This window comes from Diospyros lotus, chromosome 15 (assembly GCF_014633365.1).
Source record: "Diospyros lotus cultivar Yz01 chromosome 15, ASM1463336v1, whole genome shotgun sequence".
In the NCBI taxonomy this organism is placed as follows: domain Eukaryota; kingdom Viridiplantae; phylum Streptophyta; class Magnoliopsida; order Ericales; family Ebenaceae; genus Diospyros; species Diospyros lotus.
In genome coordinates, this window is record NC_068352.1 from 17,107,069 (window position 1) to 17,232,293 (window position 125,225).

At 38.3% G+C, this 125,225-nt stretch overlaps 1 protein-coding gene across 2 annotated transcripts; it reads left to right on the forward strand.

The window, feature by feature from the left end:
* Positions 1-11,458: 11,458 nt before the first annotated feature.
* On the forward strand, positions 11,459-87,281 carry LOC127791854 (serine/threonine-protein phosphatase 5). Of its 2 annotated transcripts, XM_052321991.1 has the most exons (14): positions 11,459-11,604; positions 24,858-24,962; positions 25,183-25,352; positions 25,435-25,506; positions 38,859-39,009; positions 49,963-50,166; positions 55,939-56,047; positions 56,137-56,254; positions 64,097-64,244; positions 64,794-65,042; positions 85,090-85,215; positions 85,301-85,401; positions 86,566-86,640; positions 86,724-87,281. In XM_052321991.1, the coding sequence occupies exons 2-14, from the start codon at positions 24,884-24,886 to the stop codon at positions 86,781-86,783; spliced, it is 1,662 nt and encodes a 553-aa protein (XP_052177951.1). In that variant the 5' UTR covers positions 11,459-11,604; positions 24,858-24,883; the 3' UTR covers positions 86,784-87,281. The 2 variants fall into 2 exon arrangements, with proteins under 2 accessions (XP_052177951.1, XP_052177952.1); XM_052321992.1 differs by lacking the exon at positions 49,963-50,166.
* Positions 87,282-125,225: the final 37,944 nt, after the last annotated feature.

A 125,225-nucleotide genomic window follows, 5' to 3' on the forward strand; every position in this document is an offset into this window, starting at 1 on the left:
AGGGTGGTAATGCTGATTGAGATCATGATTGGGTCGTGTTTGTAATTGCCTCGAGGATATGGTTGGGTTGCATAGTAAGAGCTATTTGACGTGTGAAATAGACATGGTAAACTTAATGTATAGGCGCTACCTATACGGTGATGTGATCACCAGCATTGATGAGAAACCTAGTCAGCAAAATTTGCGACTATGGTTTAGTGTGCCAAGTGGTCTTGAGGATTCAAAAGTCTGTGAGAAGAGGCACGAGAATAAGTTAGACCTTGTGCATCGCATGGAAACCATAATCGTTATTTGATGCTTAAAGTACCATTCGGTAAAAGAGTCCTTAGAGGTTTTTGAGGGTCAGTTATTTATAGAAAATGATTGGAGCCAGTTAACGTGATCTGGTTTGGGATATTCAGAGATAAATTGGTTTGAGAATTTCGAGGAATTTTCTTAAAGAAATAATGATTTTAAGGACCATTGAGGATCAAATGGTTAATCCAAGGATATAAAATGTTATTTGATTATCACTTTGAAGAGTGCGAGGACTTATTTAAGTTATAGGTATATGGATGAATATGTATTAGTATGGCGACTAAGTAATAAATGTTATGTGTAGACGAAGTAAGGATATTAGCATTACTAGATTTGGAAAACATTGTTAGATTTTGATTGATATTAGAAGTTAAATTACAAAATGAAGAATTGGAGACAGATAGAATCTATCAATAAATTATAAAGATTTTTTGATAAGATAGTTATATGACATTATTAGAAGATGATTGTAGTCAATTGATAGAAACTTGAGATTATATCAAATGATGAATACCTACAAAAATGAGAAAACAACAGTTTATAAGAAATCTCGAATAGATTAGATCAAGTAATGATTAAGTTTGAGATGATTATGGCAGTATACTTTTTCCTTGGGAAATGTGATTGCCTGTGAAGAGTTACAATGGGTTTATTTGAAATAAGATAATGAAATATGCTCTTTCCTAGTTATTTGATCAGTCAGATACTAATTTCGATGATGAAATTTCGAGATTTAGAACATATGGCAAATTTTGAGAACGAAATTTTTTGTAAGGGGGGGAGAATGTAAGAACCCATATTTTCGTGAGGTTGTCACGTAATTTAAGTAAGTTTAGAATACCGAAAAAATGGCTTGATAGCAGTTATAAGTATTGAAACGATTGCAGGGAATACCCAGAACATAATTGTCTAAGAAAAATGATATGGTCTCGATGAGTGTCCCGAGATAGGATTTATGGTGTTAAAAGAAAACAGAATTGAGACGGTTTTTGGTGCACTTAAAATACAGTTTCGATTCAGGCTGAAAAATCAAATCATCGTAGGAGACTTCCGAAAAATAAATGGAACCCTGAGAGGGCTTCGGTTTTTCATAACAATCAACCCTAAAGTGGTTTCAAGATAAGATAATAGTCAAGTGAGGGTGTTGGGACGAAATCGTCTTTATCGAGTAACTTTAGAGTTATTAATTTTGCATTTTTGATATCTTAATATAAATTAATTTGATGTTTGAGGATATGATTGTAATTAGGAAATTTTTTAAGTGAAATAGAGATAAAATTTGAGATAAATGCGTGATTTTCTGTATAGCATAGTATATATATATAATATCTTATATACAAATATATATATATATACATATATACGTGAATGTGTGAAGCCAGCTGTAAAGCAATTGGCAAAGATTTGCTAGAGATATTTTGGCAACTTGATTGAGGAAATCGGGTGAGAAATCTGGGGCATTTGTCCGGAGAAATAAACACGTATGTATATATATAAATATGTTTGTGTGTATGAGTGGATTGGGGCAAGCCTTCACCACTAGATTGAAATGAAAAAAATGGGTTTCTCCCATTTGCAGTGAATGGTCGAGAGAGAGGGTGAGATTGGCGATGAAAGTAAAGGGTGGCCGCAATAAGCCACCATAGCAAGCGACCATGGCAGCCGCGAACAAGCCGCACAGCGGAGCTAGGCGGCGCACGAGCAAGTAGCGAAGGTGACCAGCGAGGTCGCAAGAGGCCAATGAAGTGGCCAGTGATGGCACGCGACGGCGCAGGGTGCAGTGACGGCTGACGGAGGTGGCGAGCGAAGCTGGCATAGCGCAGGCAGTTTGAGCAGGAAGCAAAAGAAGAAGAAGAAAAAGAAGAAGAAAGAAAGAAAAAAGAAGAAAAGAAAAAGAAAATAGAAAAATTATGGAAAAAATGGAGAAAAATCCTATAAAGATCTAGGAATTTATTTGGGGCTAAAAGAGCATGCACGGAGCCAGGAAAATTGATTGGACTCACGTTTTGAGGTTAGGGCACGCATACCGAGGAAGCCTGAGAGGCTAAGATAAGGGTGCTTGAGGTTTAAGTTAAAGTGACTTGTGCGAATTTTGAGGTTGACACACAAATCTAGACGATGCATGTATTTTGAGGTAAGGCGCGAATATCGAAGTAGCCCAATAAGCTTGAAAAGGTAAGTGATACTTCTCAACTGAATTTAGTTTTATGAAAATTCTTGGTTTGTAAGTGGTTCTACTCAAAACCCGATTTTTAGTAAATAATTTTATCATGTTGCCATGTCTTGATGTGAATATGTTCATGTAGATTGCATTTACATGTATTAATGATGAAATATGCATATGTATACAATGATATTGTTGATCATGCATTCGCATAAGAGTTTGAGAGTACGGATCGAGATCGCTGCTCTTCCAAGGGTGCACCCATACACCTCGGCCTGGTAAGGAGGCTATGAAAATGGAGAGTAGCAATAAGGTACGGTTGGCTCAAACCGAAATTATATGAAAAATGACATTTTGCATCCATGCACGAAATATGTATATTGTTCCCTTACTTAGATAATTCATCATCTAACTTGAGCTTTGCTTCTGAAATATTTAAACATTCCAAATGGAGATTATAGCAGAACTGAGGATGAATGAGGCATGCAATGGCACTTAGCAAAGTGCATTATGAATTGAATGTATGTGTTGTAGCTCATGTATTTAAGTTCTGCTACTTTGAATTCTGAACGTTTTGAGGAATGATGATATATAACATTATGGTTAATGATGATGTAAGAACTGATTTATGATTAATGTTAAGATGTTAGATTCGATTTTAGCTTCCACATTTAATGTTTATGATGATTCTCTTTCGAGATAAATGTATGGAGATTTTGGGATATATATGAGGAGTGATATGATTTAGCAATATTTTTTAAGAAAAAAAATATATTATCCTAAAATTGTCCTAAGTTATAGTGCGCTCGGAAAACAGAGCGTTACAAAACCACTTCCTTTAAAGATAACCCTAAAATAAAAGAAAAATCCAAACTATGCCATACATCTTGTACAACATCACACTACAAAAATAAGTGCTCTTTCGTTTTCGTCACATCTCCACAAAATAGATAGTTCGAGATAAAACAAAAAGACATCATGCTACATTAACCCTAAGCTAGGCAAATATTCATACTTTTTGTGGGATTGGAAATGTTGAAGAGATTTCTATAACTTCCTTGAAACTTCCAATGAACTCATAGATGCATTACTACCATCCCTAAGTGAAGCAATATGATAAGCAGAGCGCATTGATTATTCCCAAATAAGAAAATACCAAATCAAAATGTTCTATTGCAAGGAAGGGTATAAGGGAATGTTTGAAATAGCCTCCATGTACATCGATAGGAACAATGAATGAAACAAATCCTTATTCCATGAACATGTACTTAGATCAATAAGAAATTTTGCATGAGATTCGTCAAGCAAGCTAGAATTAACATAAATAGGTTAAAAAGAAACAAACGTGAGATCCAACATTCTTGAGTAATAGAAATTGAATGGCCAATTCCAATACACCACTTGAAACCCCTCTTAATTAAACAGTTAGCATTTTAAATGCTTTGCGAAATAGATAAAGAAGATGCCATCAACAAAGCCTTTGAGAATGAACATCGAGGAAAATATTTGCCTTTAAGCACTTCAACTAGAAGAGAGTTTGGTTTTCGCAATAAACACCAACGTAAGTAGATTAAAACAATGAATTTGTCCAAAGCCAAACCCTTATTAGATTTAACCTTGCATGATAACTTCGAACTAACCTAATGAAGACCATGATCATGATTTGCCCCACCAAAATCTACCAAACCATTGCCTCCAATTTTAGTTAATTTTACTCAACAAAAGACTGTGTAAAGTAAACTTTGAATTAAACAAATTTAATATTTTCAAAATATTTAGTTAGATTTTATTAATTATTTTTTATCTGTAATTTTATTAATATAAATCTGACCCATCTATTAATTTTTCTAGTTTTACCTTTGATTGCCATCGCCTAGATATCAACTTCAAGCACATGGCTTCATGAAGTACTGCTTAAGCAACCTCAAGCTCAAGCACATAACCCTTAACAAGAAATGTAAGACCACCCTATCATGAAGTTTTGGATTCCTCAAGAACCAATGTGCCAGCAAGAAGTAAAGAAAACGACCACTCACCAAAACAACCCCTTCTTAATTAAGTTCCACACCATATCAAAGAATGAGACTTTGAAGGTAAGATAAATGTCCAAGGCTCAGCACATATTTAGGTAATCAAGAAACAAATGATCAATTGATTCAACTTGAATCCCACACAAAAAGCAATTTAGAGAATAAATCAAGGCCACTAATAAGCTTTGATCAACATAATGATTTTCAACTAGAACAATTAGGGTGCATTTGATATGGGTGGAAAATAGGGGTGGAATTCATTTTTCATCCAAATTTCAAAAAATTGATCAAATAGTTTTTTTTTTTCATGAAATTTGAATTTTATTTTAGTTTTAAAAATGAAGTTTTTTCTTAAAATCAAGGAATTAGAATTCTTAGGGGGTGGAATGAGAATTGGAATTTCATGAAATTAGAATTTCTTCCCACTTTTCACCTCCAATCAAACACACCCTTATTGTTAGAAATTGTTTTTCTTTGAAAAAATATTTCACGTACTTATTTCCAACTCTAAGTACTGAAAAATAAACAAAACAAATTGAAGAGTAGTTCAATATTATCTTTTCACCAAACTACTCTTTAAATCTTCTTCTTTTTTTTTTTTAATAACAAAAGGGTTTTGGAGCTTTGTTCGAATAAATCTTTAACAAGATAAATTATGAAAAAAAATCTTTTGGTCAACTAATTGTGAACATTATCTTTAAGCAACTAATTTTTAACATTATCTTTAATCAATTATATTAAAAATATTTAAGTTAAAAGTACTATTTCCAATATTAGACCATTCTAAAATGAAATTAGTTTCATTGAAAGAGATTATCAAGTAATTGTGTTGTAGCCTGTAACACCCCGCTCTCCAGGGAGCGTTACGTAATGTAAGATTCCGGGATATAAATTTTTTTCCAAACAAATAACAGAAACTCAACACAAGCATCGTTCCTCGAAGATCCCGTTACACCTTCTCAGTATATCAATTATGACCTATCAATAAACTAAGATAGGTTCATCAACTCAAATGTGGAAGCTAGATCGAAATCTTAACAGGTCATAACCGAAACCACTTTATTCATATTATAAAGTTGCACCAACGTTTACATGACGTTGTCAAAATAAACAACATAACTGAAATGACATAATATAAAACATCCTCTAATCGCCGTCACTCCTCGACAATTCCCTTTCCCTTCGCACCGCTGCCTTCATCTGGAACGTTTGAATATTTTAGGGACATAGTCCAAATTAGATCCTGAATCATCTAAGTGAGAGTTCAAAATCATATTTTTCATGAATGAATGCAAGACATGAAATAAACCAATACACCCGGTAAGCCCTAGCCCAAGAGAATCCCATGCGCTTAACCCTACTACAGGAAAAAAGCAATTTATCTAAAAGCTATGCCATCATACCGACTCGACGACACGACGCAATTTTAGCTTAAGAGGGGCAAGCCAACGCATCTCTCCAGATCGCGCTTCCACTCTAAGCATCCGAGAACCACCATACAATCCCAACTCCAAAATTTCACATGGACCACCTAATCATCCTAGTGCAACTTCTCTGGTCAAACGGCCTAGCACGGAAACCAAGGCGGCTATCCTAACATGCACACCAGCACCAGATACCCTTATTATTCTGTCACGCCCTTAGAGAATTACAGCTACACTATCCAGACAACATCCTAGACTGACATCCCACATGAATAACACAATATGGACTACTTAGTCATCCTAATGCAACTTTCCTGACCAAACGGTCTGGCACGGAAACCAAGGCGGCTATCCTAACATGCACACCAGTATCAAATACCCCTATTATTCCATCACGCACTTGGAGAATTATGGCTACACTATCCAAACAACATCTTGGCTGACATTCCATATGAACTCACAAAATGCAAGACAATGCCACATTTCACAATTCAATGCATCATATAAACAATAATTTATAAAATGCAATGCACAAGATCGAAACATTTAGGGACGAACCTCCCTCATAAAACCAACTGTCATCGGTTACCGTCTCAATGCACAAAACTATTTTGCATGAAATCACAACATGTTTAGATAGAACAAGTACCAAGTTTTTGTAATGAACAACTCACAGTAAACAAGTTTTGGGGGCGAACACTCACCTCGAACGAAACTTAGAACACCTTGAATCTTGTGCCCAACCTTGACTTTCTTGTAACTTCTCAAGTATTTTGACCAAATCACCTACTTACACGCCCTCACGCGCTGCCCAAGTGCTCTACGCGTGTAATGCCTCTCGTATGCTTAAAAAGCCCTCTATCCACTAATCTCGAAGCACTCTCGCCTAGCACGAACTTATCACAATTTCGAATGAGAAACCTTTGGCCATGAACCCCTATTTATAGGTTTTGGAAACTTAGCCACCAAGAAATACATATTCTATAATCATTTCAAATCTTCCAAAATCTTTTTCAATCATTCCAAAATCTTCTAAGATTTTCTACAATCATTTCAAATCTTCTAAGATCTTCTGCAATCATTCTAAATCTTCAAAGATATTATATAATAATTACCAAATCTTTTAAGATATTCTGCAATCATTCTAAATCTTCTAAGATATTATATAATCATTGATATTCGAATTAAATCTTATTCAAATCAAATATTTATCCAAATCAAATCATATCCAATCAAATCTTATCCAAATCTTATTTTATCCAATCAAATCTTATCCTTAAAGTCATCATGAGACTTCATCCTTATCTCTAAAGTCATTATGAGGCTTTTCCTGAATCTCCCAAATGCCCATAGTAAAAAGGTTTCAAGAATTACACTTTGACCCAAACTTTTGGATAATTGCACTTAGACTCTTTTCAACATGGTTCCCGGGCTAATTTTTAATTGCATTTTAGTCCCTGAAGAATAGATTAATTACGCTAATACCCCTGAGTTTTAGATAAATTACACTTTTACCAGAACCTCAAAAATTACGATTTTACCCCTAGCTCAGAAATTAAACTTTTATCTCCAAATATCCACAATCCCTTAAAATATCCTATTTCCTCAAGTATCTGAATTTAAAAATCTCGAGTATTACATCCCTTACGATCATTCAGTTTTCTCAACCTGGTAGATAGCTGTACTGAAAACTGTTTCCGATCTAACTTCTTTTTATGCCTAAAATCATAACTCAAATCACTCGTCGATACTATACCATTTTCCTTGGCTATCTAGGGTCCGGGGTACTCCCTTTGTCTAATTCGATTGCCTAAAACTGCGATAGTGTACTCTATAGTCTCATTTTTCTAAAAATTTCACTTGTACCCTTCATCAAATATTATTTATAACCTCAAATCATTCCCGAGTATTGCATAACCCGTCCTTAATGGAAGTTATCTTGAAAAAGGTATACTTTCCGGGGAGAAGTTCTCCTTAGAGAAATCAATAAGGAAGCCCTCATAGGGGCAATAACGACAAGTTCTATTGGAGAGGCATCTCATCCGATGAAGCACTCCCAATTGAGCCATCATCCTGAGAAAGAACAAAGAAGAACCTTTTCATGGACAACTATACCTTATGTTGTCCTGTACAATGTAGTATGTCTAAATTAGGCCCTCTTTCCTCTAGATGACCATTCATGTAACACCCCGCTTTCCAAGGCATTAAAATATATGCTAGGATTTATTTTTTCATTTAAACATAAATCAACAATAAATTCTCAACATAACCTTTATATATAACACTCCCAAACATAACGAAGGAATGATACATTTTTAACATAAGCGAAAGCAAGATCAGAAAATGCATGAAATACAACATACTTGGGTACATACATATTGTTTACCCAACAATATTACAATTATTGATAAAATCTAAACAATACAACTGAATGTAATCCTTGCCCTTCCGGGCGCTTATCTCGCCTGGAATATGGAATATTCCAGGGTCATAGTCCAATATTAGAAAATGAAATCTTCTAAGCGAGGGTTAAATAAGCATGAATGAATAAATGATAAATGATGTATGGATATTTATAAACAGATACTTTAGTGTAACTTCCATAGCCCACTAGCCCGACACGGAACCCTAGGTAGAATCCCGAACCTCTGTAGGATGAGCCTAACATTGTTCCATAAATTTCCCTTGGGGAATTATGTCTACACTCTTAGGGCGATATCCCAATCTCATGCACGAGTTGCAATATAAAAATAATATCGTGTCATGTGAATATCATAACTTTCCATGAAATAAAATATGAACAAATATGACGAAGATGATCATAATATACATAATTATCATGCGTAGAAGGGTGTTCATGTCGCATACGGTTTATAGGGACAAAACCACACACCTTTCTCAAAAAATGGGATACCTCGAAAAGCATGCAACTTGACTCGTTTTTCGTGCCAACTTCGAAAATCCAACCAATTGTTTCACCTTTATTCACAAGACACCCTAGGGAAGATATTCATTTAAATAATCAATAAAAACTATTTTTTCATCATTTTTTTTTACCTTTTTTTCTCTATTTTCTCCAATTATTTTCTCTAATAATCCAAAATAAATACCTACATCACTTATTTTTCAAATCCTTTTTTTATAGAAAATCTTAAAATAATTTTCCAAGAATATTAAAAAAATTTAGAAATTAACAAGGCCCCACGTGCCTGCATATGCCAGTGCGTGATAAGGCGAGTGAGATTGGCGCGTGAGCTTCACCACCGGTCATCTTCTCCAGCGATGACACATCGAAAAGTTGAGATTTTTGCATCTCGATGAAGCCCAGCCCATATCAATCACAATGGTACCTGGATCAGCTTGAAAAGAGGTTCGGAAGCCGGTTAATCGGAGGCTCAAAGTGTCGGCCAGAGCGTCCACCTAGGGCTCTGGCGAGGCTTCGGATCTCGCTTGTTCTTGCTCTGTTGCTCACGAAATTCTTCAAAAATGCTCTCTAACTTATGGGCAACAAAAGACCTTTATCCTTGCCTCTCAATTCGTTCGAAAATGGCTTCAATTTGAGCTTCAATCTTCTGAAATTTTCGGCCAACACAAGCTCTATTTATAGGCAAAGTTGAAACTCGAAATGTCCTTGACCGCCTTACCCATTGCCTTAGACGTCCTCACCTCTCCTAGATCGACCTAAAGGCATCAACATTTGACTGAAAAAGCAAGTTGTTGGTTCATCATCACGGCCAGCTTTCTTGGCCACTTTTTTTGAAATCTGGCCACTTTGGTGGCCATTGTCGGCTCATCATCACTCATTGCCCCTCCCTGACCACCGCCCATGCAAACCTAGAGGCTTTCAGCGACCTCTCGTGGCTTGGTCAGATTCCATGGCCAAGATTTTTATTTTTTTTGCAGTTTTGCCCCACTGCTTTAGTTTTTTTCTATTTTGGCTCTATTTCACAAAAGCCCTTCAACTTTTGAATATTTCCATTAGGTTCCTCAAGTCCTAATCTTTCCATTTCTCCCTTGAAACTTTCAAAAAATGTCGTTTTGACCATTTCTAGCAATTTTGAAAAATTACACTTAGGCCCGAATCTTCGTTTTGGCTTTAAACCTCTTGGTTTCTTCCCGAAACTTCTAAAGAGTTGCCCTACTCGATGAACCAAAGCTTCCCAAGGCTTCTGTTACCCTCTCGAGAGTCTCCTATGACAATTCGATTTTTCAGCTCGATTAATAGTTGTACCAAAAATGGTTTCTGATTCGATTTCTTTTAGTCTTAAAAATCATGCCTCAATATGCTCGTTAAAGACATTCTTATTTCCTTAGGCATTTAAGCTTCAGGATTCTCCCTTCGGCTGATTCAGTAAATTTTTTGGGCTTTTCAGATATCTATTTTTCCCGAATTTCTATTTTTCCTTTAAAATAATAACCCAAAGTTCTTGGGTATCACAATTCCTCCGAGAGGTTTTTCACTAGGCCTTCTTTCGAGCTTTACCTCGAGACAATATCGTGTATCGCTGGGACAACATTGTGTCCTCATACATGTGTGCCACAAGTCTTTATCACTTACCAAAAAGTATAAATACTCGTCGACCCTTCATCTTCTGGATTTTTTCTCAACCTTTCACCTTTGAAGGACTCGCACAACTATAGTACTTGTCATCCTAGAGACTTTTTTCCCAAACAATTTGAATAAAGCCACTTGCATTGTATCTCATTTGCATTCAAACAACACCATGACTTTTTTCTGAGTTTAAGCATCGGAGAGTTCGTGTGAGAGAAATTCCTGCATTCCTTTTGATTACCTTTTGTCTTGCAAAAGCTTTTCCTGAGAACATATCAACTCTATCAAACAATGAAGACTCTCTTAGACCTTCACAATTGTTCTTCTCCGAACATTTACCCGACAACCTTATTTTGTGCTTGACTTTATTATGACCGAAAGTTTTTTTGCACTACAAATTTTAATTATTATATTTAATTAATAACAAAATGTGATTGATTTACGACACCAAGTGAATCTTAATTCCCTGATGGACATTTTATTCGGGCTCTCCATTCTTTATATTTTTTATTTTAGTCCATTCAACATGTTTGTTGAATAAGTAATCAAATCGTAGTATTTCTTAATATAGTTTCATTTCATCTAAAAAGAAAAATGAAATTATTGTCTTGGTTGATATTAGTTTTTTTTTACTACTCCACTTAGAAGTCTAAGGTTTAAGTGTTTGAATGTAAAATTATAAATAATTTTTTAACTAAAAAACTTAAATAATTTTGTTGGTTTCTTACCACACTTTAAAAGGAAAATTTAACTTCTTAAATACTCCATAAATTCAGTAATAAGTAACCTTTTAATTTTTATATCAAATATTTTATATTTTTGTTTTTTAAAAATATTAATAAACTTAAATTTTACTTGAACCAACCCGCCAAACAATGTTTTGTTCTTATTAACTTCTTTGAGAAAATTAATTCCCAAAACGGGTGGTTCAGCTCTGGACTCTTCTTGTTAATTAATTTTTGTTGACAAAAAGCATGACACTCACGTGAGACGCAGTACATACACGCAGTCTCTCTCTCTCTCTCTCTCTCTCTCTCTCAATTAGGGTTTCCCTCCAACGTAGTTTCTTCTGTGGTTCTCCCAGCGCGAAGTTAAGAATTTGCATCAAATGCAATAGTAGAGCTCCAAGCCGACAAGGTACCGTCTTCTGATCATCCATCTCCCCCTTCTCTATTGATCTCCCCCGTTTTCACCCGATTCGTGCATTTCCTGGTTAATTCGGGCTTCTCTTTTCTGATGAATAAAACTTGTTTTTCTCGGTGTTGTTTGCATTTTTTTATATGACCGTTATCGTTGCTCACACGTTTGTTGGCAATTTGTGGAGTGTATTAATTGGATAGGGCTTTTCTCCTGAGATTTTTGTAGCTTTGAGTAGCCAATTGTGAAAATGTAGACTAAGGTTAGGTGTTAATGGTTATTTGGGTTGTTTCTTGAGCTGGGTGGTGTAGTTGAAGGTTTTGGCATCGTCGTGGAGGCTGAAGTTGTTGATTTGGTTGATGGGATAGATAGGATGACAGGCTATGTGAGTACAATTATGAAATACGATGTTTAGTTATCTATTGAGAAATATTCCTTGGGAATGGAGTGATGCCATGTGTTCTTCATGTTTAGATTCACAAGTATCTTCTTACCCTAAGAGATGACTCATTATGACCCAAAATAGATATGCAAACCTCTGCACGAAATGTTTTCATATGCTCCCAAAACTGTCGTGAAGTTAGTTTGCATTCCTAGCACCAATGTCTGTGCTTGATTGATGCAAGTTATATTCTTTGGATTAATTTATGTGAAACTGTGTCAGACAATGGGCCATTAACAACAGAATGGCTGCAAAAATAATCCTTTGGATGATCCTATATTAATACATTGAAGAAGGCGAAAAAAGGAATTTGATGAACCGCTAGTGCTTTGGCATGTGCTCAGCGCATTCTAACCATAAGCTTAGGTTTGCTTGTGTATTTATACTATTGTGTAAAAGTGGGTTGTCTACCTTTTTCTTATGTATCAGTTTTAAATGCTTTATAGTTTTATCTTTTCTAAAATTTGTTTTCACCCTATCAAATTCAATCATGGTTATTATCACACTTAAGGATATAGTATTAAGTTTGCCTATTGTAAAACTAGATTAACAATTTTAATGGGTCACAATCATTGTTTTAAAAGGCAAACGAGAAAAGTGAGGTGTTTTATGTTTGGCAAGATCTGGTGTATGCTCCAAGGCATTGGGTGTAAGCCCAACGAATTTTTGAAAAATATTTAAAAAATAAAATATAATACTAAAAATATAAAATATGGAAAAATTACTAGAAAATCCAAAAAATATAAAAAAGAAACATGACTAAGTATAAAATGAACAAATTGCTAGGTCAAAAAAGAGAAGGATTAAATATGTGAAGCCTGTGTAACCCAATGGGGTTACATATCAAGGGTGTTGTTCTTGCTATTATGAAATATCGAATAAGAGTGATTCACTAAAGTTCCAATATCAAAGTAATTTGTAAAAAAATTAATGATTTAACAATTAGTAACTAATGGTACTAGTAAATCATATTAGTTAAATAAATTAAGTTCAATAAATCCATTTGAGTCTATTAGATTTTTATGGTGTTTAGTTATTTTTTTAGTCAAAGTCAAAGTGTCTGACGATGATAATTAATGGTAAGAATACATAAGACCTATTAAACTTTGGTTTGGGCATGCACCTGAAGAATACATAAGACCTATTAAACTTTGCCTCGCCCACTAAGATGTTCACTCAAGGAGACTTACTTCTTCACAACTGCCCTGAGGCAATTTTACCTCACCTCACTCACCTAGGGCGTGCTCCAACTTCATCTTTAAAAACTATGGTCACAATCAATCAAAAATTTTTGAACCTTGTGTTAACATATTAGGAAAAAAACTGGGTTCATTAACACATCACAGTCTTTAGTTTTGATCTCGAATCTTTCAACTCACGATCCCTCTCCATGTCTTGATTTACTGCTTTTCTGTTGGTTCCCTATCAATGTTAGCTTCCTTCTAACTGCTCAGATGCTAGAAACCGGGAAAGCGTTTTGGAAAGTAGTAATTATATGTTTATTTTTTTGTTATGCAATGCATTCAAGTAACTTAAGGGTAATTGGATAATTGTATTGGTTTACCTTAATGGCAAATATTGGATAATTGTATTTTTCTTTTATAATGATTTATTATAGCATATAACATGTTACTATTGTAATTTAATTTTATAATACTAAAATTGATTTTGGGTATATGCTTGATCCATTGATAAATTATCAAGCTTTTATTTCCACTCTGATTATGAGCTGGTTTGGTGTTTAAGGGTTTCATATGATAAATTTAATTTGTGGGATAAGAATAAATGAGGTTGCAGATTAGAAACAAATAAGGTTAAATGTGTATGCTTTCTTTGACAAAATATATTTTTATGTAAAATATTTTTCTTATCTTGATGTTTGGTTGGCGAAAGTTATATAAAATATTTTTCACCATTGGCAAAATACACTGTTTAGGTAATTGGCCGCTATCAGGTTCCTAGGGTTTCAGTAGGTTGTAACCATTTAATTTGAATGTCAGCTATAGAATATTAATTCTCTAGAGAACAGTTATAACATGTAACTGAATTATAGCTGCTGATTGATTAGCTATATATAAAGTTAATCAATCTGTTTGGAAGTCATTAAATGAATTACTAAAATTTCAGTTTCTGAATTATCTCCCCAGTTCTCTCTCTCTCTCTCTCTCCTGATATTTCTCTCTCTCTCAAACTTTAAACATTCTCTCCCTCTCGCATCTTTTTGTTCTTCTCTCTTTCCAATTCCCCCTATTTTTCTGCCTTATCTCTCACCATTTCTCACCGTAGGCTGAGAATTCATATTGTCAGGTTCAGGATCCCGACAAATTGGTATTAGAGCTCATCCTATAGTACACGCATGAAGCAGTTTGAGTCACAATTGTAGCAGGTGAATATGACAATCTTGGATCTGCAGTCTTGCGTGGATTCGTTGGAAGCTAGATCCAACAGGAACTGTGAGGCGATCATTACAATGGATTGGAAGTTTGATCAAAAGTTTGAGAAAATGGATCGAAAGTTTGATAAGAACTTTGAGACATTGGATCTGAATTTCAAGACGTTTGAGGCATCTATGGATGGCCTAACAAGGAGATTTGATGGATTCTTAATGATGTTCTCTAAAATGCCTAAGGTGAGTATGCCTCATGATTTTCCTCCTAGAGAACGGACTGATCCGATTCTTCAAGGATTTGGACCAGCTCCTAGGATAGCTGGTTCCTTGGATTTTGAGATGGAAGCTGCTGTAATTGGAGAGAATTAAGAGGAAAGAGCTATAGGTAGGCAGCAGAAAATACAAGCTACACCTAATTAGCCTTATTTTCCAATGCTGAAATTGGATATTCCTATGTTTGAAGGCCAAAATTCGAGGTGTTGGATTAGGCTTTATGAGAAGCTCCCTCTGCATACCTGAATGATGTGGCAGACTCTTGGTTTCAAAGTTGGATCTGGTTACAAGATAATTACCATTGGACAGATTTTGTAGAAGATTTTTGTGCAAGATTTGGAGACAGAAATATGATGGATGTAATAGAATAGTTTAATGAATTGAGGCAAGAAAGTTTTGTCTAGCAGTATCAAATGAAGTTTGAGGAATTGAAGTCTTTGATGTTGAATCTCAATCCATACCTAACTAAGGCATACTTCATCTCAAGTTTCATTAGTGGCTTGAACGAAGAATTACGACCTCCAGTCAAGATGCTTCAATCAAAGATTGTAAAACAAGCTGTAGACAGTGCTAGATTGCAAGAGCTTACAGTAGAAGAGAGATGAAGAACATAATTCCGTATAGAGGAATTGATTCAGGCGAAGCATAAATTTCATCAGCTACCAAGAACTTCAATTTTGGAACCAGTAAGGGAAAATTCTTGTAGAAAGCTTCCCAAGATCCATCATCTTCCTATCAATCTAATATGACAAAAGCTACCAGTTCAGAACAAAGGAAACAGTTGGGACTTTGTTATAAATGTGAAGAAAAATATTCTCCTGGACATCATTGTAAAAGACAATCGTTGCAATTGGAAGGTAAAAATGAAGAAAAAGAGTTAACAGAAGAAATATAAGCCACTTATGAGATTGAAGAAGAGGGAATTTCATTGCATGCTTTAAAGGGGTATCTCTCTAATAAAATCATAAAAGTGGAGGGTCAAGCAAAAGATAAGAAGTTGTGATATTAATTGATAGTGGCAGTATACACAATTTTCTTAATAAAAATATTGCCAAGTACTTGTGTTGTAAGTTGAAGAATACTTTCTCTTTGTTAGTCACTGTGGCAAATGGAAGTAAAATGTATAGTAAATCCAAGTGTCGACTTTTGTCTGGAAATGCAAGGGTAGGAATTTTTTATCGACTCGTGGTTATTAAAATTAGGTGAATGTGATATTGTATTAGGAGTGGATTGGATGAGAACATTCAGTCCAATTATATTCGACTTCAATAAATTAGGCGTTACTTTTGAGACGGAAGGAAAGAAGGTTAACTCTCATTGGCATCTTGAAGATGGGAGACTGTAAATTGATTTCTAGAAAGAAATTATAGAAGTTCTTCGAGATTTCTTTGTACAAGTTGTGGAAGAGAAGAAACAAAAAAGGTTGAGATTTGAAAACTATGGTGTCTACTTTTATAGGAGGTCTTTGTTTTTTTTTTCCCCCCTTGAGGACAAGAAAATTTTCAAGGGTGGGAAAATATCAAGTTCCTAGGGTTTCAGTAGGTTGTAGCTATTTAATTTGAATGTCAAACGCAGAATATTAATTCTCTAGAGAACAATTACAACTTGTAACTAAATTGTAACAATTGATTGATTAACTACATATAAAGCTAATCAATTTGTTTGGAAGGCATTTAATGAATTACTAAAATTTTAGTTTTTGAATTCTCTCTGTCCTGATCTTTCTCTCTCAAAATTCTTTGCCTCTCTCTCTCAAACATTCTCTCCCTCTCGCATATTTTTGTTCTTCTCTCTCTCAATTCACCTCTTCAATTTTCCCTCTTTTTTTGGCCTTATCTCTCACCATTTCCTCCCCTAATTCTTGCTATAGCTTGAGAATTCATATTGTGAGGTCCAGGTGTTAGTGATATGTCCCGCAAGTCAATTATATTTTATGTAAATGATCATACTTTTCATTGTGATTCTTTTTATTCAATCAATTGTTATTTCAAAGGCATTATGTTTTATTTGTCATTAATGATTGTCGTCATTATTTATTACAATCTATACTTGATAAAGTCCATAGATCAAATAGGCTCATGGAATATGGTTGTGCATAGAGATGACGATCATGAAACATATTTCTTATAAGTCCCGATCTTAAATGTTCCTAGTCATAGAGTTATTAGGAATGGACACTAATAACTCGGATAGACTAGCACATATGATGCATGCTTAATCGGAAGAATGTCTTTGGTGTGAGGACACTAGTGCATATATGTGGGTGCTTATTAGAAGAATAAGTACACTGAACTGACCTGCTATAGAATTTCTAATGGTTATTGTTCAATGTCGAATTGGAATTCTTATATTGCAATTGTGTAGATTGGTTTTTAGAATTGAGACATCATAGTAGTCTTATATTTGATTGGTTACGCATTGGTGCTGTTTGGATTTTAAAGGAATCGTTAACAAATTGTCACTGGGCATGGCCTTTGTGAGAAAACAATTATGAGAGAAAAGCTAAAAGATTAGTCTCTTAGTGTGTTATTTATAATAGGCACAATGGGCCTAATAAATAACCTACGAGCTTAACCTATGGGCTTAGGTTAATTACAACACATAAATAAATAAAAACACATACAACAATATGCAATATATCTAATTATACTAATAATTCTAATACTCCCCCTCAAGCTGTAGTATAGATATCATATGCACCAAGCTTATTATAGATAAATTCTATCCGAGGATCGTTTAGAGCAGTGTTCTAAAAGGCGCTAGGCGCTAGTCGGGCAGCAGACTGGCGCCTAGAGCCTAGGCCGCCTAGGCAGCGCCTAGACGGGGCCTAGGCGCCACCTAGAGTTTTTTTATTTTTTATTAATATATTAACAAATATTAAAATAAACGATGTAACAACACTTGCTTGTAAATATTAAAATATTTGAAATATTAACAAAGGCAGCAACAAGGAGCAGCAAGGAGACGACTCGGATACAAGCAAATATTAAAGCTCGGTGCTGCAGCAAGAAGCAGCAACCTGCTGCTTGATGCTTGCTGCAGCAGCAAGCACGCAAGCTTGCATTGCTGCAACATGCAGCAAGGAGCAGCAAGCTTGCGTTGCTGCTTGTTGCTGTTGGTGGAGGTGGAGGAAGATGGATACATACCGGAGGAAGCGGCGGCGTGCGACGACAAAGCTAACAGGAATGGAAAGCGGTGACGGCAACTCTGCAACTGCAAGAGACGGTGGTGGCGTGTGAGCACGAGAGAGGCGACGGTGACATCGACTCTGCAATAGATAGTCGGTGGTGGTGCGCGCAAGAGAGAAGGGGAAAAAACAATCGGCCAGGCTTCACGCGGCCATAATCGGTCAGGCGTTCAAGCGGCTAGGCGGTCGCCTTGGCCGCCTAGGCGCCGTCCGGTATCGATTAGCCGGGCCGACGCCTAAGGTGGCCGATTAGGCCACAATCGGGGTGACCAGAGGCCGCCTAGCGCCTCGGTGTCGCCTAGGCCGCGTTTTAGTTCACTGGTTTAGAGACTTGGTGAAGACATCGACAAGTTGATCACTGGAATTAACAAACTCAGTAACAATAACACCTTCAACCAGCTTTTCTCTAATAAAGTGACAGTCTATTTTAATATGCTTAGTCCGCTCATGGAACATTGGATTGGAAGCAATGTGCAAGGTAGCCTGATTATCACAAACAAGTTTCATAGGGGACACTTCACAAAACTTGAGTTCCTCCAGTTGCATTAGCCGTAGCCCGATACTTTACCTCTGCACTAGATCTAGCTATTACATTTTGTTTCTTACTTTTCCAAGAAATCAGATTTTCTCCCACAAGAACACAATATCCAGAGGTCGACCCATGATCAGAAGGAGAGCCAACCCAATTTGCATCTGCATAACAACAAATATCTGTGTGCCCCTTATCCTCATAGAGTAGCCTTTTACCTGGTGCTTGTTTGATATATCTTAGAATTCGGATGATAGCATCCCAGTGAGAGTCACATGGAGAACTGAGAAATTGACTCGTCACACTCACAATAAAAGCAATGTTGGGACGAGTGACTGTGAGATAGTTCAGTTTGCCTACCAATCTTCTATACCTTCTAGGATTTGAGTAAGACTCCCCCTGTCCCAGCAAGAGTTTGACATTTGGGTCCATTGGGGTGTTACTCAGTTTGCAGTTCACCATACTAGTTTCTTCTAAGATGTCAAGTGCATACTTCCTCTAAGAGATTGAGATCCCATCTCTTGATTGAGCAAGTTCAATACCCAAGAAATACCGGAGTTTGCCTAGGTCTTTAGTCTGAAAGTGCTGATGGAGATGTTCCTTCAGATTTTGTATGGCAACCTGATCGCTCCCTGTGATAACAATTTCATTTACATAAACAACGAGATAGATACATAAAGAAAAAGAATATCGATAGAAAACTGAATGATCAGCTTCACTTCGAGTGAGACCAAAGGCTTGAACCACAGTGCTGAACTTGCCGGACCACGCTCGTGGAGATTGTTTCATGCCATAGAGAGACTTCTTGAGTTTGGAGATTACATTGGACTCCCCCTGAGCAACAAAACCAGGTGGTTGCTTCATATAAACTTCCTCTTACAAATCACCGTGAAGAAAGGCATTTTTAATGTCCAATTGATAGAGCGGCCAATGACGCGTGGCGACCATAGAGAGAAATAGGCGAACAGAGGCCATTTTAGTAACTGGAGAGAAGGTGTCACTGTAATCCAGCCCATAGATCTGTGTAAAGCCTTTGGTAACCAAGCGGGCTTTAAGACGTTCCACCTGTCCATCGGGGCCCACTTTACGGGTGAACACCCACTGACAAGCAATGAGAGTCTTTTCTGGTGGCAAAGACACCAAATCCCTAGCGCCAGTAGAATGCAAAGCACCATCTCATCTAACATAGCCTGGCCCCAACCAAGATGGGACATGGCTTCACTTGTGGTTTTAGGAATAGAAATAGAAGAAAGGCTTGAAACAAAAGCACTATAAGCAGGTGACAAACGATCATAACACAAAAAGTTATAAAGAGGATGTGGATTGCGAGTAGATCGTGTACCTTTGCGGAGTGCAATAAGAAAGCTGTCGGGCTCAAGATCCATGGTAGGAGTGACCACTGACGGAGAGAGTGAGTTAGGAGAGTCGCAGTTAAGAGGAATGACGATGCTAGGAGCAGGATGAGGACGACAATGATAAGTAAGAAGTGGAGGATTCGGGGAGTGTGGACCAGAAGATGGAAGTGGAGGGTCCACCGAGGAGGAGATAGACAGATCTGATAAGGGTAACGGAAGAGAAGGAATAGGTAATACTTGGTTAAGACATTGTGAATCAGGCTGAGCAACCGAGAAAAAGGACTGTTGTTCAACTTAGGAGAGTAACACTTATAGCCTTTTTGTAACCAGGAGTAACTGAGGAAAATACACTTGAGGGTTTTGGCAGCAAGTTTATCCTATCCCACTGAAAAGGAATGAATAAAATAGATACATCAAATACACGAAGGGGAACAGAATAAAGGGGCTGGGAGGGGAACAAAAGAGAGTGAGGAATGTTGTCCTTTAACACTGAAGATGGCATGCGATTGATCAGATAACACGCAGTAAGAACAATATCTCCCCAGAATTTAGTGGGAAGATTGACATGTAAAAGTAGTGTTCATGTAGTTTCAATGAGATGGCGATTTTTACACTCGGTAACACCATTTTGTTGAGGTGTATAAGGATAAGAAGATTGATGCAAAATGCCATTAGTAGTCATGAAAGTAGTAAATTGAGAAGAAAAGTGCTCAAGAGCATTATCACTATGTAAAGCACGTATATAAACTCCAAACTGTGTTTTTATTTCAGCAGTGAATGTCTGAAAGACATAAAACAACTTAGACCGACTCTTCATGAGAAACAACAAAGTGCAGCGAGAAAAGTCATCAATGAAAGTAACAAAATATAAGAAATCAAGAGTAGAATTGACACGACCGGGCCCCCATACATCAGGGTGCACAAGAGAAAAAGGAGTATCAGTCCTATTATTGACACGACTGGAAAAAGAACTACGTGCGTGTTTACCACATTGACATGACTCACAATAAAAAATAGACAACGATGACAAATTAGGAACTAATTTCTTCAATTTGGAGAGGTTGGGATGACCAAGACGAGAGTGGAGAAGATCTAGGGAAGCAGCACTGGTGCAAGCCATCGGCACAACAAGATGATAGTGACCTTGTGACTCACACCCAACGCCAATCGTCCGCCTCGTACCCTGGTCCTGTACACAAATAGAGGTAGGAGTGAAAGTGACTGAGCAGTTAAGGGTTTTAGTAAACTGGCTAACTGAAATCAAATTGAAAGGATTGCCAGGGACATATAAAATCGAATTTAAAGATAAAGACGAAGTGGGTGTGGTTTGGCTTATCCCTTTAACTGCAGTTTTGGTGCCATCAGTCGGGGTAATTGTAGGCAAGGTATCAGAATAAGTAAGTGAAGAGAAAAGTAGTTCATTACCACACATATAATCAGTGGCGCCAGAATCTATAATCTAAGGACCAAGAGATGGGCTTTTAGCAACGCAAGCAATGGGATTAGCAGGATGAGACTGTTGGGTGGCCTGAAACTTCAAAAAGACATCATACTCAACTGCAGACATGGGTATCAACTGTGAACCCGGTGCAGATTGGGTAGAACTAGGATCACTCTAGAATGCATGAGCTGCATTGGTAGATGATGTAGGCGGAGCAGCTGGCCGACCATGTTTCTTCCAACACCTGTCCTCAAGATGACCCAATTTCTTACAAAAGGCACACTATGGACGTGGCCGATTATTATTACGGCCTCTATTTCCTCCTGAACAACATGAGAAGAAGATGACATACCATGTGCACCGGTCATATTCAACAACCTTTTAAAAGAGTCCTTCATGGTAGGATTAGTGGAGTTGGTGGTTAAGATTTGATGCCTGATGGCGTCAAATTCTGGTTTTAGATCGGAAAGAGCAATAACCATAAAAAACTTCTCTCTTTGGGTAACCTGTTCGGTCTTGGTCATAGTAATGGGAAGAAGAGCATCAAATTCTTGCATGAGAGCCCGAACCTATTCCAAATAAGATTCCATGGACGACTCTTGCTTCGGATTCTTGATATTGGAGACCACAGTGTACAAACGCTGGATGTCATTCGTATAACATTATTCAAATTCATTCCACACGTCAACACAAGTTTTAAATGGGCGAAAGAGCTGCATGATGGATGGATCAATAGACTGCCATAGGAGGCTGCATAACTGGGCATCAATTTGTTCCCATCTAGCCTGATTGGTTTCCGGCACACTTTCAATCTTTGTGTTAAGATGATCGGCTTGACCTTGCCCTTTGAACTACATTTTGATAGAGGCTGCCCATGAGAGATAATTGGCAGACCCTATCAACTTGACAGTGGTGATATTGGCTGTTCCAAGATTGGAGATAGTAAAGGACTGAGAAGCAGCAGGGGCAACAAGTGCGGTTGCGGGAGTAGCACCAACAGAAACTGTGTCATTGAGGTCAGACATAGCGAGGATTTGACATCGAGAATAAGACTAGGGAAGGGAGGTGAGCTGATCTGGAGAAGCCGGGTGAAAACGGCTGGCGGACTCGCCTTCACGCGTCGGCGTGTGGGGGCTTCGGTAGCTACGATTTTCTGACAGCAACTTGGCCTGAAGGCGGCAAACCCTAGGGTGGGGTTGATTCCAGCAAGTGATGGCTAGACAGTGATGTTCTGGTGTGAACAGTGACGGTGAAGAGAGAAAACTAGGGTTTGAAGGCTGCTGGAAAAAGATACACAACGGTGGCTAGTGTTTTTCTCACCGGTGGCTCTGATATCATGTGAGAAAATAATTATGAGAAAAAACCCAAGAGATTAGTCTTTTAGTGTGTTATTTATAATAGGCACAACAGGTCTAATAATCTACGGGCTTAGCCTAATTACACATAGTTACAACAAATAAATAAATAAAAACTCATACAACAATATGCAATATATCTAATTATACTAATAATTCCAATAGCCTTGTCACATATGAAGGCTTATGAATGTCAATAAAAGATTCGTCACTTATCATACAGATAAGAGGATGTCCTATGTATTCCAATAATTTCATGACTATGTAAATCCTTGGCCAATGTGAGGTGGAAATCAAAATGTGTTTTGATTTCACCTATCAAGTCATAAATTTGGAATGGATACATATTTATTGAATAGTTAGGGTTCGACATAAAATCATACCTTAAATTCAATCGAGATATTAACTGATGAAAGGATTTTACTGCACAGTAATTGCAATTGAAAAAGTCCGCGCGTATTTCATCATTGGCTAGGTATTCATGGCATGTTGCTAGATGTCAACCATGATATGTAGGGATTTTAGAATTAATTTTGATTAATTCTAAAACTATTAATTAAAGAATTTAATTATGAAACCCATGAGATGTGTTTAAATTAAACCAATAAGTTCGGCCCTAAAGTAGCCCAATAGAATTGGGTCCTACATCTAGTCTAATGATGGACCTAAGGGGTCACACACTTGGATCGAGCCCATTTCACAATTAAAGGAGAGAACTGGCCCAATATGATTAGGGTCCGGGCCTAAAATGTTTAGGGTTTTGTTATGATAGGATTAGGGCTTTGTGCTCTATAAATATGCCGCTTTTAAACACTTAGAGGATGTTAAAACCGAGCACTAATATGTCTCAAGAATCACTCAATACTCACACCGAAATCAGATACAAAACAAGTATAAAGCAGAAAATAGATAAGAGATAGAATCAAAAAGAGAACAGAATGCAAACCACAATGCAGTATTGAGATAGAACAGATAAGAGATAGAATTGATAAGAGATTGTGGAAAGGGCCGATTGCGTGGATTGAGTTAGAGGAGTTCGTGCTTGTGTCTTTGTGGATCGGAAACAGATGGAATCAAAGGCTGCACTGTCGCGGTTTCTAACACCAGGATCCTAACAACTGCCCTTAAACGTTGGGTTGGTTTTGGTGTGATTTTCTTACATGTCCTTAATAATCTGTATATAAGTAATCTGAATGTTTTTCTTCTCCAAAACCCTCCACAAGGTTTCTCTAGGGATTCTGTTTTAGATCCTTTCCATGTTTAAAAACTACATATGCAAATCATGTTGTTTATCTAATGACCTTTTATTAGATGTTTCAATAAGTAGATAGTTTCCATTTCGACCTACTTGGCATAAAACTAAGTTTATTTTTGGAGACTTTGATTTCTCTCTCCTTAACCTTTGATAGATGCGGATCCAAGTTTCATATCGTGGTACTGGTTCATCAGCTTAATGGCACTATAATTTTAGTAACTTTTAATATTTCCTTTATTTTTGTAAAATAGGCACTGGACTCTCTCTCTCCCCCCCCCCCCCCCCCCCCCCCCTCAACACTACAAGGAATATATTCAATAATTTTTGTTAGAAATGCCATCTTCACCCATTCATTTCAAAGCTTTTATCAGTATCTTATTCAACCCAATTTCTTTACCTTTCATCTTTTTCGTAGCTTGAAATGCAACAACACGATATCAAGCTTTAATCTTAGTACGTGGGTATGTGGGGTAGACTATATGAATTCTAACTTAATAATTATTTTTATCTATGATCTCATCTTTATAAGGCCCTTATAACTCATATCATACTTTAAGATCTCCCACCAAGTTTTTCTTTGTCTTACTCTTACTTTTTTGCTAAATACTTATTTTATTCCATCCACTTTCCTCAAATGAGCCTCTATTAGTCTTCTTCTCATATGACTGCATCATCTTAATTGTGTTTCACATATCTTCTAATTGATATTCTAAGGACGGGTGCTTGTAAACAAGCTTGATCACTGACATGCACAGATTGATATAGATTAGTTGGTTTAATTGTCTGGATTTGCATCTCCACAAGGTAGATTCTTTTTGCATCTAATGTGTAGGACTCATCATTACTAATCTATGCTACAGTTGTCAATGTTACTACTTATTGCTACTTATTGATTCCCTTCTCTATGCGTTCATATTATTTTGTCCTCCTTAATTTTGAGTCTTTGTCTTTTAATGGAACAGGTAAGAATCTTGTTTACAGTGTAATCAAAGAATGACCATTTTAATAATTTTCTTTTAAATTTCAGCCTAATTTGACATTGGTAGCCATATTATGCCAAGTATGGAAACTGAGAATCGAAATATTTTGAGAGCCGGAGAAGTCAAAGCACTTGCTAATGAAGCCTTCAAAGGTAATAATGATTGTACTTTCATAGTTTACATCCTTCACCCACCTATATATATATATATTTTCATCTATAAGGTGTTTAGCTGAAACATTCTCAGGTCTTTACCTAAATGTATTTCTCAGTTGTACCAAACAATTTTGTTTTTGTTCAAATACATAACTATCATGCTTGGTACATCCTCTCTCTCTCTCTTTGTGCTGAACATGTTCATTTACCCCTGCAGCTCATAAATATTCTCAAGCTATTGACCTCTATACTCAAGCAATCGAACTAGATAGTCAAAATGCAGTATACTGGGCAAATCGTGCATTTGCTCATACTAGACTGGAGGAATATGGGAGTGCAATACAGGATGCATCAAAGGCTATAGAAATTGATCATAAATATTCAAAGGTATGCTTTGGATATGAAATTTATGTGGTTCATGTGCTTTGAAATTCTCAATCTATTTTATGATAGTTATTATTAATTACAGGGTTATTACAGGCGTGGTGTAGCATATCTTGCTATGGGCAAGTTCAAAGAAGCACTAAAAGATTTTCAACAGGTATATTCAACGTCAAGTAGAAATTTGGTTATTTTATGAAAGATGTAGTCATTAATTGCCAAAGAGCTGTATCATTTCATGTTCTGACACTAAGTGCTTTTGATTCTCATCAGAAAGGTTAACTTGTTTGTCTTCTGTTATTACTGTAAATCATAGCCCCATGTTGTTCTTTAAACTCCATTTCTTAAGGTCATTTAAGCTCATTACTATAAATCAAATCCCATTGTGTTCTTTTTCAGACTGCATCTCTTTATGAATTATTCTAATTGCTTACTTTTGTCCTGACAATGGAATTTCAAAGCATTTTGAACTTTACATAGAAAGACTATGGGACAATGGTTGCCTCATTACTATTATACCAAAAATATAATGTACATTTTACAATTGGCTCATCTTAACCATATCTAATCACAAATGCTATGTTAACACTCTCCTTCACTCTAGAGCATACATGCAATTTGTTCCATGCTTGTTACAAATAAAGTTCAGTTTAGCACCCCAAAAGTTTATATTTCCAACTTTGCAAATTGATCTTTTGACTACACACAAATAGCCTTGATTATATTTATAAAATCTTTTCCCCACGTCAGTCAGTCAATCTCTACTCTCATGAAATTGAGGATTAGAAGGAATATGAATTACTGTTTGATTTTCACACTTGGACTCTTTTAAGTTCTGTTCTCTCGCTCAAAGAAAGTATTCTGATTTCCTTTTTCTTGTTGATCAGAGGAGGTTTACCTTTCTCTTTTCGGTCCTTTTGTGAATTTTTTGGATAACATTTTATTGAAAGTTTTTTGAGGTAGGTCTTGTTTGTAAAGGTTTCTCCCCTTTAAGGTGTTTTTTTGTTCATTGTTATCATTCCAAAAAGAAAAAATGTTAGATTGTGAATGCATAACTCTTATCTCTTTTGAGAATATATGTTAACTATACCACTTCACAAGAGGCATTTTTCTATACTCAGATTCAGCATTGGGTTGAGCTACTGCTGTCTACATCTTAACTAGTGAAGTACATCTAACAGACATGATACCCCCTTGTTGGCCTTTTTGTGTGATGGATAGGTTTCCCTATCTGTAATTGTATCCTTAACCATGATCTTAATATGGAGATCATGTCTTGACCATTTCTAGATGCACCATTAGGACACCTCTGAATTTAAATAGAATTTAAGAGTTGATTGATTGCACGAGTGGTGAAAGATATATCTTCTCTTGTAACAATCAAGTAATTTAGTTTCCAACTAGTCTTTGATAAGTAATATCATTCAATATATCACTGGTTTCATACAATACATCACTGGTTTCATATTTAGATTTGTAGGAGAATCTACAAGTTTAGATCCTAAATCCTTGCCTTGTACAATAAATCAAGAATTTACTGGCACTGAGAATAACAAGAAGGAAGGATAGATATTAGTACCCTAGAAATGCTAGTGATTCTAGATACTTAGTGTGAAACCTAGAACGTGGAATGGATTCAACCCATTTGTTCACTTTAGCATCATCTAACTTCAATCTATCATCTGCTGAATGATGATAGATAAAATATATAACCAGCAAGATCAAACTGCATGCATAACAATATTACCAAATCTTTCAAATCAAACGTAGGGGGATTGGTTTAGACGTAAGGATTTCTTTGTTCTAGGCACCAGTCTGTGGGCCCCCTAAACGACAAACGTCAGAGTTACTCTATAGTTTCTTTATCAAGGTCCCAATGCAAGAAGACATTCTAAATGCCAACTTGGTGAAGATTTAGTGATACAGTGGCTACTAGATGAACAGGTCTTAGAGAGAGTCCTAGAGTAATCTCAACCATTTACCCGAGCATAGCCCTTGACCCCCAAACAAGCTTTTATCTGTCATGTACCTAATAACTAAGGGGAATACATTTTTGAGTAGAAGGAATGGGCAGATGAAAGGTCAATCTTCTAGAAGGAAGTTAGATAGTTGCAATATTTTGAAAAGTTGTAACTTTGAAAAACTGATGACCATTTTTGGCGCCAAAAGCTAGCTACAATCAGTATATAATTACTGATTGCATTCAGTGTGGAAGCAATCAAAGAACTTAATAAAAAATTTTTGATTTCCCTCTCAATCTCTCTTCTCTCTCTCTCTGATTTCCCTCCTATCTCTCAGTCTTTTCTCCCCAATGGAATTCTTCTCATTTCCCTCTAATTTCTTAACTAGATTCTCATCAATTCAGTGGGAACTTCTTGTTAGATTCAAGGATATGACATTTTGGTATCAGAGCAAGTCCTAGGGATGGAGGTGGCTAGATCTAGCATTGGAATTTTTGTGTCTCAAAGAAATCATGTCTTGGATCTGTTAAAGGAATGCGGGATGCTTGGGTGTAAATTAATTGATACTCCAATGGAAGCTACCACCAAACTTGGAAGGGAAGAGAAGGATGCTCCAGTTGATAAGGGCCAATACCAAAGGTTAGTTAGAAGACTTATATATCTATCTCACACCTGACCAGACATCGGTTTTTTAGTCAGTGTTGTGAGCCAATTCATGAGTGATCCAAGGGAAGAACATACGAAGGCAGTCTACAAAATCTTAAGATACTTGAAGCTAACTCCAAGAAAGGGTCTCTTCTTCAAGAAAGGTTCCAATTGAGGGGTAGAAATCTACAGTGATGTAGACTGGGCGGGTTCAATCTCAGATTGAAGGTCTACATCTGGGTACTACACCTATGTGTGGGGCAATCTTGCTACTTAAGAGGAGCAAGAAACAATCAGTGGTCTCTAGGAGTAGCGTAGAACTAGAATTCCGCGCCATGGCTCATGGTATTTGTGGGGGGATGTGGATAAAAAGATTGTTAGAAGAACTTGAAGTCAAGATCGAAGGCTCTATGAAACTCTTCTGTGACAATCAATCTACCATCAATATTGCCAAGAACCCTATTATACACCACGACAGGACTAAGCATGTGAAAATTAATCGTCACTTCGACAAGGACAAAATTGAAGGGAATCACATTGAACTTGCCTGCTCCCCTACAAATTCTCAGGTTGTAGACATCCTAACTAAAGCATTGCCTTGAAAATGCTTCGACGACCTAAGTACCAAGCTTGGATGAACAATATCTTCACATCAACTTGAGGGGGGGTGTAGAAGGTCAAATATCTCAGCATTTAAATCACAGAATCTTCTCTATTTTAGGCTATGTACTGTCAGATTCTATCTAGGAGGATTTATAGCTTCTTTGATTTTATTTGTTTCCTTTTTCAATTGATTGATGATTCCTAGGATATCGCAATAAATTAGGGAGGTGATTTGTAATCTCCTTGTGTGTGTATATAGACTAGGCATATACAGTTGATGGATACGAATGAAAGTGAATTCCTTTCTCCACATAATAGGAGTTCTTCGGTACTTTCCTCATAATTTTCAAGGATATTAGTCAACTACACATCCAAAGGGCATTTTTGACAATAAAATTCATATTTTTTTGCTTATGTTAACAAGTTTTGGTTAAGTTAGCAATCGTTCTCTAACAATGAGGAAAATCTGATTTGATTTTCAAGAAGGGTAGTCAGTTGTAATTTTTGAAATGTAATGAATATTTTGTATTTGGGTAAATTACACTGGGCATCCTTGAGGTTGGCGAAAAGTCACAAACAACCTGCATTTTAGGAAATAACAAAGACCCCCTTGCTGTTGACATTAAACAAAAAGACCATCTCTCTCTCTCTCTCTCTCTGTGGTGCGCCCGTGTGCCCAGCCAAACCAAAATGTCCAGGGCAGCCACGGGATGGTAGAACAGAGAACAACATCCTCCTAGTTTTCTCCTCAAAATCCAGAGGACTCAAACCTGGGAATTCCCCTTTTTTGCACTTAATGGAATTGAAAATTGCTTTGGGCGAAACCTATTAGGAGAATCAAATTTTAAAGTTCAAGCGATGACTCCTTTGCCCAAATCAGTGTCCAGAATTCTTGATTTCAAGCTCCTGACTGGCAAAAACAGTGGCTTTTTTCCTTAAAGAACTGAGCCTTGTTCAGCTATTACCAGATTGGTTCTTCCCTTTAATACTGCGAATGTCATGTCTGCACATTGTTCTTATCAGACCTGGATAGAGTCTTGGACTCATTTATCAAAAACTGATGGAAATTGAAGAAATCTAGACACAACTGACTGCGCACTAACCAATTTCGAGATATAATCCTGCTCTATTTTGTAATTTTGCCTGCTGAAAAGGCCATAGCGGGTTGCAATTACAATGGGGAGAGGCCGAAGAAGCTCCCAGCCTCTGGTGTGGAAACTTTGGTTGATGAATTCTGGGGCTTCTGAAGGAAATGGAGGAAGAACTACCAGAATAAATGCAACAACGCCACTTTGTAATATAAATGAGTATAAAACTTACTTAGGTTTGGCTGATCTTTGGGGATTGGTCAGCTAATTTCTGTGGTTTAATGCAATACTCTGTAACTGTATCAACCATTGAATAACAGAGGGGAAGCTTTGTAACTGAGCCTTGGTGGGCTGGCTTCAGAGAGGGGGTGTGTGTGTTTGGGGTGGGGGTTGAGAGGGACACTCTCCAGTGACGAAGTAGAGAGGAGAGAGGAGAGAGGAGAGGGAATGAGAAATAGAGGAGAGAGAAATTTGATGTTATTTTGGTCATGTTAAGATGTTTAATGGGGTAAAATAATGGCAGAATGGAAAGTGTTGCAAAGGCAATAAAGCTAAGGGAGGTTTATGTTATTTTTGAAAACACAAGGGTGGTTTGCGGCTCTTTGCCACACCCCAAGGGTGCAACGTGGAATTTACCCTATTTATTTTAAACCAAACATCAAGGGTAGTCAATGTAATTTACTAAAAAGGATAAAATCAGCGGAAGGAATGAATTTGGGAGATTAGGACTTGCCAATGTTTTGTGACCTGGAGGAGCATAAGAAAATATACTTTGAGCCCTAGGATCTAACTTATAAACCCCACCAACTAGGTGATTAAAGGAGGAGTTGGAATTCTTTGTTGTAAAGATTGTTGGATAATCAATCCCACAATCTATGGGATTGATTATCAATCCCAATCAATCCCTCAATCTATGGGATTGATTATTAATTATCCCACAATCTATGGGATTGATTATAATCAATCTTAATTATTGGGATTGATTGATTGATGTAAATTAGTAATTGATATAATTAGGATTTCTTATTTTTTCCTTAGTTATAGGGATTTGATTGATTTCTTTCTCCTATATATATTGTAATCAAGTGGAATAGAAAAATACCAAGTTTTCTAACAATTGTTCATGGTATTAGAGCAACTCTAGACGCCTCCTGTTCTTCTCACAACCGTCCTAGGTTGGTTTTTTATCTATTGTTTTTTCCGGCAGCATTCTGCATTGCTTATTCTGGTAATATTCATCAGCCGTCCTAGCCTTTATTTCATTCTCGGCAGCAACATTAGATCGCAAACATGTCAAACTCCAATGAATTCTCAATTGAAACTTTAAAATCCTCCTTCCCAAATGTCGAAACTGTTATGTACAACAACAATGGGGGCGACTTGTCAAACTATTCATCCACACTCATCACCATCTACAAATTGAATGGGCGAAACTACATCCAACGGTCTCAATCCTTCATGTTTCACGTCTGCAGCAAGGAAAAAGAAGATTATCTCACCGGAAATATCATCAAACCAGATGAAAAAGGAGCTGATTATCGGATTTGGAAAAGAGATAGTAGCCAAGTTATGGCCTAGCTAGTAAATTCCATGGAGCCATGCATAGGGGAAAATTTTCTCCTATGTGAAATTGCTGCAGAGGTCTGGGAGGTTGCAAAAGACACTTATTCCACACAAAGACAACACCTCCGAACTGGTAACAATTGAGGGGGTATTGCACAATCTCTGACAAGGTGATTTATCTGTAACCGAGTATTACGACAAACTCCTTCAAAACTGGCAACAACTAGATGCTTTTAAAAAATATTCTTGGGAAACCACCATTGATCTCAAACTCTACAAATTTTGCTTACGAGTAACTTTCTCTAAGGTTCGAAGGGAAGAGAGTAGACGCCAATTGATGTTGGGAATAGAAAAATTAACTGCTAGTGGTGAATCATCAGCCTTGGCTGTCTGAAACCTACAACGACCACGAAAAGGGGGAAGGCCATTGTGTGAACATAGTCGCTGCCCTAGTCATACAAAAGAAATCTGTTGGCAACTCCATGGAAAACCTATTGATTGGAAGCCAAAGACAGTAGCACAATGTCATGACCCAAGTAGTAAGTAAAGGGCAATATAGTAATAGTATTATAATAATAGTTAGGAGATGTTTTAGAAGCACATGGGGTGCATGTGCTAGGTCGCTATTGAGCTTGTAATGCCTATATAAGGCTACTGCTATTGGTTTGTTAGGGTATGCTAAAAAATTATTGAATTGAAATTCTATTTTCTTCCCTCTACCATTCTTCCTCTCTTGTTCTTCTTCCTCTCTCTTCTGTTCTTCTATTTCTCACTCTTTCTTCTCATTTTCTTCCCTAAATCTGTCAATTCTTGGTTCTAAATCGATCAGATCCTTCTGATTGCCGATTTCATCCCGTTATGAACCCTAGGTTCATGACAAATTGGTATCAGAGCATCGTTCCTTGGTTGTTAATGTCCGACGGCTATCGACGACTCCTTGGTGATTGATTTCCGCCGCGATCTTTAGTGACCCAAGCTGGTTCAAGGAGTTACCATCTACTGGTGGTCCTCGGCCAGTCGTTAAGATTGTAGTGAGTAAGGAGTCGATTCTTTATGTTGATTGGAAATTATAGTCGAATCGAATTAGAAGATTTCTAGCCGTAGAATCCGTCGCGACGGGCTCTTCCAAACGCCGAAGCAGACTCAAGGCCAAGAGATTCGGAATTGGAAGAGTTGTTGATTTTTGGAGGCGAAGTCGACAGTGACACTCGGTTGTGAAACTCAAGTGTGTTGCCGACTTCTGGAGGCAACTTCGAAGGACAATTAGGTCAGTGAATTTTCAAATTCGACTGTGATAAAGGAGGTGAGATACGGCCACGATTCTCGGCAGCCCAGGAGAATTCAAGGAGTTATCTGCTAGTGGTCCTCGGCTTAGAAGGTTGTGATTGGAGGGGTGACCCGAGGTAAAGCGGACGGCCTAGAGGGTTGCAATTGTCCAAGGTGAGCGTGAGTCCGTCGAAGGTGAAGCGGACGACCCAGAGGGTTGCGACCAGACCGGAAGACCATTCCGATCCAGATTGATAAGCTTCCTATCGGTGTGGCCTGATCGGGAATTCTGTTCGGAATTCTGTGGGTGTGGCCACTGGATCCGAACACACAGTGGTGCTATGATTTTTGGGTCGAGAAGCAATTCTGACCGTATGGATGAAGCGAGTTGCCCATCTTGATCGAAAAGGAATTTCGCCCATTCTGTAAGAGTTAACCCAGAGAGAATCGGACCCATAACTAGCGACTGAAGCAACAAGAATCAATTCTCATCAGTCGATTTTCTGGAAGGGTGATCAAAGCTGGTTTGGCGGAAGTTTGGCAATTCTTGTTTGTCGTTGGAGGTGAAGCAGGTCAGGCGAGTCCTTCGACCTGATCTTGGTGGCTCTAAAGGTGGCAGAATAGGTCCTGGATCTCGGCTAAGAAGTCCAGCAATTTCGGTATCTGATTCTAGCAAGGTTCGGAGCAACTGGGAGTGGATTTTTGAAGGCAAATTTGGATGGGGGATTTTGGGTTGTGACTTGTAGCGCTCCTTTGCGGTAATTACGATCCGACTTCATTAAGGTAGATTTTGGCTGTAAATTTTTGGGTCAAAATGGAAAGGCAAAGAGGAGTGGGTGCTCAACTCTTGAGTTGCAATTGAGGCGAGTCTAGGAACTGCTACAACATGCAAAACAAAAGCATGTATATAACTCCCATTCCTTGGCCGTCGAAGTACGTTGTTGGTAAAAATTTGGCCATGGGTAGCAGTGCATATCTGAGACCATTGGAGTCTCAGTTGTAGCAGAAGAATTCTTCCTTTTCTGTTGGAATGGAGCATCAATTGCAGCCGAAGGATGCTGCATTTTCAATGGGATGTCCTGCTCGTGAAGCCTTGGGAAGCAGTGCACGTAGGAGACCATTGGAGCCCCAATTGCAGCAGATGAATGCCTCATTTTCAGCTGGAATGGAGCTTCAATGGCAGCCAAAGAAGGCTGCATTTTCAGTGGACAACAACAAGGATAAGCAACAGTCTGGCCGAAAGAATCAAACATGGGGAGAGAAGTTTGAGAATGAGTCTAGCCGAAGGGACAAAGGAACAAACAATGGGATTCATGAAGAGTGCGAGGAATTTGGCCGTATGTTTTGCGAGAAGTTGCAAGAGTTTGCAATGATACTATCTAAGGAGTATCATTATAGTTTTCTCGCTGAATACTTTGATGACTATCATGGAAGTTTCAACAAAGAGGAGTTCCTTAAAATGGAGAAGCCGAAGGAAGAAAAAAGTGAGGAAAAGGGATTGGGGGATGACACTCAATCAATTGACAGCCTCTCAAGCACTCTTACTAGTGCTGAGACTCTTGATGCCATTGATCTCTAGAAATAGCAAAATAAGAGTCTAAAGAGAAGGAACAAAGAATTGCGCCGGGCACCTTGCTTGGAACATCCCACATGTATGTCATTGGCACGGGTTATAACTGTTCCCTCAAAGTCGACTAGTTTCCTCTCTTCCTCCAAAGATATTTGGGTGTACTGTGTTTGTTCATATCCATCAACAACATAGAACCAAACTTGACTTTTGATCCTCCAAATGTATATTTATAGGGTACTCTCCCAACCAAAAGGGTTACAAATGCTTTTGTCCTGACAACCAAAGGTTTTATCACACCATGGATGTCACATTCTTTGAATCAAAGCCCTATTACCCCAAAACTGATATTCAGGGAGAGAGTTCTAGTCAAGAGTCAACATGAATATCAATTTTTCTTAGATAACATAAATTACACACCACTTGAAATTGCACCTTCTCCAAGTGTCCAAATTGAACCTGAACCAAAACCAACTAATTCTTTCAGTCCCAAGTTAAGTGTCTATCATAGGAAAAGGGGAAAACTGAAGGAATCAGAGACTAGCAGATTCACCATTACTGTTGGCATCTAAACCTGAGGTAAAAATCCCTACATTTGACTTACAGACCGTGGAGGAAAATTCTATAGGTACTAGTTTAAGTGATCATGATAATTTCGATGAGAACCTACCCATTGCACTCAGGAAATGGGTGAGAGAATGCAGAAGTAGGCTATTGCACCCTATTGGCAATTATGTGAGTTATGAGGATCTATCTTCATCTTACCCAGCATTCACTAGCAAAATCAATTCTATCTCCATTCCTAATTCAATCCAAGACGCCATGGCTATCCCAGAATGGAAGAAGGCAGTTAATGCTTTGGTGAAGAATGGTACTTGGGGAAATTATTGATTTGCCTCATGGAAAGAACTTGATCGGGTGCAAGTGGATCTTCACGATAAAAACAAAGGAAGATGGTAGTATTAAGAGATACAAGACTCGATTGGTAGCTAAGGGGTTTACTCAAACCTATGGCATAGATTATGAGAAAACCTTTGCTCCAATTGCAAAACTCAACACTATTCGGGTACTCTTATCTCTTGCTACAAATTTGGATTGGCCCCTCCATCAACTAGATGTTAAGAATGCGTTCTTGAACGGAAATCTAGAAGAGGAGGTCTATATGGACATTCCCTAGGGACTACAAAACTCATCAAACAACAACAAAATGTGTCTGCTAAAGAAGTCACTTTATGGTCTAAAACAATCACCTCAAGCTTGGTTTGAGAGATTTATCAGTGTTATGAAGAGTAATGGGTATATACGAGACAATTTGATCACACAATGTTTGTAAAACATTCTTCAAATGGATTGATTTCCATGTTTATTGTCTATGTTGATGATATAGTTCTAACAAGGGATTATGCTGAGGAGTTTCCAAGAGTTAAAGAATTTCTAGTTAGAGAGTTTTAGATCAAGGATCTAGGAAGACTCACATACTTCTTGGGAATGGAAGTGGCTAGGTCTAAGTAGGGCATTACAATTTCTCAAAGAAAGTATGTACTGGATCTTCTTAAAGAAACATGTATGTTTGGGTGTAAACCTGCAGAGACACCTATGGACTACACTACCAAACTTGGTTCAAATAAAGACAGTGTTCCTGTAGAGAAGGGAAGATATCAAAGACTTGTAGGGAAGTTGATCTAGCTCTCACTTACTAGGCTTGACATAACATTCTCAGTAAGTGTTGTTAGCAAGTTCATGAACAACTCTACTAAAGAACTAATGTGCCTAAAATGCAAAAGAAATACTAGCACCCCTTGTTTGATAAGAAAATTCGCCACAAACAAGAAAATACTAGTTTTGATTCGCCACACTTTAAGATAGAAGAAGGAAGAGTGATAAGAATCAAGTAAATTCGCCACTAAACAAATGAATTGCTTAGATAAGAATTAGGATAAAAATGCTCTTTGCACTTTCTTCATAAAAATGTTCATGCCAAAACATTACAAGATCACACATATAAATACTAGTCTTAAAGACAAGTCTAATAATTAAAGATAGACAACATTATTGCCTCTTTGACAAAAGGGGGCTAATAATAATAAAAGACACCAAAAGCATAAAGTAGGAAAAAACATCATCATGCCACTTTCGACAAAGAGAATTATGATTGTTTCTTTTGACAAAATGGGGCTAATGATAATAAAAGACACACCAAAAGCACAAAGCAGAAAAAACATCATCATGCCACTTTTGACAAAGAGAATCATGATTGTTTCTTTTGACAAAATGGGGCTAATGATAATAAAAGACACACTAAAAGCATAAAGCAGAAAAAACATCATCATGTCACTTTTGACAAAGGAAATCATGATGATAAAATACAATGATACATGAAAGACAAAACACCCTAAAATATAAAGGACAAATGAAAGAGTGACATCATGCATGATATCAGTTATGAGACTTGGGCTTGTTGAAAAGACTTGGGTCTGGTAGATGGCCTGATTGCTTGGGCTTGATCATGGAGTGCTTAGGTTGCATTCTGATCCTTGGGCTTCTAAGCAAATGAGCAATGTGATTAATTTGGGCTTTGACTCCTTCACTTTGAATTCTAATTTTTTCAAATGGGCTGGAGTCTTCCTAGTAAATAACTCAAGTTCCTTTTGAAATTGTTTAGCCCTTGAACGAGTAATTGGCCCAAGATTTGGACTTACATGCTCTTGGACAACCCTTGCCTTTGCATCTTTACCGTTCACATCAAGAACACATGACAACAGTGTACATAATCTTGAGATACTTGAAAATGACTCCAGGAAAGGGACTGCTATTCAGAAAGAACTTAAGTAGGAAAGTAAAATTGTATTCTGTTGCAGATTGGGCAAGCTCAATCTCAGATAGATGATCCACTTCTAGATATTGTATCTATGTTTGGGGAAATCTAACAATATGGATAAGTAAAAAGCAAGTTGTGGTAGCTAGGAGTAGTGCAAAAGTGGAATTTCGAGCTATGGCTCACGGTATTTGTGAAGGAATTTGGGTGAAAAGGGTATTAGTCGAATTGAAGATACCTTCTGATGGATCAATCCAACTACTACGTGATAGTCAATTTTCCATCAATATTGCCAAAAATCCAGTTCATCATGATTGAACAAAGCATGTGGAAATAGATCGGCATTTCATTAGAGGAAAAAATAGAAAGGGATGTAATCAACCCTGTTTACATTCCTTCTAATTTACAGACTGCCGATATCCTAACTAAAGCACTTTTAAGGGCACATTTTGAAGGTATGAGTTGCAAGCTTTGTATGATAAATATTTACAACCCAGCTTGAGGGGGAGTGTTGGAATTCTTTGCTGTAAAGTTTGTTGGATAATCAATCCCACAATCTATGGGATTGATCATCAATTATCCCACAATCTTATGGGATTGATTATAATCAATCTTAATTGTTGGGATTGATTAATATATGTAAATTAGGATTCCTTTTTTTTCTCCCTTAGTTATAGGGATTTGATTGATTTCTTTCTTCTATATATATTGTAATCAAGTGGGATAGAAAAATACCAAGTTTTCTCACAATTGTTCAGGAGGAAATACATTAAGAAATAAAAGGAGGAACAGAAACAAGGACCCGTGGAGAAAAGGATAGAATAAAGATAATTACCCTAGTAGATGGGAGTGAACTGGTATGGGATCAAGTTCACAGTTCACAAGATGACATCATGAATTATCTTAGCTGCAAAAGGCTAGAGTGATAATCAAAAAGAGGATTAGCAACTACATGAATTGCACTTTTGTTATCTCAGAACATGCGAATTAGCAATCTTTACTGGTTAACATACATTTTTTTAACCCATGTGGAGATGCTGGATCTAAAATATGTTGGAGAGATTTTCAAAAAGAATTTATTGTAACGTGGTTGACATGTTTGGAAAGAGATCCAAGTCAAGGAACTAGAGGTTGTAATCTTTCACTCGTTTTGAATTCTATTTATACATATGAATGGTTGTAACCTTTTAAATTCTATTTACACATATGAATGGTTGTAACCTTTAGTGAAGGGTTGTATCTCACTTGTTTTAAACTTTATTTACACAAATAAGTGATTGTAACCTTTGGTGAAGGGTTGTACCTTTGGTGATGGGTTGTAACATTATCTATAAATAGATTGATGTATTCTTAGATCAAAACACTTGATCATTCATATTGTTTCTCTCTCCTTATTCTTCTTCAAAGATCAATTCTTTATATTCTTTTATTGCAGAATTAGAATACAAAGCCTTTTATGTTTGTTATTAATTTCGTGTGTTCGGGTTTGTTGTCGAGAATTGCACATTCACCAACAAACATTACTTTTGATTCCATTATATTTTGGAGGCTTGTTTGGATCCCTTGTGCATTGTATTTTGGGACAAACAAAGTCTTAAGGAAAGCGAGTTTTCGTGCCTTGGAATCTTTGGGTTACTGCAACATATTTGCCATTACAACACTACGTTTCTTCAACAAAATAGGTTGAGTGCATTTGGTTTAATTGGAGTTTCTAGGCTAATTCTGGTTTTTGAAATAATTGTCCTTATTAGAAGCCTTACCTAATAATGTTTATGTGTTTATTCAAACTAAGTGAAACCCTTCCATGTTATCCAGGCCAATCTGTAAACAAATTCAGGGTCCCTGTGGGTGGGTAGCTTGTCTTTATGCACTTTCACTGATGGATTATTTTTATTTCCTGGTGTCCATATGATGCCATTTGAAAATGAATGTATGCAAGTTCCATGCATCTCTTCTGTAACATAAATTTGTGGCACTGTGCTAAAGTATGTTATACTTTTTAAGGTCAAGAAAATCTGTCCAAATGATCCTGATGCTTCAAAGAAATTGAAGGAATGTGAGAAAGCTGTAATGAAACTGAAATTTGAAGAAGCAATCGCTGTTCCAGATTCTCAAAGACATTCGGTAGCCGAGTCTATCGATTTTCATTCAATAGGTATCATTTCTAATCACTGGATTTTTATTTAACTGCTTATTCACATCCGTGCAGCGTGCCTAATTTGTTTAATTTCTTTCCCCCCCCCCCCCCCAGATGCCCTTTTCCTGATTACTTTTATTTAAAGCTGTGGCTGAGTGCTTCTAATAAATTTCTATTGTGATGATATCAAATGAATGTATCCAAAAAATTTTCTTATGGTGGAATGGAAAAGTTTTTGGCATGCAAAGAGACTAGTGAAGAATAGGTTATTAACTCACACTCTGTACATGTACTTTTTGTTGGACCTCGCAAAGTTCATAAATTATATGCTTGACCTATGAAACATAGAAAGGTCCTTCCTTTACAGTATGTGGTCTTTGCTTTCTCATGATCTATTTATGTTTTAACTAGGATTCTCTTTTTGTTTGGTGGTAGTTTAAAACATATATATTTTGCCTTGGTGTTAAATCTTTTTTTAAGTGACAAGGTTGAAATTATGTGTATATGTTACTGACATTCAGTTTTTGGTAGGTAGGATCACTGAATTTATGAACTTATGTCACACGATTGTGTGTTCGTATGTGTGCCATCTGTTTGTATTGTATATCTGGTTTCTGTGTTCCCATCTTTTTGAATGATGCAACCTCCATGGAACTGTTATCTTCTTTGGACAAGTTGATTATGTATTTATTTAGCTCTAGTTGTTCAATTAATCATTGTAGTTTAGTGGTAACTGGTAAGGGATTGCTTGCTTTTGTGATTTAAGTTAAACAACAATGATGCGGAGCCTTACCCTCATTAAGTGAGATTAGCTACATCTATTCTAGTGTTTGCCAGTCATCCTGATTCATGAAAATACTTCTGTAAGGCTATCTATGACATACCTAGGAGTTTTATCAAGTTTCATTGGTCTTTCTCTTATCTCATTTGCTATAAGTTCCATTCCATGTACTCTTTTCACAAGGTGTTTGTTGGCCCTCTCTTGACATGTCTAAACCATCTTGGTCGCAATTTATATATCTTAATCTTTAATGGACACCACTGTGATTTAATGATGTATAACCTCTTTTATTATTATTATTTTTTGTTAAATGACCGCACATCCACCGTAATATGAGAAATCTCAAATATGTTTCATGTACCTAGGGTTAAACCTAGGGTTTGGATTGGAAATTGGGAGAATCTGAGGGAATTAGGACCAAGAACATAAAGGATTTGAGGGAGAATTGAACAAAAAGAGGGAAATAATAGGCAAAAATGAGGGAGAGTTGCAAACAGAGCGGAGAAAGTGATAAACGACTGCTCTGATACCAATTGTCATGTACCTAGGGTTTGGATTGGAAATTGGGAGAATCTGAGGGACTTAGGACCAAGAACCGAAAGGATTGGAGGGAGAATTGAACAAAAAGAGGGAAATAATGGGCAGAAATGTGGGAGAGCTACAGACAGAGCAGAGAAAGGGAGAGAAATCAGAGGGAAACGAGAGGAACTTTCAGAATGAATTGATGTGGGGGAAAGTTTGAAATTCAACTATCAATACAAACATACATTCTCTAACTATCTTGGCCTATTTATAGGCTGGTCCAACCTATTTAACTGAGAAGTACAACTATTCTCAGCAACCTAGAGTACAATATAGTAATGCATGCAAACTAACTACTATTATAATGACAATTATAGTCTTGGGGATCCTTGGGGTCGTGACAATATGCTCATACTTTCAACTTCTGGATGCATAGTTATTCATGCCATTTCTACCCTGGTCTTGTAGCAGTCGATAAATTTTGCAACTTTAAAGGGGGTTTTATAGTCACATAGATGTTGGAAGCATTTCTCCCCTTTAACTATCCTCCCTTGATTTTGTGATATAAGTTCAACACGTTTAAATTGTTGAATCTATAAGTTTTCTTTCAGTTTGATTTCTTTTGTTGGTCACTTGAAAAAGATTGTGTTTTCTGGAATTCTCCTTCCCATTTGACGAAGTTCTTACTAGCTTGGCTTTTACAGCACTGCAGTAATGAAGGAAATTCTTAGATGTTATTCTTATTCCAGTCTCCACGTGAAGTTTGGATGTAAGTGTGGATAGTTATTGGTTGCTGCTGCAAAGTTATGTTCTTTAAGATTGAGATTTAAACGAGAAATCTAAATGGCGTAATCAGTAGGATGTGGTTTATCTGCAAGGTTAAGGGTCAAATCTCAAATGTGAAGGGCCCATGTTAGGAATGGTAGGGTAGAGTTCTGGGATTAGAAAAAAGAAGATTCAAAGGCTGGAAAAGTCATTTTTTAAGTAGTTCTAGGTTTGATAGTAGGTTTTAGGGTAAATTACACTAAGCACCCTAGAGGTTTGGCGAAAGAACAGAAAACCCTTGAGTTATCAGAAATGACAGTGACAACCCTTAACTTTAGCAAACCCATTTCACTTTTCCCCCTTCCATCGAATAATGGCTGTTAAATTTTCAAAAATATCCAAAATACCCATGCAATCCTATCTGTCTCTCCCTTTGCCCTTTTTCGTGCAACAAGACCCACTCTGCCACCCACCCCCTCAGTTTCTCTCTGGCAGCATGGGGTTCCAATATGGAACTCAAGCAATGTTGGGTCCCCGAGAGAGAGAGAGAGAGAGAGAGGGGGGGGGCGGGGGGGGGGGGGGGGGGGAGGTTGCTGCAATTAAATCTTGATCCAATGGTGGAACCAAACCAAAGAGAGACTCTCCCTCTCTCTTCCCCCCCCCCCCCCCCCCCCCCCTCTCTCTCTCTCTCTCCATCGTGATGGCTGCAACCCTATTGCCACGGGGATGCAGAATCCCATCTCCTTGTTGACGGCCATGTTGGTGATGGGGTTGCAGAATTTCATTTGCCAAGCAGAATTTCATCTCCCTGTTGGCCAATAGGGTTGTTGTTGACTAATGAGAGAGAAGGTTTTGAAACAAAGGAGAGAGGAGGGGAAGGGAAAGATTGGAGGGGCAAAATAGTCTTTTTACTCTTTTTTTTAAATAGTAGGGGGTCTGTCATTTTTAATGTGTTAGTTGTGTTTGTGTCTTTTCGCCAAACCTTAGGAGTGTCGTGTGTAATTTTCCTTAGGTTTTAAGGCTGATGACCAATGGAGGGTAAGAATAGATTAATTCAAGTAAATCTTAAGAGGCTGGAGGATCAATTTTCAGAAAAGGGGAAAAACACTAAGAAGGCGGAGACATCAAAATTGCCCTTAATATTAGAAATGTATCATCTCATGGTTTAAGTACGTGATCAAGATGGGAACAGGAGCCTAAAATACTTTTGCTAACTAAGTTACATATTCCTGAGAGGTCTATAGGGATCCTTAAAATGCTTCTACAAATTTATCTATTCTACTAGAGGGTACAGGTACCTAGGCATTATGCATATTTTATCTAAGAGTTGCATACTCTTAGGGTTCTCCAAAAGGTTATGTCACAACCCCACTCTTGAGGAAGGAATTAATCCTTCTCCGGTAAGAGTTCCGTGAAGGGAAAGTGGCTGAGTAAGAGTGGAGAATAGAGAGTAGAGAGTTGAGAGGAGAGGTTTAGAGAGTGAGAGAAATAGGAAGGAAACAGATTCTGATAATTCTCAATGATGATTCCCTCACGATGGAGGTGTACAGATATATATAGGCCATTTGGGGGATATTCCCCTGTCAGAGGTGGGCCTGCACCTGGTACAACTCCTAACAAACTATATTCCCTTTTGTCTTCTTCCTACCCAGCCGTTCACCACCTTAATTTAGCTAACGCCTAAACATTCAAAATGGCAGTGTATCACCCTACCAGCTGCTACCGAATAGTAGTGCTGGAATTTAAAAATGCAAAGGAATTAAATGCGGAAATGACCAGTCATTTCGTGACAACTCCCCCTCCATTAGCCATTTCTAGTCCTCGAGAAATGCTAAGGAGGCTGGCCACTTGTGGAAACTGATTGAGGAATTCCGGAAGGTATTCCCACGTACTGTCTTTCGAAGTGTGCCCTCGCCATTTGACCAATACCTGGATGAGTGGCACCCCGTGCTTGTATATCACCCGCCTATCGACAACAGCCTCTGGTTCGGTCCTTGCGCTGACCTCCTTGGGAAGGGCTGGTAGCATTGAACTCGTTGGTTGAGCTCCCACCGACTTTTTTAAGAGTGAAACATGAAAAATAGGGTGAATTTGTGACCCTGGGGGAAGCTTCAATCGATAGGCTACCTTCCCGATTCTAGCCTCAATAGGGAATGGTCCATAATACTTGGGGCTAAGTTTAGTGACCTTCCCTCGAGAAATTGACTTTAGGTGGCTATACCTTAGTCAAAGATACACCTGATCCCCTGTTTCGAACTCCCTCTCGCTTCTCCTTCGGTCCGCGTTCTACTTCATGCAGTTCTATCAAGCCTCGGGGATGAGGCTTGCACTTATAGAACAATTAAATGAGAAAGGAGAGAGAATGGAGAGAAAGATAGAGAGAATGTTGGAGGCAGAGAGAATTTGGGAGGGAAAGAATTCAATTTTATTTCACTCAATGAATTCCCATCCTCGTGTGGCTAGGCCTTATATATTCTCTTCCCTGCTGTTATAGCTAAACCAAGGGGTAGAATAGTAAGGCTAATAGCAACTAACAACTCTATTGGCTCCCACCATACATTTGAATTTTCAGAAAAATTACAATAAGACCCTCAGGTCGTGACACTCCCCACCCTTCAAAGCCAATTCTTGTCCTCAAGAATTTTAAAGTAGGCTTGTAGCTTTGGGGAATTACTTTAGCAGCTTCGGTAGGTACTCCCAAGTGGTGTGGTCGAGCAGTAGCTATGACCATTAGACTAGTACTTTGGTCAGCGACATTGCACCTTGATAGATCACCCTCCTATCTAGGATAGCTCTTGGCTCCAGGGTTTCTTCTAGCTCATCTGATAGGCCCAGACGTTCGCAACGTGTTCCTGTTAGAAATCCAAGGTACATGTAATGTGCTGCCAAAGACTTAGTCCAGGTTGTTGGCCCACGTTCACATCATTGTATATATTAGCTATTTATTTTCCATATGTAAACAATAAGTAGTTGTTTCCTTATTTGTAGCAATCGTAATCTTAAGTTTAGGAGAAGCAGTTAAACTTTATGTATTTAAATTCTATCAGATTCAATAAGAAGGGCAGCAAATATTTTCATCCAAATTTTGTGGTTTATTCTCACCCTAAGAGAATTCTATCTACTTACAATTGTAATCAAGCTTTGATTGGGGCTTATTATTGGTATCAGAGCCGTGACTACAATGACATCCAACAAAGAAAGAATTGAAAATTTAGAGATTGGGCTACGGGGACTCCAAGATGGAATGAGTAGAATGGAAAGTGGCGTAGCTGAAAGATTGCGCCATATAGAAGAAACCATTAACAAGCTGTCTGCGGTGTTGCTTACCAATAAAACAGGGTCCAGTAGTACCGATGACCGCAACGGCCAATCTAGTAGTAACAAGGAAGAGAATAGAGAAGGTATGGAAGGAGGCAGATCGATGATCTCCTCTAAGATAGCTAAGCTTGAGTTTCCAAGGTATTTGGGTGATGACCCAACAGAATGGTTCAATTGTGTTAACCAATTTTTCGAATATCAAGGCACCACAGAAGCACAAAAAGTATCATTGGCTTCATTCCACCTTGAAGGAGAAGTTAATCAATGGTGGCAATGGCTACGCCGAACTTACAACGAAGAAGAGAAAGTGGTGACATGGGCTGATTTTGAGGAAGAGTTGTGGGCACAATTTGGACCTACCGAGTGCGAAGACTTTGATGACGCATTATTGTGAATAAAACAGGTTGGCTCACTACGGGACTACCAAAAGGAATTTGAAAAACTGGGAAACCGTATGCAACGATGGACACAGAAGGCATTGATGGGGACTTTCATGGGAGGGCTCAAACTAGAAATATCTGATAGCATACAAATGTTTAAGCTAGAGTCTCTAAAGGAGGTAATCAACCTTGCTCGCATGTGAGATGAGCAGGTAACTCGTCAACTAAAGATCACACGGCCACCACCATTCAATCGAGCATTGTTAGAGCTACCAGCTCCAACAAAAACAAAACCAGCATCTCCAATGAACCGCCTGTCTTCGGAGGAAATGAAAAAAAGGCGAGCTCAAGGCCTTTGTTTTAACTGTGATGAAAAGTTTACTATAGGACATAAATGTAGTCCACACATTCTATTGCTAGAAGGGGACACCTTGAAGGAAGAGGCAGACTGGGGTGAAATAGAGGAAGCACCAACTGGGTTTCAACTTGAACCTGAAATTTCTTTACATGCCTTAATAGGGTGGCAACCTCTAAAACCATGAGAGTGTCGGCGAGAATTGGACAATACGAAGTCATGGTGCTTATTGATAGTGGCTCTACCCACAACTTCATCAATGAGAAGATAGCCAGCTTGTTACAACTGCCAATTATCCCCATCGAGCCTTTCAATGTGAGAGTAGCCAACGAAAGTCCATTAAAATGCCAAGGGAGATTTGAGCATGTGCAAATCCTACTTCAGGGTATTTCTTTTTCCCTTACACTCTACTCTTTACCATTAACTGGGTTGGACTTGGTACTAGGCGTGCAATGGCTAGAACAACTTGGGACTGTGGTGTGTAATTGAAAGGAGATGACTATGGAGTTCCAATGGCAGAATCAATCTCAAAAGGCTATAAGGGACCAATAAACAACCCATTCAAGTTGCATCCTTGAAAGCAGTTTTGAAGGAACTCAGGCAAGTGAGTTCCATGTTTGCCGTTTGTGTACAACCTTTGGGAAAAATCGCAACAGCAGCTGGCCATCCAGATATGCAGCGGCTATTGGAATCGTTTGATGATATTTTCCAAGAGCCAAAACAATTACCTCCAACAAGGGAAGTAGATCACTGCATTCTTCTCAAAGAAGGAACCGAGCCCATCAATGTAAGACCCTACAAGTATGCCTATTTTCAAAAAGCTGAAATTGAAAAACAAGTTCATGACATGCTAAAATTGGGGATTTAAGATCAAGCACCAGCCCCTTTTCATCTCCTGTTTTATTGGTTAAAAAGAAAGATGGCACATGGCGCTTTTATACCGATTATAGAGCCCTTAATGCTATGACCATCAAAGACTGATTTCCCATCCCTACGGTTGAAGATATGTTAGATGAACTTCATGGTGCAACTAACTTTACAAAACTTGACCTAAAAGCTGGTTACCATTAGATATGAATGCATCCAAGAGATGTTCCTAAAACTGCATTTCGTATTCATAATGGCCATTATGAATATTTAGTCATGCCTTTCGGTCTTTGTAATGCCCCATCTACATTTTAAGCCATTATGAATTCCATTTTTCGCCCCAACCTTCGCAAATTTGTATTAGTTTTTTTCTATGACATTTTGATATATTGCCCCAATTGGACCATGCATCTTGAACATGTTAAAACAACTTTTGAAATATTGAGGCATCACCAATTCTTCATTAAAATCAGTAAATGTGCATTTGGGCAACAGGAGTTAGAATACTTGGGCCATATTATTACTTCTCGGGGAGTAAAAGTTGATCAAGGAAAAATCAAGGCAATGCTAAATTGGCCTAGACCTACTAATGTTTCAGAATTGCGTGGATTTTTAGGTCTCAGGTTACTACAGAAAATTGTTTGCAATTATGGCCTCTTGGCTCGACCACTCACCAATTTGTTGAAGAAAGGCCAATTTGGATGGCCCGAAGAAGTTGAACATGCTTTCAAAGCTCTTAAACAGGCGATGAGTTCCACCCCAAGGGGAGACTACTGTTAGTAATGGTGACTAGGGTGATCTTCCTACTTTAGATTTGTCTCCTTCGATATAGCCAGAGACAAACGCAATTTCTCAACATGAACTTGGCTCACCTATTCTTGCATCTCCTAGCTCAGGCGAGCAAGACATGCCAAAACAAGGAGCACATCCATTGCCATTGCTGCCATCCCCTATCAAGTTTAAAGGCTCTCCCTATGTCCTCAAGAGAAGGTCTTAGCCCATTTCGAACCCTCAACATGGGCTAACATTTGTTTCTAGTCCAGGTATTGAATTATCTCACTCGTAAATTTCTTATAATCCTGTTCCTAATGATTTGGACTTACCTATTACTATTTGATAAGGGATTAAAAGTTGTACATAACATCCCTTGGCCAACTATATTTCTTACCACCGACTCTCATCAAGGAACGTAAGCTTCTTGTCCTCTTTTGATTCCATTGTCATTCTTAAAATAGTTTGTGAGGCATTAAAGGATCAAAATTGGACCCAAGTAATGCAAGAAGAGATGAGAGCTTTGGAAAAGAATCAAACTTGGGAGATGGTGCCTAAACCAAAGGAAGTTCGACCTATGGGCTGTAGGTGGGTGTTTAATCTAAAATACAATGCAAATGGCATATTGGAAAGATATAAGGCCTAGTTGGTTGCTAAAGGGTACAGCCTGACTTATGAAATTGACTACTTGGGGACCTTTGCACCAGTGGCTAAGATGACAATTGTTCAGGTACTTTTTTATCTCTAGCTTCATGTTGTGGTTGATAGCAACTTGATATCAAGAATGCTTTCCTACATGGAGATTTAGAGGAAGAGGTTTTTATGGAGTTACCACCAGGATTTGATAAAGAAGCCTCGAACATAATATGCAAACTTAAAAAGGCATTCTATGGGCTTAAATAGTCGCCAAGAGCTTGGTTCGACAGATTTTCTAAGACTATGAGATAGATAGGATATTAACAAAGTAGGGGAGATCATACTCTCTTTATCAAATATTCAATGAAGGAGAAGTTGACAACCTTGCTTGTGTATGTAGATGATATAATTGTTACTAGAAATGATGTTGAGGAGCAACAACAACTAAAGGAAATCCTAGCCAGAACATTTGAGATCTTGGTAAACTCAAATACTTTTTGGGAATAAAGGCAGCCTACTCCAAGGAAGGAATCTTTCTGTCCCAAAGAAAGTATATATTGGATTTGCTAAAGGAGACTAGAATGCTAGAAGGAAAAGGAGCTAACAACCTAGCACACCGGTAGAACCAAACCTTAAACTTAGTGAAAACCCTAACTGTTAGCCGATAGATGAGGAAAGGTACCAAAGGTTGGTGGGTCGTCTAATTTATCTATCTCATACCAGACTTGACATTGTATTTGCTATCAACTTGGTTAGTCAGTTTATGCACAGTCCAACAAAAGAACATATGTGGGTAGTTAGAAAAATTTTGTGTTTTCTAAAAAACACACCTAGGAAAGGGATTTTGTTCAGATTAGGGGGTGACTTGACTATTACAGGGTACACGGATGCTGATTATGTAGGTTTCTTGATTGATAGGCGGTCTACAACTGGCTATTGTGTGTTTTTAGGAGGGAATTTGGTATATTGGAGAAGCAAAAACCAAGTACAGTTGTTAGGTCAAGTGTTGAGGCTGAATTTAGGGCTATGTCTCTTGGTGTGTGTGAGTTGCTATGGCTGAGGATTGTTTTGGACGATCTAATGGTTGCTAGCAGTGGATCAATCAAGCTATTTTGTGACAAGTCAGCTATCACCATTGCACACAATCCGATGCAACATGATAGAACCAAACATGTTGAAATAGACCGATATTTTATAAAGGAGAATTTAGAAGCTAGATTGATTTGTATACCTTATGTTCCCTTGGGAAAATAGTTGGCTGATATATTGACGAAGGGGCTGCTTACTAAAAGGTTTGAGGAATTGGTGTGCAAGTTGGGAATTTCATATATTCATTCACCATTTTGAGGGGGAGTGTTGATTCCCGGGTAGAAGATAAGGAAGATTGGTTATAATCTCAAAAAGATTTGTTTGTCAAATCATCCTTAGTTTAAAAGTTCATCTTCTCATTGGCTTCCTGGAAACTGCTAAAATTATCCTCTAATCATATTTAGGATACTTTCCTATCCTTGTATAGTCAACCTTTCCTATATTTGTACAGCCATATCTTTCCTAGATTTTCAGCAAGTGTAATATTTCCTCTGATGTAATCTTAGACCCTATAAATAGGTCTGTATCTCTTTTGTAATGAAGTGAAGAACAGTTTATTTTTCAACACTATATAAGATTAAGACAGGATCAATAAGAACACCAAAGTGTCAAGACCCTAGGATGTCCTAAGGTTTGAATTGGAATTTAGAAGATGAACAGAATTAGAGGGAGAGAGAGAACAGATTAAGGGAAAAAAGAGAGAGAGAGAGAGAGAGAGAGAGAGAGAGAGAGGATTGAAAGAAAAGGACTTGTCATTATTCTCTAATGCCCTTCCTCATACTGCTGTAGGTCTCTTATAGAGCTTCTAACAATCAGCATTCTTAACAATATAACAACTAACTAACATAATAGCCAAAACAGTAAACTAATTCCCTAACCACTTAACCCCCATCTAGTTAGCAACTAACAACACATACAAGTATTTATTAACGACCATTTATTGATTCACCCCTAGGGTCGTGACACAAAGGTATTCAATTGAAGGTTTTGTAAGGGCTACCCAAAGACATGCAAGAAACCTGGAACTTATATATGTTTTTGGTCAAAGTATTCTTTGATGCTCCAGAACCTATATCGCGAAGAAAGGCTGCATCGCTATCCTGTTTTAGTAAGCTGCAATTGCTCCAAATCAACATTGTGCAACTTCTGGTTTAGGGATTTACTTTGAATTTCCTAGAGCAGAGCATTGTGGTAGCTCTGTCTGCAGTAGCAGGATCTGTGTTGCTTCAATTTCTAGGCTAGTTCCCTTTGTGATCTAGCTAGGTGGTTGTGGTATTTGGTCCTGACCTACTCTAATAACTCTCAATTTTGGAGGTTACGTATAACCTGTATTATAAATGCTATAATAAACTATGGCAATTTGTACCCATCTTATATCTTTTTTTAAAAGATAATACTCGAAAATAAACTATATCAATATATACCCATATTATTTATGTTTATTGCATATTAATAATATATTTTTTTCCTTATTTTTATTATTCTAGGGACTGGCCCAGCTACATCATATTTTACCCCCCGAGTGGCTTCTGTAGCACTGGCAGTAGTAGTAGTGGCTGTACTGCTAATGGTTGTGGGGCCAAAAGCAGCTGCAGTGGCGGCAGGAGTGACGACAGTATTGGTGGGCATTGGGACATGGTGGGCAGACTTCAGTGGTGGTGTCCTTAGCAAGACTTCAAAACTTAACCTAGGTTTGAACTTTTTAAGAGTGAATGGAGCAATATCAAACAATTAGAAGTCCTTAATAATTCCCAAAACTTATAGATCCAGATTTTGGAAATTAAAGTATACATTATAAATTAGTGAACCACTCTTCAAAAATAAATTATAAATCTTCAGGAATGCTTTGTTTCTATTCTAATATTCCTTTGTCAAACTAGTTGCACCTTATATACTAAAGGGTCATGCTCAGAAATGATTTAACGAAAATTTTTCTTGGTAATTGTTGCAAAGTGCATGAGAGGCAAACTAGACTCTCGTGTTCAGCTGTCATTTGGGTGTACTGCACCTGATCCCCGTGTGGATTCTTGCCTGTGTTGTATATTTTGTAAAGTTCAATTGTTGAATATTGATTTTTGAAATTTAGTTTTGTTTCTTTACTAATGAAAAGTCATGTGTTAAGTTGGGGCCACTCTTTCTAGCTGATTTGACCTTGATTGGGTCCTGAAAAAGTAATCTAGAACTGCTCATAGCTTCATCAGGAGGTGAACAACAAAACTAAAGTTGGTAGAAAATCATGGTTCCAGATGTCAGATATTTGATGTCATTGGCAAAGAATTTAAAAATGTTATCATGAGTAAAATAAAATGCATGATTCTTATGTCATTCTTGAGACCAAATTTTGTCTCGGGAGAATGTTTTCCTCTGGAAGCAAGATATTACCGTATCTATCAAAGCCTGGAGCATGTAAGAGCCTTTTTGTGTGTGTGCGTGTGTGTTTGTTTTGTTGGGCCGGTGGGCGGCGGCGGCGGCGGCATGGTTGGAATGCAAGTTTGCATCCATCAAATGATTGTCTGAGTTAATAGTATATATCCTTATGTTTCTAATGGTCTTGTTTGAGGGGACTACAAGACAATTATGTTTAACCGTTGAGGTAATGACATTAATATTATATAAAATTATTATAGTGATATTAAGTAGATGTAACTTTTTCTTTGGTTATAATTTTTTTTTTTAATCTATGGCCATATTTTGTGTAAAACCATAAACTGTATTTGTCTGATGAAATTTAGGATTCTTTCAATTGGACTTAAGCCAGCTGGCCATGCTTAAGAACTGAACCATTGGTGGCTTTACTGGTTTTCAATTCTAACGTGTATCTTTGTACATTTCCAAAAACTGAGAATGAGAAAAATTGTTATCCTTGTAATGACCCTTGAACTGTAGGACTAGAATTAGAAGATTATATTAGTTTAAGGTACAATGAACAAATCAGAAGTGTAGAATTATTCATCTAAATGATGCTTCATAAACTTGATTACCTTTTATTATCTTCTTTGTTTATATTTTATTAATTTATGCTTACCCATTAGAGAAGAAGTATGTTTGATAGATTGAAGAGAGATTAAAAAAAAAGACATTTTCATGGTTGATGTGACATTGACTTGGATATTGGCATTTCCAGTTGCCATGATTTTAGTTCAGAGGTTTAACAAACCAAACCAAACCAAACCAAACCAAAAGAAAAAAAAATTAAGGTTGCTAAAATGTTCACTTAGTATCATATGTGCTTTAGTTGATTAAGCATGAGCAGGAACTCTCTCCCAAGCCGACCCGTAAGCTGTTTTGGTGGATTTTGGAGACCGCGCATGGAGCTTGTTTCGTTTTCTAAAATAACTATTGCTCATGTTGTCATGAAATAGAATTAGTGGATACAAATCCCAAGGAATGCAGTGGGGCTCACCTAGGATTGCAAGCATATAATAATTGTGAACTCAATAATAACACAAAATGAATGTTAGGAAGTCTACCAAAATAAGTCCCTATTGAAGGTAGACATGAATAGGGTGAGTAATTTCAAAAGATGCATAAAAAAATTAAATCAAATAAGTACACAAGGGACTATAGTCAAAGTCCAATATATCAAAGCCTACATCATGGGCATAGTACAATCCAACTTCTCGTATCCCACATTAAGATGTACTCATCATAACAAAATAAAAACAAAATTCAATTGAGGGGGTGGACCATCTTCTAATTGTGCAAAGAATGATACAAAAGCTACCAAAATAACGTGCCAAGGCATACCCAAATGTGAGAAGTCCAAATCTGTAAGGGAAGTCCAACGCACAGCAACCAAGGGGGCAAAATAATGGCAAACAACTAGGATTGAGTCATAAAGACATAGTGAATAGTGGTAGGCTTTGTTATGATGGAAAGTGACATGCAAAGAAACAAAGTATTTTAATGCATAGAGTCCCATATACATGTTTGAAAATAAGGTCTAATGAAACATAGACTGATGCAAAATACTCTATACCAATAAAGTGTAGAAACTGTTACAACCCTTGAGTAGAACTCACTATCAAAAGCTAACTGTCAAGGGGAGGGTGCCCAAGAGGTTATAAACCCCACACCAAGAGCCTAAACATTCGATATGGGACAAGTCCCATACCTTGCAGTGGACCATAACATACCACCACGCTTTGTAGTCCAACGCCCACAACAGCAGATTGTGCACTAGGCACAGCTAGTCCCGGACGAACACTATAATGCCGACATCACCTCCGTCGTCACGCAATTGCAATTGGGAGGCATGGGGCTAACTCTTATACCCCTGTCACAACCCTTGGGTAGAACTCATTCTCAAAAACTAACTGTCAAGGGGAGGGTGCCCAAGAAGTTATAAACCCCACACTAAAAACCTAAACTTTCGGTGTGGGACAAATCCCATACCTTGCAGTGAACCATAACATAAACCTATAAGAGAGTGTTTTGTCAAAATATTAGCTCAATGATTGGTTGTAGCCCATGTAATCATTGTCTTTCAACTAGCTCTAAACACAAATAAGCTAGGTGTGATCATGAACACATGGGGTTAGCACTCCCCTTACTATAACTAGGGTGAGACATGACTAGGTTGAATCTTAAAAACCAAAAAGAACCATGTGGAGATTAAGACCGACACAAAATAGAAGGGAACCAAGGTAAACAACCAACATCAACTCAAATGACAATAGAAACCATGGAAAAAGCACAAAAGACATAGTACCAACCCAAGAACATTGCAAAATCCAATTCAAGCATACTAAAAAGGTGAAATGAGGAAAATACACTAACAAGAGGAGTGTATAACACTTACTGGACAACAATGTCGGTTAAACCTATTGCCAATAATATGGGCTATTCCTATCAATATAGTCAAGTAAACAAGAGAAAAATGAAGTAAAGAGGGTGATTGAAGATTAGGGTTCCAGCATATATATTCCCCCCTCCTTTTTTTTTTTTTTTTGTGTTGGGGGCCCCGCGCGGGGGGGGGGGGGGGATAGGGTTCTCTAATAATTTGCACAAAACCACCAGATAGGCAAGTGGGCCAAATCTCATGAGCCATCCTCTGTTTAATGTATTATATATTTAATTAACTTATTTTGTTTATATACATTTTTCTTACATTCCTGACCAAAAATTGTCCAAGCTTGAACATCTGGGAAGTTAGAAGCTCAAGTAACACATTGTCTATGCCTATATCATATATTATGTCTCTAGAACTATATTACGTTTTGTTTCTCCCAATGTTAGAGGCCAATGAAGCACGAACACGAGGACGTGACATTTTACAAAAAAAAAAAATAAGACATGACACATTCGAAATACATTAATTAGTAAAATTAGTTTTTATATTTTTAAAGCATAAGAAAGTGTCAAAATTATATTCCAAACACACAAATATGCATTTAAAATTCATAAAGCTAAAATTCCAAATGAATAACTCTAATTTAATTAGCAATCAACTCAGTCCAACATAGTTGTCAGGGTACGCCCAGGGCTCCCCTAGGCGTGTGGCTAGGCTCAAGGCCTAGTTGAGGGTGCTTTGCTCTATGAGGCATGTACCTCACCCTAAGGTGGAAGGCACATGGCATATGCTCGTATTTAATTTTCTTTTTGTTTATTGATGGACTTGTTAATATCAACCCAAAAAAAAATTATAAGAAATTTGAGAAAACAATAAAACACCCCATATTTAGTTAAATAGTGTTGGTTATTTTATATATGATTTTATATGTTTGCATTTACTTCTTTATAGGCATATATTGAAAATAATGATGTATAAGTATTTTTATACAATTTTTTTTTAAATGTTTGCTTTGCATCCAAAAGGTTCGAGCCTGCACCTTTTGCTTGGGCTCCAAACACTCTTGCACCTCAATGCGCCTTGAGTCTTTAACAACTATGCAATCCAGTCATCTTCATGATTCATCCCTAACAATCTAGTCAATGTCGGAAGAGCTAGAGAAATAGAACCATGATGGGTATGTTGAAAACTAAAGTCATTCAATCAAGACATTGGAAAAAAAAAGCATGCAATTACCAAGTCGTTAAACTAAAGAGTAAGAAAGAAAACCCTTTTAGTCTTCAAAGTGTCCACGTAGGGGACATGCTTGTCCGACGTGGTGTGTTTGACATTCTCTTAAAATTTGTTAAAAGGATATCCTTTTAACAAATTTTAAGAGAATGTCAAACACACCATGTCGGAGTGTCCTATACATGTTGGAGTGTCCAACATGCCGGCGACATCGGCATGACAACCCCTAGGAAGTGTCCATGCTTTATAGGTAGAGACCATCAATGAAGCTTTGTTGCTGAATTTATAACAGCAGCCAGGTTAAGACATGTTGACGTGCATGATCATGAAGTGTACTACAGGTTGATGCTTGGATTCCTTCTTGTTCTTCTTCTTCTTCTTCTTCTGGTTGTTGCTAACTGAAAAGGTGATAAGGAGGGGTTGACCAGTTTAGATGGCTGGTTCAAGGTTTTTAGTTGTAGGAGTTGTATTGATATTTGTGAAATGCCCTTTTATGCTTCCTATCTATCTTTACTTTGGAATATTGTGTTTGTTGCTGTGTGTGTTGCCTACTCAACAATGACCAAACCAGTTGGGCTATTTGTCTCTGATCATCACCATTTTTTCCCATTCACTTACAATATTATATTTTGGCAGGTACCAAAGTTCAATTTTTATACTGCATTATAACTTCATGTTACTTGTACCAACGCCATCAGATGAGCCTTTCCTTTGACTGGCTTACGTATGTTCATGATGCCATCAGGAGATTTTTTTGCACTTCCCATGTTATCTAGTACTTACATTGGGGCAAGTATGATTAGCCATATTGCTTCTCCAAAACCTGGAAACTGGAAATGTAATATATATATATATATATATTATGGCTTTGTTTATAGTAGTTCTTGACAGATGATTCAAAGGAGTGTAGCCTTTTGTACCCCTTCGATTTCATCTGCTATCTTCTGATTTTATGGCTACTTTCTTTATTCTATCTACTGCTGGTACACCCGTTATACCTATGTTCACTCCTTGCTCTGGGTGCATGTGCCTACCGATGTTCATAGTATGGTGCGTTAGTGTGTCATGCTATATCTTTCTTATGTATTCATGTCCTAGGTTCAATGTTTGCACACATAACAACTTTGCCTACGTTTATTTTCAAGAAAAGTTGATCTGTTTCTTGGAGTTTAGCTGTTACAAGATTTGGAAGAAACATATTCGGATAAGTTTCTAATGTTGTATATGTATTCCCAGTTTTGGTGATTGTTACATCCCTTGATGCTCTTGTGAGTTAGCTTTGTGAACATGATAAGTAAATAATGAGAAACAAGGAGAAAGACTTCTTCTAGCTGCTCTTAGTTTATGATGAAGGAAATAAAAGGAGAAAATAAAGCATCGTAATATAAGCGAAATCTATGTTACAGTCTAAAAGTTATTATGCTTTTCTTTTCAACTGTAGAGGTGGAGCCACAGTATTCCGGTGCAAGAATAGAAGGTGATGTTGTAACTTTGGATTTTGTGAAGAAAATGATGGATGACTTCAAGAATCAGAAGTGCCTACACAAGAGGTATGTACAATAGGATCCAGTTGATGTTGTAGTTCTTAACATACTACTGTTTTCTGTGTTCTCTCTAAATCTTGGTATCTATGTCATAGATATGCCTTCCAGATTGTCCTTCAAACAAGAGATATGCTGCGGGTGTTGCCATCTCTTGTTGATATAAATATTCCAGAAGGCAAGAATTTCACCGTCTGCGGTGATGTCCATGGCCAGGTAATTGTATTGCTGGCAAACTTGATATATTTGAATCAGTGCAAGATAATTTTTCAATACAGCTCAAGTTTGTCAAGGTTTTGGAAAACATAAATGCCTTATGATGAGTTCTTCCCCACAGTTTCTTTGAGCACCCTTGTTCAGAAAGAAGGGAAAAGAATCAAGATCACGTTTATACCTCCACCTTTATCAAAAAGGTTCACAGAATCCAAGAGTTGGTTCAAGATTTGAGTAAACATTCCCCTATTCCATGTTTCCAACTCTAAGAAAATAAGAGAGAGACCATCCTTGCTCAGAGGGAAAATATACAAGAAATGCCTCCCTAGTTATTGAAAGTTATACAAAATCCAAAATTTGAGTAGAAATTCTTGAAATTCCAACCATGTATGTTTCTTTGTATCCTTTGATCTATATATACCAAAGTTCCTCTATACCCTTCAAATATGAGTCATTTGTTCAGTTCTACAAAAATAAATATGCTCTCTATCCAAAAAAGAAAAGAAAAAAAAAGATAGTGCCTAAATCTATAGCTCTCTTGTGAGTTGGCAATGGATCTGGACACATACAACACCTGTGTGTGTGTGTGTGGTAAAGTTGTTGACAATAGCAATTTTATGAGCTGTGTAACACACAAAGAATGGCATGCCCAAGAACCCTGTATGACTCCAAAGTTCTTTTTGAGGATGAGAGGAAGTGAGACATACAATTAAGGCCTCATAGAAACATTTACCTGAAAGTACCTTGATCTCTTGGACGAGATCCCTCCCCCATATTTGACATTTATAAACCTCACATAGAATGGGATGCTAGGCAGCCAACCAAGGCTACCTCTGTATGTATTTATACTGAAACAGAATACGCATAGTTTAATCCCTAGATTAGAGAGCTAAGTATACAAATATCCAAAGTTTACAATTATACCCTTATATCATACACACAAATATATAAATATCTTTTATATATGTTATGTGTTGCACTAGCTTATTACAAAGATATCTCATCCTAGCTCTCTCAAAGTTTTTATTTTGATATGTATGAAAATGCATTAATAGAATAAAAAGACTACTTAAAGGGAGTGAAATGAGGGATCTTCCATGCAAAAACTACACTAAGGCAGGAACAAGATAATGATTTTAATGAGCCCCCCCCCCAAAAAAAAAATATATGAAACTTAACACTTTAAGAAACAATGAAAGTTGTTCTAACTTCATATAAGTGGTCTTTATTACTTTTGTAAAAGCTTCTCTCCAATGAAGACTAACAACCTCAATATGTTCAGTAACAACCTAGATTTTTGACAACCACCATAAGCCTTAATCCCGCTAGGTGGAACCAACTACATGAATTTTAGACCTCCATCCATGGTCCTATCTTCTATAAGGCCATTGTATTCTATGCCATACTTAAAAGAGTTTTTGACAAAGTTTACTGTGCTCTTCTTCTTCTTTTTTCTACAAACTTCTTTCTTTGTCCACTCATCTTTCAGGTGCATGTACTATTCTTCTTCTCACATGTACAAACTATCTTAATTGTATCTCCCTCATCTTTAATAGGTGCCACTAAGTTTATCATGCATGATCTCATTTCTTATTTTGTTTTTATTTATATGGCCATGCATCTATCAAAGCATTCTCATCTCAGCTATGCTCATATTTTGTTGTATTGATACTTAATTGCCCAACATTTTGAACTATACAACAAAGATGGTCTTGTAGCCATCTGATATCTTAATTTTCCTCATTTTATTTTGGACAAAATCTTAAGAGTTTCTCCCATACACCATGATATAGTTATGTATTATCAGCTGTTTGGAGATTGTAAAATAACCATATGGCTTTCTAAAGCTATTATGTGTGCAAGAAGAGCATGATTAGGACAGTTAATTGCTCCTTTATTATTCCATAGCCATAAAAATTTAAGATGCGCTCCTTAAAGTGGAGTAGGTTATTGTCAGTGATTTTGTTTTTTATATCTTTAATTACAACCCACCCCTCCCCCCCCCCCCCCCCCCCCCAAAAAAAAAAGAAGAAGAAACAAAGGAAAATGTTTTGCCAGATTCAGTTGCTGATATAGTTGGTTTTTGGAGGTGGGGGCAGGTCTAAGAAAATCCTCCAAGTTGCATTATGTGGCGCTCCTGGTGGGAAAGTAACTGTGGGGTGTTTAAAAGTGTCCAGTATCCTATTCATGTTTGGATGGGAAATTTTATGGTTTCCCTATTTTTATGGGACATTTGTTTTAGTTGATGCTCTTTTACTTTGAACCTGGATAAGCTCTTCTCCCTCATGATATGTGGCTGACTTTTACTGTTCCTTTCATTTTTTAGCTTAAAGCATTCCGCTTCCTTCTAGGGTTATCTTCTTTCAAATATTATGTTTACTTACCAAAAAGAAGCTAAGAAAGAATGAGTTGCAACTTCATCTGATATCACTTGAACATATTGTTAGCAAGTATTTAATGCAAGGCAGCAGCAAGGAATGGAAGCTTCCTAATTCAGCCGATATCTAAGGATTATGATTGGCTGTTCTTTTAGTCAATCAATTAGTCTCTTATATCTTTCTATTCTTAGTTGATCTTGAGCCTAGGATAGGATCATCTAAAGTAGGAATGTAAATCTGTATATAGCCTTTTGTTTCTTTATTTATAGTTTCTAAAATAGGTTCTTGTATAGCAGTTAGAATCTTCCTAAAATTAGCAGGAAGATGATTGTTATTTATTGTACTCGTGTGCTTCTTGATTCAATAAGATTAAAAAGACTATTGATTTTTCAGTTGACATGGTATCAGAGCCAAGACAATAGCTTTCCGATCTGTGAAACTATTGTGGCCGTTTCCTCCTTGGTTCAACTTGATCCCTTCCTCCTTTCTTCAGTCCAGCTTGAATCATGTCTAATACTCAAACCCTTGAGACTACAGATTCCAGCAATACGAGAGTGGCTGAACCTTCAATGACCAGCAACAATGGCGGAAATACCAGTGGGGATCTGCCAAGCCTTCAAATAGGTTACCGTTTAAATGGTAAGAATTATTTGAAGTGGTCTCAATTGGTTCGGACCATTCTTAAGGGCAAAGGGAGGCTTAGTCACCTAGAAGGGACTGGCCCTAAGACCGATGACCCAAGGTTTGTTACATGGGACGAAGAAGACTCGTTAATAATGTCATGGTTATGGAATTCTATGGTCCCTGAAATCAGCGACACGGTGATGTTCCTATCGACGTCAAGGGAGATTTGGGAGGCTATCAAGTTGACATATTCCAAGATCAAAGATGCTGCCCAGATCTATGAGATCCGAACTAAAGTGGCAACAACAAAGCAAGGTACTAGATCAATCACAGAATATGCCAATCTTCTGCAAACTATGTGGTAGGAATTAGACCATTACCAGTGTCTAAAGATGACATGCAGCGAAGATGCTGCATTACACAAGAGATTTGTTGAAAAGGAAAGGATATATGATCTTCTAGCTGGGCTAAATACTGATTTTGATGCTGTGAGAATTCAGATTCTTGGAAAAGAAGATTTACCGTCCCTCAATGAAGTTATTTCTATAGTTCGGGTAGAAGAAGGAAGGAGAGATGTTATGTTAGAAACCAATCCAATAGAAACTTCAGCTCTATTGTCTCTAAAAGGTCAAGCCCAAAACAAAGGAAAGGATGAGAAGAAGCCCTTTGATAGAGATAACCTATGGTGCACCTATTGCAAAAAGCCTAGGCACACCATAGAGAAATGTTGGAAACTTCATGGGCGGCCTAATAAGGGAGGATCTTCAGGGAAGAATTCTGGCCAGGTGTATATGGCAGCCAGCAGTAACCCACAGCCTCAAAATCAAAAGGAACTCGAGCAAGAAAATGTCCCAGAGCTGAATCAAATGGAAATTGACAAGCTGAGAAAACTATTGGAATCCCTCGGAAAAGGTATAGAAACTGAGGGTGTAGCCTCTCTTGCTCTCACAGGTATCTCTACCATATCTTATAGCCTATATGCTTCAGAAAATAATTCCCCTACCTCATGGATCTTAGATTCTAGTGCCACTGATCACATGACACCAATTTCAACCCATTTCAGTTCTTATATTCCTTGTCCTAGTTCCAGAAAAATCACCTTAGCAGATGGTTCTTCAACCACTGTGGCAGGCCAAGGTGATGTGATTCTTAGTCGGCACCTCACCCTTAAAAATGTGTTGCACGTCCCCAAACTTTTTGCTAACCTAATATCTGTTCATAAACTTGTTTCAGACTCTAATTGAAATATCATATTTTGTGCAACCCATTGCGAGATGCAGGAGCAAGGCACGAGGAGGAGGATTGGACTTGCTAAAGAGAAAGCAGGCCTATTTCTTTTTGAGGAACCTAGAGAGCAAGGAGGACAAGGGAAAGATCAGATCATATCATGTTTAGCTCAGTCTAATAAAACCAATTGTGGTTACATCACTACAGATTAGGTCATCCATCTTTTTTCCTTCTCAAAAACATGTTTCCAGATTTATTCAAGGGTCTAAGTACTACTGTCTTTCATTGTTTTGTATGTGAAATGGCTAAGCATCGGAGATCCACGTTTACTTCCTCAAATAAAAGGTCTTGTTCACCTTTTTCCCTTATTCATAGTGACATCTGGGGTCCCTCATCTATGTCTAATATCTCTGGAGCAAAGTGGTTTGTAGTGTTTATTGATGATTATACTCGAACCTCATGGCTATATCTTTTAAAAACTAAGGCTGATGTAAGTAATGTGATTCCCACATTCTTCAACATGATTAAAAATCAGTTTGGAGTGAGCATTAAGAGGATTAGATCAGATAATGCTAGAGATTTTTTCAATCATTCCCTATCTGATTTTTTCAAAAACAGGGAGTCATACATGAATCATCTTGTCCCTACACTCCCCAACCAAATGGGGTGGCTGAAAGGAAAATTGGGCACATTCTAAATGTTACTCGGGCACTTCTTTTTCATCATAATGTTCCCAAACATTATTGGGGAGAAGCTGCTCTAACAGCCACATTCCTTATCAACCGCTTACCATCTCAGCTTCTGGGGTTTTGTAGTCCAATCCAATTGCTCACTAAGTCATTCCTTGATTGTCGTATGATCAGTCCAAGTCTGCAGCCTAGGGTGTTCGGGTGTAGTGCCTTTGTTCATATTCCTTCCGTTAGCAGGGGTAAGCTAGACCCAAGAGCTGTAAAATGTATATTTATTGGGTACTCAGCCACTCAAAAAGGTTACAAGTGTTATCACCCTCCTACAAAAAAATTCTTTGTGTCAGCCGATGTCACCTTTACAGAAGAAGAGTCCTATTTCCATCAATCCGATCATTCATCTCTTGACCCAAATAAGTCTATGGTTCCTACTCCTACTTGCCCGAATCAACCTTTGTTTCCTTTACCGACTGCTAAGCCAAAGAGCACCCAGAAAACAGGAGTGACAGAATCATTCCCGAAATCCCCTCGGCCATTACAGGTTTACTCAAGAAGAAAAGGTGCTGAAATTCCTATACCAGATCCAGCATCCTCCTCCACAGAGCCTACTCTTGCAGATGACCGAGCTACTAATTCTATCAACTCAACCTCAGGTAACATCCTCACGGAACCTCCAACTGTTGTTAACAATAGCCCTGAAAGTCCCAATCTTGTGACCCTTGAATCTGCCGATCTCCCTAATGATTTGGATTGGCCTATTGCTCTTCGCAAGGGAACTAGAGCCTGCACCAAACATCCATTACATTTGTTTCTTTCCTATTCAAAATTATCCTCTCCTCACAAAGCTTTTCTCACTACCCTGCATACCACCTTTGTTCCAAAGACGTTTTCTGAAGCAATAGGACATAAGCAGTGGAGAGAAGCCATGGAAGCAGAGATGGCAGCCCTACAAAAAAACCAGACCTGGAAAATTGTTGATCTACCTGAAGGAAAGCACCCTGTAGGCTGCCGGTGGATTTATACTGTCAAGTACAAAGCTGATGGCTCCCTAGACCGCTATAAGGCCAGATTAGTGGCCAAAGGGTATACTCAGGTATATGGTATTGATTATTTAGACACCTTTGCTCCTGTTGCGAAATTAAATACAGTTCGGGTCCTTCTATCCTTAGCAATTAACCTTGGCTGGAAATTACACCAATATGATGTCAAAAATGCCTTTTTACATGGGGACCTTGAAGAGGAAGTGTACATGGACATTCCTCCGGGATATGAGCTTCCTAATCAGGAAAAGAAGGTGTGTAAGTTGAATAAAGCCCTATATGGCTTGAAACAATCACCACGTGCATGGTTTGGTCGTTTTACAAAAGCAATGGTTGCTCAAGGGTTCAAGCAAAGCCAAGGAGATCATACTCTATTTGTGAAGCATTTGGTTTCAAGGGGAGTCACTATACTTATTGTTTATATTGATGATATTGTGGTTACAGGGAGTGATGAAACCGAAATGCAACGGCTGCGAGAATGCCTAATTCGAGAGTTTGAAATTAAAGACCTGGGGAGACTAAAGTATTTCTTGGGTATAGAAGTGGCTCATTCGAAAAAAGGTATCTTTATTTCTCAGTAAAAATATATCATCGACTTGTTAAATGAAACAGGGATGCTGGGATGCAAAGCTGTGGACACCCCAATTGATCCAAATCACAAGTTAGGAGAAGCTCTAGGAGAAAATGCAGTGGATATAGGGTCTTATCAAAGGATGGTTGGGAAACTCATCTACTTAGCTCACACTAGGCCGGACATCGCCTATGCGGTTGGAGTAGTCAATCAATTTATGCATAGTCCGAGAGAACCTCATTTGAAAGCAGTCTATAGGATACTTCAATATCTTAAAGGAGCGCCTGGCAAGGGAATTCTGTTTAAAAAGGGTGATGATTTGACTCTTGAAGCTTATACTGATGCAGACTATGCAGGTTCAATGGTGGATAGGAGATCAACTTCAGGTTATTGCACTTTCCTAGGAGGAAATATTGTGACATGGAGGAGTAAAAAACAGAATGTTGTAGCCCGATCTAGCGCTGAGGCAGAATTCCGGTCTATGGCTTTGGGTATTTGTGAGCTGTTATGGCTAAAAATTATTTTGGAGGACTTAAAAATTCAATGGCAAGGTCCTATGAAGCTCTATTGTGATAACAAATCTGCGATCAGTATAGCCCACAACCCAGTTCAACACGACAGAATCAAGCATATTGAAGTGGACAGACATTTTATCAAAGAAAAGTTGGACAATGGTTTGATTTGCACTCCTTATGTCTCCTCTGGTGATCAAGTAGCGGATGTTCTTACAAAGGGATTACCTCCAATGGTATTTCGAAGACTTTCTAGCAAGATTAGGATGGATGATATCCATTCCAATCTTAAGGGGGAGTGTTAGCGAGTATTTAATGCAAGGCAGCAGCAAGGAATGGAAGCTTCCTAATTCAGCCGATATCTAAGGATTATGATTGGCTGTTCTTTTAGTCAATCAATTAGTCTCTTATATCTTTCTATTCTTAGTTGATCTTGTGCCTAGGATAGGATCATCTAAAGTAGGAATGTAAATCTGTATATAGCCTTTTGTTTCTTTATTTATAGTTTCTAAAATAGGTTCTTGTATAGCAGTTAAAATCTCCCTAAAATTAGCAGGAAGATGATTGTTATTTATTGTACTCGTGTGCTTCTTGATTCAATAAGATTAAAAAGACTATTGATTTTTCAGTTGACACATATTGTTTGGCTTCACAATGATCTATTCCTTTGTGCTAATATTTCTATGTAAAAATCTTCTGTGATCATTGCCGCTCTTTTAAGAATATATATATCCTTTGCTCTCTGATTAGGCTGCTGATTATTCTCTCTGTCTCTCTCTCTCTCTGTGTGTTCTGTTGATGGTGCAGTTTTATGATCTATTAAATATTTTTGAACTCAATGGGCTTCCATCAGACGACAACCCATACCTGTTTAATGGAGACTTTGTGGATAGGGGATCCTTTTCTGTAGAGGTCATACTCACACTGTTTGCATTTAAATGCATGTCCCCTTCAGGTAAGGTTGCTCATATTGATGACCTTTTTTGTGTCCTTTTCATTAGTTTTCCCATTGAGTTCTTGAATTGATGAGTAAATTACACAAGATTAGGATTTTTTATGTAATATTATGCTTTCTTTCTTCTTTTCTTGGTTGATTATATGTTTTTGGCCTCTGAGCATGGCTAATTACTCCTCATTCACATGTTGATAGATGAATGATGATGTTCTGCTTAATTGTTTTTGATACCTCTACCAATTCTTTTTATTTCTTTCTTTCCTCTTATGCAAAAAAGCAAGAAGATGGCTACGCACAAAAAACATAACAGTGTTGCTTATATGGCCTTAAACCTGGATTAAGGAACTGGCTACAATTGCTTAAGAAAAAACATCTTTTTTGAGAAGTTATGTTTTCTGCAGCAAATTCCTTTACTTGTTCAGTGCCTTTCTTTTATATGTAATGCTATATTATTATTCCTGGTCTGACTTATCAAAAAGTAAACTCTGCTAGCCATGTGTGTTGAGATGTTTCTTTGTATCTTATTAACAATTTTCTCAAAACTTTCAGCTATATATCTCGCTCGAGGAAACCATGAGAGCAAGAGCATGAATAAAATATATGGTTTTGAGGGTGAGGTCAGGTCCAAGTTGAGTGAGACATTTGTGGAACTCTTTGCCGAAGTGTTTTGTTGTTTACCTTTGGCACATGTAATAAATGAGAAGGTTTTTGTAGTTCATGGTGGTCTTTTCAGTGTTGATGGGATTAAGCTCTCTGATATTAGAGCAATTGATCGATTTTGTGAGCCACCAGAGGAAGGTAAACTTCTCACTATTTTAATTCTTTATTTTCTGATGATGAAATTGTTCCTGGTTTTCAACCATATGGGATATTACCAGAGCAGTTATTCAACAAATTCTCATTAAACGCATGTGGATGTGATCTCCTTGGGGAAATCTTTAACAGCAGTTATATTCCATTTAATTCTGAAAAATAACAGAAGTGGATCTTCATGTTAAAGTGAAGCTTAGTTAATTGAAATGCACTCTTCCATAAAGAACAACTGAAGGAATTATTAAAGTACTGGAATACATTCTTTTCTTATGCATGGGTAAAGAATGAGACTAATGGATTCAGCACATATTTACTGATGATATTTTGCAGCATTTCCCAATCACATGTCTATCCTTGTTTGAAATTTGAGTCCTCTTTAGAATATAGAATTTGCTTCAAAGTTTTCAGCATAATAATATACACTGTACAAATATATAATAATGTTTCTATAATGATTACAACAAAATAATAAGAAATACTCAAAACTAGTTTTAAAATAAAAATAAAAAAGAGCCTGTAGGCTCCTGTTAAGCTCTTTGCCTTGGTGTGGCAGAACCTAGGAGCTCTGGACGTATAGCTTTGCCCTTGTAGAGTAGGCTTTGAATGCGCAGGCTTGGGGCTAGCATCAAGGAGGGGGTGCATTGAGGAGTCTAGATGAGTCCTTATTAATGATGCTAATGTTTATTTTTAAATAATAGTGTGGAGTTTTCTTCTTTTGTGGATGAGAAGATTAGCATAGATTGGTGTAGGTGTTTTAATATGGCCTTTATTGTTCGTAGAGAATTATGATGGTGAAAGAGCACTAGGTCTTGATGGTTTCATTACAGCTGTTGTCTAATTTTTTTCGATTTCTAGCATGGTTTCTACAAGGATGGTTACTTAAAGAAGTTTGAATGCCACTTTGATAAGGAGTTGTTATTTTAGACCCATTGGTGATGTTATTTGTGGTTCTCTAAATGATTCAGTGCTGGAGGGACTAACATGGGCAATTGCAAAATTCCAAGAAGGAATTATGTGGTTGTCGGAGAAAGAGAAGGGAGAGAGAGAGAGAGAGAGAATAACAGAAAGGAGAGAGAAAGGAAATCAGAATATTCTCATTGATTGCCTTGGGAGCGTGGCTCTCTTATATGTAGGCAGTTAAGGGGTCCTTCTAGAAGGTACCTCCTGTCGTAGCACAACCTGTATCGACTGATGTACATCCAATTTAGCGTCACAAATTAGGAAATGGACCAATCTACCCCTAGAATCGTGACAATACCCCTCCCTTTTAAAACATTTCTTGTTCGCAAGAAATTACAATAGCCTAGTTACTTGGGGGAATTGCCTAAGTAGCTCTAGTAGAAATTCCCATGTGGTGTGATTTGGATGGCGGTTGATCCATTGCACCAATACCTATGTCAAGGGCAGAGAGTTGTGATAAATGACCCTTTTGTCTAACACGGCTAAAGGTTATGTCACCTCCGAAAGGTCTATCTCAAGGGGAGGCAGGTCTAAGCTAATTGGATCATGGGGCCCTACTGATTTCTTGCGCAAAAATACGTGGAAGACAGGGTGTATTCCCACTCCTTCTGGAAGTTGCAGCCTATAAGCAACCTTCCCACCTTAGCTAGCACTTGGAAGGGCTCGAAATACTTAAGGCCTAGTTTAGAGGGGGGCTGCCAGCAAATAGCTGCTCCTTTCACTTCTCTTTCTATTTGTCATTTGTTTTATCCTATTCTGTGCCAATGTCAATTCCTTTCTTATAACCTTTAGGGCTTCTTGTCTCTACCTCAATTGTTGGTCTACTGCTAGCTCCACATTTGAGTAGTGCATCATTACTGGTATCAGTAGGGGCTTGTAGCGAAGGAGTGCCTCAAATGGGGATCTTTTGAGGGAACTATGGTAGTTGGAATTGTAGCACCATTGAGCAAGTGGTAGCCATTGATTCCAACTCTTAAGTTTTGAGAAGCTTATGCACCTTAGATAGGCCTCTATGCATTGGTTCACTTGTTCGGTTTACCCATCTATCTCAAGGTGGTAGGCCATGGACATGTGCAAACAACCCCTAAGTGTTTGAACTGTTCTTTCCAAAAAGTGTTGGTGTTCACCTTGTCCCTATGCGCTTTCACCATTGAGTCCAACAACAACCTAGCAACATCAGAGGCTATAAATGGGTGGGCTAGGCTTAGGAAATAGTTGAACTTAGTTAATCTATCCACTACTACCATAATAGTGCTCTTCCCTTCAGACTTTGGAAGTCCCTCCACAAAGTCCATGGAGATTTGTTGCCACGCCTACTTGGGTATCTCTAGGGGTTGAAGCAATCCAGGATATGGGACCTGTTCATGCTTGCATTTCTAACAAATAGGGCACCCTAACACGAAGGCTGCAACCGCCTTTTTCATCTCTAACCAATAAAATAGCTGTCACACCTTGTTGTAAGTGACATTCAAACTTGAGTGTCCCCCAATGGGTGAAGCATGCAAGGCTTGTAATATCCTTTTCCTGAGCTGAGTGTCTTCCCCAATCACTAGCCTCCCCTTGTATCTTAGTAGCCCTACCTTCAATGCATATCTCTTATGCTCTTGTGGCCTAGCTAGCAACTAAGTCGTAAGGTCCCTAGCCTAAGATATTTGCTCATAGCTCTCTGACACTTCCTTGATCCAATTTGGGACAACCACTGAAATTGCTTGGCACTCAACCATTTCCTCCCTTCTCAACAATGCATCAGCCATTGTGTTTTCCTTATCTTTCCTGTACTAGATAGTATAATCTAGTCCAAGCAGCTTTGTTACGCCCTTCCTCTGTAGCTACATGTGCAACCTTTGTTCCCCTAGGAATATAAGGCTCTCGTGATCCGTCTTTATAAGATTGGATAGAAACTATAAGATTGGATGGAAACACATAAAACTTTCATTAACATAAAGCCCTAGTTATAGGGTTGAGTATTTACAAGTTTTTGGAATGATTACAATAAAACATATTAGGAAAGTATCCTAATTTGGAATTAAGAAAATATCCAAAAACAAGATTTAGAAACTTTCTAGAAACCTTAGCATTCTAGAAGCAATCATGGATGGTTGCTTTCCTTTCTTTTGAACTTTCACACGTCAACACTCTCCCTCAAACTGGTGAATGAATATCCATCATTCCCAGCTTGCATACTAGGTCTTCAAATCTTCTAGTTGCCAATCCTTTTGTTAGAAGATCAACCACCTACTTCTTGAATGGAACATAGGGTATTTGAATTATACCTTTCTCAAGCTTTTCCTTTATAAAATGTTAGTTAATCTCAAAGTGCTTAGTCCTGTTATACTGCACAGGATTATGAGCAATGCTTATGGCTAATTGGTTATCACAAAATAACCTAATTGGCTCATTAATAGCAACCTTCAGATCTTCTAGGACAATCCTTAGCGATAACAATTCACATAGGTCGAGTGTCATAGCCCTAAATTCAGCTTCGGCACTTGACCTTGCCACTATACTCTGCTTCTTACTCCGCCAAGAGGCCAAATTCCCACCTAGAAAAATGCAATATCCAGTAGTGGACCTTCTATTCATTAATGATCACATAATCTACATTTGTATAGCCTTGTATATCCAAAGTACCACCTATTTTGAACATAATTCCTTTGCCTGTGATTGTTTTTAGGTAGCACAATATTATTTTTACAGCCTGCATATGATTCTCAATAGGACAATGCATAAATTGGCTTACTAAGCTCTCTGCATAGGCAATATCTGGCCTGATGTGTGACAAGTAAATTAACTGACCTACTAACCTTTGATACCTCCCTTTGTCCACTGGTGGACTGTTGGTATCTCCTCCTAACTTAGTATTAGGTTCCATTGGAGTGCACACTCTTTTTCCTCCCAACAGACTTATTTCTTTTAAGAGGTCCAATATATACTTGCGTTGGAATAGAAAGATACTTGTTTTGGAGTAGGCCACTTCTATTTCCAAGAAGTATTTAAGTGATCCCAGGTCTTTGATTTCAAAGTTATGAGCCAGCTTGCTTTTAAGAACCTCTGTTCTTCCATGTCATCTCCTGTTACAATAATGTCATCCACGTAGACTAGTAATGTAGTCACCTTTCCCTCCACTGAGTGCTTAAAAAAGAGTGTGGTCCCCCCCTACTCTATTGGTATCCTATAAGCTTCATGGCTTTGGAGAACCCCTATCAAACCAGGCTCTTGGTGATTGCTTGAAGCCATGAAGGGCCTTTTTCAGTATACACACTTAATATGCATTTCCTTCCTTGAATCCTAGTGGTTGTTCCATGAATACCTCTTCTTTTAGATCACCGTGAAGAAATGCATTCTTCACATCTAGTTCTTATAGTTGCAATCCATAGTGAGCTGCTAGAGATAAGAGAATCCCCATAGTGGTCATCTTCGCTACTGGAGTAAAAGTCTCCAAGTAGTCAATCCCATATGGGTGTAGCCTTTGACCACCAATCGGGTCTTATACATTTCCAAAGATCCATCTGCATTATATTTTAAGTTGAAAATCCATATGCAGCCCATTGGAACCACTCCCTTTGGTCTAGGCACCAGATCCCATGTGTTATTCTTCTCCAATGCTCTCATTGCCTCCTAGATGGCTAGCTTCCATTTCTAATCTTTTAAGGTCTCATCCACTGATTTAGGAATGACAATGTGTCTAGGGAAGTCAGGAAGTTTTTATGCCTTTGGGACTGTGATAAGAAAGATAGTTAGAGGAGGCTAAGTACATCTTCTAACCCCTTTTCTAATGGGAATAGGGATATCCACATCAGTAGGGTTAGAATGACCAGGATTTAAGGGACAAATCATTTCAGTACTTGGTTGGGAATCAGATGTTGATCCTTGCTGAGGTTGAGAAATAGGTTGTTGTCTCCTATGATACACAAAAGGGGAGCCTTTGAACCTTACTAGGGATGGAGCCTCAGATTTACCTGCTTGCTCAGGGCTGTGGTGATCACTTGGAGCAAACGAGTGATGATCATTATCAGAGACAAGTTTTGATCCAACAAATGTGGTAGGTTCTAATGTCTTGAGAAGGATTAACCTATTTTACCTGTTTACTAACCTCTGGCTGCATAGCATTCCACAGCCATCATATGATAATGAAGTCTTATATATCCCAAGCTAGGAACTCGGGATCTGATGCCTTGGGGGCTAGAGCCATTAAGTGACTTAGTTTTCCTCTTCCTTTAAGGAAGGTCTTTACTAACTTAGCCAATTGTAGGTAATTTCGTCCATCCAATCTATAAGATTGATGCATTCTAGGTAGATCACTAATAGGCAGACTTCCCATTGGAGTATCAAGCATATTAGTCTCTCCTGAGGTCATAGATAGAGCAATCTCGAAAATTTCAAACATGATTGGAGTGGTAGATGAAGTAGAATAGTGCAATGAAGGCAGAATAGTAGGAAGTAGTTAAGGGCACCAATGGCCAGGGAATGGCAATGAAGGCCAGAAAGAGGCCCAAGGTGCTGGAGGGCAAAGAAGGCCGGAATAATCTCAGAATCAAGGCTTTGATACCATGTAAGATTGGACGGAAATGCATAAAACTTTCATTAACATACAACCCTAGTTATAGGGTTGAGTATTTACAACTTTTGGAAAGATTACAATAAAACACATTAGGAAAGTATCCTAATTTGGAATTAGGAAACTATCCAAAAACAAGATTTAGAGACTTTCTAAAAACCTTAGCATTCTAGAAGCAATCATGGATGGTTGCTTTCCTTTCTCTTGAACTTTCACACGTCAACAATCTTGATGACAAATGAACTCGCCTCCAAATAGTATCTTTATTTCTCAACTGCCATGAGTGCAACTATGAGCTCCTTGTCATAGATACTTAGCCCCAAGTGTTTGGGAGTCAAGGCTTGACTAAGGAAATGTAACACCCCTCCCCCGGGCATCCTCAACACCTAGAGAGCCCCGGGCAGGGGGAGTCATACGAGAGAGTAGAAACCTAAATATTCACATCATAATGTGCATAAGAGAAACTGAAACAAACATTAGACTTTACATAGCATTCATAATTACACAATCCAAAACATGCATGGAGACTTTCATCACTTTACAAATATACATTCGCAAAAATATTACATTTACTTCAAGAGGAAAATCTTAAGACACTAGTCTCCCAAAACACTCCCAAGACCTTTGTTGAGGGGCGCCCCGGCACACGTGGTACTACCCAACCACTTTACTTGGACTAGCATCTGCTACATCCTTGCCCTTACCTGGAATGGTGAGGAATACAAGAGTGAGCCATAAGGCTTAGCAAGTAATAAGCATAGAAGAATGATAAAGTTGAAAACAAGACATAGGTTTCGAAATATACAATGATGTTTTGCTATGTTTCAGAATTTAAGATATGCAGGTTTTGACTCATTTTGAAACCAAAGGGAAACCATCTAATTCTTATCCAAATGATTTGAATTTTATACCCATTTGAAGCCTATCGAGTCTAGTTTACAATGCTTCAAACGGTTCATCAATCGAATATCTACATAAAAAGTTATGGCAAAAATCGTACAAGGTGCGCAGGCTAGCAAACATACATGTTTCGAAACCTACATGACATGTTTCGAAACTTGGTAAACAGAATCTTATATGTCGAAACTTGCATGACATGTTTCGAAATGTATGACTCTGTTTTAGCTATTTCGAAACATTCTGCTTAGGTTTTGAAATGCCAAGCCAATACACTATCACACACACACCCAATGCAAGTTATGCCATGCAACATGCACATTAAAGCCTGTAACACATACATGGCCTCCCGGCCTACATAATAATCATAATACATACCAGGCCCATGACTGAAACTTGCATCCATAGAAACTATAATAACTCTAGGGACCATTGGTCCTGCCATACTTATGGCTATAGTCGAATACTTATGCATACATAAACCTTCGCCCATGGTCGTCACCAATGGATGCACTCCCCAGTTGTCACCGAAGGAGTGTAAACCCCAGTCCGGCTAATGCCCATTGGTTTTGGGGGATATCCTGACGGAGATGCTCCGCACTGCGCGCTATAATGCTCATGCAATGCAACAATTTCAGTGGCCACATTCAAATGCTTGTGCAACAGATAAAGTATATGCTCCATGCTCACTCATGTATGAAATGTGGTAAAGCTCATACAAATCATGTCCATGATGCACAATTACCACTCTTTCCAAATCATGCCATGCCAAAGCTTAGCATTCATAAAATTAAAGACATCTACATACCATCATCATTGCCATGCTTTCTTTAAAACTTCATTAGCACTTTGGGCATTTAGAATTATAAGGATATGCAGCCTAGCATTGGTTCAACACATTTTTTATCATTTGGGACCAACCATGACAAGAATACACAAACACAAGGCATGGGAGAAGACCAATTCTCTACCATGCTTAATTTCAAGAATACACCATTCCTTAGGAATTGTGGGAGAATACAAACCCCACTTAAGCTCATAACAAAAATTCACAAACTAGAAGCCTTCAAATTCAAGAATTTACCCAAAATAAAACCAAAACCCTACTTCACCCAAAACTTGATTTCTCTTCCCCAAAACCACTTCAACACATAAACACCATATTTTACAACCTTTACACACTTTCAAATTTCTCACTTCAAGGCTTCAAATTAGGGAATTTAACCATAACTTGAAAACCCCCAAATCTAACCCCAAGAGAGAATTTAAATGACCATAGAGAAGATATGGGAAGAGGAACTTGCATTTACTAGCTTCCCTAGTTGATGATTGGATGACTTGAAACCTTTCGAAGATGAGATTTGGCTTGAGAATTGAAGAGGGAATTTCGAAGATGGAGAAGGAAGAGACCCACGAGAAAGCTTCACATTTTGCTTCCCTTTTTTCCTCTCCAATTTTCAGATTTATGTGTTTATATACTTCCCCCAATTTCCTTTTTAACTTCCACCACACAATTTGCTCACACCTCTCTTAACCATGCATGCTTTACACCTAAACCACACTTAACTTAGCTTCTAGAAGGTCTTCTCTTCTCTTAAAATTGCTACCAAAGAATGCTTAATTCCAATCCTTCCCTTAGTTGAATTTTGACTTTTCCAAAGCCACATAGACATTTTCCTTTGACTTTTCAACATTTCATGCATTATACATTACTAATACTTTCAAATTCTTATATTTTCTTGACGTTTCTCGCCTCCAATCACTTGGACAATTTACGTTAGCTACATGATACAAGTTTAGCGAGGATTCTACATACCTGGCATGTCCGCAATCAGTTTCCGATTTTTCCCAAGTGACCGTCACCTATCTTCGGCTCCTGGCAACAAATAGTTTAAACTATTTAAACCAAACAAATTCTAAAACATCAAAATACCTGAAAACGGGGCATTATAGGAAAGCTATAGGTTTGCCTTCTTGAACTAAAACTGCCCCCACTCTTGTGTCACATGCATTCGTTTCTAGGATGAAGGGCGTGGTGAAATCAGGCAAAGCTAATATAAGAGCTTGAATCATAGCTCTTTCTAGAGAATTGAAGGCTGCCTCTGCCTTGTCACTCCATTCAAACCCATTCTTTCTTAAGTACTCCACCTTTCCTTCTACAAAGGTACACTTGACTTATTTACAAACAACCGGTTAGATCTAAGGACTTGGAAGGTGGTTTTGAGATGACTCAAGTGTTGCTCCATTGTAGGGCTAAGATAAATTTTCTGATGTAGGGACAAAAAACATGGTTCATCAATGCCTAGAAGGCAGTAGGTGTGTTAGTTAGGTCGAATGGCATAATTAGGAATTCATACAATCCTTGATGGGTGCAAAATGTTGTTTTGGGTATGTCTGGGCAACCCATTCGGATCTGGTGGTAATCGAATCTGAGATCAAGCTTTGAGAAGATAGTTGCTCCCACTAGTTCATCTAATAGGTCATCTATAATTGGGATGGAGAATTTGTTTTTAATGGTGTGGGAGTTTAACTGTCTATAATCAACACAAAACCTCCAGCTTCCATCTTTCTTCTTAACAAGAAGAATAAGGGATGCAAAGGGGCTTTGGCTAGATTGGATTATATTTTTGGAGAGCATGTCCTTAACTAGACGTTCAATCCTTGCCTTTTGAAAAGGAGCGTATCAGTATGAGTATTCGTTTATGGGTTCTATGTTGGGTTTAAGGTGGATAGTGTGTTCTAGGAAGCGGTTAGGAGGCAAGGATGAAGGTTCCAAGAATAAGTCCTCAACTTCAACCAATAAAGAGTGTAAAGAATCATTAGGGGTTACCTTGCTTGGGAGCAGGTAAGGGCTTCCAACCTGAACCATTGGTGGTCCTCTGCCCCAACTACGTGTCACGAGTAGGACCATGGTTTACAGTCTTTTTAAAAAAATTTCACTGTTGTAATTTCTGTTATAGTTAGTTTGTATTGTAGCCATGTGCAAGAGGTTAAAGGTAGTGGTAGGTTGTTACAACCGTGGAAGGGTGTAGAATCCACGCTAGCAAGGGAATCCACTCCTACGCTTTGTATAAATTCCGAATTCCCTTCGTGGATTGGGTATCTAGAAAATTGAAGAGAATTCTACCTTCTCTCTCTCTCTTTTCTCTCTTTCCCTTTCTCTACCATTCTAAATTCTTCTCTCTATTCTTGAGCTCTCTGTTCTACACCTTCCCAATTCATTTCAGATTGGGAAGAAGCCCATTGTCGGGCTTACGTCGTGACAATTTTGGTATCAGAGCTCAATTCTCAGCCGGAGATCTATTGGATTGAATCGATGGTGTTAGGATCTGCATTAGTTAGCATTCAATTCTCGGGAGAGGGTTTTAAAATGTAGTTAGAAATAATTTTGTATTTTATATTTTATGAGTCTAAAATGTAACGAAAACGAACTTTTATAAGTTAGAACCGGAAGTCCAATTATTTCTTATATTTGCATTTTAGTCCCCTGTTATAACCACCTCTATCCCTTATAAATAGAGGCAGATAGGTTCTCGGTTATTCATTTTTTTCAGCATTCAATTCATTCTTTCTGTTTAATCTTGCATGGGCTCTAGAGAGAATTGAGGGAGAGCAAAGCGCTTGATCCTTGTATTCTCGAGAGGGAAGGCTATTGTTAATAGACAAGATAGTACAAGAGGGAGTGTCGTAAGTCTATCGCTTTCTAGTGGATTCTGTCAGGTCTTCGACAGTCTAGATGTAGGGCATATTATCCTAAGGGAGTGTCTAAACCAGGATAAGTTTCTTGCCTCGTTTACTTTTTGTTATTGTTTTGATTTCCTTTGATATTTGTTAGTCTATTTATGTTCTATTGATTGTGAATTAGCTATGAGAAGTGGGGCTTATTGTGTATAATCAATCCTATAGTCAACAGATGGAGGAGGGTACCCGCATAAAGAATCTCTAGTTGCAGCTACAGCAAGTTGGCTCAACTATGACAAAATTCCAAAACATAGCTGATCAATTGAAGATCGGATCCAACTAAAATCACGAAATGATCATGGCGATGGAGAGTTCAATTGAAGGGCTGGAACGAAGATTGGACGGAGCTCTCTTGCAGATGCAAGAGGATATGGGGGCACAAATATAGTAATTCATGGTGATGTTCACTCGTCAAAATTTGGTAAGGATCTCTCTTGATTTTCTTCCTAGGGCAAGAATTGAGCCTATCTTACAAGGTAATAGGATGAATTGTAGGGATGGGACCTTTGAAATCGAGGTGGATCCAAAGGAAGAAGCAGAAGGCGTAATGAACCGGGGTGGGAATGGTCATACCAACCCTCATCATCCGGGGATTCCCATGCCTCGGATGGAGATGCCAATGTTTGAGGGGACTAATCCCAGATGGTGGTTAAGAAAGTGTGAGAGAATGTTCAACTGGTATAACATCCCGGAGGTGTAGAGAGTATCCTTAGCCATGACATACTTCAATGATGTAGTGGATGCCTTGTTTCAAGGATGTGCTAGAGTAAGAGAGGACTATACTGGGGAGGAATTTTCGGAGAAATTGTGTGAACGATTTGGTGAAAGGAGCATGATGGATGTTATAGAAGAATTCAACAAGTTGAGACAAATTGAGCATGTGGGGGCCTATCAAAAAAGGATTGAGGAATTGAGATCTCTTATAATCAATCATAATCCTCACCTGTCGGAGGCCTATTTTGTGCCAAGTTTTGAGTGGTCTGAGCGATAAGCTGAGACAAATGGTGAAAATGATGAGGCCCCCAAACGATAGAACAGGATTCTGAGAGTGCCCGGTTGCAGGAGATGGTGGTGGAGGCGTTAATGAAGAAACAAAGACAACAATAGAAGGGGGTCATTCAGGGAACTTTCAACCAAGGGGGAAGAAGCTATAACCAAGAGTTGCTTAAAGGAAGTGGTGGATTGAAGAATGTGGGTGGACCAAGCTCGGGCCACAACACTATTCCCCATAGAGGGAAATTGATTGAGTAGAGGAGACTTGCTGGCCTGTGCTTCCAGTGTGGGGATAAATATTATCCCAGACACCAGTGCAAAAGGCAAATACTATTGTTAAAAGGAGAGGATGAGGAATTACTAAAGGGTGAAGAAGAAGGTGAATGTGAAGAATTAGGGGAGGAAGGCAATGGAGAGATTTCACTACACGCCTTGAAGGGAGTAGCCAATAACAAAATTATCAAGGTAGAAGGTCAAGTGAGGAGCAGCAGCCTTATGATCTTAATTGATAGTGGGAGCACTCATAGTTTTTTAGATGAAAGCACGGCCATGAGATTGAAGTGTTAACTCACAAGAACACCACCCTTGAGTGTGACAGTGGCTAATGGAAACATGGTGATAAGCAAATCAGCATGCAATGGCTTTTGTTGGGAAATATAGGGGGGGAGAGATTTGAAGTTGATCTAAGACTACTACAGCTGAGAGGTTGTGATGTAGTTCTTGGAATGGATTGGATGAAGGGGGTAAGCCCCATTAGTTTTGATTTCAATCGGATGGAGGGTTCTTTTGAAAAAGAAGGAAGGAAGATGACCTTAACTAGAGGGAAAGAAGCGGGAGCTTGTAAATGATCATCGAAAGGAGGCTATAGAAGGTATTCAAAAGCAAATGGAACCAGTTGACACATTTATTTTCTATTGTGGCAATGGAGGAGGGCCATGATATCAAGGCAGTGCAAGGAGAGTTTTATTTAACAATCAACACACCCCAGGGAATGCATGACCAGATACATCATTTAGACCTTATTAATAAATTGTTGGTAGAGTTTGAGGATCTTTTCATTAAACCTACAACCCTTTCTTCAACACAAATGTTTGATCATGCTATTAAACCTTAAACCTAATGCTGAGCCTAGATCCTATTGTTACCCCCCAATCCAAAAGACAGAGATTGAGAAAATGGTTAGAGAAATGCTACAACAATCTATCATTAGATCTAGCCTTAGCCCTTTTGCTTCCACAGTCTTGTTAGTTTAAAAAAAAGATGGATCATAGCGATTTTGTGTGGACTATCGCCAACTTAATGCCATGACCATCAAAGATAAATTTCCTATACCTCTTTTGGATGAACTACACCATGCCAAATTATTTTCTAAGTTTGACCTTCGCTTGAGCTACCACCAAATCCGAATGAAGCCCAAGAATATACCTAAGATAGCCTTTAGAACACACCATGGGCACTTTGAATTTTTGGTGATGCCATTTGGGATTATCAATGCACCCAGCCACTTTTCAGTTCCTTATAAACAGAATTTTTGAGCCTTATCTTCGAAAATTTATAATTTTATTATTTGATGATATACTTATCTATAACCCCACTTTTGACCAACATTTGGCTCACCTAAGAAGCACCTTTGAGATCCTCAGTGTCATGACCCCAAGGATTGATTAATAAATATAATAATAAGAGTTTACATGCATTATATAATAATTGTAATTTCCTTTCCTTTTTCTGTTATAGGCTTTGTCCTTAGCTATCGGCAGTTAGGCTATTTGTTGTATTGCAAATGAGTGCATGTGGGAGGCTGTGAGGCTATATATAAGCCACAGCTGAGGATGGGAAGAATTATGTTGAAAATGATATTGAATTCTCTTAATTTCCTCCTCTCAAATTCTCTCTAATTCCTCCTTCCCTTTCTCTATTCCATCTACTATCTTCCCCCAATTCTGTCCAATTCCCCCTCCAATCCCCTCTGTTCTTGGTCCCAATTCATTCAGATTCTTTCAATTTCCAATCCAACCCTAGGCTGAACCCTAGGTACATGACACTTAGGTCTAACCATATTTTATTAAAAGGACTAAGTGTGCTTTTTGTTAAGGTCAGGTGGAGTATTTAGGGCATCTAATATCAAGGGATGGGGTCAGTACAGACCCAAGAAAGGTAGAAGTCATGGTGTCTTAGCCCAAACCTACTACGGTGAAGACTTTGAGGGGATTTCTTGGGTTAACTGAGTACTATCGTCAGTTTGTGAAGAGTTATGGGGTTATTAGCAAACCCCTAAAAGAGCTTTTAAATAAGGGTGGGTTTAGCTAGGGACAAGAAGCAAAGGAAGCCTTTGAGAAATTAAAAGGGACTATGAGCAAGGTGCCTGTCCTAGGGTCGCCTGATTTTAGCAAACCCTTTTTTTTGGAGACAGATGCATATGGAATAGGTATTGGGAATTCAAAATACCTATCTACAGGTTAGGCAATTGTTTCACTGGCCTAGGCTAAAAGCAGAAATTAAAGGAGTTTGTGCTATCTTGTGGCATCTGCAAGAGGTGTAAGTCTGAAACAGTGGCTTACACAGGGCTATTACAACCTCTACCTATCCCTAACCAAGCATGGACTAGTGTGTCTATGGACTTCATTGAAGGTTTGCCAAAATCAAAGGATAAGGACAGTATATTCATAGTTGTTGACCGGCTAAAAAAATTTGCCCACTTTATAGGGTTGACTCATCCCTATATGGTTCAAGAGGTGGCTAAGGTCTTCTTGGATCAAGTGGTGAAATTATATGGAATTCCTAAGTCTATCATTTCACATCGTGATAGGATCTATACTAGTCTGATGTGATAGGAGCTTAAGAAGGCTTTGGGGACCAAATTGAATATGTCCACAGCCTATCAACCCCAATCTGATGGGAAAACTGAAAAGGTGAACCAAAGCCTAGAAACCTACTTAAGATGTATTTGCTTCTTACAACTGAAGGGGTGGCATAGGTGGTTGTCTTTGACTCAATGGTGGTATAACTCTAACCACCATACCTCACTCAAAATGGCCCCATTTGAGGCCCTATTTGGGTACAAACCACCCATTTTGCTTACTGTAGGGGAAGGCACTACTGTGGCAACGGTTGAAGACTATTTACAATAGAGGAGGAAAGAGTTAGCATCAACTCAAAATAGGATGAAACAATTCGCTGATAGGAGAAGTGAGAGGGAGTTTGCAGTCAAGGAGGAAGTGTATTTAAGACTGAGGTATCCTCATCTAAGGTCCATTATTCAAGGGCAGGTGTCCAAACTCAGCCCCAAGTATTATGGGTCATTTCCCATAGAGGCTAAGGTTGGAAGGGTAGCCTATTTCTTACAGCTTTCAGAGGGATCACAAATCCACTCTTTGTTCCACGTTTCCCTCCTAAAGAAATCGGTGGGTACACAGTCGGTGAGTCTTGCATTACCTATCCTTCTTAAGGAGATCAACAAGACAGTGGGGGCTGAGGCTATAATAGATAGGAGGGTGGTATACAAGCAAGGAGCCCCACTTATATAGATTTTGGTTAAGTGGCAAAACAACCCGACAGATAGTAGTACCTAGGAGTACCTATCTGATCTACTCAAGCAATTTCTAAGGTCTGCTAGCCTCCTTAGCATTTCTTGAGGACAAGAAATTGGTTAAGGAGGGGGAAATTATCATGAGTAGGACCATGGTTTATAGTCTTTTTTAAAAAAAAATTATTGCTGTAATTTCTATTATAGTTAGCTTGTAGCCATGTGCTACCATGTGCAAATGGTTAGAGGTAGGGTAGGTTGTTACAACCTTGGAAAGGTGTCAAATCCACCTCAGCAAGGGAATCCACTCCTACGCCTTGTATAAATTCCCAATTTCCTTTGTGGATTGGATATCCAAAAAATTGAAGAGAGTTCTCTCTCTCTCTCTCTTTCCCTCTCTTTTATCATTCTAAATTCTGCTCTTTATTCTTGAGCTCTCTGTTCTACGCCTTCCCAATTCATATCAAATTGGGAAGAAGCCCATTGTCAGGCTTAGGTCGTGACACCACACCATCCTTCTCGCACTCCTCATCTACTTCTATGGCGTATATTGAATGTAGTTGAGCTATGGCTACCTCCTCTTGCTCAAATAACCTCTTCAAGCAATTCCCCGATGGCCTTGCTGTCCCCTCCTTCCACACACCCTGTTAGTGTCAACCTCCTTCCTCCCTTTTCAAAAAGGTCACCCCTAGGGTGTTGAAATCAAATATTAGAAGTCTCACTACCCTCATCCAATCAATTCCGAGCACAATTTGACATCCCCCTAGGTGTATGATCCCTAGGTCTGCTGAGAACTCGTACCCTTGCTTTCTCCATGTAAACCCCTGACACTTATACTGGCTAATCATTTTGTTTTCCATTGGCAACGGTTACTGAAAGGGGAATATTGGTTTGCAGCACACATAAAAGTTCCTTGGTTGTATTCTCATCTAAGAAACGTACTCCTACTATCAATGAGCACAATCAGCTTCTTCTTCCCTACCATCCCTTCAATTTGATCACCTTCTCTGAAGGATGGCCTTCCAAGGCATGAAGGGAAATCTGTCCACCCTCCTCTGCATTACCTTCTACTTCCAACTCCTTTGCTTCTTCTTCTTTCTCGTTTTCTTGTCTTTCCATCTGCATCAAATGCTTCTGGCATTAGTGTTTGGGAGCGTACTTCTCTCCACACTTGAAGCACAATCCCATCTACCTTTTCTGATCTAGTGTCAGTGATCTTATTGGGGCAACATGGATTGGTGCTCGAGGTGAGTAGCTTCCCTTGTTCAACTAGGAGCTGCTACCCTTTTATCCTCCTCCCATCAAACTTTGCCAATGCCTTCCCGGTCATTTTGAGGAAATCTTATGCTTGCTCACAAAGGCTTCAAGGGACAACTCGTGTAAACGAGCCTTCTCTGCTACTTGCCTCACTATGGTGGGTTGTAACATCTTCACCATCTGTCTAAGTTCATCGTTCAACCCGCTAAGGAAACTAGATACAAAGTAATGCTCATCTAGTGTTGGATGAGCATGGCTAAGTATAGACTTCAGCTCCTCGAATCAGGCCTGATATTCTTCTACCGTTCCTTCCTGCTTTAACTTGTTGAATTGCTCCACTACATCCGTCAAACTGCTCTCTCCAAAACAAGCACAAAACTCTTCTACAAATTCTGGCCATCTCCACTCATTCCTCCATCCACTCCAACTCTAAAACCAAGAGTCTGCTACATCATTCAAGTATGCAGTCGCCATATTCACCTTATTCTTCTCCACCATCCTGTAGTGATAGAAGAAGCGTCATCATCTTCTAATCCACCACTTGGGTTTGTCCCCTTCAAACACTGGAATCTCAGCTTAGGCATGGGGATATTAGTCTGATTTTCCACATTTCCCCTTAGTGTGGCTTTTACAGTTCTACTGCAATGTCCATCCATTCTTCCTTCTCCGATCTTCCCCTAGCTCCGAGAATGATCGAAATTGCAGCTACTCGTGGTGGGAAATCCACCGGCAAGTTGGCATTGGGCTGTTTAGAAAATATGGCCAACGTAGCACTCAACTGCATTCTCAACCCTGAGAATTCCTCCCGCAGATGTGAGAAATCCTCCCTTAAGTTCCTTTCCACGTCCAATATGTCTACTCAGATATAGCTCACATCTTCTTGAGTGTTTCTGACCCCCACTTCTATGGTTTCTAGCTTATCTTCAACTTGTTCATGGCTTTGTCTCAACCCGTCTGCTATGATGTCCAATCGCGATTCCATCTGTTTCATACGGGTGCCTTTCGCCATGTTTTCCAGCCAACGATAGTCAGCTCTGATACCAATTGTCAGTGTCGGAGGGTCTGACAAGGATAATAGCAGAATTCCAGGAAGGAATTCTATGGTTGCTAGAGAAAGAGAAGGGAGAGAGAGAAATAGGGAGAGAGAATGGAGAGGGAGGGAGAATGAAAATAATAGAAATGAGAGAGAAAGGAAATCAGAATATTCTCATTGATTGCCTTGGGAGCGTGGCTCTCTTACATATCTAGGCAGTTAAGGGGTCCTTCTAGAAGGTACCCCCTATCGTAGCACAGCCTGTAACGGCTAATGTACACCCAATTTAGCATAACAAAGTAAGAAATGGACCAATCTACCCCTAGGATCATGACAATGATTTGTGAGTGGAAACAAAATTTTGGATGGCATTTTGATGGTTAACATGGCAATGCATTCCATGATTGTTGGGAGCTTGATATTGTATTTCATCATGTGAACTGTCTTTTCCCCCTGCTTTCTTGGCTAGCTGCAATGATATTTGGAGACAAATGAAGAAGAATGGATTTGTAATCTTTTCTCTTCTCACAGATTCTTTGTCAGGATGATGAGTGCTAAGTCTTTACAGCTCACGTGGCTTAAGGCAGGATCATCCTCTTTCTTCATATCCATTCGTCATTGTTACAAAAGTTTTCATTAGAATGTCAAATAAAGCTGTCCTAGGAGTTTTATTGTCCGTCTGATGCAATGAATATGGGTAACGCAAGGGTTTTCTGTTTCCTTTGTTTTCTGTGGATGTCAGGATTCTTTGAGGCTGTATTGCTTTGTTTTCAAGCCTCGGGATTGGAAGATATTGTTGGGGGAAGTGAATTAATTCCAGGTGTTGTAGTTCAAATGCTCAAGGACTAGCTGACTATATAGGGTTGCAAGGCAGTGTTTTCTTCTTTCATTTGAGTTTTCCTTTTTCTCCAAATTTACTTCAATTTGACATGACATTACTAAGTGAGCTGAAAAGAGGATTATGTCATGAAAAGGCACTATCCTTCCAAAGAGGTGAAGCATACTTTGGTTGAGAATTCTCATTCTAGTTTGCCTACTTTATGTCTTTGCTTAGCTTTCCAGTGTCAGTGGCCAAAGGCATTGGAGGAGCTGCAATGCTATTTGTCATGAGGAGGATCAGGTCAGCTGTTTTAAGTTTCATGTCTGGGCTACGGAGAGGATTTGCTGTCATAGGACAGAGACAAGGCATTTGTGAACTTAGACTGCCCTTCAGGGAAATAGCTTTGGGGGTTTCTTATGGGAGAGGAACATTTATGGAGTAGTGTGATTGTAAATAAATACAAGGTTGGTAAGGTAGCTGGACTTAAAGGATGTAGGTTCATATGGAGTGAGTTTGAGGAAGAGTATTAGGAAGAGGTGTAGAGAGTTTTATATCAGTGTCAATTTTGAGGTTGGGAACAGGACGTCCTGGTTAAGTTTTAGCACTGTGTGGTCTGCAGAGGTTCTATTATCATGTTTCGCAGGTGGTGAGTAGGAGATTGCTTTGATGGTTGATTATTTGAGGGTTTTAGAAGCTGGAATTTCTTGGCATCCATTGTTCATTCAGTGTTTCCTTTCTTTTCTTTTTCTTTTTTCCCTTTTCTAAATGAGTTGTGTCTGTGAATTCAGTGCTGAAAATAGATGAGTTTGATCTTCTGAGGGTTTATAGAGAGTATCATTGGTTGGTTTGTCTGGTTGATATTATGGTTTGCAAAGGTAGTACTGGGGATGCTCTTTTTAAGTCTTTATATTGTCTTCTTTGGGATGGTAATTGTAGATATTTCCCTTGCAGGGTTATTTGTAGCCAAAGGGTATCATCTATGGTGATATGGGTTTTTTCTTTATTTCCTCATTCCTTTGCTAGAGAGTTGTGCCAGAAGGGCATCCAGTGTAAAATTTTGTCACATTGTTGTTTTTCATGGATTTGTATTGTCAAATTGACTTTAAGAAGTCAATTGACATCATGCATGTTGTGCCACTGACCCTAACTTGGTTAGGGTGAGGTGCAGTTGATGATGATAATTTTGAACTTTTATTATTGATAATGTAGAGAAAGGGGCAAAATGCATCTGCAGAAGAGATAGGAAATTTGTTGATCATCTTCTCAACTGTGAAGATGATTTGAGAGAGGTGGAATTATTATTGTCTATTCTTGGTGTCTTTGGTTTTGTAACATCTTCAGTTTTTTCCCTTTTTTAGTCTTACCATGGAAGAGTTTAGGGTTCAGAACCATGATGAGAAGAGCATGCACCAAAGCTCCTTCATGTGTTTGATGGTGTACTTAGGGGAATGAAATAGGACATTTCAGAATGCCAGTTTCTTGGTGTAGAAATGGAAATCAATTTATGTATGAAGGAATAGAGTAAGGACAAGAATGATTTGACATATAGGCAGTTCTCTTCCAAGGAATCCTTCATCAGTGGTTGTGAATGAATGACATTTCCAATATCTTTTCTTTTGACCTTTGTCCTGTAGGAGTAAGTCAAGAAGATAGAGAAATAGAGCCATCTGATTTTTTTCTCGTGACTTCTTATTTTTTATTTTATCTAGCAATATTGGGATCCTTCATCAGCTCTAATACATTTCAAATGATCTCTTGATCCTTGGGAAAGTTTGTCTTCCCCTCCTCCTTTGGTTGGAGGGCTAGAATTTATGTAGCCAACTGCATATGGTGGGATTAAGGCTTGTGTTGTTTTTCATCCTGCCCCTTTCTTATACTCTTGTGGTGAGTGATTATGCTTTTGGTGCTCCTTGAATAATAAAATGTATCTCTATCTTACTAAAGGACCAAAAAAATTAGAGGACAGTCTAGCTAGTGAACTTGGGTTTGAATTTGGTGGCCAGTCTTCAGGAAGGAGCATATGAACAGTTATTATCACATTGGTTATTTTCTATGCTCTGCTGAGTGGTAGAGTTGGTCGGAAAAAACCAAACTAGTCATTGTATAATAAAATATATTATCACGGTTGTCCAGAGAATTCCTTTTGCTTGGTTTTGATCTTGAGAAAGTGTGATTACATTGACAAGTATGTAGATTTATTTCCTTTTTGGTATATGACTAGGCTTCATTTGTTTTTTTCCACTTCAGGGTTGATGTGTGAATTGTTATGGAGTGATCCTCAGCCACAGCCTGGAAGAGGTCCTAGCAAGCGGGGTGTTGGTCTTTCTTTTGGTGGAGATGTAACAAAAAGATTCTTGCAGGAAAACAATCTTGGTACTTGTGTGACAGTTTAAATGCTTTTCATGATCCCTGTTCCTTTGGAGCCAGTTCAATTTTTACATTTTTTTTCATTTGACAGATTTAGTTGTGCGATCTCATGAAGTGAAGGATGAAGGCTATGAGATTGAGCATGATGGTAAACTTATTACTGTGTTTTCTGCTCCAAATTATTGTGATCAGGTGAGCCCAAGCTCTGTTCAAAATTGTTGGTCATGATCATATGACCTTCACAATACTTTCTAAAATATTTCATTTCTTTATATGAAAGTAATTGAAAAAATTTGCTTTCTCTTTTTTGATGGGGGGGGTGCTTGAGATCACTTTTGTTGTGTACACGTAAAACAAGTATATGGGTATTGAATTCTTAATGAAATGATGAAATGTCAAGGAAATGATGGGATGCCAAGATTTCAATGCATCGAATTTATGCGAGGAAATAATTATTCAAAGAAGGAAAAAAAATTTCTTGGGACAAAATGTATTTGCTCACTCTGCACACATGATCAAGTCAAAATAGGAACTCCAACCTGAGGCTTTATTTTGTTATGTTTTGGCCAATATAATTTGCTTTGGCCATGATCTATTTGTGGCCTCTGTTGTACGTTATCTGACATTGCCATTTGAAGTTACAAGGCAGACCTGACATTTGTGTTTGAAGTTAGTTTATGCTACTGCTGAAATCTGTTATTTGCTAATTGCTGTTATCATTGGCACATCTATCAATAATAGATGTCCCAATAATGGATGTGTTTCTTCGTGGGGAATACCCCTTGCATCATGTTTTATTTTTATTTATAAAAATCTTACCTATCAAGAAAAAGAAAATAGATGGTGTTGTTTTGTTGGAACAGTGCTAAGTTTTATCATATAAGGTGTAGCATTCTTGTTGCTCACCACAGATTTTCTCTCTGGAGATAATAATAGCGTCATATAATGTGTATCTGTAGTAATTTCTCCATATATATATATATATATATTGCGCACACAGTTGACCTGTCTATTTCTCCATCCTATGTTTATGTCCTCTGTGTTCTTGGTGCACCCTTGCCTGTGTTTGGTGCATGGAGGTCTAGACTTCATTTAGCCCTGCCACGCCCTAGAGGGATTAAGGCTTATGATTGTTATTGTTGTCTAATATTATCATATTTATCAGTACTGGGGAGGTGGAAGGGGGAACTGAAGCTAAAGGTGCCTAATCTGTTGTCCTATATTTCATGTTCCCTCTCGACTGGTTCATTCATTTCCCAGGGCTGATAATCTAGCATGATCATATTTGATGCAAATTCGCGCATTATGTTTCCATGATTGTATTTGATGCAAACTTGCACATTTTGCATTATGCAGATGGGTAATAAGGGTGCTTTTATTCGTTTCGAAGCCCCAGATTTGAAGCCAAACATTGTTACCTTTTCAGCAGTGGTTAGTTGTCATTCAAATCTCTCTCTCTCTCTCTCTCTCTCTCTCTCTGTGTTTTGGTAAATTTACTTTTGGTGAAATTGCAGCCACATCCCGATGTGAGGCCAATGGCATACGCCAGCAACTTCCTCCGAATGTTCTCTTAATTCACAGGCCCAATTGCGTGTCTCAACATGGTTTTGTATACCTTGGCCTTACTGCCAAGTGCAAAGTTATTGCAGAAGGCTGGAGAAGCAGGTCATTCATTTAATGCATCAAAATCTCCCTGTGCAATATCGGACGGTTCCCCTTTCTTTCTCCCTCTATCCATCTCTTTTGTTTTTACGCAAGTTTTACTGAGCCCTAGCCCTAGGCCTAGCCAGATGGAGCTCCTTTTTTCCTTTGTTTTCCTGGAACCAAAAATCCAGGTTTTGGTGAAAAGAAGCATAAACAATGGCGTCTGTAAAATCTGCACCATTTGCCAGTTTGCTATTATTTACTACTAGTTTTGTGTTTCCCCCATGAATAGCATTGTTATGATGCCGTTTGGATAAATCCAAATCTGTATTTATGCTTGCTCAGTCTTTATGTCACTGTGATACTAGTGAGTGAACATAGTACCAATTGCATATACAATTCATTTCTGCCTGTTTCTTATCATGAAAGCTTTAATTTTTTTTTTTTTAAATATCTTTATGAGTTTTTAACTTTTATTATTATTGTTATATGGCAGCATGTGCATTATTTAGGCATCCATTTTGAATGCTAATATGTGAAATAATTTTTCCCAAAAGCATCACATCAGCTTAAAATTTCAGTCCTGATTTTTTCCAAGTGTTAATAGTAGTAAGTTTGAATTCGTGAACATTAATAATGACTGTGTTATTATTTTATAACTATAAATGGGTGGAAGTAAATCAGTGGTCTGCATTATCAAATTTTCATGATTATATGATTTCTCGAAAGCACAGCAATTTCTGCTACAATTTAACTTTGTATTTCATTTAGTAAATTTATAGAATTGATTGTAAATCTCCTTTTCTCTTTCATTTTTCTTTTAGTGTTAGGTAACATTAGACAACTTCATATCAAATTTGGGTTTCATCTAACATTTTTGGTTTAACTTCCAATTAACCCTAGGTTTGCTTTGATTCATAGGGTTTGAATCAACCCATCTCTTGTAGACATAATTTCTAAGTTGGAACACCATCTCCATTCAAGTTTAGGATTTGCGGGCCATAATTTGGAATACCTGTTGCTATTGGGTCCTTTTTTAAGTTAAAATCCTGGCCTATCCTTTTGACTCAAGATAACAACAGGTTTGTGCTGGCCTAATGTTAAACTAGCATCTTGAAATATTATTTTCAGGGGAGGAAAGTAAAGATTACGTATTTCATGATGGAGCCTTACAACTCAGTTTGTCAGTTTCCTTCATGTGCTCCTTATTGAGGCCCAACTTCAAGATTATTCAAACGGATTGTTTGGTAGAATATGTTTGAAATAACTGTGCGCGCTTGCCCCCCCACTGGGGGGAGATTAACTTGGGATGAACACTTTTGTCGTTTGTGTTCTCTATTCTAGAGGAAGTAAATTGTAAATGTGAGGCTTTGATTTATTACGTAGAACAAGGATTGAACTTACTATCTACCGATATAAATTCAACATATCACTAGTCTGATCGTTCAACTTATGTTCTAGGAGCATGTGTGGGATTAACTGATCCAATATTCAGTCCCTCTCTCTTGGGATAAATTAATCCTTTGGTGGGCTTTAATTAATTTTTCTAAGACAAATCAGCCACTACCACTGCCCCACTTTCTCTCTCTTCCTTTCTAGCAAAAGTGTAAAGATCCAAATAAATAAATAAATAATAAAATAAAAATATTTATTTAAAAAAAAAGAAAATATAAAAGAAAAGGGGGAGGCGTGCAAGCAACAACCCCCCCCCCCGCCCCGAAATATCTCTATCTCTCTCTTTCTCATTTTCTCTCTTGTCTCCTCTCGGATTCTTGTCGATTCCTCGCGATTCGACCATTCAATCTTCGATTCGACTTCATTTTTACTATTTAAGGGCTCCCGATCTACAAGAAGGTATGCGTTTTGGCTTGATCTTATCGATTTTTCTTGCTGTTTCAAGGGGGTGTGTATTCAGGGCAATGTGGGTTTTTGGCCGGTTGTTTAAGGTCAGATCTACGAAGATTTGACCGTTGGATTTTGATGGTTTTGGGATATGTTGGTCGGATTGCTTGAGGGAGTTTGATGGCGGTCTCAGATCGTCGAGAATCGCCGGCCACGGTGGCCGGCAACGTTGGCAGTGGGTTGTTCCTTTTTTTGGCCAAAAGTTTGACCCTAGATCTACAAAAATCTAGTCGTCCGATCTTGGTTATTTTCGGGTATATTGGTCGCCTAGGTGCTGCGCACCTTGTGGTAGCCTTCGATCATCGAAAAGATGGCCGGTGAATAGCGATGGCCAGAACGCACCCATATTTTGGCCAAAAATTAATTTTTAGATCTCTAGAGATCCAGTTGTCCGATGGTTCTCATTTTGAGATATGTTGATGTTCATGGCGAGGGCTTCGAATCGGTATGCTAGTCGGTCGTTTTTCGCCGGCCGGCGGTGGTTGCCGATGCCGATAGTCTGTTGCGAAGAAAGAAAAAAAAGGAAAAGAAAAAAAAGAAAAAAAAAGGAAAGAAAATAAAAATAAAAATAAATAAAATATAAAGAAAAAGGAAATGAGGGCTTTTGGGGTTGAGCATGTCAGGTTATGTTTTGGCCTAGGATGGCGGGGCCCAATTGGGTTGTAGGATGGCCCACTCGACTTGTTCTCCTTTCTTGTCGCTTGTCCGTGAACCTATGATGACTTGGTTAGGTTGGTCCTACTCAGGATATCGACGTTAGTCTAATTTGGATTCTCTTTTGGTCTCCTAAAATTGGCGATATGATTGGCGAGTCATTTTGTTGATTAGAGTCCTAAAAATGAAAACCTATTAGATGACTAAAAGCCGAGCAAGACTGACCCCAAGTGTGTTCTAGGCTAGCCTATGATGATGACGTGGGTTTATCCCGAATCTTGATTTCTGATAGATTTATTTTATTCTGAAGTTAGAATATTACAATTTATTTCTTTTAATCCATTTATTAAATTATTAATTAATTAATTATTATGTTTTTAAAAATTTGTCAATTGAGCTATAAATATATTTATATTTATATGAACTTTTTTTGAAAAATAAAAACTTTAGAAAATATTATCTATATTAAAGAAATCTAGTTTATGGGTGAATATAGAAATGTAGATATATATATATTATTTTATTGCAGCTTATAAGTGGGTGTGTAGTTCCACTATACACTTACGCGTAGCATGCAAGGCGAGGCATGATGACATAGTAGATGGCTAAGCTCAACGAATTCCATGACGCCAAATTCGAATATTGTGCGGGTCAAGATATAAAATAATCGATTTAGGATGTTAGGCATTGGTTAGGATTTTCGATAATTTCTTTACGTCGTTACTTTAATTACTCAAATATGACCATCCCATTCTATTTATTGTAGGCTTGGATTCTCAGAATTTTGCTCGATCTTCTCCTAGACTCGAATTTGAGTCATCATTTTCCAGGCGAGTAGACATGATATGTTATGTTTACCTTATATTATACACGTATATACTGTCTCATGCATAAAGATTATAAACTTGTACTGATTTTTGTATGCACAACTCGTACATGATTTTTATATGCGGATCATAGAAAAATACTTTTAAATGTTTTTAACTTGCATGAAATGTTTCCATCCTACTATGAGAGACATAAGCTGAAAAATACCCTAACTGATTCTTGTCTTAAGAATGTGAAATATTGAATGATATGATGTATTTTAGACACCACATGAAATGATAAATGGCTATGACTTGTGCTTTAAATAGGGTATCACTTGCATTATTATTAGAGGACTATCTAGTAGATTCCCTGGTGACTCACAGCAAGAAAAGATCATGGTACTGTGAGGCTTTGCATGCCAAGGCCATGAGAGACACGGATAGTATGTTTCAGCACTGCTATTACGTGGGCCATTATGATATTATAGTGATGATGACGTATGTGCCAGTATATATACTTGAGCGCATGTGTGTATAGGAATTAGGCCAATTTCTATTAGTGTGTCCTCAGAATCAGTGTATGCATCTTATATAAAAGTATAGAGGACTTAGGTAGTTAGCGAACAACTTATGAGGGTTGTCTTTAGGCACTTATTTTTCTTACACTATGTTTTCCTTTGAAATTTCAAATTATTTAAACTTATGGTACATATTCTCGTTGTTTATACTGTTATTATGTTATTAAAAATATTTTCAAAGAATTCTCCTTTTTGATTATTGGTCCAGCAGATCTAGTATGATATCAGACCCCTTTTTGACTCCTGATGTAATATAGGATGCCCTGTGGAGACATACACATACTGTTGAGTCTGATCTTTTGTCTTTTATTTTTGTGGCACATAATTATGCCAAGAGCCCGAGATACGGCATTGTATATGTATTTATGACAGTAGTGTGATGGATATTCTTATTTTTGTACAGATGTTGTATATGGAATATTGAAATATTATTATAGAAGGTGAAATGGTATTTTACTCTATGTTCCTTATTTGTCAGTAGTATTAATACTTTTAATATATTGAGCTAGAAAAAGAGGCTTACTAATCCACGGTGGGGCCGTTGGGCCTAAGGATTAGTGTCGGTCATGACTTGTTTAGAAATCGAGTCGTGACAAAAAGTTATTAGCGCCGCATTCGTTTCAAGGTTCCAGCTCTTAGTATGAAATTTTTAATTGCATATTATAGAGCAACTTTGGCTAAACCTAATAAAATCTTTTTCTATGGTTGAATCCATTATTTGATTGTGATTAAGATTATGCTCTCATATTCACCTTTTTCGACGTTATTAACTTCATTGTAGAGATAGTAGTGCACTTGAAGATTACATGCGACGTGTTAATCTTCAAGACATTCTCAATCTTAATCTATTTAATCAAGTGTCAAAATAAAAAATATTGTTATTAGTTAACAATAAATATTTTTTTATTGTGGCATATTTTCAAATTATTAGTTAACAACAAGTGGATGAGTCCATAACATACATTTTGTTTTATATGAGTGAGAACCCCTAAACTCATCCGATATGTTCTCAAAGAGGTCAATTTATGGAAATGAAAAGGCAGCTAGATGATTATCAGATAATGGAAGAGCAAAATATATGTGAGCACATCATCACCGTGTGTGACATGCTGCAATAACTTATATTTTTCGGTTATGAGGGGTTATGGACTCGCGAAGCAAAGTATCGATCTTTGCTTGCCATGTTGATGCCACATGATAAGGAGTTAATGAGCAACATTTGGGAATTAGGCTTCTCAAATAATGTTATTTAAATGGCAAGTTTATGTTTTATTTAAATACGTTCCTGGCCATAGAGTTCCTAACCTGTATATTAGCAACTCGCAAAAGCTAGTACATCGTCTTCCTCCTTGTTCTGTATAAGATACTGAAAGATAAGGTCGGTGAGTCTCATGTCATTCTATATGAGAAAAAAAAGGAAAATGAGTAAGTGTTCGTCATAGGAACGAGTTCACTAAACATGATTGTTAACATTGAATCACATGGGTTTGATCTCATGGGTCAATGATTCAATGTTAACTACGGATGTGTAACTAGTTCTTAGACCTAAGATGACATGGATATCTGTGCATTGGTGGATTAGGTTATCAGAAATACTATATGATCGTTATAATCAGGGACAATCATACATATCTATGTGCCTAATTCAATTATGCATGAGGTATATATGCATCAGATATGAAATATATCATATCGAGATTTACGAGGAAGATATCTTATGAGATCCAATAATCACTTAAAGATAAATTCTTGGTCAAGGTAATACGACGATGGAATGTGTTCCATAATGGTTGTGTTATATTAGTTAAGATTGATTTTGGATTTGGTCATATGATAAGATTAGGAGATTTGACATGTTGATCGTGATCTCATATATTGTCGGGATATAGGATGATAGAGGGACTGTATTGCATGATATCGTAGTAAAAGGTTCACAATACTCTCTTCACATTAAATAAGGTAATAATGACATATTGCTAGATGTCACTCATAATTTATGAGAATTAATAATTGATTAATTCTTGTTACTAATTTAATTGTGAACCCAAAAAGTCCCACCCAATAAGAAATCACTTTTAAGGAGAAGAAAGATAAATTAGTAATTATGTAATTACTAATTATGGTGCATTTATTTATTAGATAAATAAGAATAATTAAATTATTATATTATGAATATAATTATTTTATTATTAATTAGATCGGGCTTTTTGCTAGCATATTAAGCTTGGCCCAATGGCACCTAGGGTTTTCAATGGTGCTCTATAAATAGTACCATAAACCCTAAATCATAAATAAGTGAATCCAGATTCAGTTAAAAAAAATTCAGAAAAATTTTTGCTTCTTCTCTCGAGACTCTTGAATCAAAGTGGTTTCAGGTGAACCAGCTCAGCATCCTACATTTGGAGGATTTTACGGCGAGTTACCAAATGGTGAAATCAGATTTCTTCAATAGGTATTCCTCTGTCTAATCTTCCATTTTGTAAATCATATTTTTTAAAAAATGTGATACTTGTAAAATCAAATTTTGTTTCCACTATGTATGATACGATCATATAATTCTAACAAATAAGACATTTGGTTAACTAGTGTTTTCTTTTATACATGCATATAGAAGAAGAGAAATTGTACTTGCCTTGTATCTAGGCAACCTACCAATAGATATTATTGATATTGTGGTTAGGACTTTTGTGTTTATTCCTTATGTTATTGCTCATGCTCTTCCTCGAAGAGTTAGAATTATTTTTAGATAATTCTTGTATCTAGTGTATTTTGCTTTTATAACAAATTTTTAAACTATATGTTTGTTATTTCATTTTATGAAATGAATTATGGTTGATTATTCAATCTTTGCGATTAAATATGTTACAATAATTCCTTATTAAGTGGGATTAAATGTTCTCAAAATTTGTTTTTAAGGTAGAGAAAAATAAGATTAATAATATTTAGACAATTGGAATATGGGTGATGATTGGGAACATAGTGAACTTTCGACCATGTATCCAGTTGAATATTTATTGTTAATTTTATTTGGTAAATGTGTATAAGGCATGACATTAAAGAAATGAATCTTATGTAGATTATCCTTTGAGAATGGCTTTTTCCAAGGACATAATACCTAATCTGATATAAGGCAAGAAATTGAATGGGGATAATTATGAGATTTGGAGTATGAAGATCCAATATATCCTTGAGGAACAAAAATCAATTGAAGCTTTAACTCAAGTTTTAAAGAAACCTGCTGAAGGAACCACTACACAACATAGGAGGGATAGAGTAGAGTTAGCAAATGGGAAGGCCGGCCTGGCCTGGCCTGCCTCCCGGTTGGCCCACCTATTTCGTGGGCCAGGCTGAATTTGGCCTGCGAGGAAGGCGGGCCAGGCCAGACAATGGGAAATGGGGGCCCAACATGGCCCTATAACCCTTAATAAATGGGCCAAGGAGAGCTGGGCCGAGCCATTTTGGTGGGCTACCCCCATTTTTGGTGGGTCGGGTCGGGTCAGGCCGTGGGCCACAAAGCACTAGCCCAGCCCAGCCCGTTTGATACAGTATCAGGCCGGGCCAAGCTAGGCTGGGAGGCAGGAAGGCCAATGGGTTGCCTGACCCATTTGCCAACTCTAGGATAAAGAGGCTTACACTACCTAGAAGAAAAAGAACTCCACTGCTAACATTACGTTACTCAACAATATGGAAAATGATATCATGCGTGAATTCAAAAAGTACGAGTTGACGCATGAAATGTGGAATACTCTTAAAGAGCAATTTGGGACGACTTCAGTTGCAGAGGTAAAGCAACTACTTATAAAGTTTGATACATATAAAAAGCTTTCAAACCACAACATGAGGCAACATTTTCAACAGATGACCAATATGGTCAATGAACTCAAAGATGCTGGTGTGAACCTCACAAATGAACAGCAAATGCAATCTATTATCAAATCCCTACCCCACAACTGAGAGCACATGAAGATTTATCTTACGCATAATAAGAACATAAAGACAATGGCCGATGCTTCATGTCATTTGGAGTTAGAAGAGGATCGTATTGAGGCCTCTAAACCTAATACTAACATTTATATGATGGCATTTAGCTCCAAAGGCGCTCCTAAGTTTAAGCAAAAAATTTCTCACAAAGGAAATAAAGGGAATTATGTCCCAATGAAAGGCAAATGTGCTCGCTTTAAGAAAACTGAGAGTCACCTCGGAAAGGGTAAGGGACCAACTCGTAATCCCTCAAAAAAGAAGAACATTGGAAATGTGAAGTGCTACAATTGTGGTAATAGAGGGTACTTTGCACGTGACTATAATGAACCAAGAAAGGTGCAAGCCCTAAATTTATTTTCAAATCCTATTTATTTTTTGAGTTTTGTACTCTTAACTGAATCTAATCCCTTATGGACTCTTAATTTAAGAGTCATAGACCATGTAGCGAAAGATAGAAGTTCTTTCGTGGAATATCATCGAATACCATATGGAACTAGGTAGATTTATGTGGGAAACAATACAATAGTTGAAGTTAAAGGCGTTGGCACTTGCAAGTTATGTATGCGTGGTGGTCAAACCTTGTATCTACATGATGTATTGTTTGCTCCAAAAATTTGACGAAATCTAGTCTTTGTACCTGTTCTTTATAATTATGGATTTGATTTGTATTTCCATGATTTGATGGTTGAATTATTTTTAAATTCAATATATTATGGTTGTGGTAATTTGTAAAAAGGTTTAATAGTACTTGATGTAGATTATGCTTCATGTATCAAACCACAAAGTAACAGTTTTTTCCTCTCTACTTCTTTTAGAAATTTGCATGAACAAGTGAATATATGGCATGCGAGATTAAGCCATATAGGACAACATAGATTGGATAGATTAGCGAAAGAAGAATTATTATGCCAAGTTGCAAAAGTGAATCTACCAACTTGTGAAAGTTGTTTAACAGGGAAAATGGCAAGAGAACCATTTGGTAAAGCAATTAGAGCTGAAAATCCATTGCAATTAATTCACTCTGACATACTCCACAACAAAATGGTGTTGCGGAAAGAAGAAATATAACTCTTTTAGAAGTGGTTAGGTCAATGATGACAGGGGCAAAGTGTAATGACCCAAATTTAGTTTGCAATGTTGTTATCATGCCTTGAGGTTGAGTTAGTTAGCCTTGATGTGTAGTATGTTGTTTTTGGTAATTATTCTTTAAGTGTTGTGTCTAAACTTGGAGTATCCAAATGTATATAATGTTATATTTGAATAGGAGTAAGGAAATCCAGATGGGAGAGTGAGGTATTTGAATATGGGGGTGAGATATCCGAATATGGCATGTGCTATTCCATATTCGGATATGGTGTTGTTTTGGGCCATGGTTTTCAAATATGGCAAGTGGTATTCGGATATGCTAGATTGAGAGAGGTATTTGAACACCTATGGGGTTATTCGGATACCCCTTTGTTATTTTGTGTCTCATATTTGAATAGCCATGCTAAGGTATCCAGATACTCCTCCCTTGGAATGGCATGTATCCGAATACAATGTCATGTATTCGGATACCCTAGGCTTTCAAGTATTTAGATACCCCCCCCCCCCCCTTAAGCATTCAGATAAGTGGGTTTGTGGCATGTATGTATCCGGATAAGTGGCTTGGGTATTCGAATACCCTTAGGCTATGGTTGTGTCTTGTATTCGGTTATGAGCTTGGGTATTCGGATATCCCTCTTGGTTTTTGCTTTCTTGTATTTGGATGGTTGCTCACACATCTAGATATGCTCTTTCATATTCAGATAGGCCCTAGTATATCCGGAGAAGCTTTTCTGTTAACAAGTTCCCAGGCCATTTTCTCAACCCAAACCCTTATTTTAGGGGTGGTGGACGACTTTTGGTCCAATTTTTCCACGCGTCTAAACCCACTATTCTCTATCTCTTTCCATATAAACCAAATGATTGTTGAGAGAATAAAGATTGCCAGAGAGTTCAGTCGAGGGCAGAAAGAAGAAGAATAATGAGAGGTTCGGCCAAGCTTCTAGGGTGATTTTCTTCTTCATTTCAAGCAAGCTTCTTACTCTTTTCTTACTTTCATAACGGCAGTTATTCGGCTTGTGAGAGATTCTACTACTCTTATGAACAGTTTATTTCCTCACTGTTGAGTTACAAATGGTTTTGTTTGAGGATTTTAGGCTTATTTGTTGTTAGTTTTCTCCATCTTAGTTAGATCCTTGCCAGTTGGTGGGTCTTTTCTTATGAGCTTGGAAGGGCTCATTTTCCCTTCTGTTTGTTGTTGGAATGAAGTTAGGATCTTGTCTGGGTTGATTCTGGTTGGGTAGTGCAAGCATGCTGTTATGGCTGAGAGTATAGTGCATATGGTATTTGTAATTTATTTTCAGTATATTGTCATTTCAAATGCTTACAGGGGCTTGGGGATATGCATTTGGGGGATCCATATGACTTGTGTGCTTAGCCACGAGCATGCTAGATGGTTTTAATATCTAGGTTAGCTAGGCACGAGCACTACATCATATGTGACTTCCTATATGGGCGAGTAGAGCTTGATGCATGGTTTTATGGGGGCTACGTATCATGTTTATGCTCATATGCCATTGTATTATATTTGTGCATTGCATGATTTCTGGCACCGTGTGGGTGTGTGCAGTTGATTTATGGACGGTTATGCCTTGTTGGGTTACATATGAGGTTAGCGTGCCAGGTTTTAGGGACGATTTTGTCGTGCCAGGTTTAAGGACTCTATTAGCGTGTCGGGTTTTCGGTAACGCCAACCCAAGGGAGCTTCGACTCGAGATGTTACTTATATTGCTTTTCAAAGCAGTGACATGTTTGTAATAGGGACTTGGGTGTCATGTGTCTTATGTGGGCCCCAATGACCAGTATGTGCGTATTTTATTATGCGACATTTCTATATATCTGTCATGTGATTCTTGGACATGGGATGTATGGTTGTTGTACGTGGGGTGCAGATTACTCTTTAGCTTCCATACTCTTGCCAATCTTTCCTTTCTTATATGCTTGTTGAGTCTTATAACTCACTTACTTCTCTTCATTCCAGGTAAGGGCAAAGCTAAGTGTGGGGACGAGGCTAACAGTCCTTGAGCTATCCCAATAGGTGGTGTACAGGGTAGTTATAGCAGATCCTGTTTTGGTGTATATCTTTTGGTGTTGTACCATAGATGTTTAGCTTTTGGGTGTTTGTCACGGTTTTATTTATGTATATGTATATACCATGTAACCCTGTGACCGGTTATCTTTTATATGCATGTCTAGGATGTGAATTATGCTTCTGCTATCGTTTCTTCTGTATGAGTACAAGTGATCCTAGTTGAGCATGCATGGCAAGTCAGGGTGGTTCCTTTTTTGTTTCTTTACCCTTTCGGGGCTCTTGCTCGGGTTCTTCAACTTGGCTGGGGTATTCGGGTGAGGGTTCCACACAAAGTTTCCAATCACCTATTGGGGTGATGCATTGTTAACAGTTTCCTGTTTACTCAACTTAGTACCCTCGAAATCTATACCTTTTACCCCATATAAGTTATGGATTGAAAGGAAATCTAATCTGAGTTATTTGAGAACTTGGGGATGTGCAGCCTATGTTGATGATCCTTCTCAGAAACATGGAAAGTTACGTCCGAGAGGCAAAGAGAGTATATTTGTAAGATACACAGCACACTAAAAAGATATGTTTTTATTGGTGATTAGGCAAGTGGAAGTGTTACCAAGTTTGAATCTCGGGATGCATTTTTCTTAGAAAATGAGTTTCCCAACATGGGAGAGATAAATCAGAATTTGTCTTTTTATGAAATTAAGTATCAGGACAATTCTATTGTTCGAAATTGTCTAATACATTTACCTAAAAATGTATCTAAGAAATCTGATCCAAGTGGGAGTGAGACGAGAGTTTCTTAATTTGTTTCATGTGAACCTTAAATTAGAAAAAGTAGTCGTGGACACATACCTCGACGTCGTTTTGATGTTAAATGTGAAGCTTTCCTAATTGCCCCATAAGATGACGAAGAACCTAACTTTGTCCAAGAGGCGCTTTTTGGACCTATTAAAGAAAAATGAAAAAAGGTAATGAAAGAATAAATTGACTTAATGAAATCAAACTAAGTTTGGACATTAGTTGACCTTCCAAAGTATCGCAAGGCTATTGGAAATAAATGTGTTCTGAAAATCAAGCGAAAGGCTAGTTGATCCATTGATACAATGCATGTCTACTAGTCAAGAGGCATACTCAGCAAGAAGGAATTAATTATGAGGAAACATTTTCTCCTGTTATAAGATTTACCTCTATACACCTTATCCTAGCAATAGTGGCCAGTTTCAATTTGGAATTATACCAAATGGATGTAAAAACAACATTTCTAAATGGCAAACTAGAAGAGGAAATTTATACTCATAGGTTTCATAGAAGAGGGTCAAGAGCACAAAGTGTGCAGACTCGTGAGATCCATTTATGCATTGAGACAATCTTCCAGACAGTGGTACTTAAGGTTTCATCAATAGATTATCTCATGTGATTTTCAAATGATTAATGAAGACCACTGTGTGTATGTCAAAAGATTTAATGATAAGTTCGTGATCTCTTTTCTTTATGTTAATGACATACTTTTGGTTAGGAATGATAAGGAGTATCTTTTGAGTAGTTTCCCTCAAATTTCAAGATGAAGGACTTAGGCCAAGCAGCATATATTCTTGGTGTTAAGATCAAGAGAGATCGTAATCCTTTCACTGATTAACATCCCGACTGAGTGAGAGCTATGGACTGATTAAACTCACAAGACTCGGTAACTATGACAAGATCCAGTATGGTATGATTAAGATGACATATCGAAATCTCCTTTTGACATTGAAAACTCCTTTCCAATCATGCGTACCTTGGCCAAGGGTTTTCCAACCACAACCAACTGAGATTAAATAGGATGTTCACATCACACTGGAGGCCAACGAATCCCATCAACAATCTCCTGCCTCCATACACTACTGCATAGAGTAGAACATTCTCACTTCTCACACTAGATGGTTCCATTCGAGGACAAATCTTCAATTCTAATGCACAAGACAATCGTGTCACCTCAAGTACCAAATACACAATCAAAAACTAGTAACATATCATTAATCCTTTTAGTCATGTGATTTGTTACAAGCGTCACGTTTAGTAAATATTCAACTAACTTCTACTCACATGTCTGTTATTTGTATCTCATGCAACATGGCATGCCATGTTGGTCCCTTGACACACACAATGACCACTCAAAAGGGGAGTGAATTGAGTAATTAAAACTAATTAAACCAAATTCTTCCCTTTTTAAAACTCTTGAGATTTTCTTATACTCAAAATACACTTGTTATAAATATATATGTTGTTTGGAAATTATAGCAATATAAATACACAAACAACCACAATATAAACATAAGATATATAGTAGTTCGGTGTCTCAACACCTAATCCACTCTCTCAAGGTTAACCTGACACTTGAGGTTCCACTAAAATCACAACACTAGGTTTCCTCACAAGATCACCTAGCAAACTTGTACACCCCAAGGTTTTCCCCTTAGCTCACCCCGAAAACTAATACAACCATACAACAACAACACACCTAGATTACTTGGGCTCTAGAAGGCCATTCACTATCCACAAATAATACAAATAAATAATCCTATATCCAACACACTTTGACTAATATGGATATGAATGCAAGAACAAATATTACAAGGCAAGAATGAATACAAATACAATTTACCACACTTGAAGAGAATTTCTTATTCTCCTTTGCCTTGGGCTCCAAATGATATATCTTTGAGCTTGAGCCTTGGATTGCTTTACTTGAGTTGCTTAAGAGCTTGGGTGTGCTTAAGGATGATGGATCTTGATTGTGCATTAGTCTTCTCTAAAAATCCCTTCTTGATATTTATAATGGAGCTTCCAACGGATTTGTAACAGCTACGAAAAATTCGACCATTGGACTCGAGAGTCGACTTCTCTAAAACATGAGTCGACTCCTATTTGAAGTAGGAGTCGACTCTAGTTATACAAGAGTCGACTTCTCTAATGCTAGAGTCGACTCTTCGAAAAATATCAATGTTGTCAGGTCGACTGCATAAACCTGCTCTCGGCTGGGTCGCCTCTAGCTTAAAGGGAGTCGATTCTAGATATACAAGAGTCGATTCCTGAGGCCAAATTTATAGAAAATAGATTTTATATATATAGCATGTATACAATACAAGATATTTTTAAGTAAATGTCCTCATTTTATTTTATTTATATTTTACCTTTCATTTACTTTAATACATAAATGTAAATAACAAAATACCCCCCATTTAGATTCAATAAAAATATCTAAAAAATTAAAAATCCAAATAGATAAGAAAGTAGATTTTTGGTTTTAGAACAAATTCCGGATTTGGTATCGGGAAATAGTTTTCTAAAATGAAAACATTTTCTAATATGTTCCCTTATAGCGCGCTAATATTTCAAACTTAGAGAAATAGCATTACTTGGTTCATTTTGATACACAAAATACTGTAATACTTAAGGCATATCAAAAATTCATTAGGGGTTATAAATATACCAAAAATAGTTTTACTAAAATTATATTTTGTTAATCATTAAAACACATAATAGGTTGATTGGAGCAATTTGGCTGAACATACGACTCACCATCTTTTATTATTACCCTCTCATACTAATTAAAGTTAGTAGGCCGTGTGCTAGTCCATAATCAATTAATCATAGTCTCCTTCTAAAAAATCTTGAAACTGGGACTAACTTTAATAAAGCTCATGTTATAGATCTTTATCATATATTTTTAACAGCTTAAGACCATCGAGATATATAGGGACACATTCATATATAATTGAAGAGCTATGAATGAAGATATGACAATTTTATTGATTGCAAGATTATCAAATGAGTATTCTTATTACATACTAGATGTCATCTAAATCTAACATTAGGGCATGCAACACTAACAATCTCTCACTTGCATTAATGTTAATTTACAACCCACTCTACTATATCGTTGTCTGTTATCTGATACCCATCTTCTCTAGGGGTGAGCATTCAGTTTAACCGAACCGAATCGGCCAATTTTTAGCTAACCGAACCGAACAGTTTTTGCAAGGAAAACCAAACTGATCGAACCGAACATCGATACTAACTGATGTAACCGAAATCAAAATAACTAGCAGTGGGTTTGATGTAACCGAACCGAAAAATTGAACCGATTAATCACAGCAATAATTGAAAAAAATAGAACCAATTTTACACAAAACCGACATAACTGAATTCCTACAAACAAAATCAAAATGGGTTTATTTTGGGGCATGAAACTTCTAGTTCCAACCACCAACTACTAGCCTTTTGTTAAAACCTCAAAATTCAACTCAAAATCTAAAAGTATGATTTAGAAAAGTGTTGTGCAACAATCTAAAAGTAGTTTTAAAGCAATTGACAACACTTTTAGCTTAATCAAAGACTCACGCATTTAGAAATTAGCAAGAAGAAAAAAATCTGTTTCAGTTGATAAGAACCAAAATTATTAGCACCATAATTGAAGTAATGAAAAAATATGTTGATAAAACTTCTCAATAATAAAGTGACAAACACACCATTTTTAAATGTTCTAGGGTATATAGCTTCTTGAACAAATGTATCAGTATGACAAACTTATCTCAATCTAGCACAAAACTTCAAAGAAACCTTTGAATTAATAGTTAAGCACATACTCATAAGAAACATCCGAGTATCAGAATGAAAGTTCAAATAAGCCAAAAGTTAGTGCTGAAGGAAGTATAAAAACAATATATTGCGGCAGTCAGAACTCCAGATGCAAGCGACAAATACAACCACACTCGTAATAGTTTACCTTGTAGTTTTCTAATGCAAATCGACTATCAAGCGAAACATGTCCTAAGTTATATTTTCCAGTTAGAACTCCAGATGCAAGCGGGCTACACATGGTAAGACCCAAACCATAATTACTGTACAGAGGTAGGTACTCAGATTCAACCTACAGAAGCAAAACACGCCCTATAATTATGCATGTTACAGTAGATGAGGACATATTAGATACATTGGTATACAACTTAACAACATTTTATTAAGTGAATTAGTGAATACCCATTAAGTAAATGGCATGATTGGTGTATATGTTTAAGGTGTTATTTTGGAGCTAGTGTGGTTGTATATGTTTAAGGTTATAGTTTGGTGTATCTTGGGCTTTATATTCTTAAAAGCTATTAAGGAATACCCATTGAGTAAATGGCAGTGAAATTTAGTGAAAGACATATATAAAGATTGGACAAAATGAGCATTGAAATTTAGTGAGGCATACCTTAGAAGGTAAGACGATTAACGATTTCACAAATTGCTTATTCAAATTAATTGAAAATAATTCTGCACCTGAAAATGGTTGAAGAACAATGTCATTAGCTAAGTGGACATTTACTGATTTACAGAATATAAAATATATACAACTAGAAAATAGAAAACATATATACTTACAAATGCACGAGATCTTCAAAATCAAAAATCTAAATTTCCATATTGGACGTTGAGCTGCTGTTGTTTATGATAACCTTTAACAATTCTAAAATCAATATGCAAAATGAATTAGTTTATAAACAATTTTCATGTATTGAACTAACTCTTGAGTAAATTTAAAAAACGAGTAAAATTGAGTTTTACCTTTTTCAAGTTATTCAACATGCTCCAAATCTTCTTCAACACTTATTGGAGTGATAGATGACCAAAGCCAATCTTGCATACAAATCAACTTTTCAACCACTTTAGGAGATAGAGAGCTCCTAAATGGATCAAGTACTAGACCCCCAGTGTTGAATGCAGACTCAGACGCAATAGTAGAAACTGAAATTGCCAGTACATCTCGAGCCATTGAAGACAGAATAGGAAACCTGTGACAGTTTGCTTGCCACTATTTCAAAATATTGAATTCTTTAGTTGGAGGCTCACACACTTCACTGAAATACTTATCTAATTCTAAAGGCACAATTGTAGCTCAACTACCACCACCACACTTATGTTTTTTTAAGCAAGAAAAAAATGAGTTTTCAGAGTCGTCCTCGTCATCCACCACAACAAGTTGAGTACACATTTCAGATGGCTCTCTAGCATCATCTCAAGGTCCCAACTTTTTCTTATATTCCTCATATAAAGCATGTAGGAAATTTTTTAATAACAAAACTACACCAACTCCTCTCTCACCATGATACATCTTTTTCAATACATATTCCATATATTCTAACTTGTATCTCAGATCAAGCACCATAACGATACAAATTAAGTGTTTTTTTTTTTTTTTTTTGTGCAGATCCCCCCATATTTATCAAACTTTTCTTTCATTTTTATTGTCATTTCCACCGTTTCAAAATCGTTACTCTCCAACCACCCCTATAAGAGACAATGCATCTTACGAAGCTCATAAAAAAAAGTGTTAGAGGTGACATATTAAAAACCTGATACTCTTAAAGTTAGCTCATAAAAATATTTCAACACTTTGACAAAAAGTCTGACATTATTCCAATCCTCTGGCTTCGGTCTCTTATCTATAGTAATAACTTGGTTCAAATTAGTATTCCAATTACTTGTACTAAGATCAAGTTTAAAACAAGGATCTTCTTCGTCAAATCTCTCAAAAGCCCTCTCAAACTTTTGAGCGGTCTCTAACATCAAGTAGGTGGAGTTCCATCTAGTTGCAACGTCCAACGATAATAAGCTCTTACATTCAATTTTTTCCATTTCAACACATTGTTTGAATTTTCTCAATCTTGTTGGGGATTGTCTAACATATCTCACTGCATCCCTAACTCTTGTTACCGATTCATTTAGGTCTTTCAACCCATTTTGTACAACTAAATTTATAATGTGAGCAAATATTGCCCATTCATAATGTTAGTATCCCATTATGCCATTTTTTTCTTAAAATTAGCCATATCAACATCATTTGAACTAACATTATCCATTGTTAAAGTAAAAACCCTATCAATTTCCCATCCCATGAGACATTTCTCAATTGCCATAGCAATGGCATCACCTTTATGACTAGATATTAGACAAAAGTTTAAGATTTTTTTCTTCAAAATCCAAGTATTGTCAATATAGTGTGTTGTCAAACACATATAATTCATCATTTGAATTGAAGTCCAAGTGTCAATGGTTAAGCAAACTCTTTGACAGAATTTTTTAACTCATTCATCATGTTCAACCTCTCTTTATTGAATAATTCAAAACAATCACGAGTCATAGTCCAACATGAAGGAAACTAAAATTTTGGACAAATAACATTCACGAAGTGTTTAAACCCCTTACAATCAACAAACTTGAAAGATAGCTCATCTACCATCAGCATACGACCTAAAGCCTTTCTTGCAAGCACTTGATCAAATTTTCAATTAACCACTGCAGCAACATTATCACCACCATTTCTCTCACCCCCTATTGCAATTGATTGAAAATGTAATTCCATTTGAAGAGATTCTACAACATGAGGGTGTTTCTTACAAGCTCCCATATGATTCCTTAAAACTGTAGTCCCATTTTTTTTTTTTGGATCACAGTGGAACTCCTTAGAACAATAGTTGCATCTCCCTTTAATCTCACCCTCTAAATTTGTAAACTTGGTAAAATGATCCCAAACCTCTAACCTAGCTCTTATTGGTTTTCTCTTTGTCTTCCCAAGTAATGTTGTACCTTTATCATTTTTTAGTTGGCTATCTTGGGTTGGTGTTATCGGTGTAGGCCTTGATCTATCATCCACACTAGGGATATTTGTGGTGTGAGTCATGTCTTCTTCTCTTGCCATCTAAAATTAGATTAATATAATTGACAATTGTAATTTTAATTTAAATGTATTTAAAGAGTAAAGAGTAATTTTAATTTAATTTAAATATTTTTAAAGATTAAAGAGTAATTTTAATTTAACTTAAATAATTTTAAAGACTATAGTTGGAAAGGGCATCTATGTACATAAATTAGGAAACCCAACACATGAAAATAAGGATCAATTACAAAAATACCATATAGGAGTATGACTTTACGTACATTGCAAGAGAAGGACGTTGAGGCTGCCATTTCGAATGAAGTACCAATGTAATAACACTTATACTCCCTATTTCATTACAATAATATTATCAAAATTAGTCTCTTTTAAATAATAGTAATGTTGTCATTACTATTATTTGCATGGCCTTGGAATGATAACTTTAGTGGGATTTAAATAATACCACCACTAGCATCCATAGAAACCTATGTTCATAAGTAGTATATTGTTTTGTGCAACTATGCAAGTATATTTTGCTATTATAAATTGATGATGCTATTAATTAAAATATTGTTGTTAATTAAATGTATTCTACTATTAATAACTTAATTAAATAGTGTTGTTAATTAAATGTATTATGTTAGGTTATAGAGAGAGCCAAAAAAGAAAACAGAAAGCAGAAGAGAAAACCCTAGTTTCTAATTCTAGTGAGTTCTTTTCTTTCAATTAAATGTATTCTAGTTCTATTGAATTCTTTCAATTTTACATAGATTAACATAAATCATGCATATCAGTTGATTATAAATGAAGTCGGAAGCAAAATCCTAGTTTGGAAGCAGAGAACAAATTAGAAATGTAGACTTTTCTCATCAATAATGAACCTCAAGACAACACAAAATAAAGAAATAAACCTTTAATTCTACCCAACCAAACAACAAAATTCCACAACTACAGCACATTTTCATCATTCGGTCAGCATAAGTGGCTCACAATAGTGTACACGAAGTTGAGTAGCATATCAAAACCAAAATGATAAAACCAAAATAAATCAAAAAATACCTAGGAGTGGACAGAAGATGGTCAGAAGGCGGACATACGGTGGACGGACAACAGACGATCGACGTTAATATCTGTAAAACCAAAAACCAAGTTAAATATCGAAGAGAGAGAGAGAGAGAGAGAGATGCAATGAGACTCGCCTATCACCTGTGTGACTATGTTGACGTTTAACAGCAAAGGGAAAGGCGGCGAATGGCAGAGGGGACGAAGGAACTAATGCAGACAAACGGCGGCAATGGCGACAGTCGAGGTTCGATTCGGAAGGGGGTTAGGGTTTTCGGTTTCGCTCTTTCTCTCTTTCTGAACTTGGGAAACCTCTCGAATGGAAAATGTGGCACGCGGACTGAACTGGGGTCGGGTTGGGGTATACGGGTTCTAAACGCAAAACAACGTCATTTTAAGAAATACAAAACGACATCGTTTTATGTATCAGTCGGTTTGATTTCTTCGGGTAATCGGCTGAATAACCGAACTAATAAACCAAACCACAATTAAACCCACCTTCTAACTGAACTGCAACCCGCTAAGCTAAATAACCGAACCAAATCGACTAGTTCGATCGATTCGGTTAAACCAATAAATTGCACACCTCTAATCTTCTCGAGATGGCAATCTAATTGTGCTTGTGTCATTACTTTAGTCAATAGGTCCATGAGATTCTCCAATGATGCAATCTTTTGCAATTACACATCCCCATGTGCCATTATCTCTCTGATAAGATGGAAGCATCGCTCAATGTGTTTGAACTTCTAGTGAGACCTAGGTTCCATAGCCTGTGCAATAACCGTATTGTTGTCGTAATATAGGGGTATCGACAACTCAATGGATGGAACTACTTCTAGTTTAACAATGAACTTCTTTATCCAAACAACCTCTTTTGTTGCATCACATACTGTAATGTACTTTGCTTTCGTGGTGGAATTTAAAATAATCTCCTGCTTGGAACTCTTCCATCTGACTGCTTCACCATTGTAAACAAAAAATAACCCTAATATGGACTTTCTATCATTAATATCAAACTGGAAGTTTGAATCTATGAATCCGTTAACATGGAGTTCACCTCCTCCATAAATTAGAACTATATCCTTAGTTTTTGTCAAGTACTTTAGGATATGTTTCATGACTATCTAGTATTCTGAACCTAGATCAGACTAATATTTGCTAGTGACACTCATTATATAGGCGTCAAGCCTAGTACATAGCATAGCGTTCATCAAACTCCCACTTACTGAAGCATAGGGAATCTTTTGCATACCCTCATTCTCTTCAAGAGTCTTGGGAGATATTCCTTTAAAAAGATGAATTCCATGTTGAATGGGCCAAAATACTTCTTGTAATTCTCTATGCTAAAATTCTTTAGCATATTTTCTTTGTACAAGTTTTGGGATAGACCTATCAATCTCCTAGCTCTATCTCTATAGATGCGGATTTCTAAGATTTAGGTCACCTCTTTTAAATCTTTTATGGAGAATTTATTGGACAACTGTAATACCCGGTATTACACGATATTGAAAAAATAAATAAATTTGGATTATTTTTTCAGGACCTCGAGTTGTCCGGAAAGCCCAAGGGTCAATCTCGAGAAATTAATTAATAAAATTGTCGAATTAGCGGCAGGGAGTGCCTCGGGACTTGGATGTCCAGGGAAGAGGCAAGAGATTGATGAGAGTCTCGAGATGAGGATAGTGAAGCTGGAAGCGGTCCAACCGAGAATAATTTTCGGAATAAAGTCTGTATAAACTCGAGTGGGTGCCAATACCGGATAGTCGGAAGGGACCTCCTGGAAGCTAAGGGGACCCTAAGGGTGGTTTGGTTTTCTGAGGAAGGCAACCCTTAAGTGTTTTTGGGTCGAATAAATGTCTCGTATAGGCGCAGGGACAAAATCAATAATTTCGAGTAAAAAGTCGATTATTAATTTCAAAAATTTAAGATTTGTGAGACTTAATGGTAATTAATTTTAAACCTTTAAGAGCTTAAGTGTAATTAGTAGATCCCAAGTGCAATTGGCAAAAACCCTCAAGTGAGATTATAAGGAAATTGAAGGGCTAATGTGTAATATGTATAAATTTATATATATATATATGTGTGTGTGTGTGTGTGTGTGTGTGTGTACTGTGGGCGTGAGGGAGCTTCTAGGAAGCTTCCTTTGTCTCTGAAAATTTAAATGGCTGAGAGATGGGAGCAGAGTGAGAGCTGGGGGGGCCGAGAGGGAGAGTAATGCGCGAGAGAGAAGGGCCGATGATGGAAGATGGAGGCCGGCAGCAGCTGTAGCGGCTTGAAGAAGCCGCAGAATCGGCCATGGCTAAGGGAGGCAGCAGCACTCAAAACTTAAGCAGCAATGAGAGGGGCCGAGGTTGCTCACTTGAGGAAGAAGCTGGCCGATTGAAGGCAGCCAAAGCAAGCAGCCTCAGCCATGGTCGCGGCTTGAAGCAGTCGCGATGGTGGCCATGGCCGAGCGAACAGCAGCACGAGCAGCGTGCGCGCGCAGGGCGAGCCAGCCGCGGCGGAGGCGGCTTGTGGCGACTATCGTGCGGCATTCAATGGGGGCAGATGGTGGCGAGCGGCAGCTGCCGCGGTGGCCGGCGGGGCCAGCAGGTGGAGGCTGGCAGTGGCTGCGGGAGGAAGAAGAAGGCTGGCAGTGGCTGCGGGAGGAAGAAGAAGGCCGGCAGGTCGCGCGCGCAAGAGAGAAGATGGAGAAGAAGAGAAGGAAAAAGAAAATTAGAAAAGAAAAGAAAAAATAAATAAAAATGAAAATAAAAAAAAAAAAAGAAATGTTGGAAAATAAGAAAAGAAGTCCAGAAAAATTAGGGAAAGTCCTGAAAATTAATTTGGGGCTCGAGGACTAGGCCGGAGGTTCGATATTGGAATCCGAAGGGCATTATGGCGGTCCAATAGGCGATGCCAATGTGGGCGATTAGCCGATTTTCTCTTCCAGATTAACTAGGGTGAGTTAATTAATTCTTTTCAAATTATTTCCTTTATGTGAGATATTAAATTGTGTAGAGTAATTAATTGTTGGATTAAACTCTGGGTCGGGGTTGTTTGGAATTTATTGACGGTTGGTATATGCCGTAGTTAGTGTTGTTTGGAAATAGTGTTGATGGGTGATTTTGCGATGTAAGCAAAAACGAAGGCGTTGGTTAATGCTTGATATGGTGGGGTTTTGTTTGTTTGTCTCTAGGTTCGACCAGGAAGGCAGTGATCCTAGAGGAACTTGAGATTCAGGCTGGAATTCGTGCCGAGGCAGAGATGAGGCTTTGGGCCAGGTAAGGGACGGCCCCATGTGGAGGTGGCCTTGCAAGTTAGTAAATGTGCTTGATAATGTTTTTATATTGCATTTGCATGCAGTGGTTAACACTTGTGTGATGCGAGATCTAGTGGACCTATGGCCATGAGGAGGACTAGTGTTGTTAGAGGCTGATAGGTTAATGCCTCAAACCTCGGAGGGTTGTGAGGATTAATAGGCCTAGCCTCATTTGCATGCGTTGGCATACATAAACATGGTTATATTCATATTTACATGCATTGCACCCTTACTGAGTCTTATGACTCATGAGGTTTTACCTCATGTGTAGATGATACAAGTCCAGATGCAAGCAAGGATGGTGCCGGGAGGCTGTTGTGGCAATTAGCTTGTTGCCTGAGATGTGTTGTTATGTAATCTCCTGCATTTCTTTTATATGTATTCATGTATTTGAATGTAAGCGATATTGAGCACTAGAGGTATCTAGTTGTTGTAATCATAACAGTGTGATAGATGATTGTGAGTCTGCATGATTTACATATGGCTTGAGTCGTTGAAGCCAAGTTCGGATCAAGTAAAGACCAATGAGGTATGTTCTCATAAATCCCCAATACTCAGCGATGTGTTGTTATGCTAGCTTTGTGCGTGAGTCACTTCTGGCTTGCTATGGGGAGAACTGAAAAGATGTGAAGCTCACTCGGGTTTCGGATCTCGGTCGGCTGAGTTTTTCTTGTTTGAGTTGAGATCGACTCCTAAGTGGAGCGAAGGGAAGGATGAAGCCTAGTTCCCACCTAGGGCGTTTCCTGTTGAAACATAGTCCAACCCTTCAGTTGTGGTTCGTCGGGTGAGTAATCCGGTCGATTATTTACTGGTGGCGCCCGTAAGTGGGAGCGAGTCGTTACAGTTGGTATCAGAGCATGGCTAGCTATTGAGTGGGGAAGGTTAGCGTGATGGAATGTTATGTATGGTCGGTTAAGTGATTGATGTGAGCGACTGCCAGAGTATTGAGTCGAGGGTTGTCTGGCATGATTTGATTGTAAGTCGAAATGTCTTAACTGCTGAGTTGGGGTCGAGAACAATTGATTTGAAATTTTGAGATTTCAATGTAAGGTTGGTCCAATAACCTTGAAAGTTGGACATGTGGACCGAGGACCCTAAGGGATTGGGTCAAGTCATTGAGGCCTGCAATGGTATGTTTGGATGTTCCTGTTCTAGGGATGAGAAAATACCCTGGATTGATATGATATACCTGTGAGAGGTATACAGGTTAAGCAATGAGGAACTGAAAACCCGAGTGTGGGTGTTGGTGTCAAAAAAAAAAAAAAAAAACTCGAATGTGGCATTTCGGGGATATGAAGTGTTTTAAGAATGGGAACTCCTTGGGATTGGAGTGTTGAGGCTCGTATGGGGACACGAAGCCGAAGCATGACTAATCCGAAAGGGGATTAGTGGAGCGTCCCTATGCTAGGGATTTGCCGAGCATGTTCGAGGGAATAGAGTTGTCCCTTGGAAGTGGTGCAGTAAGGCTTGTGCACTTGAGATTGAGTGAGCTAAAGTGGAAGTTAGCTCGGGGCTCAGGGAAAGGAGTCGTCAGCGGGTTGTGTGGCGAGCCCCAGTAAGGGGGTAAGGTTAATTGCAGTGAGGCTCTATGGGGAGTGTGCCTGTAAGGCATCTGTATGTCATGGCCAGTGACAGCATGAAGTAAGTAGCATCCAGAAGGACTCTGAGGGGAGTCAGGATGCTAAATGTATGTGATACGATGTGATCGTATTGTTATGATGATCCGAGAGGGGATGTGCCTAGGGTATGAGTAAACCCTAGTTGGTTTCATGATGAGACGAGATCTATCCTTGGGAATGATATGTGTGTGGTAAGTAGACCTTAGCGGGGGTTTGTATGAGATGGAAATTCCAAGTAGGTCAAACTGGAATCCAAGGGAATCCAGATTTGGGATTAAGGAGCTGGGCATGCATTGAGATGCGTGTAAAAGCCATAGGGTTAGAAGTCCTGGTTGTGAAAGAGCCAAAAGACCATTCATGTGATTGATGGATAAGGGGCCAATCAAAACTCTCGTTATGACGCTTGGGGTCTGGTGGGACGCCTAAGGTCAGGAGATGTGAAGTGAATAGACCCTCATTGTGATGCTTGGGGTCGGGATGACGCCTAAGGTCACGAGACCCTTGATGGGAGACGCGGAGGTCACCCAATGAAGGGTATGAACGGGTGTGTGTGGTCCAAGAGCGATGAGTGTGTGGCAACAGGACATCCAGAGGCTATGCGCGCAATGTAAATGCCAAGTGGGCAGGAGCATGGCGAGCAATGTGGAGGCCCCGGAATTTTAGTTCCAAGTCATGGAAGCCCGAGCGAGGCGTGCGGGAAGGCCAGGTCGGCATAATGACCAAGTGCATATGTAAGTGTGCAAGGAGAGACGAGAGGTCTCGATTTACCTAGAGGGTAAGAGTATGTGCTCTATGGCTATGGGTACTGGAGCTTGAGGTAGGTTCAGCTTAACGGTTATGGATAGAAACACCGAGACAGTCAAGCTCTGGATGAGCTAGTAGAGAAGGGAATCATGATGGACGTGGATCCATGGTTAAGGAAAGTTGAAAACTTTCAAATGTTGAGTGAGAGCCGTGAGGTATGATCTTGTGAGGTAAGATCATGAGACCTCAAGATGTGAAGTGGTTTAAGAGTCTCTTAGGCAGTAAGAGATGTAGACTCCTAAGGAGCGGGGCTCATGGTACGAGTTTGAGGTTATCAAGGCAAGGACAACCAAGTAAGATGGCTTTGGTAAGATGGTGGTGGAACCATTGTAGCTCGGGGAGGCTTTAAGTAGCTTCATGTTATGGGTGCAAGGTTTGATGTGACGGATCTGATGCTATGGACCGTGTGGCAGAGGACTAATGAGTTGGCTCGCGTTGAGGGCAAGTGGGCCATGGGCCTAAGCAATTTAGTGAACTGCAGGTGACGGTCAGATGCCGAAGATCTGGAGCAGCACCTAGGAAGTTTGGTCATGTGAGACCGATAATCTCCTGCAAGGGGTAGGACATCTAGAGAAGTCCTATGGAGAAATCACGAAATGCGGTAACGTTCTGATGGATTAGTAGTCGAGTAGGAAACTCGGTGGGGTGACGCTACGGGTGCGAAACAAATCAGTATTGGACCTGATCCATGCTGTTGGAAACTGTTGTTGGGCCAGTGTAAGGGAGCAACACAGTAATGATGATTAAGTGTTGACTCTCCGAAGCACAGGGCAACACGATGGGGAACCAATGTTGGGCCAGTATATGGGAGTGACACGGTAATGATGATCAGGTGTTGGCTCGCCTAAAGCATAGGGAAACTCAGTGATTATGCAGGTGGTCAGGGGCTAAAGATTTGTAAGATGCACGATAGGGGGCGAAAACTGTGGTCAGTCCTGCAACTCAGCTGCGAGTAATAAGCGGTGTTGAGGCGGTTTAGCGGATGTTAAGGTGTTGTAGCGTCTCGAGATGTTCAAGAAAAAAACCCGAGAAAAAGAAACGGGTCTAGCGAGGGAATAACGCTACGGTTGATGCTTATCGTTGACGGGTCTAATGTTAAGGACCACTGGATAGAGACGGTTAGTTCACGGGAGGGACTGCAGCCCTTTATGTGGAGTAACTTGTCTACGGTGGAGACAGTTAGATGCCGAAGACTTGGGGTATGCTGTAGGTTATGTCTGGGCCAGACCTAAAATTTCCGTGAGGGTTGAAGAATCCTGGTAGTGTCTTTTGTTGTCTTGGTAGCAAAAAGGTTTGTGAATCGATTGGGTGATATCTTGTGATATGATAACAAGATGCGTGGCAATGCTCCTTATTAAAGGATGTTAACGCAGTTGATCGAGCAAATTGGGATGATGGACCCAGTGTGATCTTACGGTGATGCGGGAAGATGGGTTGATTGGTGGAGTCAGTAAATGGCTCCAAGATGTTACGTAAGTGCCGCGGAGGGCGAGACTTACGAGATGAAAGCCAACCATGAGACGGGAATATTGAAGCGTGCAGAGGTTTCAAGTAAGGGGATCTCTAATCCTGTGATGTGAGTTATGGTAGGCTAAACGTGTGGTTAAAGCATGGTTTAGAATCTATGAACGCTCGCAATTGCACAATCTAGTATTAGTCCCAATGTGTCGATGCAAAAATGAGGAAGTATCCTCATGTAGCACTGGATGGATTTCCGGTTGATGACACAGGATCAGTTGCCAGGTGGTAGCACCTGATGGCAATGGTGGGAGCGTGAGGCTCAAGGACTGTGACGTAAAGCCTTGTTGATTGATCGTGTACATAAAGGTTCAGCGGGTCCTGGTGATTAGACCAGGTGGGTGTTGAGAAAGAGATCCAATGGGATAAAAGATGGTTGGTTAGGGCAGAATTGTGCCGCTTGAAGGAGTGTTACTCCGTAATGAAGGCTATAGATGGTAGTGTTGAAATGTGGCCTGGGTAGAACTTGAGATGTTCTTCCAAGAAGAGTTGGGCATGAGGAAACAACATGGGATAAACTTCCTGAGGCGCTACAACTCTATCAGGAGGGATCACTCGGGAAAAACCAGAGTAATAGCGAGTGCCTGAGTAGGAAGAGGAGTCCTACGGCATCGAGTGGAAGTGTGTGTTCCACAGGATTGGCTGGGGTGATTTCCAGTGGGTAGAGTTTAAATCGAAGTCATAGTCGATGATTGTAAGTGCAGTACCTGGAGGAAGGTTGTGTTGGTTATGGGCCGGGTAATCCGGCTAAAGCTAATCGGGTTGGTTAGATTGAAGTTGAGGGCGAATTTAAGATGTCGCCAATAGGTAAAGAGAGCTCAAAGGAAGAGCTTATGGGACATGATTGGTCTCCAAGAATGGTGTTGAGGTGATGAAGTCACCTAATAGCTGTGAGTGATATAGGTAGAGGGATGCCTTAATGTGTGGGCAATTGATAAGATTTAGCCTCGTGGCTAAAGGTTAGCAGTTGTGAAAGGAAATCAGCTAGTGGAGTCGATTGGTGACCGGCTGGGGGTAGTCGGTGGCGACTGAAGGTGCCAACCGGTGATACCAGCAGCGACAGTTGGCCATGTTCGTGTGGCATCATAAGAGTAGTCAATCAATGGCGTAGGTGGCTCCGGAGTCGCAGTTGCAGTTGGATGTAATGCCAAGCAATGGCAGAAGGTTGTCCTAGTCGATGAGAGTGGCATTAGAGCCAATGTGGTTGCTCACCCAGTAATGTGAGCTGATTGAATCAAGTGTATAGGAAAATCCGAGAAAAGCCAGAGTCTTCAAGAGATTAGTAAGCCATTCGAGAAATGGCTAGATGGTAGAGAAATGCTAATCCAAGATTAGGGGTGTAGGTCAGGTGGACCTGTAAGAGTGGGATGCAACGACCTTGGAAGGAAATTCGTTGCAGTCCTGGTGTTGTCCTGGTTGAGGAGGATAAGGAGAACCATTATGTATGGTTTAAGTCGGGTGCCTATTGCGAAATGAAAATGAACCTGATTTAGGTTGGCCGAGAGGTTTCGTGCCTCCAAAGTAGGAGGCTTGGTCGAAAAGTGGCAGAATGTGAAAGGTTCCAATGAAATTAAAGCTGGACGAGTAAATTTGGCTAGAAGACCGCTACAAGAGTAGGGGTGTAACCATGTTGGCTTGTTGTGGTGCGGACCAAAGGCACGAGTTATCCTACAAGTGTGGTGTAATAAGTGATTGTGCAGAGGGTAATAAGCCGATCACTTGTGCGACGCACCGTGGGTGATGACGAGGGTCGGTTAATGGTTCCAAGCCTTTAAGCAAAATGGTAGGATCCCTGACTCGTGGTAAGGTTAAACAGCTAAGGTAAGGCCTAGCATGGGACATGATTGTAAAAGCTGAAATGAGGTGAAGAATTGAAGAGGGGTTGCTCAATGAAGAGTTCCCTGATATGGGTATGAGACCCCTACTAGCACATGATATCGGCCAGTAAGGAAAGCCAGAGTACCTTAGTGTGCTTATGCAAAAAACTCCTGGTTGGGAGAAGGTTGTGGCCCGAGCATGATGAAGCTCGAGGTGAGAATATAGTGGTGCGTGCATCACCAAGCTTAAGGTGGACTTGGGCAGTGCACATATGGTATAAATGTGTAATTACCTAGCATGGTGTTGGGTATGTCGATTATGCATAATCGTAGCGATAAATGAGGGTCGACTGGTCAAGGTAGAAGACCATGTATGAAATGGTCGAAGTTGTCTAGGTGGGCCAACTGGTTGCTTCTCATGTAGTACTAGCATGGTAAGTTGATCGATAATGAGAAGTTACCATGAGGATCAACTCAAGCTATGCATGCTTGTAATAAATGGCGGTATGCCATGGTGGAATGGGTGTCCGAGTGTTTAGTGGGCACTAAAAGTGACATTGCGGCATGTGGTCAGTGCCAAGACATTGCTGGTTAGACCAGCGTAAAATCGTGGCCATGTGTGATTGGCAATGAGAAACGTTGCCGTGTGTGATCGGCATAAAATCGTGGTAGACTAATCAATGATGCAATGTTAGCGTATGTTGGTTTCGACTGATGGGAACATGGGAAGTGGACTGCAAAGCGATGCTTCGAGGCAGCGAAAATCCATCCGGAGATGGATATCGTCGCAGTAAGTATGACCAGCCACCAGTGGTGCGATTTGGCTGGAGGCCAAGGCGGTATTCGGTTGATAAATGTCCTTGAGAAGCAGAGGATCAAATGCTTAAGCGAAGCCTTGAGGTGGGAATAACTTGAGGTAAAGGCTGAGAAGTGGTTCGGCTACGAAATTCTCGAGCATGGGAATTTGGCATGTAGCCTGAGAATGTGATTGGCTTGGGCTGAAGAGTAAGGTGAAGTGAATTTCGAGGGCGAAATTCTTTAAGGGGGTGGAATGTAATACCCAGTATTACATGGTATTGAAAAAATAAATAAATTTGGATTATTTTGTCAAGACCTCGAGTGGTCTGGAAAGCCCAAGGGCCAATCCCGAGAAATTAATTAATAAAATTGTCGAATTGGCAGCAAGGAGTGCCTCGGGACTTGGATGTCCAGGGAAGAGGCAAGAGATTGATGAGAGTCTCGAGATGAGGATAGTGAAGCTAGAAGCGGTCCAACCGGGAATAATTTTCGGAATAAATTCTATATAAACTCGAGTGGGTGCCAATACCGAATAGTCGGAAGGGACCTCCTAGAAGCTGAGGGGACCCTAAGGGTGGTTCAGTTTTCTGAGTAAGACAACCCTTAAGTGTTTTCGGGTCGAATAAATGTCTCATGTAAGCGCAAGGACAAAATCGATAATTTCAAGTAAAAAGTTGATTATTAATTTTAAAAATTTAAGATTTGTGAGACTTGATGGTAATTAATTTTAAACCTTTATGGGCTTAAGTGTAATTAGTAGATCCCAAGTGCAATTGGTAAAAACCCTCAAGTGAGATAATGTGTAATATGTATAAATTTATATATATATATATGTACTGTGGGCGTGAGGGAGCTTAGCTTCCTTTGTCTCTGAAAATTTAAATGGCCGAGAGATGGGAGCAGAGTGAGAGCTGGGGGGGGCGAGAGGGAGAGCAATGCGCGAGAGAGAGGGGCCGATGATGGAAGATGGAGGCCGGCAGCAGTTGTAGCGGCTTGAAGAAGCTGCAGAATCGGCCATGGCTAAGGGAGGCAGCGGCACTCGAAGCTTGAGCAGCAATGAGAGGGGCCGAGGTTGCTCACTTGAGGAAGAAGCTGGCCGATTGAAGGCAGCCAAAGCAAGCAGCCTCGGCCATGGCCGCGGCTTGAAGCAGTCACGATGGTGGCCATGGCCAAGCGAACAACAGCAGCAGCAGCAGCACGACCAGCGTGCGCGCGCGGGGCGAGCCAGCTGCGGCGGAGGCGGCTGTCATGCGGCATTCAAGGGGGGCCGGTGGTGGCGAGCGGCAGCTACCGTGGTGGCCGGCGGAGCCAGCAGGTGGAGGCTGGCAGTGGCTGCGCGAGGAAGAAGAAGGCCGGCAGGTTGCGCGCACAAGAGAGAAGATGGAGAAGAAGAGAAGGAAAAAGAAAATTAGAAAAAAAAAAGAAATAAATAAATAAAAATGAAAAAAAAAAAAGAAATGCTGGAAAATAAGAAAAAAAATTCAAAAAAATTGGGGAAAGTCCTGAAAATTAATTTGGGGCTCGAGGAGTGGGCCGGAGGTTCGATATGGGAATCCGAAGGGCATTATGGCGGTCCAATAGGCGATGCCAATGTGGGCGATTAGCCGATTTTCTCTTCCAAATTAACTGAGGTGAGTTAATTAATTCTTTTCAAAATATTTCCTTTATGTGAGATATTAAATTGTGTAGAGTAATTAATTGTTGGATTAAACCCTAGGTCGGGGTTATTTGAAATTTATTGACGGCTGGTATATGCCGTGGTTAGTGTTGTTTGGAAATAGTGTTGATGGGTGATTTTGCGGTGTAAGCAAAAACGAAGGCATTGGTTAATGCTTGATATGGTGGGGTTTTGTTTGTTTGTCTCTAGGTTCGACCGGGAAGGCAGTGATCCTAGAGGAACTTGAGATTCAGGCTGGAATTCGTGCCGAGGCAGAGATGAGGCTTCGGGCCAGGTAAGGGACGGCCCCATGTGGAGGTGACCTTGCAAGTTGGTAAATGTGCTTGATAATGTTTTTATGTTGCATTTGCATGTAGTGGTTAACACTTGCGTGATACGAGATCTAGTGGACCTGTGGCCATGAGGAGGACTAGTGTTGTTAGAGGCTGATAGGTTAATGCCTCAAACCTCGGAGGGTTGTGAGGATTAATAGGCCTAGCCTTATTTGCATGCGTTGGCATACATAAACATGGTTATATTCATATTTACATGCATTGCACCCTTACTGAGTCTTATGACTCATGAGGTTTTACCTCATGTGTAGATGATACAAGTCCAGATGCAAGCAGGAATGGTGCCGGGAGGCTGTTGTGGCAATTAGCTTGTTGCCTGAGATGTGTTGTTATGTAATCTCCTGTATTTCTTTTATATGTATTCATGTGTTTGAATGTAAGCGATATTGAGCACTAGAGGTATCTAGTTATTGTAATCATAACAGTGTGATAGATGATTGTGAGTCTGCGTGATTTACATGTGGCTTGAGTCGTTGAAGCCAAGTTCGGATCGAGTAAAGACCAATGAGGTATGTTCTCATAAATCCTCAATACTCGGCGATGTGTTGTGATGCTAGCTTTGTGCCTGGGTCACCTCTGGCTTGCTATGGGGCGAACTGAAGAGAGGTGAAGCTCACTCGAGTTTCGGATCTCGGTCCGCTGAGTTTTTCTTGTTTGAATTGAGACTGACTCCTGAGTGGAGCAAAAGGAAGGATGAAGCCTAGTTCCCACCTAGGGCGTTTCTTGTTGAAACATAGTCCAACCCTTCAGTTGTGGTTCGTCGGGTGAGTAATCTGGTCGATTATTTACTGGTGGTACCCGTAAGTGGGAGCGGGTCGTTACAACAACCATACTACATGCTAACATCATTCTCTATAAGGAGAATGTCATCAACATACAAGATGTGGAATGCTTACGTACTCCCACTAACCTTCTTGTACACACAAGGTTCGTTCGAATTTCTAACAAAACCAAACTCTTTAATCTCATTGTCAAACTAGATATACCAAGAACGTGAAGCCTGTTTAAGATCATAAATGGATCTCTTAAACTTGCACACTTTACTACTATCTGAGGATTCAAAGCCTCGCAGTTGTACCTAAAAGGAAGTGCCAACACTTTGTGTATCATGCGGGTGGTTAGGATGGTTTTCAAAACATTTTAAAAAACACATGCAAACGCAACGAACATAGGAAACAAAAACCACATATAAGTCCATTGTAGACAGTCATATGTAATACAAACCAACAACTGAGTATTGAAAGCAGTAACTGTTACCTTATGAGATAAAGATGTTGTTGTTGGTTGCTTTCGATGTGTCTTAGTCCAACCTCCATCGATCTTTTGTTAAACACCCGTGAACCACTTTCATGAACAGCACAAACCTCATATGTTTCCTCACAATCCTACACCTTGGCCTACTAAACCACCCCTACACATGTAGGGGACCAAGTTCGTGGCCACCTAGGCTGCCACCGAAACCCTTCGTTGGACTTTAATGATAGCTAGTCTCGAGCGAAGATAATGGATGGCTGCTATTTTTTTCTAGACAAAGGATGGAAAGACCGTCTCAAGGTCTTGGGATAGTAAGGGCTAATGGAGAAGAAGGAAACAATCGGAGTAAGCTGAGAAGGAAGAATAATAAAGCAAGAAGAAGACGAAGCTACCAAAAGAAGCTTCTCCCTATCTCTCTCGGTTCAGTCAAGCAAAGCCACACCATGGAGAATACCTTTTTATTTTCTTCCTTCTAAAACGTCTCCGTTCTTTCTCCGCATTAATTACGCCTACAAAGTTGCAGCCGAAAATGAGGAAAGAATGCATGCAATTTTGAATTTCGCTGATAAGAACGATCGAAAGGCATAGAAACTAGTCTACTATAAGGTCAATTCAACAAGGAAGGGTTGACAATTACAGTAATTGCTTGACTATTTACCTTATCTCATTTCAGCTTTCTGTTAATGGCATCAAGTCCCGCTATTAACTCTTAATTGCCCTTCCATTAACTCCTAATGAAACTAAGACCTCTCATTAACTCTTAATGGCTTCCCTTGCTTGTTAACTCTTTAACAACATTCAATATCATTAGCTTCTTAATGATGATCAAGAACACATAGTAGCTAAACATCACTAATCCAATGCTAAGCCTACATAGTGTGTGGTATTCTAGATTTATAGTTGAGTAGCAATCAGGATACGTCACCTCCTTGACGCCAATCCAACAATTCGATCTACCATGAGAGTTTCTCCATCTCATCATAGCATTCGGAAATGTCCTAAGTGACAATTAGCATTATATCAAGACAATTTTATCAATAATGAAGTTGATACTTTGAGTGATCCTATTTAAGGCATTCAATTATTATGCACTATAATCCTTCCATTGAATAACATCCCAACCGAGTGAGAGCCATGGAGTGATCAAACTCACAAAACTCTGTAACTATGCCAAGATCTAGTTTTGTGTGATCAAGATTACACATTGGAACTCCTTCTAACATCAAAAACTCCTTTCTGATTATCCTTACCCTGGCTAGGGGTTTAGACATCATAAGCTAACTATGATTGCATAGGATGTTCACCTCACGTCGGAGGTCAATGGATCTCATCATCAATTACTTGCCTCTATACATTACTACATAGAGACCACACAGAGAGCATTCCCACCTTTTACATCGGATGGTTCCTCTCAACGACAAATCTCTAACAACAGCATATAAAACATTTGTGTTACCTTTGATCCTAGGATAAGTTACACAATCAAAACCTATAACAAATCGTTAATCCTCTCCGTTATGTTATCTGTTACATCACATTTGACAAATGTTCATCCAACATCTACCCACATGTCTATTAACAACATCTCATGTAATATGGTATGTGACTAATTATCTATTATCATTAGTATCTCATACTAATCAATGGCAATAGCCTATGTGCCAGTCCGTGATCAATTAATCATATTCCCCTTCTAAGAAATCTAAGGATTGGGAATAGCTTTAAGAAATCCCGTACTAAAGATCTTTATCACATATTCTTAACAACTTAAGAATAAGATCTTCATCAAGATATCTAAAGACTCATTCATAAATATAAACGGAGAGGTATGAATAAAGATATGACCATAAAATATATAAATATATATTTTATTAAATTTGCAGGATTTACATCATTAGTCTCAATTATGTATGCTAGAATTCATTTAAATCTAGCATTAGAACACTAACACTAATAGTTCCATGAATATATCTTCCTCAAAATAACCATTCAAGAATGTAGTCTTGACATTCATTTGTCAAATTTCATAATCATAGCGTGCGACAATAGCTAGCATCAATCTAATAGATTTATTAAGTATAGCAACCGGAAAAAATGTTTTCTCATAGTTAACACCTTGCCTCTAACGATACCCTATCGCCACCAATTTTGCTTCGAAGGTCTACATGTTCCAATTGGCAATGATCTTCCTCTTATAAATCCATTTACACCCTATAGAAACATTTCCTTCAGGTGGATCTACCAAAGTCCAAACCTAGTTGGAATAAATAGATTCCATTTTAGACTACATAACTTCTTGTAATTTCTTGGAATCAATATATGATCTCGCTTCTTCATAAGTAGTAGGATCAACAAATTGATCACTATCTCCATGCATGAACATTTCATGTATCTCCTCCATAATAAATCCATAATGTTCTGGAAGACAAGATACTCTACCAGATTTATGAAGTTCATGTGGGATGACATTACTAGGACCAACATGATTAAGATTGGCCTTCTGACTAGGTATCACTTGTGGCTTGGAATACACCTCTTCCAATTCTAATTTATGTTCGACACAACCTACCTAAGTAAATGGTTTTACTAGGAATACAACATCTTTGCTTATCAATACTCTTTGATCACAAGAAAAATAGAAATAGTACCTTTTACAATGTATATGATGCCCACAAAACTGTCTTTGTTAGATCTAGGCTCCAACTTATATGTTTTGAGTTTTTTAACAAAAGCAAGACAACCCCAGATCATAACATGTTTAAGACTTGGTCGCTTCCCATACCATATCTCATATGGTGTAGCCTTAACAAATCTATTAAGTACCCGATTATGGAGATAAATTGTGGTAGAAAAAGCATATCCCCACAGTGAAATGGGTAAATCAATATAAACGATCATGGAATGTACTATGCCTAACAAAGTATGATTTTTGCGCTCAAAAATCCTATTCAACTATGGTGTAGTAGGATGTGTCAATTGAGAGATAATGCCACAGGGCTTGAGGTAGTCATTAAAGTCGGTACACAAGTACTTATCACCTCGATTTGATCAAAGTACCTTGATTTTTTTTCCTGTATGGTCTACTTATGCCTTGAATTCTTTAAACTTTTTAAAGATCTTGGACTTGTACTTTATCAAGTACACATAACCAAACCTCAAGAGGTCATCGATAAAGGTTACAAAGTAGCTATAACCACCTAGTGCCATGACAAAAAATGGTCCACAAACATCAATGTGGATTAATCCCAATAATTCACTAGCCCTCCCACTTTGTCCAACAAAGGGCAACTTGGCCATCTTTCCAAGAAGGCAGGATTTGCAAGTCGGTTCACGTTCGAAACCCACTAGATTAATAAATTCACGTTTAGCCAACTCACTAATTCTCCTTTCATTAATCTGGCCTAGTCTTAAGTGTCATAATTGAGGATTAACATTGTCATCGTGAGAATGCTTCTCGCTATTAGTGGTTGTAACATTTACATTTCTATCTCTCATACTCTCATGCAATTCAAGAATGTCCAGACCACTCACAAGGATATGCATGCCTACACACTCATTACCATAATGAATATAACACATATTATTTGCACAAAAAAAAAAAATACATAATTGTCTTTCACATGTCTCGAAATGGGCACTACATTCTAAATGGCATTAGGTACACATAAACAGTGTTTAAGTCTTAATACATGCCCAAAAGGTTAAAGTACAGAAGAAATCCCTACAACTAACAAATCAACTCTTGCTTCATTACCCATTCTAAGGACGACTTCCTGCTTCTGAAGTGACCTGATTTCCTCAAGATCTTGCATGCAAATACATATGTGAGATGCTACACCAGAAAAAAGAATCTAGAAAACAAGATGGCTACCAGTTGAATTAATCATTTCAATAACAAACAAGGAAGAAGTACTTAAACTCTGAGCTTTAGACCACTTGACTTTCAAGCTCTGCAAAAATTTTTGGCAATTTCTCTTCTAGTGCCTATCATTGGTAGTGGAAATATTTTTCTTTACCGGCTCTTTCTCTTGATTTAGGCTTGGATATGTCCTTCTTCAGCCCCATCTTCTTTCGCTAATTGAAACTCTTCTTTTTAAAGGATTTGGAAGAAAGGCTATGGTAAGAACACCTTCTTTGCTTTCGTCTTTAATTTGGGGTTGTGCGGTGGTCAACATATTGAGGAGTTCTAGAAATGTGCATTTAATCTTATTCATATGGAAATTTATAATAAACTAAGAAAAGGAATCTAGCAATGATTGGAGATCAGATAGACTGGAGATCATAGTCCATCAAAAATTCAAGAATTTCCAACTAACTAATCAAATTGATCATCTTGATTACATTACATATGAACCCTCCACCATATGGGCCCAGAACAGCTACTTCAATATCTCATATCATGTTGTCCTATTTTGTTCCCATATCGTGTTGTCCTACTTTGTTCCCCATAAAGTTCGCATGGATTTATAATCATACTCTTAGCATCAAACCTATGCCCATGTTGACATTGGAGTTTGTTACTCATGGAGGCCAAAATATAATTTCTAGCTCGTTGGTCATGCTCCATCATCTCTTCCCATGTTACACGTTCCTCTACACTAAATCCCTCAAGTAACGAAGATAGAAGACTCTTATCCAATATATAATCAATTTTCTCCATGCTTAAAATAATTTTTAAGTTTTTCAGCCAATCTTTAAATAATTTTTAAGTTTTTCAGCCAATTTATAATCATACTCTTAGCATCAAACCTATGCCCATGTTGACATTGGAGTTTGTTACTCATGGAGGCCAAAATATAATTTCTAGCTCGTTGGTCATGCTCCATCATCTCTTCCCATGTTACACGTTCCTCTACACTAAATCCCTCAAGTAACGAAGATAGAAGACTCTTATCCAATATATAATCAATTTTCTCCATGCTTAAAATAATTTTTAAGTTTTTCAGCCAATCTTTAAAATATGGTTAAGTTAAAATGTGATTATCCAATATTTGAGAAAGTGAGTTTGAAGCATTTGTCATGATGATTAAGAGATATATGACTATAAAAGAAAATAAATAAAAGATTGTTAGTTGATTTTATCTTGCATAACCATTTAGTTTTGGTCTTAAACCAAATGGTACCTTCTATTAACTTTTTCAAATCCCACACTTCCAAGATGGTAAACACAAATCCTTAGTTGTAAAACTTTTGCTTGATGTAAATTGAGAAAATAATAACATTACACATCAATGTTCACAAAAAATACATTTAACATTTATGCATTCCCAAGGATTTAACATGACTCTGAAATAAATCTCTTGGAATAGGTTTTGTGAATGGATCTGCTTGTTAGTGTTAGTGCCTATATGCTAGATTTAGATGGAATCTAGCAATTGTAGTTAAGATACAAATGATGTAAATCTTGCAAATATAATAAAATATATTTTCATCTTTTAAAGTTGTATATTCATTCATAGCTCTACAATCAATTCA

What these genes read in the sequence shown, in the direction of transcription:
- LOC127791854 (XM_052321991.1), top strand. Translation starts at nt 24,884, where the DNA reads ATGCCAAGTATGGAAACTGAGAATCGAAATATTTTGAGAGCCGGAGAA. An exon ending in TTGTGAGCCACCAGAGGAAG is followed by an intron (nt 65,043 to 85,089) that starts GTAAACTTCTCA and finishes TTTCCACTTCAG; the next exon opens with GGTTGATGTGTGAATTGTTA. An exon ending in CTCCAAATTATTGTGATCAG is followed by an intron (nt 85,402 to 86,565) that starts GTGAGCCCAAGC and finishes TGCATTATGCAG; the next exon opens with ATGGGTAATAAGGGTGCTTT.